Source organism: Mytilus californianus, unplaced genomic scaffold, assembly GCF_021869535.1.
Source record: "Mytilus californianus isolate M0D057914Y unplaced genomic scaffold, xbMytCali1.0.p SCAF_17, whole genome shotgun sequence".
Classification (NCBI taxonomy): Eukaryota; Metazoa; Mollusca; class Bivalvia; order Mytilida; family Mytilidae; genus Mytilus; species Mytilus californianus.
Genome location: NW_026262659.1, coordinates 6494804 through 6638982, shown reverse-complemented (window position 1 = coordinate 6638982; position 144179 = coordinate 6494804). Strand labels below are relative to the sequence as shown.

The following is a 144179-nucleotide window of genomic DNA, read 5'->3' as shown; positions in this document are numbered from 1 at the left end:
TGTCAACAAATAGTATCCACATTGTTGGTACTACAAACAATGCTATATTAATCATTTTTACTTTTCTAACAGCTATTGTAAATCGTTGGCAAAGAAAAAAATAAATAATGCTGTTGAACTCATACTATTTAAGGATATTTTCCATGAGTTTAAATGATGCACATATAAAGTATGCATACTGTAACGTTAGAACATAGGTCTTATAACTCGGGTTTGACTAGAGTCCCGAATATTTATTTCAATAATCTATCGCCAGTAGTCACTGTATTGAATAGATTTGTTTCTATTTGTAGATGCTAATACTGCAGAAACAATGGTGATATCAGTGCTGATGGATATCTAGCAATCAAAGAAAACTAAGATGATGGTCAGCACTTAGCTAAATAATAAAGATAGTCATTAAACAGTTTACGTTCCTGTATTATTTAGACGCTAAAAGCCATTATTAAAATCATTAATAAAATTAAGTCATGTGCATCTACATGTAAGTGAACTCCGGTAATGCCTCTTTGGTATAAAAGTAAGGAGATGAGGTATGACTGGCAATGAGACAACTATCCACCGATTTTCAGTTGAAGCGGATGTTAGCAATTATAGGCAACCGTTCTGCCTTCAACAATGAGAAAAACCTATAACACATAGTCGGTTAGAAAAGGCCCCGAAATGAAAAATATGAATCAATTGATTTGAGAAAACAAACGGCCAAATATATAACAAATAATACAGACATGAACCAACTCCAACCTTTGAAGTACAGGCTCCTGACTTGGGATAGGCACAACAGGAATGTGGCGGATTTAAACATGTTTGAAGGTGCCCCTCCTTCCCCCCTAACATGGGACAGTTGTGTAACAGTACAACATAAAAACTATAAAAATTAGTTGCAAAGGGCTTAACTCATCAGATCGATACAAAGCAGAAAATCTGAGAGTACTCACAGATACTAACAGCTGAATCTCTGAGTCCGTCTACACAAAGACCTTATTTTGTCGAGCTTTTTACTTCAAAAATAAAATTCCTAAACTCTGATGAGTAAAAACCATAACAAAACCGTTACGGTCTATCTAAATTATTTTTTTTTACCAAACACTGTGCACAGAAATCGCACCGAACGTTTTGTTCTAGAAACTAGGACTGCACTCTGATTGTGGGCTATTAGTCACCATGGGGACCATCCGCCAAGTATTCAAATGATTATTTTTTATCTTAAATTCCAGCCCATAAGATAATGCTATTTTACTAAAGCTATGGTTGCAACTCGGACAACTCGGGCATACATTTTATATAGTTGAACTAAGGTTTTGACTGTTATATTTGACCCCTGTTCGTTTATGTGCTATTTAGAATTTTATTATTTTGTCTTTCAAAACTTGTATTCTCAAGGGTATTCAAAACGCATGCTTGGGGTGTTGTGCCTACGGTAATTATAACATGCGTTTGTTTCGATTCTTTTCGTTTTTCGATATAGTCGAGCGTTTGATTTGGTAAGGTTTTATTGACTTCCCCCTTCTTGAATTTGCCTTAGAGTTCGGTATTTCTTATTTAATAAATAATTCATGGGGGCTTGAATTTATTGTGATTTTACCACGGGTTGGCCCTTTATGCAAAATATTTTACCACGAGCGAGCGATACTGCTTTTTTTTCGTCTTTTTTTCCATTGTAGCTATGGTGATGGCTGGTTTAATTCGACTTATGGTTTTTGATTGCCAATTTTATATCACCTCCATTTTTAAAATTGAAGATGACACACTGTGTTTATTAGTTATGCAAGTCACGCTGCAGAATATGATGTAGGTCGTCTTCGTGAAATATTTATAAATATTCATTAAATATATCTGCATCTTCTAAGTTATCACAACACAACTAGCTGTACCAACTAAAGTGAACGAAACAATTATCAATCTGATTAAAATTCTGATCCATATTTACTCGCGTGCTCGTAGAGTTTAACGAAATCAGAGAACTATATTTTAATTAGATTGAACAATTATATGTTTAGTTTAATCAGAAGGGATGACCAAATGATAAAGTGACACATATTTACCATCATGAATTGTAACCTGATTAAGTAAACTTATTTGCATTGGTCAGTACAAAATGGAAAGATTTTATAGCCATTAGATGTAACACGCTTGTTTTTAAATATCATACACGTTTATGATGATGTTAGATAACACATGTACGTGTTAATTCATATTCCTGTTATATGAAACTACTGGAATAGTACAAAATATGAGAAAATGAATCAACTCTCCCATTTCATTATTTTAAAAATAGATTACTTCATTTAGAAAAGCATTGGAAAAGAATGATAAACACAATGATAGTAAAAATGTCTTTTGGTCTTTCGGTCTCAATGATATATTCCAACATTCTTGTCAATTCAAAATCGTGATAAATTTACCCTTTGGCAATAATTACTATCAGTAACCCAACAGAAATGCACATGCAACAGAAAACCCGTCGTGGTGATTACTTATAGAAGTTTACTCCTCTTCGCAAATTTGAACTATTTTCTGTCTAGATAGGTTATACTAAGAAAAATGGAATCTCTAAAAAGGAGAGATGATAATAATCAAAAACTATAAGTTCAATAAAAACAAACAACAGCATGTTCAAAATGAAATCAAAAATATGTGTCCACAGGAAACCCGCACGCAATATCACATGTTCAGTCAACCGCAAAAGTTTGTGCCAAACCCTAATTTGGCATAGGTATTAAACAGGTGACACAAACCTTATCAAAAATCGAAATTTTCTCAGGATCTACTTATGGCACCCATCGAAATGTTCAGGGCAACTTAAGATGTGGTGATAAATAAGTCGCTAGAGATGTCTAAATCGAGGAGAAAGGACGGAATTTCTACTACAAGTACAACATATTCATACCATTTAAGACACATATTTTGTAAAACTGTCAATCATAACATGCATGCAATGTTTTCCCCAAATGGAAAATAGTTTTGTAAATCAACAGTAAGATCTTGAACCAGAATTTTAATTAGATTACAATGAAACAGAGCAGACCCCTGTTAAATATTCCTTCATTATCAAAATCTCTATCGTCCGTTGTTAATCGTCGAAGATCAAGGGTAAAGGCGCGGCTACTACAAGGGATGTTTAACTACTCTGACTACCCATGAGGGTCTTGCAAAATTAGCGAAGTAGGTGTGGCAACTTAAAATTACTACGTTTGAGATCAACCAATATATATTATATATCAATTATATAAAAAAAAAATCAAATTACTTAAAATTTAATTATTGAAGACAATGCTTTGATTCAAATTTGTCTTACATGGTATTAAAATTTTAATTACTGTTATGAAATTAATGTGGTGTTGGCGTCAAGCGTACTTTTGGGCTAGACAGACAACAATATGATATATCTATACAAAATTCCACTATATAGATAGATCAATTGAATAAACCAGTTGCAATGTAATATTCCAATTATATTTCATCACAGATTTTAAATAAGTATGAACAAAGGATTTACTGATTTTTTTTTATAATTTTTGTCGTTGAATCAATGACTACTTTTACATTCCCTTCTTCCATGAGGAAAGTCTTGAAAATTTTAAACTTATGAAAATTGTTTTACCCTTAAGCTTGAAGAGCACAACGTTTATACGTTAGGTTCCACATATGAAGAACCGACTTCGTCCTGTATTTTCATGGTGTTCGTGTTGATCATTCTTTTATCTGCGTAGTGTTGTTACGGTTAGTTGTTCGTTGATTGAGTCTTTGATCTTTGTCCTTGGGACATTGGTGAATAGATATCTCACTGGAAATTAAACCATATCTTCTCATTTTTACATTTAAAAAAGCAGTAGTAAACGCAGAAGTAACGGATGACATGAAAATAAAAATTGCTCCACGGATTATCGTATCGCCGATCTATATCCCTCTTGTGATGGCATTCGGTACATCTCAGTATGATATACTAGTAAAGTACCGGAACCTACTTATGTTCTTTGATGTTGTTACAATTAGAACATACTATATCTCATCCGCTTTAGAAATCAAAAGTTAAAAATGACAATACTGACATATTTATTATGAATCTATAGTTTTAGACAAACAGTCATAATTGAACATTTAATGTTATAAGCATATGTGACAGTGAAACGAAAAAGTAGCTTAGTAAATAGTTTTCCTTTTGACATAAAATTTCACTATCATTTCAACAGATAAATGAAACAAAGTTACATAAATGCACATATATACTTATATATGTTTAAGGGACAAGCTATTCAGTGCACTTGATTATTGCGGCTACCCTGAACCCTTTAACCATATCTTTTTTTTTTTAGATTAGATTAAGTTTACATTAGATAAACGTAGATATAAATAGTGTTATAAATGTTGCAGGGTTATTCAGTTGTCAAAACCTATAAGCTAAAGTACTAGTATTTATTTGAAATGTTTCTTATTTTGTCTTGCCTGTACCTTTTATAGCTTACTATACGATTTGAGTTTTACTCATTGTTGGAAAGCTGTACAGCGCCCTATAATTTTAACATCCTCATTTTTTGGTCTCCGGTGGATCGTTGTCTCATTTGCAATCATATCACATCTCCTTATATTTATGTATTTAAGAACATTGTAAATGGCTGTATTTAGTTAAACTTCTTGATTATCGTTTGGGAAGTTTGTTTTGTTGAAGCAATTTGACAGTCTCTTTTGAATCAAATCACTATTTTCGAAGACTCTGAAAAATTAAGACGTTGGCATATTTCACAGACGCCTGCTTTTGTTGGAGACCGTATGTTGACATTCTTGTGTCCTTTCAAAGAATCAGTCGAAAAAAGTAAGATAGAGAAAAAATCGGAGAAATGCGTTTGTCAGATTTCTGCACGCTTTTCATCGTCTGTGCGAATGTAAAATTAGTACAGTACACAATTTAAGTGAGAAGTTTATAGTTTCGTACTTTTGCCACTAACATTGAAGGGTGCACGGTATGCTGAAATCTTGTGGAAATTATTATCTAAGTCATTCTTTTAAAGTTTTATATGTATAGCTCACTTTTCAAATTGAGTCATTTGAGAATAAAGTTTAGAAAAAAGGAAGGAAGATACACAAGACAATCAAAAACCATCTGTCTAAGAAATCTGTGTTGTTTGGTTGCTATCTCATTAATGTATACTATACAGAACACCCCATTTTAGTCAGACAACATCACAAAGACTGTACACAGAAGACTAATTTAAACATTGTACAACACGAAAATCAACAAAAAAAAAAATGATTGAACTAAGGTGTTGAAGAAAAGATAATGTATTGACACCCATTGTCACTGAATGAAAGCCATCAATACAATATAAAATCACCAAGACATCTATCTGCACACCGAGTTATAATTCACTTGCTGCATTCGACATTATCACTGACGCTCTGATGTGTCTCGCTGTAAGACTTGCTATTGTTTATGAAATATGAAAACGAATTCACTCGTGGATGATACAGTAATCAGATCTTAAACCTATTGACGCACATGGTCCCTCAGGTAGTAGTTTGTGCGAAAACGACTGTTTACTCCTTTGTTAGTCTTTCTGTACCTGCAAGATCGAATTATTGTTGTAACCTTGATATGATGTAATTTGGTTGATAAAAAGTTATCATAGATGTGAATTTTGATAGAACAGAGGACCAATATATAGTTTTTTTTTTCTCAAGGCCATGTACTAAATAACGGACAATATTGAATAAAATCTTCAGTTGAAAAAATGTCCTTATTTCTAACTGTCAACGACAATTTTAAGATTTTCTACTCAATGCTCTATGTTTACACGATTACAGACAATTATCCATACATAAATACGACAACAGGAAGTACCAAAATATTGTCTGTTTTTTCATGACTCTTTTATTTTTTAATTGATTCTCTTTATTGGTGTAAATTATAGCAGCAATCCTGAATAATCATTGCAAACTGCAATGAGAAAATTTTGCAACACTGTTTTTTTTTTAATTTAGCACCTTGTTAATACCTGAAAAACTCACCTCACCTCACCTATCCTCTTCATTCCGGTCGGTATCGAAGGCCCCACCTCAAAAAACTAAAACGTCCAAACTTGTAGGCGGCGGAACATATGTCTGACAGGGAATGCGGGACACATTTTTTCACAAGCAGCATGTAATTCCACTGTATGCTTAAAATATTGGTTTTATGTTTCAATCTGAAAATGACGCGCTCGGGATTTTGAATTATTATAGATAGGAATATATTCAAAATTGTTGTGATGGTTATATTTAACATGATATTCACTAACATTTTGACGTATATCCCCTATGGCAGAGGTTGTTAAAAACCAAATCTGTAACTTTCAACATTTCATCGCTAAAAGTGAACTTTCATACTAAACTGCCGAATATGAGGAACTAAAATTATCCTGGTATATTTTATTTTGTTTTTGTTACATATTTGATTCTCAAATCTTGTTGATTATATTAAATTTCGTGATATTTTTTTTTTTTAGCAGATTTAATTTGGTTATTTGTTTCGATTGGTTACTGTCTCATTGGAGTGTGTTATTCATGTGTTTATCTAATATTCAGAATCCTCTGGGTTTTTTTCCATGTAGTGCCATTCAAAATTTTGACCTACATTTCTTTTCACAATTCAATTAAATGTAGTTTAAAAGCCTTTTTTTGAGAATCTCATACGATCCTTGTTATTTTTTAATAGATGTTAAAAGAAAAAAGGTGCAAATGTTAACTATATGAAAAATCGAGAGAGAATCATTTCCCGCCAAATTTGCAATTGCTTATATCCAAAAACAAGGACATGGACCTTCCGATTTCTCAGCTATTAATTATTTTTATATTACATGTATCAATTTATAACAGACTTTTTAAAAAGCTAGTTATTTTGAAACAGAGCAGCAAACATCCTTAAAAAACGTTGGAAGTACAAAATGTACATGTGAAACTGTAATGCAGAACATTTCTCCAAACCGATAATGTATCAAATTATTGTTCAGTGCTATAGGGCTTTTAATGTATACAATCTACAGTATACGGTTTAAGACGTCTTTTATAAAGATTTTGCAGTATTAAGTTTTCATTACTCTTCCATAAGTTTTCGTTAATCTTAGCAATTGGTTTTAAGGTTACTTTAGAATGAAGTCGTGAACATATCGAATTTGGTGCGAGGTGTATTAATTCGTAACCCCGTCCGAATGGGGACGTTAAATGCGATACCTCGTGTAGGGTGAGTGACATGTTCTCTGCCCGTAAATGAATCCTCAGAATAAGTCTCTGATGCGTCCGTTGGTGGCCTGTTGCAAGGCGATATTTATAACCATCCCTTCATCCCGTTCCATTTACAATACAGAATCCATCTATTCTATCAATCGTTTTATGTTGATAAAATCCCCTATTTATAACGCACTGCAAAGTTACAGGTTCAATTTCACCTTTTATTTCTTTACTTATATTATAATGTTAATTGCATTGATTAAAAGTCCCTTTTTAATCTTTTAAATGTTAATTTGAACATTCTGATCTACTCTGTGTCACTGTGTGTAGACGGTATCAATCGCTCGATAATTACAACACCACATATCTATATATGTCATACAATTAGTCGGTGAAAAGTGCATTATATATACACGCACACATTTGTTGATAATTTATTATTCAAACTTACTTCGTGAGAGAAGGACTGGAACAATCATGGTTTTAACAGTTAACAACAACACCACTAGTTTGAATTCAGAATGTGCTAAGAGAGAATCGGAAATTAAAAATGGACGATTACATATGGTACAGACTTATAACAACAAGGCTTTGACGGTTCCTGTGTTTCTTAGAGTTTACAAGACTAGATTTGAACATTATGCTATTGTACATAAGGACCAATTATTCACTAATTCTGGATTGTTTCTTAGCCTTAAAAACTGTCAGATTTCCAGAGGAGAAACAAATGAAATTAAGATCATACCGAACAGTATCGACGGTGGTAAAGTAACTTTTGTTGCTAATTCTAAATCAGACGCCGAGGAATGGATAGCGTCATTTCAAAATTCTAGACATTTGTTAAAGCCAGGGAAACCAGGAGTTAGATTCCATAGACAAAACATTCCTAAAACATCGTTAATGCCGTCAGTTGTGGAGGAGGAGGAATAAGATCTGTGATACTCGATTTTTTATTAAATGTTCTGTGTTGTTATAGGTAACAAGCAACTAGTTTCATTTCAACGATAAGAACTTATTTAAAAAAAAAATGTCCATGTACCATTAATGACGTTGAATGTTTCTTGTATTGAATAATGTTAACAATGTATAACTGGATTAATATCTGCTGAACAGATTTTTGTAAATGTGCAATTGCTATAAAAAGTAAAATGTTTTAATGCTCTCTAAACATGATCTGTTGTGTGTCTGGTGACATCTATTTCCCTTTCATTTTACAAATCTCCAATTGGGTTTATTCTTTACACCATGGATATAACATTTTAGGGTACAATATATATTATGCTACTTGAAATAACAATACAAGTATGTACCGCCATGGTTTTCTCGTAGGAGCGTGGTCGTCTTGAGTGTGGAGGATTATTTATCTTACCTCCTATATATTTCTAGGAATATGATTGATTAAAAACGTCCGCGTGGAGACCGTGTATATTCCATATTAGGTTAGTAGGGAGGCGGGGCTTATTTCATACACGGTTAGTAGTGGTGTTACGTCCCTTTATAATAACAAAACGGTACTGAGAAAAAATTTTAAAGGTTTCAACAGACGAAGAAATTGATGATGAAGATTGAAATAAATATTTATAAAACACATTTAAACCTAACAAGTTGTTATTGTTGGCATCTGTTTTTGTAGGATCAATGGAAGTAGTTTCTTAATGCTAACGGTATTGAAGACTTGCTCATTTTGATAGGTCACTAGTTTAAATTTCACACGTTAAGATAGTCGGTAAGATAAATTCGTTACATAGTGTGCTAGTGACGTAATACGGTATATATGGTGTCAGTAAATTCCATATGGGGATTCGAGCTTCGCTCTCACCCCATATGGAATTTACTGACCCTATATATACCGTATTCGGTCACTAGCACACTATGTAACTTATATTGTATTTAGTTCGACTGGGACAAACCAAAAACTTAAGGATGTTCGCTACTCTGTTTCAAAATAACAAGCCTTTTAAAAGACTTTTATAAATTGATAGTTTATATAAGAATAACGGAACTTAAAAAGCAGAAAAAAAGTTATAGGTCCTTGTTTTTGAAATATAAGCCATTACAAATGTGCCGGTAAAAAATTTCCTCTGGATTTTTCGTTCATTCAACATTGGCACCTTTTTTTCTTTCAAAAACTATGAAAAAATAAAAGGATTATATAAGATTTTCAAAAATGGTTTTTAAAACTATATGAAATAAAACTATGAAAAGAAAAGTAGGGGTTAGCGGGCAAATTTTTTATTGGCACTACTAGAGGATTCCGAATATCTGACAAAAAGAAAAAAACAAGAGTAGTGAACGTCCTTTAGACGAATGATAAAGACAATTGTTATAAAAAAAAGATGTGGTGGTACATGTATAATTGTCAATGAGACAACTATCCACGAAAGAAAAAATATCGTAGATGTAAGCTACTTTAAGAATATGAAGAATAAGAAGAATATTTTTTGAATCTTATTAAAGGGTCCGTTTCCGAGCATATACACATATATATAGTATTAATTATACTGGTAATTTTTAAGATATATTACATTAAAATAAAGAATTAAATAACTATACCCTATACCAGATGGTGTTTGAAAATAAATAAAATAGAATATTAACCCTCTCTAATACATAAAAAATAAACTACATCATTACTATATGATACTGTACGACCTCCAACATCCAAAAACCAAAAAATGCGCAAAACCAATACCATATGGATAGATATAAAAGGCCCCCGACATTACAAAATGTAAAACGATTCAAACGAGGAAATCAACGGACTGATTAATGTACAAAACAAAATAAAAAAAAAAAAACAGAGATAGGTGATATCGACCAACGATAACCACTAAATTACAGTAGTCTGACTTGTACAAGCGGGGTTAAACAAGTTTGCGAGCTCTCTATTCTCCCTTAACCTGGTCATGATACAGTGATGTAACAGCACACTACAAGAACAAACAGTGAAAATATTTTGAACAGGCTTGACTTATCCAATCGACATAAACACAAAATGAAATAAATGCTAGGCCGAAGCCAATTACAACTTATAAATAAATGAAGTTTCCCAGAGTAAAATTTCGATCAAATCTCTTCTGATGGATTTAGATAAAGACGCCGTAAACACATGACCATGTGCTATGCCAAACTATAAGTATCGACAGGATGTATAACTGTAAATGTTCATAACTGTATTGAGATACATATCATAAAGTTATGATTTAATCAATAAACAACAAAATTAATGTGAGAATAAAATATTGTGTCTGAATTAGGAGAAATATCTTCTCATTGACTCTTACATTAAATGCTAGCATGTTGAAAACCTGTTTGAAGTAGTCGGTTAAGTTCAAATCAGGGAATTATCATATTTCAGTCACATATATTATCGTCCAAAATTTGCTAACACTGGACTAATCAATCAACAAGTCGAAAATGTGATTCTAACTGAACTACCAACTAAAAATAATAATGTACACAACTCATTCATTTTTGGGGGATAAGGGTTTATATACATCTGCATTTCATTTAAATCCGAAACACGAATATCATTAGTGTTAAGCATGCAAGAAGACGGTACAAAAATAACCAAATACACGCGTATAGCAGAAATAAAAAGAATTGATCAAATAAAGTACTAATGATACGACCTTGGTCGAAATCTGCTCCATATAACTATAGGAAAGGTATCTGTTTAGGCATAGATGGTTTGCACCCAAGTATAACTCGATAAGACAGCCCACAAAAATGGCCGAAATATTTTATAAATGACAAACACATATTTGAATGTTTCAATGATAAAAACCACAAAAAACAAATAGATAGGTAGATGCAACCCCAATAAATTCAACATTAATAGAACAGAAGTTCTAACAGAATGATATTTCTATAGACAATACGTAGGACAGTTTGAGGGGTAATTATTTAAGCTACTGAAGATATTTTACTCATTGTCGTACTTTTCAAACAAATCAATCTAGTGAATTATTAAAGTTAAAGAGAGGCGAGAGAAACCAAAGCGATATTCAAATTTATAAGTCAAGCATAAACTGACAACGCCATGGCAAAAAATGAAAAACGAAGAAAAGACAAACAACAGACTGAACACAAAACACAACATAGAAAACAAAAGACTGAGCAACACGAACCCACCAAAAACACTGTGGTGATCTTAGGTGCTCCGGAAGGGTAAACAGATCATGCTCCACATGTGGCACCCGTCGTTTTTCTCATTTAAGTACAAACCCGGTGATAAGTCTTATTCGGAAGGTCACATTCGGGGAAAAGGGGACGGGATTGTAGTTACGACGATATAAACATAGCCGTCGCCATATGTGAAACAGATACTTCATGACGGTCAACCAACTCGTGATGGCGTCCGTAAAATTTTCGAAGGGATGATTTCAACTTCACCACTTGGAACTTTTGGTTTAATAGCTTCATTGTGAGCAACAACCCTCTCTAAGAAATCATGATAAGGAAAATATATAAATATTTCAGTATTCTGATGTAGTTCATTTGTTAATAGTGGTATGTAAAATATAAAAATCCTAAAGACCTCTCATTATTACCTTTTTTAGAGAGAAATCAAAATAAAGAAAACTAGTGAACACTAATAAAAATGGAATTAAACTGAATGATTTCAACGTTATCTACTTTTGAATTATATTAATTTCATATGCGAGATCCTGTTAGTCCAAAGTGCTTAAAAAATATTTCTTAGTCAAAATTCTCTAGCCTAAAAAGTTGAGTTGGCTATATGAATATAGCCCACCTGGAACTCTCCGGGTCGATATTTGTTTTACTTTGTGGAACGATAAATCCACTGCCATGGTCGGAATGAATGAATAACGTCAAATCTGGGGTACATACTCTCGTTTCCAGTGGCTGTCTAAGTATTATACAGTTCACCCTGGTGGACTACTTAATTGGATCATTGATAGATTTGTTCTCGTCCTTAATATGCACGAAATATTTACCACTGGACGTTAAGCTTACAATGATAAATTAACATTTAGTGCAGTACTTTGAGCGGATATTTTTCATTTGGTATCTTTCGTTATTTTCAGACAACAGTCATATAAATATAAAATGAATCATATATATTCAAAACAAATTGTGGATTAATTTACGGATGTCAGTGCACATGGATCATGGCACGGTTTCTTACTCATACACGTTATTTGCTAATAAGACAAGAACAGTAATGTACAATCAGCATATAATATATATCTTGGTAAAGGTGATAACATCGACCGACTTTTTCTCTATCTAAATTTATTTTATCAAACTCGTACATAGTTAATGACACATTCACTTTTTCGAAGCTTGCATACACGAGATGTAACAACATGTTTCTGTCTACCATAATCCTTGAAAGGAAATTCAAATAGTATGTCATGCAGTGACGCATCGATTAAAGCACATACTTTCGTTTATAGTTTTCAAAGATAATTAAAGAGTAGTCGATGTTTGCTGTCGTCTTTATCTTGTTATGAAATTCAAGCTATCTCAGTCATTTGACAAAGAAAAAGATCCATGTAAACTCGATTCTTGGAAAAAAAACTTATTCTTATATTCTTATCAATATAATAGATATAAGAAGATGTGGTATGAGTGCCAATGAGACAACTCTCCATCCAAGTAAAAATTTATAAAAGTAAACCATTAATATGATCTTTGAGTATTCTATTCATAGGTACAATTTAAACTAAGAAGATGTGGTATGATTGCCAATGAAACCAAATGACGTAGATTTATAGGTCACCATTAGGCCATTAACAATAGGCAAAACCCATACCGCATATCAAGCATAAAAGAAACCAAACGAGAAAACTAATAGCCTGATTTATGTACAAGACAATAAACGAAAAACAAATACGATAATATACAGTAACAACGGACAAACATGGAATTTCTGGATCACGACTTTGGGCAGACACAAACAGAATGTGACAAGATTAAACATGTTTGCATGTGCCCAACCTTCTCTCTTACTTGATACAGTGGTGTTACAGAAAAACCTAACTAAAGAACAAACTTTAAGTAGAGGCCTTTACAAGTCTGTGTCGCTGGATCTATCTGCATCTTCAACAATGGGCACTCTCCAACATTGTAGACGAACATATAATTCATGACTGAAATCTCTTTTTTGTTGATCGTTTCTTAGCTTGCTGCTCATTTTTACTGTTTACAGTTCCTCCTTATATTTCATATTTTTCCCAAAATGAAAAAGGTTAAAAATCGTCATTGTTGACTTATTTATAGATCTTGTCTGGCTGTTTGCGACTTTTTTATCCACCGAAGTTTTCGCAAAAAATACAAAAATGGGATAACATCATCATTAAAGGGCGATAACTCCTATTTGAAGTTAAATCTAGTGTTATAGTTTTAAAATCATAGGCAATAGCGCAAAAATAAAATGGTTAAACACGACTTTAAGGGCAATACCTCCTAAATAAATTCAACCAACCAACGATAATGATTCATTCGTATATCTTGTCTTGTTAATCATATTTGGTATCTAAAGTTCCTCTCTATATATCTTTAATTCTATCAACGTTTTAAAATTATAGGCAGTAACGCAACAAATTGGTTTAAATCGTCATTAAAGGGCAATAGTTCCAACAAAGATTCGACTGACAGTTTATTTTAGTGTCTCTCTATTTGTAATGGTTTTCAAGATAATTAGCAAAAATTCAAAAATGGTAATAATCTTCAGTAGAGAAAATTACTCATATAAAGAGTCGACCTACAATTACTGCCATCTTAACTTATTTGTAGATCATGTATTGCCGATCATTTTTGTTTAGAACCTATATTAGTTTTCAAGATAATAGACAAAAATAAAATAAAAAACTGATTATCGTCATTTAAGGGCAATAACTCCTTGGTACTTACATGAGAAAAACGACGGGTGACAGTTTTGATGTAAATACATAGATCGGAATATTTTGAAGTTCTGTTGGGCTCTTGTCAGATTTTCTCTATCCATAGCGATTTTTAACATAATTGTCAAAACATTAGCCATGTCGCCATGTTGGTTGGCAGACGGAATCATCGGACACATTTTAAAACTAAATACCCCAGCGATGATTGTGGCCAAGTTTGGGTCAAATTGGCCCAATAGTTTCATAGAAGATTTATGTAAAGGCTGGCAGACGCTCAGTGATGACAAAAGCTCACTTGACCCGGAAAAATCATAGAATAAAAAAAAAAAAAATATTAAAAAGACTTTCTGGTGGAGAGTTGTCTCATTGGCAATCATATCATATCTTCTTATTTATGACACGCTTTACCGATTTGACAGTACTCTTCTTATTTTTATATCATGATAAGATTATGTACAATGAGACTATGATACCTTCAATACAAAACAAAGACCTACTTTGTTGAAAAATATAACCTAAATCGCTCTATTTTATTTTAAACTATATTTACACTTAATCCAAAATGACTGAAATTATTCAAATGATTTAATTATTGCATAAACAGTACATAGACAACAGGTTATATCAAATTTATTTCTAAAAACACAAAGCACAAACGACAAAATGATATTATATAAAAAATACAAAAATTGTACTACAAACTGCGAATTACTTCTTTTCGTGCATGCGAACTGGTGACAATGTTTATAACCTTGATTTGTAAAAACTTTAAAAACCAACGTTGTAAAATCATTTTAGTTTGATAATTTCTTCCCCAGAGCTAGGACATTGGCAGTCAGTTGAGATATGTCTTACATAAAGTGTGATCAGAAGTTCTCAAATGCTGACTGGGAGGATGGTCGAGCTTATATTCATAATCAATACTTCGGTACTGACATGATTTATAACAAACCTTTCTAAAATTGTCCGTTTATAAATTTTTGAATTAAAAAGAAACTAAGGTTTCAGCTCCATCAGGCTAAGTTGACATAAGATGGATTTGGCTATTTTTTTTGTGTCCTTTTTGGTTATATAGCTCTTCAACTGTTTCGGTTCTCGTTCATCCTCGGATTTCAAATATTCGGCTTTGAGCGTTCCTGATGAAGGTAAATACAGAAAAGCGCTTCGGACGCATGCAATTCATAACGGGTTGTTTTAATATTTTTCAATACGATGTTCTTTCATACGTTTGTGAAGGAAGGTCTGACTACCCAACATACTGTACTAAATATTATATATACTGTATTTCTATTACATTGATATTGATTTTATCAGAAGAGTCGATCAAATGACAAAGTGACTAATATATAGTATCACGTTTACTGATTATGCACTCTTTGTTACACTGGTCAGTACGAAGAGATTATATTCACGTGATTTGGGAACACCCGATTGTTTGTAAATATTATACACGTTTCAAATGCTCTGAAGTCAAATAAAACTTGATTACCTAAGTAGTTCGTTTATACATTTTGTAGTATCCCTAGCCTGTCTAAACTGATTTTGTAATTTCAAATCAACAATCAATGAGCCAATAGATCAAAATATACAGTTACTTATTTACTTATTGTACTTGTTGTTTTATGAAACTACGGGAATTGTGTAGCTATTAGAGAAAATTGATCATTTCCCCTTGTTATTAATTCTCATAAAAATCACTTTCATTTCGAAAAGCATATTGCAGAGAATGATGAACACAACGATAGTAAACATTTCTTATCTTAATTTGTATTGTAGGCCGGGTTTATATGCCATTGATGTATTTCCGACAACATTGTTACAGAAACCGAAAATCCTAAAATTGACTTATAATATTAGAACATGATGGAACAGTACACGGAAATTTAAATGTATATATGTATGTTCATAGAGAAAAACTTTTTACAACTTCTTTTTGTCAGTAAAATTGAAAAAAGTTTTTTTTTAGATGTCATTTCAATGGTGTAGTTTCGCTTTTATAAGTACTAGTACCCATGTCCTAGATTAATAATGTGCTTAAGTGGGTGAATTGTCGTCTTTCTGGCACAAGGCTTTATTGTTCTTCTATTGCTTTGTGTCTAGTCGAGCAGATCAAACCTCCAATTCTGGACTTTCTGCTATTGTAGTTTGTCTCGCTTAGCTTTAAACGGCTTTAAACCTTTGACTTTTGATGTTATACTGTATATTTGTTTAATGTTGTGTAGTTTTGTGTAATGCTGTTATATAAACCTTATCAATTGAAAGTAAGTAAGTTTTATTATTTGATGTTTTAACAACTGTTCCTCCATTGTTTTGTGTCTAGTCGAGTAGATAAAACCTCAAATTTCTGACGTTCTTTTTACCTTTCTTCCAATGGATTATGTTTCACCGAGCAAATCAAAACTTTTAATCTTTGTATTTTGATGTAATACTGTTATATAAATTTCTACTGTTCTTTCATTGCATTATTTCTGGTTAAAAAAATCAATACTTTAAATCTGTGTATTTTGATGGTTCCGAATGTATATATATAAACATTTATGTATAAAGATTTAAAAACATTTGGTATGGTTAACTGAATTTTTCATTTAAATTGAACGTAACATGTTTGATAGCTTTTGTTTTTATTTTAAACATATTTATTTTAATATATATTTGAAATCCCCTGTTAAAAGCTATAACTCCGTTGATATATGTATTTTAAATATATATAGATAAATGTTATTCATTCTACTTTAATTTTTGCATTGTAGTAGTTCTGATTATTTTGCTTTTATGTAGTGAGACAACAAGAGGACGAAATTGTGTTTTAAACTGCATGAAAAGTTACTAAAAATGTTGTCTTTGCTATAGAGACAGAAATACCACATCATCTCATACAATACCAGCATTCCAATACAGTATAGGCAATGATATTAATGATGAACTTAAGATATTGTAAAAACAGTTTAAAGTATCATGACATGGTAGAATGAATTGCAAATTGACTGTTATTGTGTTGGCCAACAGCGAGTAACATAACTCTCAACTTAATGAGAACACATATTTTAAATGACCATTAAGAAGTGGTTGTAATCAACGATACCTTATACACGATAAATCTGAAATTGTGTTGACAGCAAAACAAAATTATCTAATGCCACCAGGTTTATTTATAAAAGTTCTACCGGTGTGGTAGGAGCAATAGACTTCAAACGTAATCCGCAAATGATTGTTGATAAGTGATGCTAGCTTTAAATGTTATCTAGAAACAATCTGCAAATAGTTGTTGATAATTGATGCTAACTTCAACTGTTACTAAAAATGAATTCCTAATTTTTGGTGTTGACTAAACAAGATCAACAGAAGCAAATCATGATAAATTTTTATTGATCATCATATTACGTTGTCAACAAACCTTAATTTTTATCATACACAAATTAAAGATTATACCTGGTACTGACACAACAAAATCAACAAACTAAACTAAGATACAATAATAAGGAGTTTAAGCGACACTAGCTCAATTCAGAGTAATCCCAAGACAACAACTGATTCGTGGCGCTGACAAAACAAAATTAATTAAATCAACCGTGATACATTTCTAAAAGTTCGACCAGACATTTTATTTAATAAAAGAAGTAACAATCGTTGAAGAAATGTTTAATTTCAACAAATCAGAGTTGAATGTTGATTTACTCGTTCATGATTCAGTATGAAAAAATTGTATTTGATTAATGAAAATGTTACGTTTTAACAAGATCTGCTATGAATAAGGCCAACTACAACTTGAAAATGAATTAGATATATTGGCTCTCAATAATGACGACTTCAGTATGTACACTAAAGAGATTTATCCTGCCGAACTGTCTTTAAATAAAGCTAATACTAACAATGAACACTGCCCTTTCCTGGATCTTGATATCTATATCTTTAACGGGAAGCCTAATACCAAAATGTAAAATAAAAGAGACGATTTTTCATTTCCTATTGTTAATTATCCATTTTTAGATGATGACGTTCCTTTGTCGCCATCTTATGGTGTTTATATATCTCAACTTGTTCGATTCGCTCGTGTATGTAACAACGTATTTGATTGCAACGAAAGAAATCTCTGTATTTCTGAATTTTTTACACCAGGGTTTTCGATTTCACAAACTAGTCAAAACATTTACTAAATTTTATCATCGGTACAAGGACATCATTCGTAAATATAAATCAACATGCAGACATCTTATACGTTCGGGTATTTCACATCCAATATTTTATGGTAATATTCTTTACAAAGCACAAAAATGTCGGCATTCACCTCAAAAGCTAACCAAACCTTTAAACAGACTTTTTCGGAAAGGATATAGTTACGATACTGTTGTCAAGTCATTAAGGATTGCCTATTTTGGTATTAATATTGATTCACTCATAGGGTCTTTGCATCGGAAATAAACACATTTATTCTAAAACCAGTTATCTCAGATGGTGCCATTAAAACAAGATACATATATGGTTTGGCGATATCTGGCCACAGCTTTTATTCATAATATAGATTCATATGATATATATATATATATATATATATAGATAGATGTATATGTATATGTAGATATATATATGGTTGGTTACCCGAAGATAATATGGCAACCTTGCTGCAAAATGCAGATAGATAGATAGATATATATGAAAATGTAAAGATGCACCGTGGGATACACTGGTGCTTAAAATTTAGAAAACACCGTGGGATACACAAGTGTAGTCTGTATTATCCAAAAACCTAAAATTTCATAGTTAACATTAAGATTCTATGCAGCGAATTCTGCCATTACTGGGAATCTATTTATGATGCTCAAAGTTCAAATAAAAGTCACTTTTCTCAACCGCAAACAAGTTAACATCATCAGTCAAATCTGTATTACCACTGTCACCGACAAAAACCTGAAAAATAAATACAAAAGAGCAGTATCTCGTACAAAAAAAAGGAGTGGGAGGGCGGGTTTTCAATTTTACCGCTTACGAAATTTAAACAGCTTGCTTGCTGCGATGAAATTCTGTAAAGGACTAAATTACGTCACAGAATATAACGTCACTCATGTTAGGTAAATCTAAAACATGAAACACAATCCGTCAGTGGCCCCAGCGATAACTGAATTTAAGTCTATTTACTTAAATTCCATTATCTCAGATGGTGCCATTAAAACAAAATACATATATGGTTTGGCGATATCTGGCCACAGCTTTTATTCATAATATAGATTCATATGATATATATATATATATATAGATAGATAGATGTATATGTATATGTAGATAGATATATGGTTGGTTACCCGAAGATAATATGGCAACCTTGCTGCAAAATGCAGATAGATAGATAGATATATATGAAAATATAAAGATGCACTGTGGGATACACTGGTGCTTTAAATTTAGAAAACACCGTGGGATACACAAGTGTAGTCTGTATTATCCAAAAACCTAAAATTTTATAGTTAACATTAAGATTCTATGCAGCGAATTCTGCCACATTGACGGAGGAAAACAGAGACTCTGTCAACCGCCATAAAAAGGGCGGTTCGCTGTAAAGCTGTGAACCAGATATGAGATAACTACAGATAGATAGATAGATATTTTTATTCAAAGTACAACTTGGTACATATATATGTTAAATAATCTATATGATGTTTTGTGAACAACTGTTCAAAAACATATTTACCTACACAGATAAAAATACTAACCAAAATTACACCAAACCATAAGATAGTTGATAGTATTTGTATACCATAAAATATGTATAGATTATTACATGGCATTTTTCATATCAGACTCTTTATCGGCCCTAGGTCATGATATCAGCCCAAGAGCCGCAGGCTCGAGGGCTGATATCATGAACGAGGGCCGATAAAGGGTCTGATATGATAAATGACATGTAATTATCTTTTTATCATATACTTCAACAAAAGAAATACAGACTGGGGGCAAGAACTATTAATTAAAATTTTGTCTTTCCATGAATTTTTAGATAATAAGTTACAGACAACCAAATACAAATTTCTTAACTTTAATTGTTTTTATTGATATTACAAGCATTTTATTGGTCTTGTCACAACAATTATTATGTTCTTAGTTTGAAATTTGCTCCTCAACCATTTTGTGAAAAGTCTTAAATCACTTGCGGTTTCCGCACTGTGTTGTCGTTTTCGAACAAATTTCCGGAAATTCACGACGTTGCATGTGATAAACGTCACGGAAAATAACGGAAAGGCATGTGATAACATTCCGGAAGCAGTCAATAAAGGTTCCTTTATCGGCCCGCTGAGGAAATTCTTAGGAATCTGATCAATAAACCTAGTAATCCTTTCATAGCCTTTTAATATTTTTAAATGTTATTGAACTGTAAAATTTTAGTAATATTTTATACAAGTATATGATAAAGTATATTATAGTATATCATCAAATATATATTCAAGATGTTTAACAATTCATTTCATAAGCATGTTAAGGGTGACAAGTGAAAAACATCCAGTTAAAAAATGTCTGGTCTGATCGAAAATCATAATATTTTATGAAGCAACCCTGACAGCTAATTATAAAGGCAATAATATAGTTGTTTATTCTATAGCAACACAAGTCCATGCTTTGCAATAACCTGGTCAAATTTGAGACCATACTTACTTAAGAATTGATGAACCGCATAATCCATCTGATCATGTTCTTCATCTCATTGTGCAAAAATCCCACTCTAGAACTACTTGTGTCATTACCTGCTACATGTTTTATTAAGAAATATGGTGGATCCTTATAGTTTCATGTTCTGAGTTAACTTTTAACATGCTTGACAATCATGCCACCACAAAGATTCATTTCCGTGCCTAGACCTAAGTCAACCCCATCTGGAGGATGTCGGTCTGCTACAAAAACATACTTACTATTGAGGAATCTACTATCCAAACATTAAAGCTAATAGGATCTCCTACAATTCTTGTACAGCAAAAAGCTACATGGAAGTATATGTACATATGTAATACCAATACAATTTAAAGCATAATTAATCGAGAAAAATAATAATTCTTCTGTAACCCCTGTATTAAGTTGTCAGCATTGGAACTCCGACCCTTGAATAATCCTCAAAAACAATAGAAAAGACAGCTTCAAACACACTGAATTCATACCAAGTTAAGCCAACAAGAAGATAAGGAAATATTTGCTAGACTTCAGCATGACTCTGGTTAAGGTAAATGTAAAGGCCTGGAGTGTTAAACCTTCTTAAAAACTGATAAACCTCAAATTTGTTTTTTGACACATCTGTTAAATTTTCCTAAAAAAATATTCAAACCTAGTAAAAGTAATGTCACAATTTTTGTTGAGAGAGATACAAAATGTACAAGTAAGCAATACCTTAACAATTCATAGAGAGAGATAGGAAATGTATTCATTAAAACAATTAGAGATCTGAACTCATGAAAAAAGAAAGACTGTCCTCTCTGATACATCTGTATGTACTGGGTGCTGTGGAACTTGCAATTAAATGGTTACTAAAGGTCTGAAATAACAGTTATAAAACCCGTGGGGTTATAGCAGGATAAACATCTGCAGTTGGAACCAAGCATCTGAAGCGATCCACCTAAAAACCAGGAATGGCTTCAGCCATAATGAAAAATTTGTACCAGAACAGTGATAATGAATGTCATACTAAACTCCCAAATATATGAACTAAAATAAAAATTCATACAAGGCTAACATAGGCCAGAGGCTCCAGACTTGGAACAGGTACTAAATTGTGGAGGGGTTAAACAAGTTATTTAAAATCTCAACCAAATGCAGAACAAACAAACACACAGCAATACGCACAGTAAAAATCACACAGTTTAAAGAAGTCCGAGTCCAATATCAGAATAGGTAACAAAACAAACAAAACAAAAATTGAAAAATGACGACATTACATAAATCAACAATGGACTACTAACAGTTACTGACATGCCAGCTCCAGACCTCAATTTAACTGTTCGAAAGATTATGTCTTCATTATATGAAATATCTAGCACCATCCCTCCAATGGGGGTTTAGTATCATATCATCATAACATAGATTAGAGGAACATAACCCGTATCAACCAGCAACTGGTTTAAGAATAAATGAGTTTTTGTCCGATGCAAAGACTGTGCAAGTGAATCAATATTGAAGCCAAAATATGCCATTTTTTATGCAGGCAACAGTATTCCTTCTTTATAAGTTTGCTTTAATGTTTAGTTAGCTTTTGAGGTAAACTGACATTTTGTACTTTGTAAAGTATATTACCATAAAAGATTGGATGGGAAATACCTGAATGTGTAAGATGTCTCTGTAGAAGTGAATTTCTTATAATGTAATAAAACCGCCCATAAATACAAGGCAAGAAGAACTGGATCAACTCAGGCAAATGCAAATTTCAAAGAATGACTATGAGGACCTGTATACTAAAGTCTAAATCCATGTAAGAAGAAACAAACATTTAGTATAACAGCAGCAACCACTCTCTGTCTCGTCTTGGGTTTGAACCAGGTTGCCCAAATGAAAACTTATTTCCATTTGAGGTCTAGGTGACCTGAAACTTGGATTATCATAAGAAGGCCTAGATTATGCAAAGTAAACATGGTAAATGTCTCCTGTTAGGACAACCAACAAGTTATAAAGGATGACCTGTGTTACACAAAAAAACAAAAAAACAAAAAAACAAAAGGCACAAACAAGCTGCTTAACATCATCTAGGTACCCTCATAATTAAAAGCATAACATTTCAAATTAGTCCCAGTGTTCATGCTAACTGCAATTCAACCTGTACTATAATTTTCATTAATAAATATCAACCATAATTTGGATTCAACAGTAGCCCAGCAACCAGTAGGGCCAATGGTTTTATGCAAATGAAATTGTTGTCATAATGCTTCCAGCCTAAAATTAACAAAGCTTGGCACCTAAATGTGCAGCGTAAGATACTCATCTATTTGAGCAACTCCTAGAATCTTCCAGGATGAAGATTACAATAAATTCTAGTATATATATAAATTAAAGCTGTTGTCGACACCTAAATACTAAAGATTTTTAACTGGTTTGGAGCAGACTGCACGACAAACTGTAAATAATTACTTAAATTGTACTAGTTTGTGCTAATATTACATGTACATACATGTATATATCCTCGCTTATCTGCGTCTGACAATTTACACAAAACTCTGTAATAGTCTTATTTTCAAAATGTTTACAAGATAAAACCATTTTGGCCCCTATTTCCCTTAAATATATAAAAAAATAAAATTAAAAATAATGAAAATTTCCCACACACCTGAGACTGGTTGGTAGGGTTTGGGCAAACAGAAATATTTGCAGTCTGTCCTAAAATAGTGATCAATAAATATACACTTCTATAAATTTTGTCCTTTATAATTGTGGTACTTTATTGCAACATCTGTATTCATGCAGTACATATCGATTTGTAATATTCAGATTATGTATCAAGATAAATAATATTATATTAGTCAATAGTGTTCTCCATTACAAATCATATGTCACAAATCATATGATAATATACAAAACAACATTTAAAAGTTTCACATGTAATATATTTATAATAATATATAATTGTAACCTTATATTTAAGAATTGTTTTTTATTTCTAACGCATGATGTGGCATCCCCTATAAATTGTAAAAATAACACATTCAGCAATATTTTGTGGATTTAAGTTTAGAAACTGAGATATAATCATTACACAAATCTTTTAAATCTAAACCATAAGATTGGAAAAAAAAAAATAAAAGTTGCCTTAATCTTTATACATATGTTTGTTATATAATAGAATCACATGTACATGTAGGGGTTTAACTTAAAAGTAATATACTGCTTTTGTAAATATGATGATTACCTGGTAAATTATCAACTGTGAACTGGAACATACTAATGCAGAGCTCTGGGGGTTTGCATAAATGACGTCTGATGATGATCCAATGTACAAATGTATGTGACCTAAAGGAGTTGAGTTAAATTAGTGGCGTGATGAGTCGTGAATCCAGTTCAGTCTGGTGACCCATTTGTAAAAACTGGTGTGTCATTGTTGTCTATGTCTCTGGTCCAACTGTTACAACCCTGGTGGTGTTCTGTGGCAGAGAAAGGTCGCACTTTTCGCTTTCTAACTGATCTTCCCAACATTGTGCTACAACTCAACAAAAAGTAAATATTAGTTCCACCATGCTACAGCATTGACCTAACAAAATCAAATGACTACAAAGAAACAATAACAATAAAAATATTACGTATACTCCTAGTTGTGTCGAAGATAGTTACAATAATTTAAAAAAAAAATTAATTTAAAATTGGTATATATACATGATATATATATTTATTAATTCTTAAATCCATAGTCAGTTGATAGTGACATAGTGTAATATTTGTATATAATTAAGTTATTACAACAATAATTTAAGCTGTGGCCTGTTGATGACATTATGACTAAATTTGTGATTTATCTGAACTATTCATACCATATCGACCTAGTCTAGGCTAGAGAGTAGTAGCAACTATACATGTCACTGTGATGACTGATGTGACAGACTCGACACTCTGACAGTTTTTAGTAACAAGTGTGTAGGTACACGCAAAATTTATAGCAGGATATATACAGATAATGATATATGTTTGCTTAACTCCACCAGCAAGCTTACATTTAGACATGACGATTTTTGGCTACTGCTTCTTAACTCCGGGCATGGTCTATGTGCAAGATTTCCAAGATTTTTGTTTATTTGTATCGAAAGTTGAACTTCCGGTTACGAACCTGGGTCCTTTCGCCCCAAAGGGTACGTCCCTTTTACACCTTTGTACGTTCATATCCTTTCATGGAATATTTGCTGTATATGTGCTATGAAAGATCTAGATACACAATTACCGATGTATACCCTTTTAAGGAAAATTTAATTATAATTCGGGAGTTCATCAGATAACGCCTGCCCCACAACACATAAACATTAAAGACACGTTACTAACCTGCATGATCTGTTACAGCGCAAATACAATTGTTAGACCACAGGAGTTTGAAATCCTAGCAATAACGGTGTAAAAATATGCCAAACTCTACTATCAGAGTAGTCGTCATATATATATATTAGTACCTTAATATCAGTATCAGGCAGACTATATACATGCATCTAATTTGATGTAGAAATACAATGACGAAATCATTATTATAATCTGCAAATCTTAGGACAATAATGCATCTAATTACTCATATTTGTAAAAATTAAATAATTTATAAAAATGAAAACGAATAATGGGACCAATCTCTTTCAGTCTTTGCATGTGCTCTCCACGTGGCGATGAAATTCCTGATGGAATATATGGTTAAACAAATGACGATCGATAAAATGAATTCTTTCTAAGATTACTTCTTATAATCATTGGAAGCATGAGACAGGTTATAACCATACAATACAAACACTACTTTACCATTTACAAGATACTACTTTTCATTTTTTTCAATTTTACCGCTTACGAAATTTAAACAGCTTGCTTGCTGCGATGAAATTCTGTAAAGGACTACATTACGTCACAGAATATAACGTCACTCATGTTAGGTAAATCTAAAACATGAAACACAATCCGTCAGTGGCCCCAGCGATAACTGAATTTAAGTCTATTTACTTAAATTCCATTATTGGCATGATATGGGTTATGTTCTTCTCATATATTTTATGATGGTATGATACTAAACCCCTTACGGGAGGGATTGTACTTGATTTTCATATGATGAAGACATAATCTTTCAATCAGTTTAATTGAGGTGTGGAGCTGGCATGTCAGTAACTGCTAGTAGTCCTTTGTTCATTTATGTATCATTGTCATTTTGCTTAGTTTCTTTTGTTACCTATTCTGACATCGGACTTGGACTTCTTTTGAACTGAGTTTTACTGTGCGTATTGCTATGCGTTTCTTTTTTCTACATTGGCTAGAGGTATAGGAGGAGGGTTGAGATCTCACAAAACATGTTTAACCCCGCCGCATTTTTGCGCCTGTTCCAAGTCAGGAGCCTCTGGCCTTTGTTAGTTTTGTATGTTTTTTAATTTTAGTTCATTTATATGTTTTGTAGTTTAGTGTGACGTCCATTTTCACTGAACTAGTACACAATTTTATTTAGGGGCCAGCTAAGGACCACCTCCGGGTGCGGGATTTTCTCGCTGCATTGAAGACCCATTGGTGGCCTTCGGCTGTTGTCTGCTTTTTGGTCGGGTTGTTGTCTCTTTGACATATTCCCAATTTCCATTCTCAATTTTATTTAAAAGTTGCCACAATTAACAAAAGAATGAACATACTTGTTACCATTAAAGACGGTGATGCTATTTTAAGAGCGCAAGGAAAGTTTGGAGACATTATGACCGTTGAAATCAACAGTTACAAGGGGAAAACGTGGGTGGACTTAAGACAAAATTCCGCGAAGAACAGACAGAAGAGTTTCTCAATAAAAGCAGAAGAATACATCCAACTTGTGAGAATGTTAGAAGTCTGTTCTGTTACAGCTCTAAATGAAAGCTTTGAAGGCCAGGTAAATCAAATCTGCCCCAGTTGGTAGACCCTCACAAAAATGTATATTACTAACAATTTTAACCATTTCGTCAAATACAGGTTGCCACACAGATCCATAGCAATTCATAATATATGATAGAATTTTCTTGCATTTCTTAGTGTCTTTTAACAAACATAGTCTTACCAGAATTTGTAGGTTCACATAAAAAAAATGTTGTCGGCGTGTCAAATTTTATTACAGGCAGTTCATCCTCTTGAGACATAACGACTAGTGTGTTTTAATTGTATGACACTTTCAGGTGATGCAAACTTGTTGACATCTTTCGGAATGTTTCGTACAAAATGGAAATGTATTTGTGACATAATCACAAACAAATTCATCATTAATCATAAAATCATTCGAAAAAAATTTAACAATGATATCCATAGTCACTTCTCTACACCTATTCAAAAGATAAAATAGACAATACAGACTCATCACTTTGTAATTTTCTTCCATTATAATCTAATTTTAACGAGTTTGTGTTACCGAACTCCCTAGAGTGATAACAGTAATATTCAGGAGGATTTCCAAAACTGTCAAAAAACACTCCTACAGTTCTACTTGAAATATAAAGTGCTGAAAATGTCTGCCAGGTTTGCGTTTTGAGTCTGTGTTGACGATGAAAGCAAAAGGAAACGTGTTGATGTTTTGTGGTATTTCATCAGCAGCAAATACGCCACAAACGTTTTGTGATAATACAGGGTCACATACAATAACGCATTGCAGAGAGCTGTTGGTCTTCATAATCCTACCACTCGAAATGAATGTCTCTACTTTGAGTAATTTCGTAATAACCTTGTCGTTCCGCAAGCACAATACAATTGACTGTGAGAGGAATAGAGCTAGCAAAACTGACACCAACAATTATATTTCCTTGCTTTTGAAGTGATAGATATTCATTTGTAGCAAAGTTGGGCTGTGTGTCAAATGCATATAAAGCAAAACCTTGTGGAATGTCTTACAAAAAATGTATCTAGTTAAGCATATCGCAAATCACTTAACCATTTTTTGGTTGTTTCCAATCGTCTTGCTATTATCGGCGTGGTTATGTATCCACTACTGGCGTTGTATCTTATCTGCATGGGGCCTTCATTAACTGGTATTCCATCTTTACTCAAATGTATTTGACTAAGATTATTATTTGCTAAATTCCATAGATTTTTTCAGGCTCCCTTTTGATGTTGCCTTGCTTCAAACAAAGCCCATAATGACTATATTTGGACAAAAAATTATTGACCTGAAATATGTTGTTCCATGTGAAGTTGTGGGTTCCCTTACTAAGCGTCATTGAAGCTATTTCTGTTTTTTGTATATGGATATTTTGCATTGGTTACGCTTAACGTGGCGTTGTGTGCGGCAATTACTGCTAGGTTTACTAGTATTTTAGCTACTTTGAAAATCATCTATTCAATGTAAATTCTATCTTTAAAACGTTTAATTGTTTAGGTTTATATATACAATATTACATTAAAATATAAAGATTTTAAGATTATAAGTTTTGATGAGACTTAATACAACCGAATAATACAGCTTAGTTTAGAGAACATTCAATTGTATAGATAGATATAAGAAGATGTGGTATGAGTGCCAATGAGACAACTCTCCATCCAAGTCAAAATTTATAAAAGTAAACCATTATAGGTCACAGTACGGTCTTCAACACGGAGCCTTGGCTCACACCGAACAGTAAGCTATAAAGGGCCCCAAAAAATTACTAGTGTAAAACCATTCAAACGGGAAAACCAACGGTCTAATCTATATAAAAAACGAGAAACGAGAAATACTTATGAACCACATCAACAAACGACAACTACTGAACATCAGATTCCTGACTTAGGACAGGTGCAAACAAATGCAGCGGGTTTAAACGTTTTAATGGTACCAAACCTTCACCCTTTTTCTGAAACAATAGTGTAACATCACAACATAGAAAGACACACTATAAAATCTCAACTGAAATAGCTTAACTCAATCAAAGGACATATTAACACCATTAAACATACACTGAACAAATAAATTTCACCTATGACACAATGTAAATACAAAATAAATAAACTAAGGGAAGAATAATAAAAGTAACATGTTATATAGGTAAGAAATGTTAAACAATTAAAGAAAAACAATATGCTCGAACAAAAATACCATCCATTTGCAATAACTTTAAACACAGGTAAATGAAAATAATTGTGTTGTTAGGTATACGTGTACAGTACCAATAGAGAAAGAAAATATTTTTACAAAATAAATAATTTAGGTTTATATACATCATTGCACAAAAGTTCACAGATTTAAAGAATATACATTATAACATCTTTAAAGTAATGATCTGCTTAGCGAGACATATTGTACAATGGAAGAAAAGTAGAAAAAAATGTCAAGAATTTGAGGGTTGATATGCTCGACAAGACACAAAACAATAGAAACACAATGGACCTTAATTGTGCCACAAACACTAAACTTCTACTACTGCCTTATTTGGAGATGCCATTTAAAGTTTATCTCCATCTTTTATAGTTTTAAAGATAAAAGGCAAATTTGAATTTTTTGGCGAAAAATCGTCCTTTAAGGGCAAATACATATATAAGAAATTGTCTGGCAGTTTTGGTGTTTATAGACAGTAGGTATATCTTAACATTCTAAAGAAATCTTCCCAAGTCAGATAATTTATCTATAACAGTCTTCATGTTAAAAGACATACCTTTATTTGACCCATATGTAGATATAAGAAGATGTGGTATGAGTGCCAACGAGACAACTCTCCATCCAACTCACAATTTGTAAAAGTAAACCATTATAGGTCAAAGTACGGCCTTGATCTATTTTACGCCATATCAGCCATTTGTTTGGCAACCAGAATTACCCAACTTATTTTTTAAAACTAGGAATCCAAATGAAGAGTGTGGGAAAGTCTGGTTTAAATATGGCCGAATAGTTTCAGATGAGAAGATGTTTGTAAAAGATATTGGACGACGTATCCAAAGTGATGGAAATATTCCACTTGGACCTTTGAGCCAGGTGAGCTATAATAAGTAGATGCAGTTTAGGAAGGCAAATGAGACGACTATCCAATAAAGACGAAAATAACGTATTCTTATTTCATTGGTAAAGTTGACAGTTGAAAAGGAACTTGCATTCCCTGTGTGCGCCCGAGTTCAACTACATCGTTTGGTAAAGATTATATGGTTCAATAATTAATATGTTTTTGTGGACGGTTGTTTTTCTGTCTTCTTTACTTTTTGTCATTTTTGTGCCAACTTGTATTCGTTTATTGCTTGAATCCCCTGTGTATCTGTTCACTCCTATGTTTGTCTATGTTAGTTTAAACATATCTTATTTGCTAAATCTAATCAAAACGAATGAGACACAGGTAAATCATACTTACAAAGTCTTCTCCATAATACAATATGAGTATGTTTATAATAATACTATTATTAGCATGCATGTAAAACGAACAAATTCATTAGATAAGAAAGTGAAGGAAAAATAAAATTTTGAGAAATTATATTATTCTGTGATGATGACTTAGGGTTTGATGGTGGTGATGGTCCGTGCCAGTATGATAGCTTTTCTACTATTTCATTTTATCAAATATAAAAAAAATTACATAAATGTGAATTCCAGCTAACTGCCCCTAAATGACGATGAGAACACTATTATCGTCTACTGATTTAAAACTGTTCTACTGTAGACCCACCATCTTATTTCAGATTACACCTTTGTTTCTAATTGATCTCTCTTTTAACTTCCTTTGCTTTCTCATTCAACTACTGTTGTAAAAATCTTATTGCCTGATAAAGGCGGCAAAGTTCTTTTTAAATGCTCTTTCAATTCATTCTCTGACAAGTGTTTTAAGTATTTTGTATCGAATTGTTACTATTATGATTGGCTGTATTCTTGACTAGCTCGTTACTTGTTTTCCTCTTCAGTAGGTACTTTAGTTGGTTTATATGGTCGACTGTAAAAAGTAAAATCACAAAAGTACTGAACTCCGAGGAAAATTCAAAAAGGAAAGTCCCTAATCAAATGGCAAAATCAAAAGCTTTTATGTAGAAAATGGTGGATTGAACCTGGTTTTATAGCTAGCTAAACCTCTCACTTGTATGACAGTCGCATCAAATTCCATTATATTGACAACGATGCGTGAACAAAACAAACAGATACAATAGGTAAAAATGTCAAAAATAACTTACACTAGTGAACTCCGCATTTCCTTCTGTTGATTTGTTAGATAGCGATCCATATTTTCTCTTACTGGAATCATAGCTTAAGATGAACAGATATTCTTTTAAATTAATAAAAGAAAGGCTTCACATTATTTGTAATCATGGCATTACAGTTTTTATGATAAAACGTGTCACATGTATCCAGAATTTGATTGATGTGATGAAATCTGTGAAAATATTAAAGATTTGGAACTGTTAATTCAAACGCGTGGTTTTCCAAATATGTTTTTTTCGTTCACTATTTATGAGGGCAGTACTAGTGGGAAAAGAGCTTTCATAGGTTTAAAGATTCACATAGGAAATCTACACTCTAAGGAAACTAGAAAATCAAACGGAATTCGGAAAGGATTTTTTGGTAGATTTGAAACATAACCTTTATAGCTAACTATTATTTTCATAAATCATAAATACGAATTCTTTCTATTTGTCGCCTTGTAACGGGCAAGTTAGTCTTGTGTGTTGTTTTTTTTTTTTATTAATTTCTGTTCATTTGTATGTTTCGGAGTTAAGTGTGTGTTCCATTTTGCAGAATTAGAATACGTTATTGTTGAGGGGACAGTTGAAGCCCGCTGCCGGGTACGGTATTTTTTCAATGCGTTGAAGGCCCATTGGTGGCTTTGATCTGTTTTCTGTTCTTTGGTTGGGTTGTGTCTTTGACAGATTCCCCGTTTCCATTCTCTATTTTATGTACAAAGTCAGAAATATGACAATTGTTTTTCACTCGTTCCGTTCATAACGTTTGATTTTGTCAGTTTTTATGGACTTGAATTTATCTTTGAGCGGCATTTTTGTTATACTTTTTTGGTGATGTTCATGATATAATCTAAAGCTGAAGGAGACACAAACAAACAACAATCAAATTATAGCCAAATGAAGAATGTCTTTTTTAAAGATACATGGATTTTCGCATTATACATTCACCATCATCATGGCAAAGGACCCCATGAATACTAGATATTATTAGTAGTTATGGATTTAATTAACGTTCGCAAATAAATCACTGTATTCCATAGATATAAGTAGATGTGGTATGAGTGCCAATGAGACAACTAATTTGGCTTTGAAATTCAAACTTGGTTTAAAAAGTCAATATGAGTGTCATGTTGCAATTATTTTATAGAAAATTATATTAATTCCACCATTAGGGTTGTTTTAAAAGATACTTGTACCAAAAATATATCAAATATGAAGATTTGCATCTGCTTGGTGTTCAGAATGTTAAATGCGCAGTCACATCTGGTCTAAATCAGACTTTAAATCTGATTCAACACCTGAAAGAGCATAAAACAGTAATAGAAATAAAATAAGCGTATTAACAAGGAGAATGAAGTATACGCCAATGGGATAGAAACTCAACCTCGCCGATATCTATATGTCGTTTCGAGGGCAATAAACAATCGTACAATACAACAGTAAACATGTGTCGTTACAATATCTATAGATACAAATCGTCTCGAGTCAATACACGTTGAGAGAAAAAATTAAAAAGAATTCAACCTGTTAAGTCTCTGAATTACACAAAGAATGAATTATTAATAGGAATTAGCTTTACTATTTACAAGATACCTGACATGTGACAGGCACAAACAAAATGGTGGGGATGAACTAGTTTTTTCCCCTTTTATATGAAAACTCTGAGCTTGAGATAATGTTTGGCAACATTTTATTGGCAGACATATTGTCTTGCTATGTCAAGGTTTGATGCACATAAATTTTGCTTTTGTCTATAAGTTATTCTCTAAAATCACAAAATAAAGGGTTTACTTACTCTTTAGTTCTACGAAACCTTCTGATGAGAACACCAATAACTATGACAATAGCAATGAAACCAACAACAGCAATTATAATTCCGACTATAAGAGCAGTGTCGGCTTTTTCAACTGTAGCTGTAATAGAAATAAAGATCGTCCATATTAATAGATCGTCCATAATGTAATAGAAATAAAGATCGTCTACGACACTTACCAAAGAGGAATTTCAACCAAAGATGAAGAACTGGATCTTCCATCACTGTATTGGATACCTAAACTACATAAGTGTCCTTACAAACAACGGTATATTGCTGGGTTTTCCAAGTGCTCCACGAAATCTCTTTCTAAATTATTAACATCTATTTTATCAGCAATCAAAGCCGGGCTCCAAAGTTATTGTGAAACTGCCTATTCTAGAGGTGACATGAATCAGATGTGGATACTAAAAAATTCCAAAGATCTTTTAGAGTACATACAATCTAAGACTCTCTCATCTTGCAATAGGATTAAAACATTTGACTTTTCTACACAAGTATTCCCCATTCCAAACTAAAAGACAAATTGAAAGAGTTGGTATTACTTTGTTTCATTAAAAAGAATGGCGAACGTAGATACAAGTATCTTGTCTTGGGAAGGGATAAATCCTACTTTGTAAAGAATCACTCTGATTCAAACAAAAAATTCTCTGAAACTGACATTATCAAGATGCTTGATTTCTTGATGACAAAATATTTGTTACGTTTGGAGGACGTGTTTTTCAACAGACTGTCGGATTTCCAATGGAAAATCATCCCTTTGTAAATTTTACGGACGCCATCACGAGTTGGTTGACCGTTATGGAATAACCGTTTCACAGATGATATCGGATATGTTCCTTATGCCGTCACTACAATACCCTTCCCTTTTCACGAATGTGACCTACCGAATTAGACTATTTACCGGATTTGTAATAACATAAGCAACACGACGGGTGCCACATGTGGAGTAGGATATCCTCACCCTTCCGGAGCACCTGAGATCATCCCCAGTTTTTGGTGGGGTTCGTGTTGCTTAGTCTTTAGTTTTCTATGTTGTGTCATCTGTACTATAATTTGTCTGTTTGTCTTTTTTTTGGCCATGGCGTTGTCAGTTTGTTTTCGATCTATGAGTTTGACTGTCCCTCTGGTATCTTTCGTCCCTCTTTTAAAAAGAAGACGGATCATCGAGTCAAAATGTCGGCCTCAAAATCTTTTAAAACTATTTCTGGATGGATATCAAATACATATATATATTCTGCAAGGTGATAACTTTTCGTCGTTCCAATTTCTAAGATATTTGATGAGTGTGTTGTGGCTGTACCGTCACTGCCATTGAAACTTGTCGTGAAAACAATAGGGGTCTTCCTTTCAAAATATGTGACTTTAAGTAAGGTTACAGATTTATAATCCAGAAACTCCTTTCCTGTGCTCATTTCTGTCTATTATTTTTAACTACGGCCTAAACCTTTGACTTGTTTACCTCAAAATAGATATGGATCTTCATGTCATAATACGTTACCATGTATCCAAGTCAAGTTGCTGTCAATTTCCTGCAAACATTCTGTATATTTGTTGCAAATCTCACCTTGACATTAGAGCTATTGTAGCGTAGGGTATAATACATACGGTCCTTTTCGACCAAATACAGTGCCTGCTGACTCATCTTCGTTTTAATACAACACTTGAATATCCATTATTGCTCTAGTTTTATCTATATTTCTTACTTGTTGACAAATAACAGATTGTGAATAAGTACTACTTTTAATAACTTAAAAAACAAGTTGTTTATTTCAAAATATAGATGTTCCGGATCATATCAATATTTGGATCATATTTGATATATACTCATATGGTCCGGGTAGGCACTGCGATGAACGTTGAAAAGTTACTTTTACTACTTATTGAAATAGGCATGACCTGGCTTGTCATAAATTAAATGAAAGTTTTACTTATTTAATCATATGATAATCATTGTGACATGATTAAGAATGAAAAAAGCTAGCTTTATCCTTTAAATCACGTTCCATTAAAGGTAATGTCCTCTCACTAGATATACTCGACATGTGACAGGCACAATAAAATGACTAGACATTTCAGCAGCACTTGCATATGGAGTATATATAAGACTTATGAATAGGAGCAAGAACATATTAAAAAAGTATTTAATGTTTTTTAAATTACTTTCAATTTAGTTTACATTTGTGAAAACAATTATAAACTAGAAGATTTTCCTCTTAACAAAACTTATCTAAACCCTCGGGAAAAAACCCATGTCCAAAATGACAGAATAAAGGTGCTTAAAATGTATCCAAGCGAATGCACAATAACAGGTACACCCAGATTCAGACGATATGCCCAATATAAAGGATTTCAGTAAGTAACCAATGTAGATTTCGGTTCGAAGCACGAGCTATGTGTTCCATCGAAGAATGTTAAGCACGAGCTATGTGTTCCATCGAAGAATGTTAAGCACGAGCTATGTGTTCCATCGAAGAATGTTAAGCACGAGCTATGTGTTCCATCGAAGAATGTTAAGCACGAGCTATGTGTTCCATCGAAGAATGTTTCACTCCTTCATATAATAAAATTAACATACGTGCAAAAATTTTTCAGATTCACAGCTTCCTATTAGTTAGGTGGTAAGCTGTTAATGGAATAGAAAAACGTAAACTGCGGGCAAAATATTTTTTTTTCGTGTAATAATAATTATTTTATTCTTATTAATAAATGTTCATATGACTGAACACTCTTTCTGTAATATGTCTTCCCTCATTTTGCATCCATTATGGTCACCACCGTAGTTTTAGTTTTGAGCACAATAATTAATAATTACCCGAACATTTGGCATTGACCAACGGAGACCATGTCTGAGTAGTGTCACCGGTTGCTGAACATCTGTATGTCATGGTATCACCCTGTAATTGTCCCTGTCTACAGCTCTCTATAGTAACTGTCTGTCCGAGTGAGTAATTCGTGTTACTCTTAATAGATTTAGGAACATTTAGTAGCCCACAGTTCCTAACTACAATTAACAAATAGTCCAAATGTAGCTTGATACTAAATGTAACAATATTTAATTTTATTTGACATACATGTTATCAATATTCGTTGTACATGGAACGCGAAAGCACGCTTTAGGTGAAGGGCAGACATGTTCATGAAAATTGCAAACGGAATAGACCATTTTGGTATTGACTATTGACGTCATACAGAAATTACTTTTGCAATGTTATGTCGAGTTATTGCGAAAAATGTGTAGAATTGCTTTATTTTACAATGTTTCTATTCTATTCACATTCTTGAAATATTCAATTTCGTATTCCTCTTTTGTCTTGCCCATTTAATGAATCATTTAATAGTTAGTTATATGGTTTTGGGCCTTTCTGACAAGTTAAATACAGAACATTACTTCCGACAGATTAAAGTTGAAAAGATTACCATTCCTTCTTCATAATTATAATTAAACTCCTCATTGTATCATTTACACAAATCATGACACATGAAGTTCATTTTAATTTTGAAATAACCTACTTTAAAAATTTCGCATTTGGTTTTTCAATAGACTACAAAAATAGAAAAATGAAATGTGAACTGATATCATTTGAATATGATAAAAAACTAAACACAAACATACAAATGTAGCCTGTTTAAAATTAAATAAAATCAGACGTGGTTATTCAAACAATCAGCATACCTATAGTTTCTATAAAATGAACGAATATTTACCTGGAGTTAAGAAACGTCGTAGTTCATAAATTCTCATAGACATTGATTTAGATTGCATTGCTATTTCCCTGTTACCAGTAGCTATATAGTCAAACATACACGGCTTATTGTCCTTACATTCCTGAAGAGGTGTCCTCGGAGGTTGCTCTACTGAACAAATAGACGGGTCATTACTTGGAGCGATATAGATTGGTAAAACGCTGTCCATCTTTTGTGTTGCCCCTATAAAACAATATGAATGATAGGCTATGTGGGCAAATCCGTAACAATAAAACTATGAACATATGTACATATAAAAAAAAGAAAATTGATATTACTACTAATCAGACAACTCTCCACCAGAGGTCAAATGACATATAAGCTAACAATTATAGGTCACCGTACGGCCTTTAACAATGAGCAAAACCCATATCACATAGTCAGCTATCATAAAAGGCCCCGAAATAACAAATGTAAAACAATTCAAACGAGAAAACTAACGGCCTGATGTATTAACAAAACATTGCACGAAAAACAAATATGATATACAGCAATAAACAACAACCACTGAATTACAGAACCTACCTTGGGACATGCATATACAGAAAGTGGCGTTAAACATGTTAGCGGGCACCTAACACACCTTCTAAACCCCGGGACAGTGGTATAACAACATAATTAACACATAACCAGCAAATCTGAATCAGAACTAACTTCAGAAATTGTTAAACGTTTAGTTTACCTCGAATGTTGTGTAACCGCGAATTAGCCTTTTTGTGCTGCGGCCTCGTAAAACAAGCATCATTTAATCAGCCGAATATTGTACATATATTACTATCTTAAGTAAAGAGTTTTATATAAAGCTGCTTTTATGCAATTCCTAACTTTATATGTATTGAATATGTATATTTATTGAGCAAGGAAACATAGGATAGAAGTAAGGAATCATTTAGGCATAGTATACCCAATCACATAAGGAGAAATATTAGATAAAACAAGACTTTTATCTGATACTTACATGGATATTTGAACAGATGATAAAGCGTTAAATCATCCAATGAGTTATTGTCAATCTGTGCAGTAACTGTATAATTTACATTAAGTAGGTCATCTGTAGCATTTCCATTAAAGTTTCCTAGAAGACCTTGGACTTTTCCCTACAATCATATCAGAGATCTGGAGGATATACAAAATGGAAAAACAGTTGTAAGTTTTCAAAATTGGTTTTCCTATCGATCAAAACATGTTCAAGGTGAGCTTTTTTCTTTTGCATTGGCATCCTAGGACAAAACATTAACTATTAGTTCCAGCTGTGTCGTCGTGTTTTATTTTGTAATGTTCCACATACATTGATGACAAATATATGTTCATGTAACTCTTGTAATAGACGCAGTTGTATTTTGGTGTATGTATCTCTTGGAATAGATGCAGTTGTCTTTTGGTATCTTGTTTAATATACAAAAAACTTATCAAATGGTTTGTCGTCTTTTTATCAAATGTTTGCACGAAATCACAATGTTTGCAATAAATGAATTTTTGTCCGTTTCAGAGACTTACTAATGATTACGTTTTTAATATGGTAATATTAAATTGGTTTGTGTTTTCTATATCTATTGTTAGATGTTACGCTTCTTTTTGACAAACCTATTTGACATACCTGAAGGGAAGATGGTGCTACGACTAAAACACATAATACTCGGTCACACTCAGCTATTTGAATAGCAAGTCCATTCTGTAGAATAACAGTGAAGTTTGATTCCATGCCTGTCTCATCCGTGTTCACCACACTAAAAGCTTACAGAGTGAATGTGACATAATTAGATCTGCTTGTCAAGTTTAGAATGCATATGCAATAGAAGTTATGATGAGAAAGGCAGTCTATAGTATTTTATGTTTTAATCAGTTCAGTAATTCTATACGTAAATGATAAGTGTTATGAGATGACTTACGATATATATATAGCTTGATCAATAGATGAATGGTAGAATTGACATTTATGAACACACACATAAACACGCTAAAACACATTGTAAGATTCGCAAACCGACTATTTTAAGATAAATGCACTAATTGTCCTGACATAGTCCACGAGGATATCATTTCTCAAGTAGTCTGTTTTGCAGCTGACATATTTTTAATATGTATTTAGATAAGGTGATATGGAATTATTTTCAATTAGACTACTTTCTAATAGATTCCACATGTTTCAAAATTTGGTTTCCAAATTTTGTGTGCAGACTTCATGCATCTTAACCTAAAATACTAGCTGTGAACACTTAACCGTTATCATGATTTTTAATTTACTGTTTGAAATCGTCCGATTTGTAATGGAGACTATAAACATGTAGTGTTTAGTCTGATTATGTTCAACAATATAAATAAGATGTGGTATGGGTGCCAATGAGACAACTCATCAAAGTCACAATGTATAAAAAATTTACAATTATCGGTCAAAGTACGGTCTTCAACACGGAGCCTTGACTCACATCGAACAGCAAGGTATAAAGGGCCCAAAAATGACTAGTGTAAAACAATTCAAACATGAAAACCAACGGCCTAATCTATATAAAAACGAGAAACACTTATGAACCACATCAACAAACGACAACCACTGAACAACAGGCTCCTGACTTAGGACAGGTGCATGAAAATGCAGCGGGTTTAAACGTTTTAACAGGCGTCAACCTTCACCCTAACCTGAAACAGTAGTGAAACATTACAACATAAAAAAACACACTATAAAATATCAATTGAAATTGCTTAACTCGATCAAAGGGACAATTAAACAAAAACAAGTAAAAATACGCTGAACGAATAAGTTTGATCTTTGACACAATATAAATACAATATTAATAAAAAAATATGTAGGAACAGTGTCATAAAGACAACTCTAACCTGGGACAAAATGGCGTTAAATAAAACAACATACACAGGTAAATTTAAATATAATAATTTTGTTGTTAGGAGTACGGAAGTAAACATTTTACAAAAACAGATATCCAGAGATCCCAACACGGTATTTTATACTACTAATAGTACTGATAGCAATACATATGTACTCACATGTAAAGTCCTGCCAGAAAGATTGTTTATTATCAAAGAAATGATATTGCTGATTGACAAGTACATCAAGATAACGTTTACTTCTATCTGCTGTTGGTAATTTTAGTCTTATTTCTACAGTCTCTGTAGTGCTACCACGAACAACACGAATTCCTACATTTGTTAGTATGACAGAGGTATTTCCTCCCTCCCCTATATAAACAGAAACATATATGTAAATAGAGGCATTTACATGTTCTTAGTACACACAGTGTGAAAAAAAACCACAATAAGAAAATGAATGCAAAATAACAAACCTAAATAAATAAATAAAAAACAAGATAAATTCGTGCGTCCGAAGTGCTTTTCTGGATTTACCTTCACCAGAAACGCTTAACCCAAAATATTTGAAAGCCAAAGATATCTAAGACCAAAACACGTAAAGGGCTATGCAAAGTAAAAATGTTTAATCACTTCGCATTGATAATTATCCCCTTTTCATACTCTCCTTAACACATTTCGAAATGAAGCATGTTAGATAGTAGATCGTTTCATATTTCGATGCTATAATTATGACCAAAGAAGAAATAAACATGAATCCTCACGAGAAGCACCGCACACACAAATTGCACTTTTTATTATATTTGATTCAAATAGGTCATAATTGATAAATTAGCTGAACGCGTAGCCGTGTTAAGGCTACATTCAATTTCCACGGGCCCTACATGGTATACCTATGTACAGTTTTTATTTGTATGTTTTATTCAACAAAGAACTTTGAACTTTGATAGTGCATTAAGGGTATGGATAAAATCATCAAGATTATTCCATTCCCCAAAAGGCGAAGGAAAAGTGGAAATCTGTAAAGAAAAATTTACAAAAGAAATAAATTAAGGCGACATTAGTTTACCGATGGTCAGATGTCGCAAATCAATTAGGAAGAGACAAATCAAGGCAACAAACAAAAGCTCTAAAAAGGAGTGATACAGGGTGTGCAACATGGTTATCTCCCTTTAACAAAATAGACTTGAAGTTGAATCTTGTTTCTACAAATTTGCCTAAAATATTGTAATATAATCTATAATAATTGTGTTAACTATGTTATTATAATGCTTACCAACAATTTCTGGGAAAACATTTTCATAAAATCGTCCTTGAACGGTCACAACACTTCCATCAGGTAATGTAGTATTCATCAAAAGAAAATCTCCAGGACCACACATACGTTGGTACATGCCATCAAATGTTTCAAAATGACCTTGACCAAAAACCATTGCTGTATATAAAAAAATATAAATAGATGGAACAATTTAGATAACGTCGGATATAAGTGAATTATTAGTCAATGAAAAAAAAGTCGAGAGCGTCACACATTTAGACAAACAAAATGAAATAAAATTATAAACCGACAGGCAATACATATTGTTTACATATACTTAACTGCTTCTGCATCAACAGAAATCTTACGGAAAAGGATAGAAGATAAGCCAAGGGTATGTTTTTTTGTGCGAGTTATATCTAAAACCCTTAATTGCAAAGTGCGTTTATCAAGTCAAGACTCTGACAGTATATTGCAACCAATACCTCCTAGTGTTTAATATATATTTGCATTCCCCATTTGAAATAATCATGATAATTAGGAAATTAAATCCATATTTGTTGTAAGATTTTAACGTTTTTTTACCTGGTGTTGGTGGATTGTAGCCTTGACAATCCCTAGTTGACCGCTGATCCATGTAATAATCACAATCTCTGTCATCAGTCCATAAACAACATTGATAGAACGTCACAACATCTTTAACCCAATGGGACATGTCAGGAACAAGGTCAACCCTATCAAAAGGATAAGCACCCCAAACATGGCTTCTATCTGGCGTACTCCCTTGAAAGCTATCAGATGAATACCTGAGATTTCCTCCAGCATCATAACAGCACTGGTTTCCTGAACCGGTTTTTCTAACGGAATAAATCAAAAGAACAGTAATACAAGAATTAAACACGGGAAAATTTTCATTTTATAATTAAATATTGCATTCATGTCCCATATCGAAATACGAAGCTATGTGTGGCTGGGTTCAACATGTTTGCGGGAGCCTAACCCTTCCCCAAACTGGAACATTGGTGTTATAGCATAATATAAGAATACGCAATACAATTCAGTTGAAAAGATTTTAACATAAAAACAACTAAAAAAAAAAACAAAAGACATAAAGTACAGATTTGAGAGTACTCGCAGATACTGAAAACTAGTTCAAAGCATAGAACGAATAATAAAACAAATCATGTATCTTAAACTAAAATATCAATCAGTATCCATTCAACACACAATGCTTTCAGTGTAGGGACGTCATTAACATTTAGAGAAAAACCGTGATCTTGTGAAATATAGGTATCGACAAAATGTAGGAGAGTAAATGTTCATAGGTGTAAAACAATTATAGTATTTAGTTGGGTTTTAATTGTTTTATAACAAATGTAATATTTATACCGATAAAACAATATTCCAAGATGTTATGGCAGTTGTAAATTCAAATAGGAAACATTTAAGAATAAGTTTATCCGGATCGTATTCAAATTTACGGGCTCGATAAACAACTTCATCTTAAGTATTTGGAAGTACTATCCCTGGTTTGTTTTCAAATCAATAAGAACAATTGTCTTTTAATGAGTTGAAACTAGCTTGCGAAAAATCTGTAATTCTGGTTTTATTCAGTTGTATGTTTTATATGTGCATAATTCTTTGGTTTTGTTTTTTCTTTTGTTAATATTAGATAAAAAGCTCACCAAATCTTATGTTTAGATGCTGTATACTAAGCCGAATTAGTTACTAAGTTTGTTATGTCTATGTCTATGCTTGTTTTCAAAAGATAAACTGATTATACTTTTTTTTTTTAAACTAATCAATGTAAATAAAGGCAACAGTAGTATACCGCTGTTTAAAAGTCATAAATCGATTGAGAGAAAACAAATCAGGGTTACAAACTAAAACCGAGGGAAACACACCAACTATAAGAGGAAAACAACGGAACAACAGACACACTGAAGTGCAACAAAAACAAACGCCAATGCAACATGCATATAGAAACGAACTGCCATATTCCTGACTTGGTACAGGACATTTTAAGAAAAAGTATTGAAAACATCCCTTTTTGTTACTTATTCGTCTTTTTACGATTTTTTCTGTAATTTCTAGCAGTCGTGTACATTAACTTTGGCTTATTATAAATTATCATTGTTTAAGGAGATTTGAAGAAGTTAAATGGGGCAGCAACAAAACCACTGAATAAAACATCACAAATTGGTCAATCGTTATTTTCAGTTTGCTATTTTGGTACAATGCTTTTAATTATAAACTATAACAAATATACATACGAAGGTTGGACAGATCGAACACAATGCACAGATCCTTTGTGATATCTACATTTACTGGTCCTATTATCATACAGGTAACATCCGAAATCAGTCTGAAAACGTCCTATATCACTAAGTGCTTGTACCAGTGTACAAGGACAACTCTCTAAGCTGTTCAGCCAACTCATATCTTGTCTGTCCTGATCATACCATGTCTTACATTTTTGGCTCGGCCAATTGTCACCAAGATTGATGACCATGGCGTTGTTTACAAAAAATCCTAGGGTTATTACATTACTTATTAAGAATCTGAAAAAATGCAAAACTTGTAATATAAACTTTGAAATGACTTCTTATTGCGTCATCATTGTTGTTTTATTGTTCATTGAACGGTCTGGGAAAATCTTCGGAGAATATAATAATTCATTATATTCCTAATACAGATGTAGAATGAACGCATTTACTATTTGACATATAAAATGATTGACACAACCCTCTTAGATACACCCACTACCAGAACTGACTTCGAATTCAAAAATCGACCCAGACATATGCAAGACAATACTATAATCATAACAAAACGTTAACAAAGATGCTCAATAATGGACACTGCCATTAACTAGATTACACCTGGCATCATGCACAGATCATTCGACATTAGAGTTAGGACTTGCTTAGACACTGCTTTCCCATCTAAAAATCGTCCACTGAGGAGTGCCTAGCTAACATATGACAACTTGGGTAGGAGAATCCTAATGTGATATAACTACATATATCACTCAGTCACTAGTGAAACTCCTAACACTGACATTGTCACGACTAACGACCAAAGGATACCAATACAATACAATACAATATGCTTTATCTAAAAACACTTCGTCACATTGACATGTAAAACAAGAGGTAAATATATACAAAATACAATCACATACAATCATAGAAATAAATAGAACAACTTAGAAATGAAATATATTTATAATTACTTTACTTTATAATATTTTCGTTAACTTTGAAACTAATAAAGATACATTCTTAAGTACATTAATATTAACCAATGATAGTAGTCCTTTCATATTTGCTGCACTTATATAGAATAATAATACCAAGAATCCTTCTGCAACAATGCCATTACAATACTTTATAAGATTATTTTGTTGTCAAACTCCCAGCTTAGACACTGCCACTACAGAAAAGGATCAGTGTTCGAGTCGTTCATTAACAATACTACAACGATCGGAGTAATCGTTGTAGCCAAAAATGCAGGTTTTATACGAATTATATAGAATATTTATCTAACTAATTACTAACATTACCCAATATTTCTAAAGAAGGTATCAATATATTACTCTATTTATAATAGAATTAAAAAACGAACTGCCAGTCTTTAGCAAATAAATGTGTTTCCGCCCAATACAGTTTATATATATTAAAAAAAATAAATCTGCATCCACACAAGTAGAAATTAAGAAAAACAAAGTTCAAAATGCAAGAACTCCTTGATTTTTTTAATTTTCCCTCCAGCCGGTTTCACTGTGAACATATATTTGTTCCGCATAATACTTGTTCCCCCTGGAACAAAACTATGGATAATAAAAGTTCTTGGGAACAAACATTACATAATACTATTTCCACCTTCATAAGATATTTTCCTGGAACTAAAACGCCATATGGTTTCATAATATTTGTTCCTTTAAAGAAAGAGTGTCATTTGATTTTTTACACCTGATTACATCTTAATTAATGTTCACCTCAAATGACATTTACCTGTACATGTAGTAAATACAAAGAATGGAGTCTGAGGAATACAACAAAAAATGTACATATTTAAACGATGGCTCTTATTCTAAACAAGGTAAGAATATATATTTTTTCCCAATGGAACTTTTGTTATATGCTAAAAGTTCTTTGGAACAAATATTATAGGGGAACTTATATTCTGTCACACAATGTAAATGAAATCAGTGGTAACGTAATGTTACACATATGACAAGGAAAAAGTAAAATAACAAAAATACCAAACTCCAAGGAAAATTCAAAACGGAAAGTCCCTTATCAAATGGCAAAATCAAGAGCTCAAACACATCAAACGAATAGAAAACAACTGTAATATTCCTGACTTGGTACAGTCATTTCCTGTAGAAAATGGTGGATTAAACCTGGTTTTAGAGCTAGCTAAACCTGTCACTTGTATGACAGTTCCCCTTATATGTGATGTGATGACAGATGCTAAGTCTTACTTGGTTTGTATTTGTTAAGGAACATGATCATGTATATATATATCTAAGAGTAGAGAAAATTTGAAAAAAAAAGACCAATGAAATCTATAAGTGTTTAAGAAATATTTCAAAACGTTTAAATATTCAACTAATACTCGTCCATTAGTCTTTATCATGTTCCCAAAACGAAAATATTGTTTACTGTATTGTAAGTCATTGATTTTTTGGTGTTTAATGCCACTCTTGTCGATATCGTGGTGGCTAGTTTTATTGTTTGAGGATGCCGAACCGTCAATTATAGTCCATTAAGATCTAATTCAAAAGCACTTGCCACGAGCTAGGTTCAAAATCACAACCTCAGAGTTGACATGACGTAATAATTGCTATAAATCAACTCTTTATACCAATCGGTCACCGAGGCCCCTGTGCAAGTCATTGACGAATTTTATCGCTTTGCCTCATTAATTTTACTGAAATTGTTTCGTTTAGAAGAATATACGATTAAAGTACCTCATACCTGTAGAATGTAGCCTTTTTTTGGTCTTGTAGTTCAGCCATAACAACTCCGATTTCATACTCATCACAAACAGGACCTATACAATTTATACTATTTGTCTGAAATGTAAACTGCTCAGCTGATGCACGAATAGTTCCTATACTTTTTAGATTTGACCAGGTTATCTGAAATGTCAAAAGTATGCTTTAATATGAAAAAGGTATTCATAATCTACTATATCCATTCCGATAAAAAGGGCTGATTTAATAAAATAAAAGGAAAAACGTCTACCGAAACCATTCGACCTCTTAACATTTTGATATAAGAAAAAAACTGTTCTCATGTGAACAGATACAAAATAAAAGTCCAAATATAACTGAATCATCTGATTCGAGCATTAACGTGCCAACTGAAATGATGTGTGCATCCCTTCCATCTATTGAAACAGGTATAATGTGAACGCACTTATTGTACAGGGAAAAAAACGTGTCATGACTTACCCCATTATTATTTTCCTTATATCCCATCAAAGAAATGTTGATGTTTGCATTCCTGTAATCTGTAAACAAAGAACTGTTCCAATGCAAAGTTAACTGTGTTGTGTGTGTCTCGTTCCATCCCTCTCCCTTTCCCATGTATGGTAAATGTATTCTCTCATCCTTTGATACTCTGCCGGGATGAACTGTTAAAAAGTGTAAGTTGACTAATTTCAACGGTGCCAAAAAAAAATGATAATACACACTCAAGTACTGCATTTTGGATAGATGTGTTAGTAAAAAACGTTCATGATTCATTATTTAAACCACAAAATCCCTAAGATTGAAGAAGAAATTTGGGTTAGGATATAAAATTTGTCTTCGGCTTGCGATTTGTTTTAATTCGGTTCCAGAAGTTTGGTAATTGCAGACGTCTTTGTTAGTGATTAACCAGACATTTCTCATGCACTACGGATATATAATTGGCGTGATATAAGTTGATTCTAATATATATGTAAAAAATGGAAAGTTATAAATAACCTGTTTGTTGTGGAGAAATAATTTGTTCGTTGCTCAAAATTTTGAGACCCCCCCCCCCCCACCCCCACCCATCCCAACAAAAAAATCTAGAAATCATTTTTTTATAGTTTTATATGCTCCTATATTATTGATCTTTAATTTATGACAGTCTTTTATGTGATATGTCAAGTACTGATCTTTCATTTTGCTGTTTTGTAATATTTGTATTTGTGTTTGGCTTGATCCCATTCATTTATGTAAGTGGGATGATGTTTTCCGCTTTACATACCTATCAATATTTTTTTGTAGTGTGTAAATATTTTCTGTTGTTAACTGGTATTCGCAAGATATCCAATCATGTACGGACATCCTTGGGACAGAACAACGATATGTCTCTATGTTGTGATTTGTAGACTGTTGTTTTGCTTATTTATCTACATCCTTAAATGTCAATTTTCTTTGAATGTGAATTTGCTGGCATCTTTAATAATTTAATTGTAGTGAATTAGATGTTCGAATTATTTTATAGTGTCATTCTATTTTTTTTTCAAATAACAAATAACATATAAATATTGGTAAATGTTTAGTATACGCTAATTGGACAACAACTATACCATAAGGATAGTCAAATTCATAAGTCGAAAACGAACTGAGAGTATTATTGCAAAAAACGAAAAGCTACCAAAGGACAAACAACAGTTTACAAAACATAACATAGAAATCTAAAGACTGAGCAACACAAACCCAACCAAAAGAACCCGTGGTGATCCCAGGTGCTCCGAAAGGGTAAGCAGATCCTGCTCCACATATGGTAACCGTCAAGTTGCTCATGCAAGTACAAACTCGGTGATAAGTCAATTGGAACATATTCTCAGTCATCTGTGAAACATACCTATTAGAATTTTTGTACTGTGTGAATATGTTATGTTGTTAATTGACATTTCCACCGTTATCCATCCACGTATTGGCATCCGTGGAACAGAACACCTTGCCTTCATAAAATTAACTTTATAGCCGTATGTGACTAAATCATCTTTGCCTCCGAATCTACACTTAACCTGTGTTAGACGTGCATTAGAATGCATACATGGACCAGATATATCCAGCATTTTACCACCAAGCATTCCAGCATATGTTGGATAAATGCTTAGGACACCTTCAAAGATAGCATAAAATTATATAAGTACATTTATTCAAAAATATAAAAACCTTCTTCTTAAATGTTTATCATCTTTAATCCAAAGTAAACATTTTGTAAGCACGCCACATAATTCTCTGTAATTTTTTTAATTGCACTGTTTTTTTTTATTTTCCCTACAGGAAAAACAAACAATGTTTTTGGCCTGTATATATCAACCGTCTAATGTTCTCTCTATATACATATGTACATTATATTCTATTGGAAGGGAGTTTTAGTCAGATTTGTATATACATGTATTAGAAGACTATTTGGGTATATTTGATAACATGAAATACTAGTACTACGCAATAAAGTCAGAACCTATTAAGGTAGATTCATGGTATACCGCCATCTTGGATTGTACAATCGCAGTACACAATCGGTCTAGATCTTTGCCCAAATCTGCAAATTTGGAGACAGATAGGCAATTTATAGGTTAGACTGTTTATTTAATGAAAGAAAACTTGGTGATTTATTGCATTTTTTCAAAATGTTTAAAAAAAATACCAAATAATTGTGTTTTTGGAATCATTTTTTCAGCTTGGCCATTTAAGGGGAGATAACTCTTTTAGTAAAAAAATTATACTGGACTGATAGGGAAATTTTATTTTTTTACTTGTAGCAAGAAAACAAGTTCGGTGACACCATTTTTTCTTTTTATTTTTTAAAGCATATTATAAAACCTATCTTCTCATATTATATTTCAAAATTCTATCTCATAGATTTCTTTTTAAGCACAAAAATGTGTTTTTTCATGAACAATCTAAGCAAATTTGTGCAATTTCGTACAACCCGTAGCTTGAAAAATAGCACGGTGACCCATACTTTTTATTATATTTTTGGAAAAAGCATAGAAAACCTTTATTTTGGCAAAGTATAAAAAATTCTATCTGAGGAAATATATACCTATGATCTACCTTAAATTACCATCTGCTGTAAAAAGAATTACTTCTACACTTTATTTTTCCCCTTACAACTAGTTGATATAATTCTTATTTGTTGACTAATAAAATAAACTTAAGAAAGTATATATATATATATTACTTCCACGTGTATCGTTAGAACATCCTCCAGGCTGTATCTGTTCTCTATCTATTCTGAAGATATACATCCCCTTCGAATCACTTCCATAATTGTCCAAAACATGTGTCAACTCTCTGTCGTTTAATGCGGTTGTATACCCTCTTCCCTTACCAGCATTAAAACCGGACTACAAAAAACAGCATCAAATTGTGTAAATCTACTCCTATAATTTTTGCTTTCTCTGTTGAAAAAACAGGTGCAGAACATGTTACCAATATTTTGTGAATGGCAACATCTAGTGTATTGATAATGCACTTTCAGTGATCTGCTTATCATAATTAGCATTCCCTCTCAAGAAGTATGATTTGTACTTTCCTCAAACAAAACATTTGTTTCTACGTTGGTCATTCTTTTCTGTGAAGCAAAATGAGACTTCTATAATTTCTACCTGTCTCCAAGTTTATGAATTCTTAAAAATTTACTAAAATACAGCTGAAATTTAAAAACATGATATTTCTTCTTCATTCTCGATACTAGTAGTTTACCTTGACTGCATCTATTTTAAAAAGTGCAACATTCCATAATAATTTTATGTAAACTTTTTCAATGTTTTAATTTGTTTTGACAAAATATACGCTTTTCACTCCAATTGCCGGTTTTATATTGTATTTATAATTCATCAATAGTTTCTTCCAATCGTCATCCCTTTTAGCAACAATAACCAGGTTTGTCTTTGAATGAAGAAATCGCCATTTGTTTGAACGGAAGTCTACTAGCATATTTTGGGAACTCTCGGAGTACTTGTTTCACTTACAAAGTCAGATTAGAGAAAAGGCAAATATACAGTCAAAGATGTAATTCTGAAAACTCTTTTTAAGATTTCCTCTGCCGAATATGGAAATAACACTTGGTAAATGATGTGCGCCTGAAGCGGTTTTCTGTATTTACCTTAATCAGGCAACACTCAAAGCCAACATTTTGAAGGCCATGGATGTATAAATATTAGAGGAGTTATATGGCTGCGATTTTACCTTGTAAGTAAAACGAATATCCGAAATTATCTATGTCCAACTTTACCTTAGGAAGTTGCAAATAAATGGAAACAACACGTTATAAATTGTATGCGTCCGAAGCGCTTTTCTGGATTTACCTTCATCAGGAACGCTCAAAGCCGACCTTAGATTCAAATTACTATTTATGATTTCAAATATGCATGGCTGTGTCATTCATTATGACATTAGAATAAAATTGTCTATTTCATAGGTAGTGCTATTGTTTATATGGATAAACGCGGTCAACTGTATCATGTAATTTCACAAATATAGACAAGACAATATTTTCACCTCTTACAAAACATTTACAAATAATAAATTCACATATACACAAAACATAAAACATAACACATTAAATCATATATATATATAATCATTTTAAGAATATAATATAGGTGGAGGGTAATATACAGGCAGATATCCAAATGAATTAAAACAAAGAAAATGGAACTCTTTATTAGAGAAGGTAAACATGACCAAAATGGTATATTTGAATTGTTTACAACTCTGTCCTCTTTTCCTCGAATGTGAAAAAAAAGCTTCGTGCTACTAGAAATGTTAAAACTTTAGGTGTATTTCTGCTTTTTTGTAATTTTTAAAAATTTTCATTCACTCATTTTTCTATTTAATTATAGGCATAATTTGTAGTCGGACACATCATTCACTAACACCCCTTTATTTTGTTTTACTAAAAGCCCTTGAAAACAGACTCTACTTGTGGATCTTTCCACGAAATATTGAAATATAATTGTTTTTAGTGTTATTTAGACTTTCGAAAATTCCCACTGACAACAAATCAGACAATAATTTTTAGTTGACAAAAGGCCTAAAAGTACATTATGTTTTATAGCTAGTAGATACATTTGTCTTTTAGAATATATCTGTCGTGTAAGGATCGTAATATTGATGCTATGTAGATTCGGTTTTCAAGAGCTAAATTGACTGTGCGTCATCTCTACCATGTCTACAATGACTTCCATTTTCACGATTTTTATTTTAAAAAATTATGTGACGTACATGTAGTGTAGAGATCATTTTGAGGAAGTAGAATCCTTATTGTAACAACAAAGATAAGTCACTTGAGTTTTTTTTTAAATGTGATTTTATTGACGCATGTAAGAGGATGTGGATAGGGGTTTACAGAATAGAGAATAATGGGCAAAAAATATAAAGAATAAGGAAAAATGGACCCAAAAAAATAAGGAACAGAGAATAATGAGGTGCTTAAATATAAAGAATAGAGAATAATGGGCAAAAAGTATAAAAAAATAGAGAAAAATGGCCTATAAAATTACGGAATACAGAAATGAAGGAACCCCCCTCCTCCCCCATCTAGACCCTCGTGTAAGAAAATTAATCGGGGTGATCGCATCTAGTAGTTTCAGAATTATTTACATTTTGCAGATCACTGAAAAATATCGCCCAATAATCATAAAAGAAAGAAATTTCGACAATGAACCTCTAGCCTTCCGATTTTTGGCAATCCTTGTGTTTTAAATTTGAAAAAAAAAATTGAACGTTTGAAGTAGAGACATTTTTATATTACGACTTTAAATTTGTTAATTGTTGTTAATTCTAACCTGAGTAAATTTGTCCATTGTTATATCCATTTTCACATAATTAAATATAGCAAAACTTGAAGTACCGTCTGTCAACATTGCCAATTGAAATGTATTATTCTGAAGCGAAAATGTCTTTATTTGCATATCAAGTACAGTCACTATGTTATGAAATAAGGTACACTGTACTGCAAAAAAATATTTTGGATAAAATACGATGCATTGTTCTCTACAGGATTTCACAAGCAGATGTCAAATATATTTTATACAGTTCAGTGAAGAAATAAATACTTTTATTAGTTAATAAGCCCTTTCAATATCATTGTAAACTATCCAGTACCCAGCGTTTATCGACTCAAATACTGCATGATTTTATTTAAAATATTAATTAATTGCTTGCCTATATTTTATGAAGGTATTTCTTGACATATAAGAATTTCAAATATTGTCTCTTAAAGTATCAGGTACGTAAATTGACCATCTCACGGATTTGATGAAATAATTTTACAACCTCTAAAAGAATGTAAAACTGCATATTAATATCGATAATAATTTTAGGTAACTTCAATAATTTCCGAGATAAAGCAAATTGAATATCCTACATATAAAAGTGCAAATGTATAGAACGTATGTAAATATACCAAAAATCATTGAATAATTTGACTTAAATTGAATGTCCTTTGATTTTTCATTACAAATTATATGTTAAGGAAAGTAAACTTTCGGTATATAGATATAAAAGTTAAAGGGGTCACCGAATTCTTTTTTCTTTTCTTTATAAAGCACCATAGTGTATGTATAATTGCTGAAAACGTCGACAAGTACGATTCCGATTCGCAATGCAATCACGACGTTACACTTAAATTAGCCTTGATCATGCTGTGCAGAAGATATAACCATTTTTACTAAAAAAAAATAATTCGGTGACTCCTACAAATGTTATATCTATGAAACGAACTTTGCAGCGGCAAAAACATATAATTGTTTTAATGAGACAGGGGTTGTGGAAAATATAATTTAAAGCAAAAATTGCAGAACATTTTTCGCGATATAGGTGTATTCTATACAATTATACCTCGACAAGAATAAATGTTACATAAATAATTTTTCTTATACTCATATGAAGTTCGCATGCCCTAGTTGCTTGTAAAATTTAATAAAATCCATGAGATATCCCTTTAACATACCTGTTACCTAAACATTTACTATGTAAACAGACTGTGTTCCCTGTCAATGCAAACCTAACGGAAAAACCTGTTTTGTTAAACCTAGTAAGCTGCTAAAATATAATATATATTGACAGGTACATACTATTAGTTTGTTTTACCTAAAATTTTCCTCTTTGAATAAAGATATGTCCTGAGCCAGATCCCTGTAATCCAGATTTAAAGGCGATCATTAATTGTGTTGCTGAATATGTTTTCAGTAATTGTTTAAGCATAAATCATTCCGTTTCTTTCCTCATTTGAATTGTTTTTCTCATTACAAGCCCTTGCATAGTTTACTATTTGGTATTAGTTTTGCTCATTGTTGAGGGCCTTACTATGGGCTTTAATTGTTCATATCTTTTTACATTGGTGTATGAATAGTTGTCTCAGTTGCAATCAAACCAATCTCCCATTTTTCACGTGAAACTAAAAAACAAAGTCAGTAACTACAGTTATGGCTGTACTGATCCAATTAATTCATTCAACAATATAACATGTATAACAAGCGTTGCATATATTGATTGGTAAGTAGCAGATATACCTTGCACGAGCCACAACCGTTCATAATATCTGTGTTAGAAATGACTTCTTTCCAAGTTACAACCAACGCATACAAAGCCTCGAACTGGTATTCTAATCCCACCATAGATTCCTGAATGATAGAGGAGTATTTTGATAACTCCCCTAAAGGTACATGAGATCCTTCTCTATACAAAACCTGACCAGTGTACGTGTTGTTACCAACTTTTGAACCAATGCCATATGCAGGAAAATAATATGGCGCAACAAAAGCCGGGTCATCTTTGGTTAAAGTTTCAGTAAATACTTCGGTTTGGTGTAGAGTCCGGGGAGCAAATCCAACAAGACCATCTTTAGATACCTGAATAGAAAAACATGAAATACAAACAATGAAAGCAAATTCAGAATCATATTTATCTGTTTACAAAGATTTATGTAGCCTTACATGGTGTATTTTACTTTTACAACACAAGTTCTAGATTTTCAAAGGGGGTATAATAAGCACGTAAAAATGGTTTAAAAATAAGAAGATGTGGTAATATTGCATGTTGTTCATGTGCCAAGTGAAAATATCTGAACCATGTGTTGTTCGTTGTTGTCTTTGTTTGTGCGTCCATTTTCTTAGAGGAGTCGGGTGATGATGGTTAGTGCGGTCTGTTGTACTATTGTTATTTTTATGTATTATATATAGAAAATGTAAGGATTTAGGACAATAAATTATACGTAGTATTCAGTCTTTAATTGCTCCTTAATTTAAAAAAAAACTTTTTGGATGGAAAATGTGCTTTTTATTTCCTGGTGTGAAGTATTTCATTGTACGTGTTTAAAGGATATTTTGAATTTATTCAATATGTCCCAATATGATAGCATAAAAATATTATATGCTATTAATTTCAAATATATCCTTAAAAATGGTAATGTAATAAAACATACATAAAGATCTTTGTATCTGGTTCCCATGAACGGAAACTTGATATTATATGGAAGTGTGACTTTGCGATTTGTTTTGTCCTCCCCTCTAATCACAGGTTTGCCAGTTAATGGAAATATTTCATCTCCTTTTGAAACTGAAATAGAATTCATGCGATCATTAACAACATATATTTTAGTTTTATTCATTCTGTTTATCAGCTTCTTTCAATTCTGTCGTATAGTGCAGTTACATGTACAACTGAGTTTTGTGTTTGTTTTCAATTGAATAAATCAACTTACCTACAGGCTAAATCAGGCGCCAATGTTTAGAGGTATATCTAAAATTAATGCTTACCTGGTTGTAGATTGCAGAAATGTTGCAGAACCCTGATATGAAGTTGAAGCGCATTTTTCTTTTTTTCACTCCTAGTAGTAGTTGATATGTTGTATCTTTAAGTGTACCAAGGATTTGAAAATTAAAGCTGCATTCTATTTGAACACTCAACCGTTTTTGCATGTTTTGTTCAACGCATTGTTTATATTTTGTGCGACATGGAAATATTCAAATTGTCTTCTTCATAAATAACAAGGAAACCTGTGAAATCGTTTTACATGTAAGGTAATTATATAAATGTTCGTCGTCTGTTTCTATGCACTGACAGTTAAAAGTGCACCCTTCTTTACATGCGCCGTACACAAACAATAAACAACTAAAGTGGTGACATGTCGGTATGCGATTACATAATAATAAAATACATTCTGTTACATCTAAAAATATGTTCTTCAAATTAGATGAAAGAAATGATTAAATTACCTATGTACTACAAACTTACTTGATGAAAATGAAACACAAGCAAAAACAATCCTGATCAAATAAATTTGAATTTCCGTGGCGGTCGCCATTTTCCCGTCAAATCAAGACCGTATCGTCTTTATGGTTATAGAAGAATTAGATAGTCCTATCTGTTTAGTTAGCGATAACAGGTCAGTAACTTCAATTGGAATGTGAAAAATACAAGTGTTGACCCAGACCCTTATGTTTACTTTTAAATGGGAAAGAATGCTTTTTGTTTTAATATAACGCAGAAGTTTAAATTTAATTGTAAGTCAATAAACATTTTCTTTATTACAATCCATTTTTTTTTTTGAAATATGGTCATGTCCATTTGTGACCTGCGAATCGATATGTACAGTTATCGAAGTTAAAGAGTCACTTCCGTTGGATGCTCATTTCCTAGATCTGGCTTTTTGGTAATTTGTTTCTACTTTCCACTTCCCCCTTCTTTTACCAAGAGTAGATCCCACTTTGTTTACTCCCTATACACCCCACGTTTCCGGTTTTGTTTACTAACTATGTCGCACGTGCACATCCCCAATTTTTTTTTACCTCACCCTCTACTATAGTCCACATGCCAAAAGCCAGTCACGCCCTCCACCTTGATGAGAGGCATCAGAGTTTAGATTCTATTAGCAAACGTCGGCTTCAATTATAAATGTTAGCATCCATTATATTGTAGTTTGGATAACATTGCATCATGTTAATTGCAAAGTTGTAGCTGTTATATATTACGCTGTACAAGTAGAAGCTTTTATAAAAAGCTAAACAAACTTTTGCATTTTCTAGATAGCCTGCAAATGCAAAAGCAATCAGAATGTTTAAATAGATTGTGATATCAAAGCTGATTATACACAAAATTGTTTCCGGCATGCATAACACAATAAGGAAAACATTTTTTAGGCTTAATTTTCCCATTTGGAATGATGAATTATAGAAACCTTGGAAGGTCAGGTTATTTTTAAATCGTTTGCATGTTCAACTTCTTTTCATTTCGATATAGATTTGATTCTGCTATCAATCCATTTTTTTTCACTAGACATTTTTTATTGATTTACTTTTAGTTTGTTTGTTTCTCCATTTATCCGTACAGTTGAAGTATTGCTCTTTCGAAAACATTGTTTGTGTTTGGTTTGGATTTTGTGTTTTTTTCTCCATTTTATTTATTTTGTGAGAAAACACTACTCGTAAAAAAGTATAATAATCATTTACTATCAAAAACATAGCACATTCATGTATTTATGTAAGCTAACAGTTGTCCTTTTTCATTCGTTGCTGGGTTACTGTCCCACTGACTAATACCCCCTGAATTCCATGAAAAATTATATATTCTTAAGTAATTGTTTTTTAAATGAAGTTATATACAAAACATAAGAAGACGTGGTATGATTGTCAATGAGATAACTCTCCACCAGAGACCAAATGAGCTAGAAGTTAGCAACTATAGGTCATCGTACGGCCTTCCAAAATGACTAAAACCTATACCGCATAGCAAGCTATAAATTGCTTCGAAATGATAAATGTGAAACAAATTTAAACGAGAAAACTAACGGCCTTATTCTTAAGTACAAAACAATAACCACAAAACAAATATGATATACAGCAACAAACGACAACAACTGAATTAAAGGCTCCTGACTTGGGACAGACATATACAGAATATGGTTGGGTTAACCACACCAGCAGGCGCCCAAACCCTCCCCTTATCCTCGACATTATACTGCTCGTAAAAAGAAATCTCAAAGGGCTCACTAAACATTGAACTTCATCTGCAATATCATTTACAAACATAAGAAATAATAAAGGCACGAGTACTGAGCCTTGGGTAGACCTGCTTTAAAAGTGTAGATTCTGAAATTTTTAGAAACGCTTTTTTGTTTCCTATAACCTAAATAATTTTCAACCAAATCTGATTGTGTGCCTGTTATACCATATGTTTTAATTTTTACTTTTATGCCTAAGGCGGTCAAAAGCCTTCGAGGTATTACAAAAACACATACATGTAAATACGTTATCTTCAAAAGTTAAACGAATTCGGTGAAAATTCTCTATCATTTGATGAAATTATAAATGACCAGGAACAAAACCCGACTGCATGAAATTCTTATTATAATTTGTGTTCAAAAATGAAATTAGAAAAATGTTAATAAACAATCCGTTCAAAAGCTTTACCAACACAGTCCAACAAAGCAACAGGATGATACCCGGTAGTTTGAAACCATCTATTCATCTCCCTTTTTGAAAAAAGGCTCAAACATGAGCCACTGTCAAGAATAATGTGTCTGAGTAGGAAGGCATGTCTTCTGAATATACAATACACTTGACACTGCACACACACATACATTATCATTATCATCCCATTGTTCAATGAAGTCACCTTTTTGTAATTGTCAAATAAAGGACCAGAGTATGTAGTTTACAAAGCATTGCCATCTCATTTCATAGAAATAATCCTCCTTACCATACTGATGAAACGTCCTTTCTTAACAATTTAGAATATCTTTGTTACTGTTTAATTTTAAAAACAGATGGGATCATGTGTATACGTGTTTTTTTTTAATTCTCTCTCTCTCTCTCTCTCTCTCTCTCTGGCATAGTAAAAATGGTCAATAAATCTAAAAAAAATATATAAGCAGTCGTTTCTGCTTGTCTTAAATGTGTATTTATGTACTGCAAATACACATCTATCGATTCACCGAGTTAGGATTCACCTGCTAACAGATAACATGACGATCTGGGTGGGGTCCTTCATTTCTGTATTCCTTAATTTTTTAGGTCATTTTTTTAATTTATTTATATTTTCGGCAATTATTCTCTATTCTTTATATTTTAGCACCCCATTATTCTCTATTATTTATTGTTTTGTCCTATTATTCACTATTCTGTATTTTTTGGCTGCTAGCGAGTGGCTGCTAGCTTGAGTCTAGCCTTTATTTGGCACATTTGCCCATTAGTCGCTATTCTGTTAACCCCATCCACACCCTCATTATTTCTGTCGTTGTGACGCTCCTGATCATCCACCAATCCATCTATACAGTTGTAAATGTATATACATATCATAAATAAGCGTTTGAATTCACACGAAGGAAGAAATGAGGCAAGCGTTTTACCCTTTTGTCTCTGTCCGGTAGGAGTTCATGCGACCCGGCTGTTCACTCCACTGTTTGTCTTTTTGTACCTGCACTTTGATGAATTAGTTCATAACCTGCATATGATGTAACAGTGATTAAAAAAAGTTATCGAATATGTAACTTTTGATAAATAGAGGACCAACAGATTTTTTTAAACACGACCATGTACTAGATCACGGACATGCGTTTGATTACGGACATTCACGACATTATTCCCTAAATTACTTAATATGATTATCATATTCAATTAAACCTTCAGCTGAAAAATACTGTCACTTCTTTTGCGAACAATACGGATTCCTTAAACAGGGGTGTGCTTATAAAGCAAAAACTACATCAGGTGGGTTTCGAGGAAGAATGATAGAAATTACCAGTACAGAAGTTTTATGGTCAACATCACACATTGGTTGAACCATACGACATGTATTTGAATCTTTTGGTTTAAACAACTAATTTAACCTTAAAGTGCCGGGTGTAAATTACAGGATAGAAAAATATATGTACATTGTCGGAAAAACAAAATTTATTTGTACTCGCTACGAAACAGGAGAAAAGCTCGGCGAGCCTCTCTTTCGAACCGTTTCTAAAGCTCGTTCGAACTTTTTATTAAAATGTACATATATTGTATATATCTCCTGTTATACACAATTAAAAAAAAGTACATGTAAAATTCTAATACAGACCATTTCAAGTAGAGAGCTGCGCCATGAGCTGCGCCATGAGCGCATGATACTCGGAAACGTTAAATCTAAAATTTATAAAAGTCGCAAGGGAACTTACCCCAATAAATATAAACAATTCACCAAAGTCTTATGAAAATTGGTAATAGCGTTTTTGAGTAATTGTCCGATATTTTAACGACAAACGGAGGGACAACGGTATACCATAATACGTCCCGTAAACGAGCGTATTAAAACGAAAAACAATTGATGATGTAACCAAACCATTCTTCGGCGCTCTAGCGCTTTCAACAAAATTTGGTGACGTAAAAGCCATTCTTCAAAAATTTTGTAGCGCAATATGAATTTAAGCATCATTGGTTTTCCAATCTTTTGGGTTGGCTCTGATGAATAGTTATTTGATATAAAATATCTGTCGAACAACGTAGCAGACCTATTCTATTTATTGTCAATGTTTTCCTGTCATAAAAATGAATGAAATATTTGTCACTGGGCTTTAAGCAAATACAATAAATGTATCAAACCCTGTATACATGATCGATTCGCATTCCTCATGGTCACTTTAGACATCTTCACAAATAATTAAGTTGGTTATAACAAGTATTTCATTTTTAGAGGAGAGATATACTTAAGGGGCATTTTAACTCACAAGTCGAAAACAAACTGACAAAGCCATGGCAAAAAAACTATCAAAAGACCAAAACACATACAACCGTATAGAAAAACATAACACAGAAAACTATAGACTGAACAACACGAACCCCACCAAAAATGGTCAATACACGTAATCAATAATTTATACCTTTGAATGATATTTCCTAGAAACCAACAATACACCACAAAATACAGCCTACACAGCGATATGTACCTATCAGAGGGAAACCATTACATGGATAACAAAATACAACCTACACAGCGATATGTACCTATCAGAGGGAGACCATTACATGTATAAAATCCCCTCGTAATATTACAAAGTTATAGGTAATCTTTCACTTTTCATATGAAAGATTCATTTCTTTAATCATATAACTATGTTAATTGCATTGTGTAATAGCACTTTTTTATTCTTTCAAAATGTTAATTAAACATTATGATCTACTTTGTGTCACTGTGTGTTAACGGTATCAATCGCTGGATGATTACACAACCACATATCTATATATGTCATGTAAATAGTCGGTGAAAAGTGCATATATAAGCAAACGTTTGTTGATAATTCAAACTTACTTTGAATCTCGTGATAAAAGGATAAAAACAATTATGGTTTTAACATTAATCAACAATAACATTAGTGTTAAACTGGAGGATGGTAAGAGAGAATCGGAAATTAAAAATGGACGATTACATATGGTACAGACTTATAACAACAAAGCTTTGACGGTTCCTGTGTTTCTTAGAGTTTACAAAACCAGATTTGAACATTATGCTATAGTACATAAGGATCAGTTATTAACTAATTCTGGATTGTTCCTAAGTCTTAGAAACTGTCAGATTTCCAGAGGAGAAACAAATGAAATAAAGATCATACCTAACAGTATCGACGGTGGTAAAGTAACATTTGTAGCTAATTCTAAATCAGACACCGAGGAATGGATAGCTTCACTACAAAGCTCTAGACATTTGGTAAAACCAGGGAAACTAGGAGTACGATTCCATAGACAAAACATTCCTAAAACATCGTTAATGCCGTCAGTTGTGGAGGAGGAGGAATAAGATCTGTGATGGTTGACTTTTGAATGTTCTGAGTTATTAAATGTAGCAAACATGTCATGTGACGTCACTGGGATTTCTTTATTACAATTTTTTTTTTCAATTTAAATGAACTTTTGTTTAATCAAAAAAATGGTATGTGTATTTTATGATATCAGGATTATAACGTGAACAATATCTGTCAAACAGGTTTTTTTTGTAAATAAGAAGTAAAATGTTTATAAATGCTTTGCACACTTGAATTATTATTTATCTGGGATGCAATCTTAGACACATCTAAAGAAAAAAAAACATTTCCCATTCATATTTCACTTCACGAACTGGGCCTATTCTTGTTTAGATAACAATACAAGAGTGTGTTTACAGCCTTAGTTTTCTCTCACTAACGTGGTTTCATGGCCAATTTATCAAAATCAATAGAAATGGAATTGAACTGAATGAAATTTGAATAATTTCTACTTTACATCAATTTCATATGTAAGATGCTTTCTGTCTAATGTTCCGTAAAAAATATTTAATGGTGAAATTTCTAAAACACAAAGGTTGACTTGGTTTTATGATTGTTGTCACCGTTCGGCAATAGATATACACTTAGAGGCATTCGTTTTAATTTGTGGGATTATAGATATGCAGCTACATCAGAATGAACGAGTCTTATCTGATACCCCGTAAGGTGCATATAAAACGGTATATACGCTCTTTTTCTTATCCAATTACTCTACACATTATCCCAGTCGACACACTTTCCAAACACTACTTATGATCATAGAAATATGTTTTCTCGTCCTTAAATTGCATGAGATATTTGCCACTGGATGTTTAACTAGCAACGATAATTCGACATAATGTGCAGTGTTTTGTGCTGATTTTTCAACTTGGTATTTTTATTGTTTTCAAGACAACAGACTGGCAATTAAAGAACGATTCACAGACAAATGAGATTGACGATAACTATACTAGTCTAGATGTTAGGACACATCGGCCATGACGAGGTCTGTTTCGAATACACGTTATGTGCTATCAAAACAAGTGCAGTTATGTATGTGTTTGACGGTACAATAATCTTTATCATATTATATAAGTTGATAAAGGGGAACACATCGACCGACAATTTCTCTATTTACGTTTATTTTATCGCATTCGTACATAGTTCATGACATTCATACACGTGATCATATTTCAGTTTTAATATACTATATCCTTATAAGGAAATAGTATGTACATGTCAATTATATACTTATATTTATACTTATCAAGAGCAAAATGACTAGTTTAACACTTAGAGAATGATCTGGCTACCCTTCTGAAGTACTCGAGACCATAACGTTTGGTGGGGGTTCGTGTTGCTCGGAATTTAGTTTTCTGTGCATTTTTTTTACTTGTTTGTCTGTTTAACTTTTCGTCGTCTTCCATTTTTTTGTTGCCAAGACGTTGTCAGATTTTCTTCGACTTATGAGCTTTGAATATCCCCTTGGTATCTTTCGCCTCTTTTTTCAGTGACACAACTATCTTTTCTTCAGAAAAACGGTCTATTTATGAAATTTGTACCTTAATCTTTACTCGAAAATAAATTACCTGATATTACAGAGTAAGAAAGTATTAAGTTAGCATCGTTTCTATATTACAAAAGGCACTTTGAACTTGGTTTTCTTAATGTGTGTATTCATCTATAGCCTACAGTCATATGAACAGATTTATTACTAAATCAAAATTCAAGCATTTTAAACCCGAACACTGAATCTATTAAGCAATAAGATATACGGGATAATAATAATAGTGCTGGAATAACCAGTAAAAAACTTACATTTATATCTACTTATCATTTGAATGTACAATATATAAATAACAGTGCTGCATTTTATGTACTAGCTATTGCCTGTGTGATTGCTTATGTTTTATAATCAAATGCATGGAACTTTATTTCTGGTGAGTCACTGTATACAAATTTAAAATCAAAATTGGAAAGATATGATTTTTTTCGTCATTTCATTAAAGCAGGACACATCTTAATGTGTTACTACAAGAAATTCTACAACTATTCAAATTTAAGCGATACATAAAGACATCGTTGATACAACATTTTCTATAATAGATTTACTGTTTATAAAATGTTCAAATTATTCGACACACCAAGATTTTACTACCTCAGGCATATATATAGATTTAACCAGATTTGGCACATGTTTTTGACATATATCATTTGTTTTACATGTAACCGTAACATGAATTTATTTATTAGCTTTGCACTATTTTTCAGTAACTGCGAGTACTCTTATATCGGGTCTTTGTGTCTATTGGTTTTATGTTAGTTTGTTTTTTTGTGCTTTATTCCGATTTACTAAGTTTAGCCATTTGCAACTGATTTTTTTACAGTTTTTTCTAATGTTGTGCTGTAACACCACTTCCCAAGTTAGGGGTGGGTTGAGCGCTCACAAACATGTTCAACCCCGCCGTATTCTGTCTGTGCCTGTCCCAAGCCAGGAGCCTGTAATTCAGTGGCTGTTATTGGTTCTTGTCTTAATCTGTCATACGTGTATACATGTATGCTTTTCATAAATTGTACTTATAAATTCGTAAATAAGCCATTAGTTTTCTGGTATGAATTGTTTCACTTTTAGCTTTGAAATATGAATTGTGGTGGATAGTTGTTGCATTGGCAATCATACATGTACCACATCTCCTTATTTTAGATATATATATATATATATATGTACAAAAATCTTTGCACCTTTGTTTGCGGTATACCATCTTTGCCGCAAGTTTATTGTTTTCTGTCTGATATTAAATTTTTAATTAAGATTCATTTATTACACCTTGTGATCCGTTTATTTGGCAATCCCCAATGGCAGTCAGCAGGGTTTAAGAACATTTGTTGTTCGACCTGTTAGTCAAATGCGTTTTGTTAGAATATACTTTTTCACTTTTTTGGTCTTTTGGAAAATGTTGTTTGTGCTGTATTTAGACCCCTCTAACAAGAAATTTGTTTTTGCATGCACACGTATAAAAATTGCGGTTTTTATCCAACGCAATCATAGGTTTGAACGTTGTTTTCAATTTAGACTTGTTTATATTTTTTCGTTTGGGCTTGTATTATATTTGCCTTCGGGTTTATATGATCCGTTCATCCTAATTTGACTCCTCAAAATTCGAGAGTCTATCCTAAATTGAGGTAAATAACATGGCCTTCCAAATACTGTTTCGATTCCTAACATCACTGAAGAGACATTAATTGTCGAAATCCGGATATGGTGTACAAAAATCTTTGCACCTTTGTTTGCGGTATACCATCTTTGCCGCAAGTTTATTGTTTTCTGTCTGGTATTAAATTTTTAATTAAGATCCATTTATTACACCTTTTGATCCGTTTCTTTGGCAATCGCCAATGGCCGTCAGCAGGGTTTAAGAACATTTGTTGTTCGACCTGTTAGTCAAATGCGTTTTGTTAAAATATACTTTTTCACTTTTTTGGTCTTTTGGAAAATGTTGTTTGAGCTGTTTTCAGACCCCTCTAACAAGAAATTTGTTTTTGCACGCACACGTATAAAAATTGCGGTTTTTATCCAACGCAATCATAGGTTTGAACGTTGTTTTCAATTTAGACTTGTTTATATTTGTTCGTTTGGGCTTGTATTATATTTGCCTTCGGGTTTATATGATCCGTTCATCCTAATTTGACTCCTCAAAATTCGAGAGTCTATCCTAAATTGAGGTAAATTACATGGCCTTCCAAATACTGTTTCGATTCCTAACATCACTGACGAGACATTATTTGTGGAAATCCGGATATGGTGTCCAAAAATCTTTGCACCTTTGTTTGCGGTATACCATCTTTGCCGCAAGTTTATTGTTTTTCTGTCTGGTATTAAATTTTTAATTAAGATCCATTTATTACACCTTGTGGTCCGTTTATTTGGCAATCGCCAATGGCAGTAAGCAGGGTGTAAGAACATTTGTTGTTCGACCTGTTAGTCAAATGCGTTTTGTTAAAATATACTTTTTCACTTTTTTGGTCTTTTGGAAAATGTTGTTTGTGCTGTATTTAGACCCCTCTAACAAGAAATTTGTTTTTGCATGCACACGTATAAAAATTGCGGTTTTTATCCAACGCAATCATAGGTTTGAACGTTGTTTTCAATTTAGACTTGTTTATATTTTTTCGTTTGGGCTTGTATTATATTTGCCTTCGGGTTTATATGATCCGTTCATCCTAATTTGACTCCTCAAAATTCGAGAGTCTATCCTAAATTGAGGTAAATTACATGGCCTTCCAAATACTGTTTCGATTCCTAACATCACTGAAGAGACATTAATTGTCGAAATCCGGATATGGTGTACAAAAATCTTTGCACCTTTGTTTGCGGTATACCATCTTTGCCGCAAGTTTATTGTTTTCTGTCTGGTATTAAATTTTTAATTAAGATCCATTTATTACACCTTGTGATCCGTTTATTTGGCAATCGCCAATGGCAGTCAGCAGGGTTTAAGAACATTTGTTGTTCGACCTGTTAGTCAAATGCATTTTGTTAAAATATACTTTTTCACTTTTTTGGTCTTTTGGAAAATGTTGTTTGTGCTGTATTTAGACCCCTCTAACAAGAAATTTGTTTTTGCATGCACACGTATAAAAATTGCGGTTTATATCCAACGCAATCATAGGTTTGAACGTTGTTTTCAATTGTAAAACATTTCTAACGAGAAAACTAACGGCCTAATTTATGTACAAAATAATGAACGAAAAACAAATATGATACACAGCAACAAACGACAACCACTGAATTACAGGCTCCTGACTTGGGACAAACAGAATGTGGCGGGGATACACTAGTTTGAAGGCGACAACCCTCCCCTAACCTGGGACAGTGGTGTAATAGTACAACATAAGAACAAACTATAAAAATTAGTTGAAAAGGGCTTAACTCATCAGATGGATACATGGATACAAATAGAAGCTAACAAAAACACAGAGTGGACGTGGCAGGGTACTTATACATCCCCACAAAAAAAAAGACACCAAGTAGAGATTTGATAGTACTCGCAGTTACTTACAGCTAGTTCAAAGCCAATAACAACCAATAAAAAAATCATGCATCTAAGATTTAAATATCAATCAGTACACATCCAAAAACCAATGAATTTAGTGTAAAGACGTCATTAACAGTCAGAGAAAAACATGATCTTGTGCAATGTCAAGAGTCAGGTATTGAATGATTGTAGAGCCATGAATGTACATATGTATATACAAATAATATTTAGTTTGATTTTAATATACTGATAACAAATAAAATTGAGAATGGAAATGGGGAATATGTCAAAGAGACAACAACCCGACCAAAGAGCACACAACAGCCGGAAGCCACCAATGGATCTTCAACGCAGCGAGAAAATCCCGCACCCGGAGGTGGTCCTCAGCTGGCCCCTAAATAAAATTGTGTACTAGTTCAGTGAAAATGGACGTCACACTAAACTCCAAAACATATAAATGAACTAAAATTAAAAAACATACAAGACTAACAAAGGCCAGAGGCTCCTGACTTGGGACAGGCGCACAAATGCGGAGGGGTTAATTATGTTTTGTGAGATCTCAACCCTTCCCCTATACCTCTAGCCAATGTAGAATAAAGAAACACAATGCAATACGCACAGTAAAACTCAGTTCAAAAGAAGTCCGAGTCCAATTTTAGAATAGGTAACAAAAGAAACTAATAAAAAAATGACAATGATACATAAATTAACAAAGGACTACTAGCAGTTACTGACATGCCAGCTCCAGACCTCAATTAAACTGATTAAAAGATTATGTCTTCATCATATGAAAATCAAGTATAATCCCTCCCGTTAGGGGTTTAGTATCATACCATAATTAAATATACGAGAAGAACATAACCCGTATCATGCCAACAACTGGTTTTAGAATAATAGTGTTATTTCTATGCAAAGACCCTATGAGTGAATCAATATTAATACCAAAACATGCAATTCTTAATGACCTGACAACAGTATCGAAACTATATCCTTTCCGAATAAGTCTGTTTAAAGGTTTGGTTAGCTTTTGAGGTGAATGCCGACATTTTTGTGCTTTGTAAAGAATATTACCATAAAATATTGGATGTGAAATACCTGAACGTATAAGATGTCTGCATGTTGATTTATATTTACGAATGATGTCCTCGTACCGTTGATAAAATTTAGTAAATGTTTTTACTAGTTTGTGATATCGAAAACCCTGGTGTAATAATTTTTCAGTAATACAGAGATTTCTTTCGTTGTAATCAAATACGTTGTTACATACACGAGAGAATCGAACAAGTTGAGATATATAAACACCATAAGATCAATATTAATACCAATAAAAACAATAATCAATGACCAGTGTTGAATTGGTAGCCTTTTAGAATAAGTTTATTCAAAGGATTGATTAGTTTAACCTGATCGTATCTAAATTTTCGGGCTCGGTAAACAACATCTCCGTAAAAGGTTGGATGACTTGTGCTATCCCGTTTGAAATAAGTTTTCTACAGGTACAAGCAAACTTCAAAACCAAATCTTTATATCTTTTGAAGAATTTAGTAAAGGTTTTAAGTAATTTGTAGTAACGAAATCCCTGACTTAATAATTTACCAGTAATACATAGATTATGTTCATTGAAATCCAAAACGTCACAACTGACACGGGCATAGCAAACGAGTTGTGATATATAAACACCGTAAGATGGTACCAAAGGAACATCACCGTCCAAAAAAAGGAAAAATTAACAATAGGGAACGAAAAATCGTCCATTTTGTCGTAAATTTTAGTTTCCCGTGTAAAACTGAAATATCTACATCTAGAAAAGGACAGTTTTTACCGTTTATATTTGATTTATTCAAAGTAACGGCAGCATATTTAGAAATTTTGATTATTTAACGAAAAAATATCACCAAGATAACGGTAAGTGTTGTTGAATTCATAAATTAAATGCAATTAAGTCGGGTCTTTACTGAGTTTGGTCATAAACTGTGATTCATAAAAGTACAAGAACAAGTCTGCTATGAAAGGGGCGCAATTGGTGCCCATAGGAATACATACAACCTGTCGATAAACTTTGTTACCGAAACGTACATAAATATTATCAAGGAGAAAATTAACAGCTTCAATCATCTCATTACACCTCCAGTAAGTATATCTAGCATATTTACCATTCTCATGTATAAATAAAATGTGGAATATTCGTAAATGATATAGTTTGTGTGGTTGGGCTTCTGTCTTATTTACGCATACATGTATCAAACGATTTTAATTCCAGAAATAAATGAATAATACATATGTAATACGTAACCTAGATCATCCAAGATATAACAGGACATAGAAGCTTGTCAAGAAACATAAACGATATTATGGTCAAGACTATATATCCAAGCTTGCATAAGAAAAGCAAAATATTTCCAAAGTTGTGTTAACCCGTAGAGCAATAGAGTCATGTTGTTGATTTAAATGTGACCTTAATTCTCATTGACCTAGATATGAAAAAATGAAGACTTTTCCACTGCTGCTTTGTCTGAACTGTTTTCCTTAGGTGATATTTAATTTGGTTCGTCAGACGGTTAGTCCTTCTCATGACCATACAATCGCATGTCAAAAAGAATGTGTTTAAAATTCTTTTTTCGAAGGTAAATAAGCAATATACACATGCAAGTCTTCTTTTATTTTTTTGAACGTCAAAAAGAGTTCGTATAAAATTCTTTATAAGAAAAATAAGCATTCAAGTTCTATTTTTTTTGGATGAAATGTGGGTGAAAAAAATCGTTACAAAAAATCAAGATGAAATTAACACACAAATTTAAGAACAATATAACAATTTATTTCTCTCACAGAAGACACTTAGGCAACAGTAGTTTACCGATGGTGAAATCTCATTAATCGACTAAGAAGATATAAATCAAGGTGAAATAAAACTCAATAAGATCGAGACTGCGACAGTCGATAGGGAAAGCGTCTCCTGTAATGTAGCACCCGACATACCAATCACCACTCAGTCAAAATGTCACAAGTCGATAGGGAAAGCGTCTCCTGTAAGGCAGCGCCCGACATACCAATCACCATTCAGTCTGCGACAGTCGATAGTGAAAGTCCTGTAATGCAGCACCCGACATACATGTACCAATCACCACTCAGTCAAAATGTCACAAGTCGATAGGGAAAGCGTCTCTTGTAATGCAGCACCCGACATACCAATCACCACTCAGTCTGCGACAGTCGATAGGGAAAGCGTCTCCTGTAACGTAGCAACCGACGACATACCAATCACCACTCAGTCTGCGACAGTCGATAGGGAAAGTGTCTCCTGTAATGCAGCACCCGAGATACCAATCACCACTCAGTCAAAATGTCACAATTCGATTGGGAAAGCGTCTCCTGTAATGCAGCACCCGACATACCAATCACCACTCAGTCTGCGACAGTCGATAGGGAAAGCGTCTCCTGTAATGTAGCAACCGACGACATACCAATCACCACTCAGTCTGCGACAGTCGATAAGGAAAGTGTCTCCTGTAATGCAGAAACTGAGATACCAATCACCACTCAGTCAAAATGTCACAAGTCGATAGGGAAAGCCTCTCCTGTAATGCAGCACCCGACATACCAATCACCAATCAGTCAAAATGTCACAATTCGATTGGGAAAGCGTCTCCTGTAGTGCAGCACCCGACATACCAATCACCACTCAGTCAAAATGTCACAATTCGATAGGGAAAGCGTCTCCTGTAATGCAGCACCCGACATACCAATCACCATCACCACTCAGTCAACATCTCACAAGTCGATAGGGAAAGCGTCTCTTGTAATGCAGCACCCGACATACCAATCACCACTCAGTCAACTAATTCGTGATGGTGACCGTAAAACGTATGTAGTGTAGATTGCAGTCGTGTATACTTTGCTGCAGCAGTTTTGTTTCAGGAGCGCTCTTCTTTCAATGAAAGCGGGAACATTCACGAGCATATCAACGTTTTAATTTAAATATGTAAAGCTAAACGATGCATAAAATCGGTCGTATAATGACGGACATACGATACAGTTACAGGGGAGGTAATAACGTTATTGTACCTGTATATCGTATTATATAAATAACACATAGCTGAGAGGGTGATAGAGCAGATTGTTACCCCGAGAAAACATTGTCAACTGAGGCGAAGCCAAGGTTGACAATGTCTTTTCGAGGGGTAACAATCTGCTCTATCACCCTCTCAGATATGTGTTATTTAATTTATTATACTGAATGTTCTGTTATTACTGTCTATTAAATTTCAAATTCAAAGTACATGACAACCATCCGTATTTTTAATAAAGCGCACACTTGATCAAGCGTCTCCGTGAAGGGTAATAGAGTATTTACCATAGGATAGAGTAAATTGTCTCCCTCGTATTAACCAATCAAAATCTGGCATTTTGACATGAGGTATAATAAAATAACGTTATTGTATCTGTATATCGTATAATAACTTTATTGTACCTGTATATCGTATAATAACGTTATTGTAACTGTATATCGTATACTAACGTTATTGTATCTGTATATCGTATATCATTATATGACTATAACTTTTCTGTTTTTAATCATGGGCTAAAAGCATAGGAAATCCTTTTTGATAAAACATAATATTCACCCCGGCAAATATCACGAGAGGTTAATATAAAATTGGAACAGCCTCCGTGTACCTAAATATAGATATTCCAAGGCAACGTCCATGACGTAGGTTTATGACGTCATGTAAATTCCCGTTTTTTTTTTTCTTTTTTCTTCTTGCTTTCGGTGTGTTTTTTCTCATCTTTTTATTTTCGGCGTATTTTTTTCAGTAAACTTATTTGAATCTTTCAACATATGAAAATTAGCAATTGCAAAAGCAGACGATATATTTAGTATAAAAACAGGAAGCAGTTTTAAAAGTATCTTGATATGAGCGATATGAGCAAATAATAGAAAATTGGAGAAGGATAAAACGTCATATAATAATACAATTGTTGACTTTTGATTTCAGTTGATACAATGATTTATCAACCCCAGATATATGACATTCACCCTCGGCCGTTGGCCTCGGTGTATCAACCTCATCAAAAGTCAATAATTGTATAATAACGTTATTGTTCCTGTATATCGTATAATAACGTTATTGTACCTGTAACGTAACAGTACCCAAACTGCATCTATTTAGAATAAATAGCAGCGGAAATTTTACAAGTCTTTTAAGAAACTAAACAATTTGTATTTTAATGATTTGACATTATGCACGTCTTACAACATAGCTAGATATATTTGAATATACACAAAATGGTCACAGTATGTATCAATAAATGAAGTATTCAGTGAAAAAGTAAACTCTACGGAAACTTCGCCATGCGACATCCACAAAAAGTCTACTTTTTAAAATGAGCAATTAAAATATATCACAAGCATCCATATCTTATAAAAATTAATATATGACATGGACTATTGTCAAATTGTTCTACATATTTAGAAAAATAAATCAAAAGTTTAGTTTTCGATTTTTACGGATGTGAATTAACTAGTATTGCAAAAATGATAAAAAATCCGCCGTGTAAGTTGTCTTGGAAAAAGAATGTGAAACTAGCAATTGATACATTTTGGACTCAAAAATTATTACTTGACTGTCAAAATAAATCTACCCTGTCATACTGTGATCTGTCAAGTTTGAAGATTGGAACTATTCACAAACTTTGGTCCTCAATTGAAAGTAATATTAAAGATGTCCGCCGTGGTGGTATAAAAGCTCGTCTAATCACAGGAACATATGTACTCCAGTCCAACAGAAGTAAATTAAATCGACATGAAGACAGCGCTGTCTGTCCACTTTGTCAATATGGAGATGAAGACATTGTACATTTCATTTTCAAATGCAACGCTCTATTTAGATACAGAAATTCACATATAGAGGACTTAAAATCAATAATAAACAGCATAAGTAATCAAATAGGTGTTCATGGAAGAAGCTAGCCAGTGATAATTGTCCATTAACACAATTGATTTTGGACCCTTATCTTCTCACTAAAATAGAGGACTGCTCAAGAAAACTGTGCTTCTCCCTCCATTGTGGAAGAACATTGATTATAAACTCAGAGACATCAAGGGTGTACATAATTTCTTAGGCACAGATTTCAAATATTATCATTAATTTTTCTATGTAAATACTTATTGATAAGATTATCCCCTAATGTGACTATACATGTGTACTCATGAACATTTACCCACTTTGGGGTGCACCAATATAGTGGTGGATAATACAAACTAAAGAAGAAGAAGCAGCAGGAATTTCCGGTATTCCGAAAGACTACAACATCAACATATATATGCGTGAACCCTCTGGGGTTCACGCAAAAACGTCTAGATATCAGTCAACGATCTTTCTAACGAGGGCGCTGGATCGGTAAGAGTTACGATATACCTGTACACAATAAATAAGTTATATAAACGCCTAAAAAGTGTACAAAACAACACCAATATTAAAAAAGGAAACATTAAATGTAAGTATCTATAAGTATTTCGGATAACATATATCCTTCATCAGTATGATTATAATGTAAAATGAATCATATCAATCTATTCTGATTTAACTATAACAATCTTTAAATTTATACAATTAAAACCGAACAAAGCTTGTACAATTCTAAAATTTCAAAAAATGACATAGGTTAGGTATTTACAACAGAGACTGCATAGATATGCTTCTAACAAAAATAGTAGTGTGCGATATAAACTGGTACATTTCGAACGTGTGTTCCGACGAAGAAAGGCATTACATCGACCACCGAAAGCTATATTTTATGTAGCCTAGATGGTCAAGTGGTCAAGGGCGATTGACACGGTGCAGGCGGTGATGCCACGATGTCACAGACGCAAGGGTTCGAATCCCACTGAGGGACGGACAAAAATTTCCTAACGCAAATTTGAAGATCTAACATTGTTGGGCTAAATTTTAGACGAATCAGAAGAAAAACAGTTCATAAACACTATATCTACCATCAATCCACAGATAATAAAAGAGTGAGTAAAATGATATTCACTAGAAATAATGGTTGAACACAGATACAGGGTTATTAGTCCCTGATCTATTAGTGATACTGGTTGTATTGCCTGTAATATCATGAATGCTGAACATCAGTCAAGATTGTGTCTATGACAATGTGAACATATCTGATGAATGTCCTTAAATAAATATGTATAGGTTAATTTGGTATGCTTGACTGCTAGAGTTCCTCTATCTTGAATATCATATATAACTTCTGTAAGATGCACCAGTTCTATACTTCAGATATTTTGATTGTAGACTTTTCAATTGTGATTAATCTCATTCATATATAATACAGCTGTTTTACTCAGCAGACTCATTTGATTAGTATCTCTACATTTAATAGCAAAATGTGTTATTAAACTACCGTAACGATTCTTTTAATTTGTATCAGTTACATATTAGTTTATGTCATTGCAGAGCAAAGTAAAGACTGCATGGCAAGTAATATGCTACAATTTATCGGAGGTAGATGCATTAATGTTTAATGTGTTATCAATGGAAGCAGCGTAGGAATATGAGTAATGTAAATATGCAAATCTTTGATCGCTTGCTTGTATATATTTACTTTTTAAAATATTTGTTTAAATTGTTTAAATATAATGTTGCTCACTAGAAGAAAATTCTAAGGCCTCTGAAAAATCTAGTTAAAATAAAATAGAAATACATTTTTTGCTCGCTTGCTACACATTTCGAATCAAGGAGTTCGAAGAACTAAATAAAAAATTGACTTGGTTTGGACTTAATGAGTTTATTCGTTTACAGTTGTATTTATTATATCGTGTGGAACTTTCAAGACTTATATAAAACAACGTTCTTGAAATTGTTTAAATTAGTATACTCATAGATTGATTGATTGATTGTTCGTTGCTTAACGTCAAGTGGCAAATATTTTATGTATGTTCAGGACGAGAATACTCAGAGAATAAGATTTATTACAGTTTTAATGTTATTCATAGACTTCTATTGTTACCTGTTGGTTTTTATTATTATCTGTGTACTGTATATTATTACCTTTGTCAAATTCATTTGGTAAATTTGTAAATATATTTCAGTTTGCTTAATTGATGGTTCGTGTCTTTTTGTGAGACCTTGCTTATTCAGTTATAGCAGTAGAAAAACCTTAGCTTGTTTTTTTTATTATTCATAATAATTCTTTAATTGTTTTTTTCTAAATAAAAAAATGATACAAATAATCTAGATATCCTTTTTGTGTTTTTGGGTTAGTGTCTCATTAGCGTACATTTTTAGCAAACCCAACAGCTTGTACTTTTATTAAAATTCTAATTTTATATGATGTTCAGGCCACATTGATTATGAGACTTTATCGGACTTTTTGATGAAGGAAGTTCATCTTCAGGACCTAACAATGGTGATGAAAGATGGTATTTAATTATTACCCCTTTGATATATGCTGTATGTGTTTCTTTATCGTTCATTGCAAAAGTATACGTCTATAGATAAATTATTTAAATTTATTTAACAGACTTATTGTCCAAAATGTAAATTGATTATTGGCTCTCAATAATGACGACTTCAGTATGTACGCTAAAGAGATTTATTCTGCTGAACTGACTTTAAATAAAGCTGATAATAACAATGAAACTGCCCTTTCCTGGATCTTGATATCTATATCTTTAACGGGATTTTAATACCAAAATTTACGATAAAAGAGATCATTTTTCATTTCCTATTGTTAATTATCCATTTTTAGATGGTGACGTTCCCTCGTCACCATCTTATGGTGTTTATATATCTCAACTTGTTCGATTCGCTCGTGAATGTAACAACGTATTTGATTTTAACGAAAGAAATCTCTGTATTACTGAAAAATTATTACACCAGGGTTTTCGATATCACAAACTAGTCAAAACATTTACTAACCTTTATCATCGGCACAAGGACATCATTCGTAAATATAAATCAACATGTGTTCAGGTATTTCACATCCGATCTTTTATTGTAATATTAAAAAATCTCGTCATTCACCCCAAAAGCTAACCAAACTTTAAACAGACTTATTCAGAAGGGATATAGTTACGATACTGTTGTCAGGTCATTGAAGATTGTATATTTTGGAATTAATATTGATTCACTCATAGGGTCTTTGCATCGGAAATAAACACATTTATTCTAAAACCTGTTGTTGGCATGATACGGGTTATGTTCTTCTCATATACTTTATGATGGTATGATACTAAACCCCTAACGGGAGGGATTGTACTTGATTTTCATATGATGAAGACATACTCTTTCAATCAGTTTAATTGAGGTATAAAGCTGGCATGTCAGTAACTGCTAGTAGTCCTTTATTAATTTATGTATCATTGTCATTTTGCTTAGTTTCCCTTTTTTTATTTTTTTTATTTCAAACATATTTTATTCGTTAAGATATGAAAAGGATTGAGCAACAGGCACAGCCTATAAAAGCTCTCTCCATATTACATGTACAAGGTATAATTCAATTATAACAGCTGTATTTAAAATAATGTAATATAGTGGAACATGCATGCTACTTATGAGCACACACGAGCAAATGTGTTACTTACTAAATTTATGAAGTCTTATACTAAATTCGTTAGATGTATACTGATTGATAATTTAGTCTGAGAGAACATGATCTGTTTATTAGTTGTAAATGGCTTTGAACTAGCTTTCAGTAACTGTGAGTACTGTTTTATCGGTGCTTTGTGTCTACTGTCTTGATGTTAGTTATATTTGCGATTTGCAACTAATTTTTACATTTCAACAAATGTCGTGCTGTTACACCGCTGTTCCAGGTTAGGGGAGGCTTGAACACTCACAAAATGTTTAACCGCGCCACATTTGTACCTGCATGTCCCGAGTCAGGAGCCTGTTCTTCAGTGGAAGTTTGTCATATTTGTATTTTGTAAATTGTATTGTTATGAATTTGGCCTTCAGTTGTCTTGTTTGAATTGTTTAACATTTTTCCTGTTGGGGCCTTTTATCGCTGACTATACGGTAATTTATTTTTTATTGTTGAAGACCGTACTGTGACTTATACTAATTATTGCTTAAATCACCGTCATTTGAACTATGGTGGATAATTGTCTCATTGGCAATCATACATCATCTCCTTATTTTTATAATGGGTGTAAAGCATCTTTTCGAGCAACATCTAAAATCGCTTTTTTACGTCAATATATCAATTTTCACATGTTCTAGGAAGGAGGGGGTGGACAGCATTTGAGGGAGGTGGGAGGTGGGGGCGGAACTGGGAGAGGGGGCGGTGGGAGGAAGAGGGCGGGTGGTGGGAGAGAAAAAAAGATTCTAAAAGTGGGAGGTGGGAGATAGGGGGCGGGAGGTGGGAGAAGGGTACCCTCCTGTCCACCCCTCAGGAAGTCACTGAAAGAAAATAAGCTATACAGCAGCAAAAAAAACATTCCTGCCTTATTTCCTGTCCTTTCATTTGACATAGTACACATTAACAAGGCGGTTACACTGTCGATGCAGCCGGGAAAACTCCAATTTGAATTAATGGAAGCCTCTCAGATCTTCCTTTTTATAGAGACGTTTTGAAAAGGGACTAGCTTATACATGATTTGTTTTGATCATTCTATGTATTTATGATGGGCGATTGAAGCGTGTTCAAATTGAGTTATCTCCCTTTTGCCAGAATAAAATCTGTATAATGACTTAAGGAAAGTATAAGTAATGTAGCTCCTCCAGATTTGTATAATGACTTAAGGAAAGTATAAGTTATGTAGCTCCTCTGGAAATCTGTATTATGAATCAAGGAAAGTAATAAGTTATGTAACTCCTCCGGAAATCTGTATTATGACTCAAGGAAAGTAATAAGTTATGTAGCTCCTCCGGAAACCCTTTGTTGGTATATTCTGTATGGATTACGAGTTTAAGAAATTAGTAACTACCGCTTAACCTTTTGTAAATGTACTGTTTATTAAAAGTTTTTTTTTTTTAAACAGTTAGGTTTTATACCCCAGGCATGGACGGCCTTATCCGACTTTCCAACTGTTTTGATTAGAGTGCCACTGATGAATCTTATGTACTCTAAACAAATCAAAACCCTGGAATCTCTGATAAGTTTTCATTTCTCTAATTTGACACTAAAATATATAAGAAGGGGAGCACTACAGATAACGTTGTGCCGCATTTTGTAATTATTATTTTTTTTTTGTAAATGTTTTTATAAGCACAACATTCATATACATGTGTATGATTGTGAGAAGTTGTGAGGTAACAAAAGAGCCGAAGAACAATTCTTATACTTTTGCTTGGTTAATAGTATAAATCAACTTTTGTGAGATCGCTTTTGCTTTATTAAATTCTTGCAATCGGTATTCAACTTTAGTCGTTTGAGAGAAATGTCAGAGTAAATTTTATTTGGTTAGATAATTTGTGTAAATGAAAAATATAAATCACGATTTAACGGACTCATTTTCTGCACTTTGGACGCATGAAATTCACACAGTGTTATTTTCACACAGACTACTAGCAGTTACTGACATGCCAGCTCCAGACCTCAATTAAACTGATTGAAAGATTATGTCTTCCTCATATGAATATCAGGCACAATCCCTCCTGTAAGGGGTTTAGTATTATACCGTCATAAAATATATGAGAAGAACATTACCCGTGTCATGCCAACAACTGATTTTAGAATAAATGTGTTTAATTCCGATGCAAAGACCCTATAAGTGAATGTCTTATTGACAGATTCATGTACCCAATGTCTCCTTTTATTAATACATATATAACAAAATCAAACTTTATAAAGGTATACAATTTATTATTTAAAACTTCATATGCATATAAAATCAACTGAAAAAATACGATAGATAAAAGAAAGCAAAACTGAATGAAAAAAAACAACGCCCCGTTTGTATTAATTTCTGTAAAACAATCCCTCTTAAAAAAGGTCCACAAAAAACTTATAACCTAATCGAAATTTCTGTGCACATTTTGCGTCTATTTTTTAATGCTTTATCTGTTTTTATCTGCACACATAGTACAAGTGTGCATATTTAAGTTAATTAAACACATATTTATATCAAAGAGGAAGATCAAGGGTTCGCTTGTCCCACATGATATCGTACGATGATACAAACAGATTAACTTTTTAAGGTAGGCATTTTTATGTCATTGTGTTTTTATTTTCTTGTTGCAAATCCAAACAATCTTCCCACACGTACAATATGAGAATGTCGTTTTATAAGTTAGTGATCTTTTATCAATAAAGCATTGAAAGGATAACAGAAGTAACCATAAGTACTAAACAACATTCAGAAAAAAAAACAGAATATAAAAAGAGACAATCAACACCGAACATTATACGGGAAGATAGCCGGCATATGCACGTAATGGGATGGGGTAACACCAGTTTAACGTGCACGCAAATTAATTTATCCTTTATCAATCTAGAACGTATGTTGTAAAACTAAAATACACAATTAAAACCCTACTGGTGCGGCTACCAACGGGATGACCCCAACTTGAACATGAAATGAAATACTGCTGTTCTCTTTTTTGTCGTTGTTTTATTTTTTTACAATGGCGTTGTCTGTTTTATTGGACTTATAATTTTTCATTTACCCGCTTGGTATCTCCTCTCTCTATGTGCGTATACATATAATGTAAACATGGTTATGTCATGACTATGTAATAAAACTAGTTTAATTTGCATCCAGCAATATTATAAGCACGTCCAATTTTATCGTCGCATTAATTGCATCGCCAGTCCATACAAAAAATGATAATTCATTACAAAATATACATATAAATTCAATGCGTATGTGACTTTCAAAGATAACATGGTCATGAAAAAATAGTTATGCATAATAAGTCGTTATAATTATGCATTTCAGAAAATATGTCCGTTTCATTTTCTGGATGTGAACAACATGAACATGAAGAAGTTCGTTTCTTCTGCCAGGACTGTAAATTATTGGTATGTGATGACTGCATCACAGGGCCCCATAAAAGTCACAAATTTATGAAACTCAAAGAATTTGGAACCAAATGCAGGAACTCTCTTCTTAAGGCCATAACAGAGGCAGAAGATTCCAAAATCCCTCACATAAAAGAGTCCATATCAAAGGCATCAGACGTACAGACCATCCTTAACACGTCCGTCAGTGAGCAAGTCGAAATCATAAGAACGAAGCGGCAGATGATAAATGATACATTTGATGAATTACAGAATGAATTAATTGAAAATCTGAATTCAGAAGAAAAGATTGCTGACAACGAGTATAAACGGTTTATTAAAACACAAGAAAAACGTATAGTCGATATTCAGGCAATACTCGAAACCTGTAAAACGAAGAGTAATGATATACCTGACACAGACATTGCTAAGTATCACGTGACATTAAAGAAACTGCTTGAACACGACCCATATACCGATACCATACCAAACTTACAAGTCCCGATCTACCAGTTTAACGAAGAATTTGCAACCAAAAGTAAACTGCGGCACATAATGGGTTATACTGAAGCTGGAATCTATGAAATGCTACAACCCATCAAAAGTCAAGAGACGGCAAGTGTTAAAAGCGAGGATTCCGAGATTATGGCACCTCAAAACGAGGAATTCGAAGAAAAAGAAGAACAACACATCTCTTATGTAAATGCAATTAAGTGGAATAAGGAAGAACTCCAGTTAGTGGTGTCTTTTACAAGTGGAAAAGACATAGTTTGGATTGTCCCTCAAGAGCTGGAATTATGCGCTTGGCTGATCGCTCGTGATGTGAATGAAGTAGATTGCAGAGGAGCCAAAATAACTTTAAAAACATTGAAAAATCTAGACCAGGTTCCAACCACAGCTGGTGTTAATACCAAAAATAGTTTGGTGATCGGCTTTTCGAACAAGAAATCTTTAAAACAGTTGAACTGTTCTACTTCAGCAGTCACAAGGAAAACCTCGTTTTCACTTTCATCTAGTATTAACATAGGAGAGCTAGGTTTATGTTGTATTTGTAAGTCTGCTACGAACGGAGACGAGCTTATGATCTGTCTTTTTGACAAGTCTGCAGGTGAACGTGGAAGGTATGTGGTACGTCGGCACACCAGTGGCAAGTCAGTTGCAAGAGAACTGTCCCTATACCCAGACAAAGTTGAGATCACAAATCCTGTTCAAATAAGCGAAAATAAAGATGGCTTGCTCTGCATTGTATGTCGTCCAGAAAAGGAGTCGTGGGTTCTTGTCGTTGATAAAAATGGAAATCAGCGATTTTGTTTTTCGTCAGTTTCATATCCTGGTGAATCAGAAGACTACGATATTGTAGGTGCAGGATTCCTTAGTAGATCTTTGGTCACCATAACTAGTCGATCAAAACGTGAGCAGTATTTAGTCAACATTGACGGACAGTGTATTCAGAAGGATAAACTTGGAAATAACCCTATCTGTTGCACTGTAAGCAGTCAGGACTATGTGTGGGTTGGATTTGATGGCGGAGAAATTGCCATATTCAAATACGCTGAAGACCATGTTTATTCATCAATTGAACCAAAAACGCATATGTAACAATCGAAAAATTAGTTAAACAATAAAATAATGGCATGAAAAACAAAGTATAAACCCCGTGTGATCGTCGTGTGATACACTTGAATCATTGTATACTTGTCTATTACAATAAACAAAAATGTAACTTTTATACATTTTTTTATAAATTAACTATTGCATATCATTTTTCATGTATTACATACAATGATTGGATTATATTTGTTCCCTACTTTATCAAACCGTAGTATATATTGTGATATGCTCAAAGATATAATAAAGTGCTAGGTCATCTTGTTTGTTTTCAAGCTACAGCTTCTACTTAAATGACACATTTTATATGGATTATACAGAGAAAAAGATTCATAATATGAATGGAACAAAAACTAAATGATATATCAGATGATAGATCTTGTCTTATGTTTTCAGAATATTAAAAGAACAAGATAGTTACATCTTCTAAATATGCTTAATGAAAAAAAAAATCAAATCAAGCAAACATATTCTTCTTTTATAACAAATGATTCATTATAAATTAAAATCACATAAATTTGTTCATTTACATGAACATTTTTTTGTAGTTTGCACTCCTGCATTGATTTTTAAAAAAATCTAGACCTATTGTGTTCAGCTATTTTACAATCCAAGATACTTTTCTTTTAGAGGGGTTACGGAGGACCTTAATGCCAAAATACGAGTGAAAATTAAGAAATAGTCAATTTTGGATAATGGAATGGATATTTTTAATAATGGAAAGGACTGCTGTGATCCTTCAGCCTCTAATTACAGATATACCTTATACGTCATTCGAAAGCTTATCAATAGAGGAACAGAAGGTATATAGTCAATATGATCCGCAACGCCTATTTAGAGGAGTTACGGAGGACCTAAATGTCGAAATACGCATGAACATTAAGAAATAGCTTATTTTGAATAATAGAATGGACTGTTGCAACCCTTCAACCCTTAATTACAGAGAAACCTTATATTCAATTCGAAAGCTTATCAATAGAGGAACAAATGGTTATAATCGATTTGTGCCGCAATGCCCAAAAGGGGTTAAGGAGGACCTAAATGCCAAAATACGCTTGAAAATTAAGAAATAGCCAATTTTGGATAACAGAATGAATATTTTGAATAATGGAATGGACTGCTGCGACCCTTCGGCCTCTAATAATAGATATACCTTATACGTCATTCGAAAGCTTATCAATTAAGGAACAGAAGGTATATAGTCAATATGTTCCGCAACCCGCATTAGAGGGGTAACGGAGGACCTAAATGCCAAAATACGCGTAAAAATTAAGAAATAGTCAATTTTGAATAATGGAATGGATATTTTGAATAATGGAATGGACTGCTGTGACCCTTCAGCCTCTAATTACAGATATACCTTATACGTCATTCGAAAGCTTATCAATAGAGGAACAGAAGGAATATAGTCAATATATTCCGCAACGACTATTAGAGGAGTTACGGAGGACGTAAATTTCGAAATACGCGTGAATATTAAGAAATAGCTTAATTTGAATAATGGAATGGACTGTTGCGACCCTTCAGTTCCTAATTACAGAGAAACCTTATGCCCCATTCGAAAGCTTATCGATAGAGGAACAAAATGGTTATAATCAATATGTGCTGCAATGCCCATTAGAGGGGTTACGGAGAACCTGAATGCCAAAATACGCGTTAAAATTAAGAAATAGCCAATGGAATGGACTGCTGTGATCCTTCAACCTCTAATTACAGACATACCTTATACGTGATTCGAAAGCTTATAAATAGAGGAACAGAAGGTATATAATCAATATGTTCCGCAACGCCTATTAGAGGAGTTATGGAGGACCTAAATGTCGAAATACACGTGAACATTAAGAAAGAGCTTATTTTGAATAATGGAATGGAGTGTTGCGACCCTTCAGCCCCTAATTACAGAGAAACCTTATACCCCATTCGAAAGCTTATTGATAGAGGAACAAAATAGTTATAATCAATATGTGCCGCAATGCCCATTAGAGGGGTTACGGAGGACCTAAATGCCAAATTACGCGTGAAAATTAAGAAATAGCTGAAGGGTCGCAACAGTCTATTCCATTAATCAAAATAAGCTATTTCTTTATATTCACGCGTGTTTCGACATTTAGGTTTAACTCCTCTAACAGGCGTTGCGGAACATATTGAATGTTTCAGCAGTTCAAAGAAACAAATTACAAACAGTATCAAAACATACTACAAAGTTACAATATTTATTTAAATTGTTTGTTTGAATACTGAAAATTTGATGGGCAAATTTAAATGCATTCATTTATAATTGTTTAATGAACAAATTGTACTTCAAAATACTTTGAAATTAATAAAACATAATGAAATATTACATACGTTGTTCTTTATCGATAATTAGATAAAATAAAACAAAAATCTTTCACGAGAAGTGTCTAAGTTCACTCTTATTATGTCATATTTATTTCTGAACTTATAAACTTGAATATATTTTATGAAACCTCTCAATCCATTAGAAATAAAGACTTCAGCTCCCTCATTCATTTGTTTTTCTGCAATTCTTTTATGGACCATTTTGGTCATAAAACGTTTCTATATATTTATTCATCAATCGCTTTCGAGTTGAGGGTTTTTGTTGTAATCTAGAAAAGGGCATCGGACACACTCAAAAGTTCTCTTTCATTACATAAAGGAGCAACCAAAAAAACAAAACAAATATCATTTAACGAACTCCAATACTTGTCTGTACTCTAAGTCAGGCTTCAAAAAGTCCTTTCGGGTTCCTTAGTAAATCCCCCCAAAAAAACAGAACAAACCAAATTCCCGACATAAACATAAACTTTCTAGAACCAAAAAAAATCAATTAAATTGAACCACTATTAAGGTTCCTGACCTGGGATAGTCACATTGCGATTTGGTTGAACTATTTTAGCACTCAAGACCATCCTTTCCGATCTCAATTAATGGGAAATCAAAATGACTGGGAAGAATATACAATAAAATAATCAAGAGAAAACGCAGAGACAGGTTTAAAAAAAAAAGGTTGAGAAATTTACAGTTTCAACGTCGCTTAGTTTATAGATATAAGAAGATGTGGTATGAGTGCCAATGAGGCAACTCTCCATCCAAGTCAAAATTTATAAAAGTAAACCATTATGGAGTCAAAGTACGATCTTCAACATGGATCCTTGTCTCACAACGAACAGCAAGCTATAAAGGGCCCCAAAAATTAATAGTGTAAAACCATTCAAACGGGAAAACCAACGGTCTAATCTATATAACAAACGAGAAACGAGAAACACTTATGAACCACATCAACAAACGACAACTACTGAACGTCAGATTCCTGACTTAGGACAGGTGCAAACAATTGCAGCGGGTTTAAACGTTTTAATGGTACCATACCTTCACCATTATCTGAAACAATAGTGTAACATCACAACATAGAAAGACATACTATAAAATATCAATTGAAATGGCTTAACTCAATCAAAAGACATATTATCACCAGTGAACATACACTGAACAAATAAATTTGATCTATGATACAATGTAAATACAAAATAAATAAACTAAGGTATATATAATTATATACATGAATGGATACATGTAATAGAGCACATATATTCATCAGAACATATTTAATATGTTTTAAATCATCAGTAGTGTAATCTTCTTTCAAAAATCTGAATGTATTTGAATTTGCTTCGATTTAACAGTCTACCATGGCACTGTCCAACCATTCATATACTACTCTGGAAAAAAAAATGTTTTATATGATTTCCTGTTAGATATCCATTGATGAAATGTTTTGGTACAGCCATCTTGTCGTTTTAAAGTTTGCATTTGTCAATTTTACTATGTCTTAAAGTATCCGTAATAAGCAACAACATTGTCTTACATTGTATGACAGTAGCTAGCTTAATGTGTGCCGTTCATAGGCTCTTATTTGTTGATGTTGCAACTGTTTTTTTTTCTTTGTTGTTCAAAGCACAGATGTAACGAAATTAGTATATAGTCCTTTCGAATTGAATGAACTATTCATAAGGTCTTTTCATTCAAATTGTTATGTGCACTTCGGGTTCTAACTCTTTGAATTCTTTCTGGTTTTATCTTCAGCATTTGTCCGAAATGTGTTTCGTTTTTCTCCTTAATTTGTTATATTACAAAGCATTTTTTGTCTTCAATGTGTAAAAGAGGCTTGATCAACATCCAGCAAAGAATTCCGTTCACACTTGTGCTAGAACCCGCCTTTAACTTGTAGGTAGATGTTGTTTTTTTTTTTATCAGAGTTGAAGGCTTCTTTGAGAAAACAGAAAAAAACGCTCTTCAATTGCTTAAGGTTTTATCAAGTGTGCACTTTAGGTCGTGTAGGGATTACAGTCATTTTTTTGCCAGCATACGACTTCTATCTACGCTGAAAATATGAAACACAATAAAACTAAAAAGTAAAATAACAAAAATACAGAACTCCGAGGAAAATTCAAGTCTCTAATTGAATTGCAAAATCAAAAGCTCAAACACATCTAACGAATGAATAACAACTGTTATATTCCTGACTTGGTACAGACATTTTCTGATGTAGAAATAGTGGATTAAACCTGGGTTTATAGCTAGCTAAACCACTCACTTGTATTACAGTCGCATAAAATTCCATTATGTTGACAACAATGTGTGAACAAAACAAACAGACATAATAGGTAAACATGTCAAAAATACGGGTACAGTTGTCAACATTGTGTTATAACCTTAATCACCATAAAATATTAGGTTATAATCTATATTCCTAAGAAAAAGCTGAATAAATATTGTATTAGGATTTCTTTTCAAATGGTGGGAAGAGGAGGTTGTAGCCTTTTAGAATGAATAAAGGTGTTCTAACGGTAACTTGAGATAATAAAACAAATATCCAAAATAAAAATGTCACATAAAAGGTCAACATAAGATTTAAACAATAGAAAAATACATATTTAAAAAAAATGAGAGGTTTTAAATCACCTCCATTTTAGAAAAAAGTACCGAATAAAAATGAAGGCAATGAAAGATCTGCAATCAACACCAAACCCTAAATTGACAAAAACGTAGAGATATAACTACATACAACCAGTGATGAAATTATTGACTGTGAACAGGAAACAGTGTTAAGCTACATTTTTGTGTATATCAATCTTCCTTAATATATACAAGTGGAATCACACAAAGTATACAAAAAGTATAACAACAACAAAAAACGAACTCAAAGGAATATTCAAAACGGAAAGTCCCTAATCAAATGGAAAAATCAAAAGCTCAAACACATCAAACGAATGGAAAACAACAATAGTATATACACACAAAAATAGTATCAGAGTCATCGCAATTTTTTCCAAACAGGTCCAAATAAACTCATCATAAATACCAGGATTGAAATTTTATATTTGCGCCAGAGGCGCGTTTCGTCTACAAAAGACTCATCAGTGACTCTCGAATAAAAAAAAGTTAAAAAAAGGCCAAATAAAGCATGAAGTTGAAGAGCTTTGAGGACCTAAAATTCCTAAAAGTTTTGCTAAATACAGCTAAGCCAAAACAGACTTTTCGGAAGTTATTTCATAAGAGTATTGGTCTATATGGAAATTTGTTTCGAACCGAAGATATTTTTAAAAGACTTGGATGAATAGACTATCCATTTGGTGCTATGAATAATAGGGACGATAAAAATGATAGAATTATAAAATATTTAAAAAATCGTACAAAGTCAACTTTGACTAAATCAGTTTTGTATCATCTGTTTCCAATTTATTGAAAATATTCTTTTTTTTTCATGTTTAAACAACAAACAAATGTCCATTAATAAACTTTACCTGTAAAAGTAACATCCTTGTTCAATTCATTTCGAACGAATTCTGGTGTTAATCTCTTCCTATAGTCCACTTCAAGAAGACCTATCAATATTGGGAGTATGTTCGGTGGTATTTTATCAACTTTGTCCGACAACTGACGATTAATCTAGTTTAAAATAAATGAACTGGTTTAATAAAAACAAAAAAGGTTTTCCCATTGACTCCGTCAATCTAAAACAGCCTTCAAGTATGAGTAACCTAAATTTACATAGGGATCATTAGGATTATATGTGGTATAGTAAAACTTCATATTGTATGCTTGTTGCTAGCGATTTGACAACTTCCTGAAACCTCAAGAACTTAATCTTACTTTTTGCAAGCTACATGACATTATAATTAACCAAAACAAGATATTAGTAAGTTCTCTTTTTACTGACTGTATGACAACTTCATGAAACCTCCCAAACTAACACTACAAAAGTCAAAAAGTCTGAAAAGACCAGTTTTTGTCTGAATTTGCATGAATTTTTACTCGACATTCTTAATTTGTCTGAATAATTTAAAAAAATTCTTGACATAGTATGAATTTGTCTAATAAGGTTCTTCATTTTTCTTGACAAGTGTCTTGACAGTATGAACATTGTCTTAAAATTTCTCGACACTTCCTGTATCATCTGATAAGAGTCTGGATTAGTCTCGACCAATTCTTGACTGTCTTAAATTTGTCTCGATCTGTCTTGACATATTCTTGACATTCTTAATAATGTCTGAATATGTCTCGACTTATTCTTGACATTCTAAATAATGTCTGAATATGTCTCGACACATTCTTGACAGTCTTAAATATGTCTTGACACTATCTCAACAGTATAAATTTCGCCTGAAATGTGAACAGACTTATTCTGCACTGTTTATGACATTCTATTGCTGTTGTATACTCCTTTTTATTATGGCTAAACTAAACTTTGAAGAATCAAGGATTAATTTGGTATAGTAAGATACCCTTTTGGTGCAACTAAGTTGGAATACCCTGAATAATCCCCCATGTAGTTTAATTTTGATTTATTTTTATTAAACATTTAAGTAATTGTTTTCACTTGGAATATAAGTCGAAGGTATTGACAAACAGCATTTAGATTTTTGCCGTTCGCAAAACTGCCAGTCAAATTTGCTTTACTAAAATAGGTGTCTTGTATCTCTTTTGGACCCCACAATTCATCTTTTGGGTTTGTGTGGTTAAAAAAAGAGGGGGGGCTTTCGTTTAGGTCAAAGAATTTGTTCCCATCTTGATTCAAAAACCTTATTCATTTTTTAGAACAACCCAAAAACATTTTTTATTCAAATTTGAGTGTTGAACATGTTGAATTTTATAATTTTTTATCAAAAATAAATATTTGTGATAACTCCTTCCTGAAAAGAAAAAAATGTTTAGATCTATATTATGCATGTCTGTTTTAGAACCATTTCATAAGACCGATGATTTCTATAGAAATCATTGATGGGACCCATTATTAATACATTTTTTTTATTATTCCTGATGATTTTCATTTTCATCTATCAACAAACTTTTTAAATTGTAGTGGCATGGTCGGTCAACTGATAAGTTGTATGGCTGATTACAGGTAAAGCAATAACTTCTATTTGACAGTTGCGTGTACTCTGGGGTGTGGAATACCTTAATTTTATGGGGAACATCCTGTCCATGTGTAATACTTAATATATTCCAACAGATGACATTACACAAATTTTTCTTCTGTTAAATGAATGATTTGTATATCATCATAATTTGCTATTTATATAAACCATATTTTGGTATAATAATTATTTACCATATCAACATTGAATATTATGAATGTAGAATGAAATATGTCTACAGTATGATTGGTTTGAATCATTTAATTTAAAAGATTTAGGAATCAAAATTTGTAATTATTTAAAAACCCACATTGAAATTGTTTTATATCAACACACCCACATTTGAATTATTTTATACTTTAGATTTCATAGCCATATTTGAATTTGTAAAAATATTTATATACACAAATTTTCAATTATTTTACATGCCCAACTTTTATTTTTGTTGTAAAGAAGTGTAACTTGAAACAACAGTATATCATACAAAGAGAAATAAAGATTAAAATTATATCATGAATATTGGTCATGATTTGTAAAACTCAGAACTGTCAAGTAAATTTAAGACAGGATTCAAAATGTTCAGAATATGTCAAGCCATACTGAGAAAAAATAAGAATGTCGAGAATATGTCGAGAAATTTCAAGACAGTATTCAAATGTCAAGAATTTGTCAAGAAATTTTAAGACCATATTCAGAATGTCGAGAATATGTCGAGTAAATTTCATACAAATTTAATATAAATGAGAACTTGTCAAGAAAAATTAAGACACAAGTCATACTTCTCGAGAATGTCGAGTAAAAATTCATGCAAATTAAGACAAAAACTGGTCTTTTCAGACTTTTAGACTTTTGTAGTGTAAGTCTTACTTGTAACTAGCCATATGACAACTTTCTGAAACCTCGCAACCAAAGTCTTACTTGTAACTAGCTATGTGACAAATTTCTGAAACTATACGAACTAAGTCATGCTTAAAATTAACTTTATGACAATTTCCCGACAACACACCAACTAATTCTAACTTATTACTAGCTGTATGTGCTTTGTTCATTGTTAAAAGCCTTACGGTTACCTATAGGTGTTAGTTTTTGTGTCATTTGGTCCCTTGTGAATAGTTGTTTCATTGGCAATCATACCACATCTTCTTTTTTATATATATGACAAATTTCTGAAGCTGTAAGAACTAAGTCATGCTTATTATCAGCTATATGACAACTTCACGACAACACACTAACTAATTCTTACATGTTACTAGCTATATGACAATTTTCTGAAACTTTACGAACTTAGTCATGCTTATAATTAGCTATATGACAACCTCTCGACAACACACTAACTAATTCTTTCTTGTTACTAGCTATATGACAACATTCTGAAACTTTACGAACTAAGTCATGCTTATTAATAGCTATATGACAACTTCACGACAACACACTAACTAATTCTTTCTTATTACTAGCTATATGACAACTTCACGACAACACATTAACTAATTCTTACATGTTACTAGCTATATGACAATTTTCTGAAACTTTACGAACTTAGTCATGCTTATAATTAGCTATATGACAACTTCTCGACAACACACTAACTAATTCTTTCTTGTTACTAGCTATATGACAACATTCTGAAACTTTACGAACTAAGTCATGCTTATTAATAGCTATATGACAACTTCACGACAATACACTTACTTATTCTTTCGTGTAACTAGCTATATTACAACATTCTGAAACTATACGAAATAAGACTTTCTTGCTATTGGCTACATATCAACTTCCTGAAACCCCCACGAACTACGCCCTACTTGTAACTCGCTATTTGACAGCCTCCGGAAACCCAACAAACAAAGTCTTGCTTGTAGCAAACAATAGGTATATGACAACGTTCTGCAACCTTACGAATACATCCTTGCTTGATACTAGTTATAACTATATGACAACTTCCTGAAACCCAAAAAACTAAGTGTAAAGATTAAAGAATGGATAAACATCAAGAATTGCAATCCAGCAACTTCAATTTAAAATTACCAACTGCGACATTGTGCTTATGTATAGTACTCTATATTATTGTCATAGACATTCATAAATGAATGAATGAATTGAGTAATTAATTAATGTATTTATAAATTAACTAATTGCAGCTGCTTACAGTTATTTTCAAACATGTTGTCCAAATAAACTCATAAAATTCTAACTCGTAAAAGTCAAAAATCCCACATATTAAAATATATATTGCACTTACATATTGTTTCATTTTCTCTCTGGTAAAGTTAAGATTGTCCTGAGTGACTTTGCCATTGATGTGTAGGTTCTTTCTGGTTAGTAAATTGAAAAGTATCATACCAAGCTGCCAGCTGTCCCATGCAACAAGAAGACGTTTTACTTGCTCATCAAACTTCACAGGTAGATATCTGTTTAACAAGCTCTGTTCAAGATCTGGAGGACAGAGACATGCAGTAATAGGTCCTAAAAAGGAAGCACTTTGTCAGTATTGCATTAGTATGTATTGCAATTTGAAGAAGCAATAATTCAAATAAAATTTGTTGTTAATATCCGTTATTTGGAATTCCGATTTTTATGCACTATTTCAATCCTGATTTTTTTTAGTACATGAACCAACTAACATTGCTGTCAACATCATCCAGATTTAATTTTCTTTATTAAGATATGTTTAAATTTGTAAAAAAAAAAAACGATAACCATTAGGAAATTAAATATGTCTTTAACACCTATTCAGCTAGTCAATTTGTAATTCCAGTCTATCATTATATTTAGTTTGGATCTGACTAATTACTATATGTGTGTGTGTGTTTGTGTTTCTTGTATTGCTGATTTAATAAGTAACACATACTTAAATGGTTTTTGTCTGATTTCTGCATAATTGTCGAACCAAAGTCTATTATTACGACAGATGAAGGGTCATTTGGATCTCGTACAATAATATTAGACACTGAAATATAAAAAATCATATCAATTGGTCAATGAATGTTTCATATTAAATTTAAAAAGTAGTTAACTAATTAAACAGATATTACAAGCAAGAAGAATTTCTATAATAATTGTATAACACAGTTAATCTAATTATGTATTTTGTGCAATGTGAGAGATGCAGATCCCTACAGACCTCTTATAAAAAGAATTTTTACGTGAGGTGAATATTACTCCAAAAGTAAACATACACGTCAAAACAGCACAAAAAGTTGTAATTAGAATCGACTGTTCTTCCAGATGAATTGTATAGGAACACGTGGTCAAAATGTATTCATAAAACTAGATTTCGTGAAAGTGCTATTCTAATAAATGTTTGGAATATTTTGATGTTTCAATAAAAAAAAAATAAGAAGAATAATCTAACATGTAACAAAAGGGTTGAAGTTACTTTTGATATTTGTAATCGTAGAATTGTTTATTCGTTCAAAGAAACAATGGTCCAAAGCCGGCGAGGAGAGTGGGTCGACTGAGGCACAATTGATTACAGTTTTGTGTCAATAGACGAGCAGGATTACCAACTGATGTCCATAGTTGGACAAGTGGACTTTAATTGAATTTATTTTGCAACTACTAAGCAATATTATATATGTTATCATCTATAAAGAAAGCTTATATTATAATGCCTTCTCCATCTTTTATTTAATTACAACTGTACACTAAATATCAAAACAAATGATACCACAACGACACAACATGGTCGAGCACTCATTCGTCAACATTACCAACGATAAGAGGTTTTAAAGTCTGCATTTATTAAATATAAACAAATATTTACAGTAATTTTTCAATTCATTCAAACCCTGATCTCTTATTCGCTGAAAGATTATTCATCATTAGATACGTTCATATGTTACCAAAGTATGTGAAAACAACCCAAGGTTGTGAAATTAATAGCGCCAATCACCTAATATATTCCATACTATTTTTACACATTGTTTATGAACTTCGTGCTAACAGTTATGTATTGAAAAGTTCACAATTCTGTTAATACAAAAAGTAATTGACAGTATATATATTGTAAATATGAATTATTGATAGAACATGTAAAAATAATTATGCCATACATGTTTGACAATATTGAAATTTGATAAATATTCAAAGAGCTGTCTTTTTTGAAATCGACATCTTCAATGTGCAAATCTCAGATATATGACGTAAATTGATTATTGCTTTCATCTGATCGCAGTTATGTGTTTAAAAAAATAATTTTCAGATTCAAAATGTTAATAACATATGTATGTGTGATTTTGAAGATCCGAAAAAATAAGAATTAAGAATAAAATGATATGTTTTAGAAAGTTTATGCGAAATGAAGGCAAGTGACGACCAAATTTTAAAGCAATGAGCCCTTCTGCGTTTCATGCAAAATGTGAAGGATGATTGCTTTAATTTCGTAAAATAAATCATAAAAATGGCATTCATTCCTTGAATGGTAACCGGCAGAGCGATAAAGCAAAATCATTTTTCTTAAAGTAGTATGAATGGCAATAAAATCGCTCAAGCAAGTAACAACTATCCTAAAACTGTTTATATTGTGATGTAATTTGCAAAAGCATTCTTAGATTTTCATACATAATCTTACATATGATATTTTCCATCTAAAATTAAAAAATAACATCTCTTACAAACAAGAAAATAGGATTTATCACACAAGTATTTCTAAAACTGTAGTTTTTCAAACTCATTTGTATTGATATTGCAATTGTTCATTCATATGGCTTATGTCAAATCCGAATTTAAAAATTCATTCATGAATTTTTAAAATGAAATTATTTACTACGTTAGTGTTATCCCAAGATATATCAACTGAACTTCTGTGTCAAACATATTGACGGGTATCGTAAGGACTGCCTCAAGCATTTTTTTAATGCGTCAATTATTAAGTTGTTTCCACATATTTATAGGAATTGTAACCTAGCAAATATTAATAGTCCGATTTGTACAATAACGAAAAGTCAAATGTTCCAAGAAAAGCCTAGAAATCAATTATATACGAAGACAATTAGTTCATGGGAAAATAAAGATATCAACAATTTTGGTACTTTTAAAAATGAAATAAATATTTTTCGAAGTATACTTAACATTTCAAATCTTGATGGAATATGTCTTCCTTGTGCAACTGGCATACTTTTGCAACCAATGAGTGGAACAATTGTATTTTATCATACAAGTTTCCACTGTAAGTGGTCAACACAACACCTGAAAATAAGAACATGTCCAAAATGCTCTACCAATTAAAGTAATAATTGCTTAATACTTATAATTATTGAAAAAAACATATAATTCTGTTCTTGGAAAAAATCACTGATTTAATTCTATTTTGTTTGATTTTTTTTTTATATTTCTTTTTGATTTTTTTACATTTTGTATTCTATTTTCTTTTCAGTTAACGTTTGTATGAAAAAAATTGTGTGTTTCTTTCAATTTCTAATACTATTATTCAGTGTACTACTCATTTAGGGTAGCCATATGATTTTCATTTCAATATGAATTAATGGCGAAAAGTTGAAATAAATTGAATAACAAATTCGACTAACTAACCATCTATCATTTCCAATAACAATGCTAAGTTGTCATCGTGTGCTAGTACTCCATACACCATGGGAACAAATCCTTTCGTTTGCAACCTCAGTAGTGCTTGTATTTCCTCGTTTCTCCATTTCTTTTTCGGAATCTAGTTATTTAAATAAAAAGCGTATAATTTAGATGCGACTTTTAATAACCTTTATCAATAATATCGAAGTACAGATTGTAAAATATTATAATTTCGTGGGAATACGTTTCAGTAACATTGAGTAATTTTTACAACCATAGAATATCCGACCAGGAAATAACAATGTATTTCATCTTAGAAAGGGAAGAATCAATTACGTATCTGTTGAATGTTTTACTAGATGTCTTTGACACAGCTATTGTACCAATTTCATTTTACGGATCAGATTTGGAGGTTTTGCCAACCAAATCAAGGATCCTTAAATTTGTATAGTAATTCTACGTTTGAAAGAATCCGACTCCAGATTTTTTCTTTACGCTATTCATTTCTCAAAATATTTATTTTAAATTTTAATAACTATGGTTCGAATTTTTATATATTTTTTTAATGCTGTGGGTTGTCAAGTCAAATATTGCTTACAAGTGCAAAAGTCTGAACGAAAACAAAAAGATCAGTTCACAAAATTGAATCTGTCACATACTTTATCTAAATGTCTCTGATACAGAATTTAAAGACTAATTTGAAATTTAAGAACTATTAAAAATGTTACAAATCTATATACTGCAAATCTTAATGTGGTAGTCATTGATGATCAAATGGGAAGGGAAGATGTCGATATTTGTCTATTCGTGTATTTGATGAATATAAACATATATGTAAAAATCATTATTATTCATGTAGCTCAAACAACTTATACCTTTTAAAACAACTTTATTACACTTTTTATTTTTTGAAGTTACTCGATTTATTGCATAAGTCCGAGTATAAATGTTATTAGTTAATCAACTTGCAGGGGAAAAGTTCAGTTAAAAAAAAGAGTTCAATACTTATTTGTTGGTTGTACATAATAATACAATATAATTGAATGTTATAATGACACAATTTATTGCCTTATTGTACCTGAGAAGTAAACCAGTTGGATTTGTAGAGATTGACAATTTAGTGTTTGAAAACATGATTAATTTACTAGTTGTAATTAATTTTTACCTCGCTTTCAGTAACTGAAAGAACTCTTAGGCCGGTACGTTGTGTCTTTTTTTTTTTCATTTTGTTAGTTAATTTTTGTGTTTTGTGCTGATGTAATGAATTCAAGCCCTTTCCAACTGATTCTTTCAGTTTTGTCTTATAATGAGCTTTTACATCACATTCCCGGGTTTGTGAAGAGGCCGAGTGCTCACGAAAAGTTTTTTTTTTAACCAAGCAACATTTTAGATGTGTCTGTCCAGATCATGAGCCAGTAATTCAGAGGCAGTCGTTGATTCCTTTTATTTTGTTCATTTTCTTTCCTGCGTTATCATAAATCAAACCATTGTTGTACTCGTTTAAATTGTGTTTACACTTTCACATGTCGGATCCTGTTATAGCTTACAGTAAAGTATAGGTTATACTCATTGTTGAAGGCCATGCAGGGAGTGATTTTTGCTTATTTCCATTTCATTTTGTCTCTGTTGCATATAGTTTTCTCATTGGAAATTATGCCATCTCTCCTTTTTTTATATATATAAATAGAACAGATCTAATACAAAAGAGCGTTCATATATTTCAGTCGCCTTCTGCTTCAACAATCTGTAGAAAATAATGCAACAACGATAGGTTATTTCGTCGTATTTTCATGTGAATTTTACACCTATTGTACACTTACATATATTTCTATCAAAATTTTGTCCGTGAAAATTAGTCAACCACTTTAAATGTTATTCACAAACGTGTGTATGTCTACATATAAAAGCAATCGTACTTACCAATTTTTTACGTGAATATAACTTGTACTTTATTAGAAAAAAATAATTCATTCGTTTAACATCAAACATGAGCATTAATCACATTTACTATGAATATTATGTTATTCATTTTGAAAAAGGTTTCAAATGTTGAATGAGTTTCGGAGAGAAATATTATAGAAATATTGTTCATCGTGATTTGGTTTCGAAATCTCCTTTCCGTTTTGATTAAACACAGAACGTTTGTCTTGAGTATTTTGGGAAATAATAAATAAAAATGTACCGTTTTTCTTGCTAAAGTCAAAGAACATACGCCATCAGTTATTCCGTCACACTGAACTATTCCAACTCCACCCGATGCGACATCATATTTGCGTTGAAAGAACAGTTTTCCTTTCCATATATAAGATATCTGTTGTAAGACAACATCATATAAATGTGTATATAAAATTTACAAACATGTGGTAGCAGGATAATGATTACATATTACATGTTCTATGTAAGCAACTGTTTTCATAATTACACATATTTTATCTATTTTTATTTACGTCTTGTGTATTTATCAATCAATCTTATACCTTCTTTGTATTTGATTTGCTCTCTCTCTAAATATTGTGTTGGTATTCTTTTGTTTTAACTTTGTTCATCACTCTTCGTGTTAAGCTTCCAAGTTATCCCTTATGATATCCGGAATAGTTTCTGTTTTCATTATTATATGACCAAGGTCTTATTCGATGTCGACATGGACTTACCCATTCTGGAAGTGTAAGAATACATTTTTTAAGACAAGAATTTTTTTTGTCTAAGATATCAGTGAAAATCTTTTCTTCATTTCCAAACTCTATCCATGGTTTCCAATCAACCTGAAGACAACCATTATAAGTGTCTTTATATAATCCAAACTCTAGTTCACCACGTCTTCCAAACAAATTAACCAACATTTGAATTAACTGAATAACACTCCCGAAAAATGGAGTCGAGGATTCTCTCGAGTCAGTCACATCTTCAACCAGACAACATCTGGTTTCTCCGGATATTTGTTCAAAGGTTCTCTTAGTTACGTTGTAAGCATTTCCAGGGTCTGCTTTTTCATCTGATCCGTTGCTACATGTGGCTCCTTCCATATAGTTTATGTTGCCATCTTGTTTTTCATCGTGTCCATTATCGTTTCCATCAAATTCCTCAAATTCTGCAGTTTGTGTACCTTGATCGTGCAATTTCGGTACATTTCGTCCTTGTTTGTAACAACTGCCAGGCCGAATGACAACTTGAGCTGCGCTCCGACTTGCGTGATATTTGCAATCGTTACCATTATTTGATTCATGGTGCTCTTGGTGTTCTTCGTTCATTGTTAGCTCCGATGAAAATGTGTTCACAAATATTCTGTATTACTTCGACGTAACACGACCTGAAAAGTGGAATGTAGATTTAAAAAAGGAGGTTTAAAAATATTTTAAGGCCGCCATATTTCATTATGTCTGTCTATGTTAGGAACCAACTTTTCAGTGGTTGTCTGTTGTTAAATCATTAGGGTTTATGTCCTCATAAGGTTTTAAAACTATGATACTATCTCCATGCACTAAATCTTTCAATCACATGCTTTCAATTTACAGGATGTAATTTTAAAGCTTACTAGTAAACAATATGTTTTGCCTTTTGTTTTACAACGCATTTGTAATTCTGACAGAACTTACTTTAAATTTATATTCTAGTATATTCTTTTTAATTATCATATATATCGTATCTATAGATTGTTTTATAATAATTTAAGTTGGATTTAGCAGCATTTCACCTCGAGTCCAGGTGAATAGTTTTGGTCATTTGAAAAACAACTGCATCATTCAAATTACATTTTTTTTAATTTACCAACACTCTGTTGTTTTTGTTCTATTGTTAAAGTACAAATTAAAGAACTTTATTCCCTGACCCATACTCAAACTTGAAAAATTTATGTATGTTGAGTTACTTGTTCAAAATATGTGAGTGTTGAATTATTGTGGGTCATTATGATCGTGCATGTTCACACTATACGGACTTCATATACAGGAGTGTGCTCCTTCCGCAGAAACTGCTCCAACAGAGTTATGAGGAGGAAAGATTAAAAATGACACTCCGTAAATTTTATGGACACCATCACGAATTGGTTGATCTATACGATGTTTCTGTATCGAAACTAAATAGTGACATTTTTGGCACGTCTTAGATTGTGGTTTAACATCTATGTCGTCTGTCTCCTAATTACCGAACGTGACCTATTCCCGAATATGACTGTTTTGCCGAGTGTGAATTTGCATTGCTATACGACGTGTCTCGGTATTTGTGCATCCAACGTTCATGTGTTTATTTATGATGTCTCTGTTGTGGTTTCGGTTGGATATTGTATTATGTCTTATCGTTTATGGTTTGAATTCTGTATTTATTTTCGGTACATTTCACATATGTCTTATTTGACAGTATAGTCGAGTTAATTTCCATTATCCATGGATAAAGTATTGTGTTAGTCCAGATAATTATGACGTCGTCACAGCATTTATTTAAAATAGCCTTTCAATACCGTCATTATCATGATAAAAGTTTTGGACTAGTATTGTAAAAATAATTGTATGAATTTCAAGATTATATATTCGTTACAAAAATACGTCACGGTTTGTGATGTCCTGTGACGTCGTAAATGAAAAATGTTCTTTGTTTTTCTGCGGTTAACATGTTGTAACGACTATTATTTTATTTGTTTGTGCGTTTCTCTGTTCTGAGTGTTCTTGCGTTTGTTTGTGCTGTATTTCTGTCACGTAGTGATGTAATTTTAGCGATATTTTTAACATTGCCATATAAGCGGGAGGTTTAGTAGCCATAAAATCAGGTTCACCCCACCATTTTTTCTTAAATTGTCCTGTACCAAGTCAGGAATATAGCAGTTGATATCAAATAGTTCGTTTATATGTATGTTGCATTGGCTTTTGTTTTGTCGCACCTCAGTGTTTCTGTTGTTTCGTTGTTTTCCTCTTATATAGTTCATGTGTTTCCCTTGGTTTTAGTTTGTAACCGGATATGTTTTCTCTCAATCGATTTATGACTTTTGAACAGATGTATACTGTTGCCTTTATTTAATGTCTTTTAATAGCATTTTACATATCATGATAGTTCTTTTTTGATATAATAAAATTATATCTGCCTGCCTTTTATATAAAAAAAAAACAGTAGACTATGCTTGGCATGTTTTCTTCTATTACTCTCTCTTGTTCACACCGAAATCTGATAGATAATTATTTAGTTGCAAAATATTTCAAACGAAAGCTGTATTTCTTTCTATCTTATGAATCATCATAACACATGAATAAAAATGCTATTGTTTTGACCTAAATATTAACTCTGGTTACAGATGAACCAGTGCAGTTGGAAAAGTTGCATTGCCTATTATCCACTAGATATGTAAAATTAAATACTATTTTGTGTTTCAGAAAGATAATTTTTTTTCGGATTTTAATGGGCCTTTTTCTTCGTTCCTTCAGAAAGTGTAAACATAAACTAACTTGAGATATCCCCTCACAGGTAACAGTTGTTTTGTACTGTATTGATTGATATTGACAAAAGGACAGTAGATATTTACGCATCAATAGGTGATTTCAATGGGTGCAACTGAGTTGACAGTATCAAAGGTCACTCAGGTGATTGTTCATTTGATTATTTTACCATCATTTCTTGATGAACAAAAGATTTTTTTATAGAAAAAAAATTTTCATTTTAAAAATTCATTTAAACATTTTTTTTCTTGACAAAATTTATTTTTCAATAAATTGACCTTTATTCAACCAAGTCAGTTTTTATGGCAAATTTATTGATTTTTTTCCCCATTTTTTTTTTTTATAAAATTAGGGATTTTTTATCTTCATTTTTGCCATGTTAATATTATTTACCAATATTTTTTGTTCAATGATTACATAATTGAGTGTCAATAAACCTTGCACTTTTACTCAGCAATTTCCTCATGTAATTACAATGATGTGTCCTATATTTTGGACAAGGTAAATTACATAAAACCAATTTTGATGAACTCCTAATGTATGAATGAAATTAGCTAACCTTTCGATTCACAAGGCTAAATATCTATTTTCTGGACAGTATTTGAATGGGAACAAAGAAATGTAGTTTGAGTGATAAATGTGTACAGATGACCATAAACATTTATGTTAAACAGGAAGTGAATAAAAATAACGTCATTTCTATAATCAAAATACATTTGTGATGACCTTTATTAAATCTGAATAGACATTTCTCGTATCAAAAAAATACTTGGAAAGGGTGGACGATTGCTTAGGTATCCCATTTCACCAAGAGAACAAAACAAATGAGATGTGCATTAAAGATCAAAATCAGTAACTTTGGTGAATATTGTTAAAATAATGTCAATCATTTACCATGTACGCAAAAGTTTGGTTTAAACACTTAACAAAACAAACAAATGTGAACTTAAGATTATTCGTTGAGATCTTTATATTTAAAAATACCTTTTCGATTGTTTATTTTGACTGCTAAAGATTTGTCTGAAGTAAATACATTTAGGAAATTCCCAAACCTATATTTAAAGAAAATAGTTGAAAAACAATCCTGAGTCGACTTTTCCGGATAATGTGCATTAGAGCATAGGGACTCGGTATATGTTTGAATACCTAAACATTCTCACGTAACATTACTGAATGTTTTGGTTTTTTTTTACATTGCACACTTTTATCATATTAGGGATATATTAACTATTTCATCTTTTAAATCTATACATATGTGGTGCCTTAAGTATACTTATAGATATATATAACTTACCCAAGAGTATCGTTGAGTACTCTTAGGCTGAGAGTTACACGGTTCTGTGTACAGCACCGAATTCCAGGCTCCTACGATCAGGGAACACGTCTGTCAGTTTGGCTGTCTATATTAACTCTGAGGGAAACCCGGTCATTCGGAACTCTCTTGATTAATTGTGTTTGATTGTTTGTAACCGGCGTACTCCACATTCCTCTCCCTTCTTTTTGATAGGATTTTATTACCGTTCAAGATTGCAGAATTAAGAGTTGTCTAAAGTTCTTGTGCAAATCCAAGATAGGTATTATCTAACATCCAAGTATCCTTAGTTATCTAAAGCCATTAAAACGTGAACACACAAACATATATACAGGTACACACATGTGATAAATGTTTAATCCCAAACATACAAAGAGCACATAAAAGTTAAAGGTATATCTAACGAAAAAACAAAGCTTTATACAGTTTTAAAATCATATCTATGAATCAATGAATTATTGCTTTATGTTATACAACTTCAGAACGTTTGAAGTTGTAATATTGGCCACCTCTAGGAGTGATAAATTAAACAAGTTGGTTAATTTTCTAGCTATGTCGTAAGTCATGGATGGACATCCTGTTCTTCCTCCTTTACTACTTAGGTAAGGCGCATCCGTTTCAATGATTATATCATTGATATCCATGTTACAGACAGTCGATCTTATATCAGGGTATTTCTCTTTTATAATTAAAAAAGGGGAAATCCCAAATTTACAATTCGGAAAGCAACTCTTCCATTTCCTGTACATACTTGTGTTACCCCCGAAACAATGTCTATGTATAGGATGGTCACTGTTCAATACTTTCCTCATAACTCCTAAACATTTATCGTCTGTGCTATCTTCTCCCGACAATTCCCTACAATGGATTACAACGGGGAGTTGTTTCACCTTTGCCAACTGCAGCTGACTATCAAGAACCTCCACTTGTCTGCTAATATCCCGCTCTGACGCTTGTTGAGCGTCTAACCCACATTCACCAATTGCACACACCTTCTTCGCTTCCACCAAAACTTCAAAGTCCGACAACCAGCTTTCAATTTGACGTTTTGATTCCCTCGAAACCATCTTTGGGTGTATACCAAACGTAAACCGCAACCTGCTATCTTTTCTCAACTGTTGTTGGTCCTTGCTCGATGGCCAATTACGTGGAAAGCAATAATTGGAAATCAGGAACTGAATTTCCACGTTTCTGTCTGTTTCTTCCCACGTTAACGACGGTAGACCAGAATGTCTGGTCTCTTTTAAATACAAATCTAAATGAAAATGGCTATCTACAAGTGGTATTGAGTGTTTTCTTCTTTGAATAGGATGTAATTCAAGTTCTTTTTCGGAAGTGATTAAATTCTCTCCAGATTCTGTATGTGATATTAGAAGTGCAAGGATTTTCCAGTGAAGTAATGAATGTGGATCGGTAGGTGGATAGGCTGAATGTAAACGATGAGATGGCTTGTATCTGTTTACCTCATTAAACAGCTTTAATAAAGGCATATCTGACCAATGATGTACCCCACCGGAGCAAATAGAAAAATCACGGTGCTCTTGGACAAATTTGACCAAACATTCAAATTCAACTGATACACGTTTACAGATTTCATCTAACAAACCGTTCATAAGGTATATCCATTTATTCCCATGCTTCAATATATCAAATGTATGTGGTTCCTCTCGGCTGCTGTGTGTTTATCATATGTACCTGTCCTAGTTTCTCTTGTGCCAACTGTAGTCTACAGGTCCAACATGCTGTGATTGGCGAGGTATACCAAGGAAGATGGAAGCAAATAACATGTCTCCTCACATTAGTGAATCGTCCTGGACAAACTGGACACGACTGTACTTTACCATTACGTTTAGAACTGCCTCTAATTGTTGACCGAGGTTCAGGAATTTCACCCTCTATAGGTTCATAATCTGGTTAAAAAGCATTGTCAGTCATCTATAATAGACTATTTACACAGCTACATATGCATATATATATCTTATATATTGAGTCTATACATAAACATAAAAACGCAAACAAACACATACTAAAAATACTGAATAGTTCGTCAGAAAAATATCAAACCGTTTACAAGACCAGACAAACAGCTATGACAGATAGGACGCACAAAAACAATACAAATAAACAGGACAAACTCAAAATATACAGGACGGATACGTATACTGCAACATTTATTGAACAACACAGTATAATTACAAAGCACAAAACATTACTATACATATATACAAATAAAACAACATCTTGTCTACACATTATTCAACATAGTCGCACAAATAAACGGGCTTCTTAACTTTCCGCTTTGTGCTTGACTCTTCTGCTGAATATTCTTGTATATTAGCATCCCTGTTACCGTCGTCAAAATCGTAGATAACGGTATCATCTATCTCCTGAATAATATCCATGTCATGCAAATTATTAATGACGATTCTGTCATCTTCTGCCTTGTTTTGGAGATAAAGCGAGTCTCCTATTTCGGGAGGCGTCATTCGCTGCAGTGTCATCACGGTACATCGGAACATCCGATATTTCAACTGCTGTATTACGGCACATCGGAACATCCGATGTTTCTACTGACGCATCACGGTACATCGAAATTTCCGATGTGATTAGACTCGACTCTTCAAATAATGGCTCCAGATTTATGTTTGTACCTGTCTCTTCAGGGATTGTTGCATCTGTCGCTTGTACCTGTTTAAATAGGTCAGATCTTTTCAGTTGTAGCCACACCGGAAGTTCGCCGTCCGTACACATTTTTAAGCGATCATGGTGTACGATCCAGTCTTTCTTTCTGTCGCTTATTTGAAACAAAACAGGATTTATCACTTTAGTGACTATATAGGGTCCTTTCCATGGTGATTTTAGTTTTTTAGACTGTCCGATTTTAGTAACTGAATCACGTTTGTAAACTGCGTCCCCTTTGTAGTAGGTTTTAAATTTTGCCCTAAGATCATAATCTCTCTTTTGTCGTTGCTGTGCTGATTTAAGATTATCCCTAGCAATATCATGTATCAAATTCAGAGACATAATCAGATCTTGTATGTATTCTACAGTCTCTTTTTCATGTTGATTTACAGCCAAAAGTCCAAAAGATAAATCAATAGGTTGGTTAACCTCTCTACCAAACATTAAAAAATTTGCAGAAAAACCTATCCGTCTGCTCGGTGTTGCTCTGATTGCCCCTGCAAGAAGTTGCAAATATTTGTCCCATTTGTTTTGCTGTTTCTTAAAAAAGCATCTGAGAGCCTGTAGAATGATGCTATTGTACCTTTCGAGTTGTCCGTTAGAGGAAGGGTGGTATGGTGTTGTTCTGGTCTTTTTTATTTGTAGTAAATCACAGTTTCCTGATCATAACGCCATTCATATTTTTTCCTTGGTCAGTATGTAATTCTAACGGACAACCAAACTTAGAGATAAATCCATCCACCAGGGCTTTCACAACAGTATCTGCAGTTTGATTTGGCAAAGGATAACACTCGACCCACTAGGTAAATTGATCGATTACCATTAATATATACTTGTTCTTTTGTTCTGTCAGTGGTAAAGGACCAAGTATATCCATGTGCACTCTTTCTACTGCTACCCCGGAGATATATTGGCCTAGCTTTGCCCTAGAATGTTCTCTCGCTCTCTTGTTTTGTTGCATATTCCACAGGATTTTACATATATCTTAGAATCAGTAGACATTCCATGCCAAAGTGCGTACTGTTTCAGCTTCATTAAGGTCTTAGTCTGTCCCATATGACCCGACAAAGGTAAATTATGGCACAACTCTAATACTTGCCTTTTCATATTTTTTGGAACCATCAACAGTATCCTTGGTTTAAGAGGGTCTTCCCATTCATAATATAGCACCTCGTTTACCATTCTCAATTGGGAGCGACAGGTCCAAAAATGTCTAACTGCTGGACTGCTTAATTGTAGCTTTAAGATGGTAGGTTGATGATTTCTTTCAAACCATTCAATGAGGCATTTCAAATCTTTATCCTTTTTCTGTTCCTCACTGATTTTCTTTGGAGTATAACCCTCTATCCAATTACATCCTCCATCTTCGGGTGATATACGTCGGACTGATATAGGCTGCGCATAGTCAACTTCTTTTTCAAACACTTTCCATTGATTCCTGGCCCTTGTGCAAAATTCACATCCGCCGCAAGGAAGCTGGTTCAGTTCCATGATTTGTTGATATTCAGGACATGCTGGTAGTGTATCAGATATTCTTGAAAGTCCATCGGCATTCGTGTGTTGTTTACCAGCTCGGTGTTGTATTACCATTTGATACCGGGCAAGTTCCTCAATCCAACGGGCTAGTTGTCCCTCTATGTTTTTGAAGTTTAATAGCCAAATAAGGCTATTATGGTGTGTCCGAACGATAAAGGGTTTAACAAGAAGATAGTGTCTGTACTGTCGGGTGAATGCAATAATAACAAGAAGTTCTTTTCTCGTTGTACAGTACTTACGTTGAGCAGGTGCAAAGTGTTTTCTCTTCTCCATCTTGCACTTGACTAAGTTCAGCACCTATGGTGTCATCAGAAGCGTCTGTATCTAGTATGTATGTACCATGTTATCTAGGGTAGTTTAATATAACCGCGTCAATTAAACAGTTCTTCAATGTGTCAAATGCTCGTCGGTGCCGTTCTTGCCAAATAAAAGGTTCTTTCAGTCTTACAATCTCATGGAGTAGTAGTGCTATACTTGTATATTTAGGTATGTGATCCCGATGGTAATTCATGAAACCTAAATTGGACTCTACATTGTTTTTACTCTTTGGAATGGGCCAATTTCTAACGACTTCAACATTCTCTGGATTGACTTTTACCCCTTCAGCACTGACAATCTTTCCCAAGACTTTAACTTCTTGCTGAAATAAATTACACTTTTTTGGCTTCAATTTCAAGTTATACTTCCTGAATCTGTCCAATACCTGTTTTAAGTTTTCCAAATGATTAGAAAAACTGTCGCCTAGTACTAAAACATCTAGATAGGCCAGGCACTCTTTCCATGCCTGTCCTTGCAAGACAAGCTGTATCACTCTACTAAAAGTAGCAGGACTATTACACCAGACCAAAAGCTAATTTTACATGTTCAAACTGACCATACTTTGTAATAAAGGCTGTCTTGTGTCTATCCCTTTCGTCAATCTGTAACTGCCAATACCCTGCGGCCATGTCTAACGATGACATATATACATTTCCACCAAGTGTATCTAAGCAAGATTCGATGTTTGAAATCGGAAATGCGTCTTTTATAGTTCTTTATTTAAGAAACGATAATCAACACAGTACCTCAAGCTGCCATCCTTCTTCCTTACTAATACGGGAGTAGCTGCCCATTCGGAGTTTGATACCTGAATAACATTCTTCTCCAACATATGTTTAAGATGTTCTTCTTCCTCTTTTTCAAAGTGGAGTGGTGTTCTACGAAGTTTTTGCCTAATCGGTTTAGCATCTCCTGTATCTATTTTGTGCTTCACATCTCCATTAAACAAACCTATATCAAAGTCATCTTTGGAAAATACATCTTGATATTCCAACAATAAATTTCTGACCTCAACTGTTTCGTATTCCTCACGTTTTCGTATGGACCGTTTGTATAGGTCAGTTAGATGGTCTGGTAGTTGTGTGCTTGTCGTACGGGTTGTATTCACCTTTCTGATCTTTGCTGTATATTCTTCAAATCTATCTTCACCAAATGGCATCTGTTCTTCAATTCCGGATCCAAATAACTGTTTTTTTTTTCTTTAGAGTGGTCTCTTTGTCTGTTGGATTCCTCACTAATACCGTAAATTGGGTTATTTTGGTTGTAGTTTTATTTTGGTTAATTTGGTGCCTTCAATGAAAGTGCCAAAATTAAACACACGAAAATAAAGCAAACACTAAAAATTGAAACGCCAAAATTGAGTACCGGTACGACAATATCGTAAAATTAATTGTTGGGGAAAATATTTTATGTTATATCTTCCGTATATTTCCTACAATTCTATACATAGCCAAATCTGCAAATAAATACCTGGTATAATTTGACAACAACACTATATCATTTTTGCTTAATTGTCAATTTTCTGAAATTGTTAAGAAAACACAAAATGGATTTTTATTCACACATGTCATAAATATGCCAGGCTATTTCTGATTAGACGCCGTTATTGGTATTTAGAATATAAAAACTCCTTTTAATCCTTTATCATGTTTATCTTCAATTAATTAACATGTACTGCCAGAGGCATAAGGATTAAAAGTTAAATCCTTAATCGTGATTTGATTAACATGTACTGCAATAGAGATGATATCAATTTATTTCACATCATATTGGTAAAAAATAAATAATATATTTAAAAAGTGATTTTAATGTTTAAGATTTTATTTCCTTTTTTCTTAGCGTAGAACCACGATATACGGAATTATTTGCGATTGCATCCGTATCCGATTCCTTCATTAAGTTAACTTTGTCGTGTTTGTAGTTTCAGAGAGTCAATGATATTTTGTCAATAAACTGGTAAATAAAGGCAAAATATGAATGTGCTTGCTCACTGCTGTTGTTCCAACATTAAACATATTAATTGGACGAAGCACCAAAATTACACACACCAAAATAAAACACATTCCTTTCGAGAGAAAACCGCCAAAATATCCCGACGCCAAAATTTCCCAATTTACGGTATACTATTAACAATATGTTGTATTGGGCATATTGGGTATAACTGTTGAGACGAATATTTTTAAGGTTCTTCAAATTTCAGCGTCTGAAGTAGAGATGGTGTATCTTTCATATCAGTTATATTTTGTCTGGACGATAATGTAATTACCATGCCGTCACATCAAATATTTATTTTATTGTATACGTCTAAACATGTGACAACTTTATGACAAACGTTCTCCGTCGGATAACCCGTGGTTATACAGGAAAATACAAGTGAAAATTGAGACGGAGGAATCAATCAAATATATATCAAAAGAACTACAAATTTGAAGTCGAACATTTATTTCTACCTTGGAAGACACTTGAGGTAATCTAAGGTAATTCCGATGTTAATGTGAAGATATATGTGTGTAGTCTTATACTATTCGTTGGTTTATTTCTATGATAGCAATATTTATAGTTAATGTTGCTCTTTTTTCATAACTTAACTAACCGTATTATGATTTGCACAAAATGTAAAATACACAAATACACTCATCGTAGTCGGTTTATCTCCTGTCATTATGATGGAGCTTTATAGCGCATGGGTATTAGTCGTTTACTAATAATACCGGATCGCCATATCTGACGAGTTTTAACATTTAATAGCCAGTTCGTTTTTAAACGCCATGGTATTGTGTTGTACTTTTTTCCTATGGACACAGAGATATCGGAACTGTAGAAACAAATTAATAGAGATAAGTATCCACTTTTTGAAGAAGTCTGATTTGGTTTGTTTCTTATTTTAATATGATTCAGTTCCCTCAGACACTAGTCAAAAACAAGAAAATCAAAGAAACCAGATAATTTAATTTCACATTCAGATAAATTGATGATTAACAATCCAAACTTTTCTGATTGGGTTCCATTAATATATCCTACAGAACTAGAAACAACAGACACAGCTTCCTCTGCCTAATTTTTTTTATTATACCTCGAATTTGACATAATCGGTCATCTCAGTACCAGAATGTATGACAAACAAGACGATTTTAATTTTGAAATAATACATTTCCCCCACCTCAGCAGTACTATACCAACTTCACTTGTATATGGGGTATACATTTCCCAACTCATTCGGTATTCAAGAGCTTGCAAATGCTACTCAGAATTTATTTAACGTCACCAGTGTCTGAGCAGACAGTTGATGAACCAAGGTGATATCAAAGAAGGTGTCGTCCTTTTTCTAAAACAAAGTTCATCGGAAAATTATTAAGACCTTGTTAATAAATATTTCGTATCAACTTCGCAAAAAATGAACTATTCATATTTTTGTTTAGGGAGCAGCTGAAGCCCGCCTCCAGCTGGGGGATTTTCTCGCTGTGTTGAAGACCCATTGGTGGCATTGGGCTTTTTTCTGCTCCTTGGTCGGGTTGTTGTCTCTTTGACACATTCCCCAATTTTATGATAGTCTTGAAATACATTTTAGGTGCTGACGTTGTTAATCATCTTAATTACGTGTTATAGTGTTCCTTTAATTTGTGTTTGTATACTCTTCCATTTACTGTTTATGTTAATTTTGATCACATCCTTTTGGCGTGGCTCGGTATTTATACATATATAAATACGCCGTTGTGTAATTATACTATGGTCATTTTTTGTATTGTTGTCTTTCATTTTTGCCTATGTGCTTTGTCTATAGAGTGTCTATATGCCATTTTGTTTTTCTTTGGTGACATAGTTCTTTGTTTTTAAAGTGATTAAGATTATAACACAATGTTGACTGCTTTGCACCAATTTTTGACATTTTTACCTATTATGTCTATTTGTTTTGCTCACATATTGTTGTCAACATAATGGAATTCTATGCGACTGTCATACAAGTGAGAGGTTTAAGCTAACAATAAAACAAGGTTCAATCCACCATTTTCTACACAAGGGAATGCCTGTACCAAGTCGGTAATATGACTGTTCACCATTCATTTGATGTTTTTGAGCTTTTGATTTTGCACTTTAGTAAAGGACTTTCCGTTTTGAATTATCCTTGGAGTTCGGGAATTTAGTAATTTTGTCATTTTACTTTTTTCTTTTAAAAGCAATGTAGGGGATTTCCAGGGAATACGAACATTTTTTATAGGGATAGAAACGTTGCAAAGCACTTCAGAAAAAAAGAGAAGATGCAAGGTTGCATTCAAGATTATTCGTCAAATAAAAATCATACATCCAGTCCAAAAGACAAACGACGATTACTTAAAGTCATTAAATCATGTAGCTCAAAGTGTCAAATCTGCTGAGTGAGATAATCTCTTATCTACTTTTGTCAGTTCTTACTGTAGATAACCTTTCAATGCAAAAGTAAAGATGCATTCTGACAAATTCAAATCATGCCTACATCCTCCTTAGCAATAAAGGTCACACAGGGGTTTCAAATTTGCAAATAAAATTGAGAATGGAAATAGGGAATATGTCAAAGAGACAACAACCCGACCAAAGAGCAGATAAAATGTTTGACTACATGATCTTATATATGTCAAATGACCGTATCTGCAAAAAACTATTGAAACTTATGACGATTTACATGAATAAAGCCTCAAATAGAAATTGAGGTCAAGTATTTGTAAGTTCTTATTCCTTGAACATCTTTCTTTACCTAAAATTGGGAGTTATCATACACTAAAGTTCCTCCCACATTAAAAGTAACGGTTTGGCTTCGATTTGTTTCGCTTTTGATATACATTTTGGTCAATTCTGCTGTCTCAATTTTCACCTCCTCTTATTTGTCGATCATCTGCTTTCTTGTTTTCTGAGTTTGGCTTTTCATTATTTCAACTTTCAATTTCTCGGCAGTCACCTACCCTCTGCTCAATCGTGTAGCATTTAAATATCTCAATCAATGCGTTACCCTTGTGCTCCTTTCACAAAAAGTGCTTCAAAATGAGTTATAAGGAAGAACCACTGAAATCGAGGATACATAACAGTCACTGTCTCGAGTTGGTTGATCTGTACGATACGTCTGTGTCGCGACTCCCTAGCAACATGTTTTCTCAGTTATAGATCTTTGTACCAAGTCAGGAATATGACAGTTGTTATCCATTCGTTTGATGTGTTTGAGCTTCTGATTTTGCTATTTGATTAGGGACTTTCTTTTTTGAATTTTCCTCGGAGTTCAGTATTTTTGTGATTTTACTTTTTAGATACCAGAATAATCTGTAAAAATAGGCAAAAGATACCAGAGGGACATTCAAACTCATAAGTCGAAAATAAACTGAAAACGCCATGGCTAAAAAAGACAAAGATAAACAGACAAACAATAGTACATAAAACAACATAGAAAACTAAAGACTAAGCAACATAAACCACATCAAAAACTGGGGATGATCTCAGGTGCTCCGGAAGGGTAAGCAGTTCCTGCAACACATTTGACACTCGTCGTGTAAGTTTTACCGATCGTGTCCTTTTTTCGATTGTGACAATTGGACTTAGCTTGGATTCACATTGTGGGTAATGGTGCATAGATTTATGAGATTTGAACATCGCTAAACTACTGTTGCCTACACTTTTCACTGCTTGAATTATTGACATTAAATTCATTTAATCTTCGCTTTTCACATGTCGACCTGCGTTCAGACAAATGCCACTATTCAAAATAATGATGTCTAGCTAATTAAACTGACTTATTTTTGGGTGGTAAAATTGAACATTTTTTTTAAAATTATTTTTGCAAAATTATTAAATCATAAAGTCCATTCATTAATAGATTTATAGCTAGATCCTCATAAAACAAAATGTTATCTTGAAGGCTTTCATTTTTTCTTTGAACTCGATTTAATAATTTATATATTAAGGCAGCGGGATAAATAGATATAAGAAGATGTGGTATGAGTGCTAATGAGACAACTCTCCATCCAATTCACAATTTGTAAAAGTAAATCATTATAGGTCAAAGTACGGCCTTCAACACGGAGCCTTAGCACAGATCTTACATTTCTATAATTCCTCTCAATTATTTAGCTGATCTACAATGAATTGTCGCACATCATGCGATGAGTGTCAATGTTGTTCTTTTTAAAACTTGACCTACAGATTTTGCTTTGGTCAAAATGTAAAATATATTTTTTGCAGTCGGCTCATCGCCTTTCATTTTGTGATGCCTTATAGTGCGTATGTATTAGTCTTTCACCACAAATCCCATAATGGATCGCGAAATCTGACGAGTGTTAACATTTGATAGACATGTCATTTTGTTCTAGTTTTTGTTACGCCGAGGTATTGTTCTTGTATTTTTTTTTCCATATGGACACATTGGTATCGGAACTGAACAAACAAGGTTTTAGAGATAAGTATCCACTTTTAAGAATGTTAATGTCTGGTTACCTCTTTTCTGTAAAAGTTGATGTGGGGGTAGGATAGCTGTTTTATAGATATGATGCCATCTACTGTGGAATTTGAATTACAAAACCAGCTTGCCCATATGATGTAGAAAGCACTTAGGTGCTTTGCTATTATTTAAAACGTACAATTACATTAAGGCCATATTTGTTTTAAGTTTCAAGAAGTGTCTAATAATATAATCTGAAATTGTAACTGCATGAGAATTGATAAAAAATCTAATTTATCTTTCGCAGTCAAGATTAAAGTTTGAGGAAATTCTACCTGCACTAAGCACCTATTAAAGTTAAAAAGTGTTGTATTAGTATACGTCGCAATGGACGTTTCTGATTCAAATTCAAACGTTCTCTTTGTCTACGTTGTTCCCATTTTACTTTTTGTGCATAACTTGGAAACGCATATATACAAATAATCCCAGATCTAGACAAAATTTGTTTTGGAAAAGCTATGTTTTTCTGGTGCAACATTTCCAGATAGGCTCCATATGTTGGACTACATTATGAAGAGAAGGACCGAAAGGGTTATTAAAGCATAATAATGTAATTATACCTCTCTCTTTAGACTTGATGGTTTCTTGGCGAAAAAATACGCAGTTCTGTCCTTTTTGTATTCAAGATATGCAATCCAATAAGCCGTTTCGTGATAGACCTAGGTTCGTTGTGCGCTAGATAACCCTGTGGGACCATTTAAATTGCAACATGTACCTCATTACCAATATGTCCTCTTTTATCAGTTAACATTCATTCAGATCAATCGACTTTGAACCCACCACTTATTGATTATCATGAAATATTTGTCCCTGGGCGTTTAGTAAATAAATACCAATCACTCAGTCAATTAGAATTTTTAAAGACTACATTCAAACATGGCCAGACAAGTTTCCGATCGACAAGGCATTCCATAAAAGGTGTTTTAATTATTGATCTTTATAGCTAGTTGAATCTGTCCATCTACTTCAATATGTTTTCACTTGCACATATTGCTTTTTGGCTCTTGCAGATCATACATCATGTTAAAAAAAGATAGAACAAAATATTATGGTCCTAGCATCTTAGCATTGCACAAGGTCATGTTTTTCTCTGACTGTTAATGACGTCTTTACACTAAATCCATTGGGTGTTGGATGTGTACTGTTACACCACTGCTTAAGGTTAGGGGAGTGTTGGAGCATTCAAACTAGTTTAACCCCGCCACATTCTGTATGTGCCTGTCCCAAGCCAGGAGCCTGTAATTTAGTGGTTGTCGTTATTGCTGTATATCATATTTGTTTTTCGTACATTATTTCGTACAAAAATCAGACTCGTTTGAATTATTTTACATTTTACATTTCGTGGTTTTATAGCTGACTATGCGGTATGGGTTTTTCTCAGTGTTGAAGGCCGTACGGTGACCTATATTTGTTAATTTCTATGTCATTTGGTCTCTTGTGGAGAGTTGTCTCATTGGCAATCATACGACATTTTCATATTTTTATATTTACACTCGTATGGCAGAACGACTGACACAAAGACGGCAACAAAGTTAAATATTTCATATAGTACACAAGTAAATCTAGATAACGAACGAATAGTTTGGTTTGTTTTGTTTTGTGTTGTTTTGTTTTTTTTTTTGTTAGCTTGCTGTTTCAAGGTCTTATATTCCAGTTTTTTTTATTTCTACCAAATTATAGAAAATAAATTTGGAAGCGGTGACGTTTATAATATTAAAGCAATGACGTCGTAAATTGGAATGGTCAGTGCATGTAAATTATTGGTTATAGATTATGATCTATTATGGTGAGGAAATCAAATTTTGTCTTCATATTCGATACAATAAAAGTTTGGTTTGTTTTTGTTTCGTTAGGTTGCTGTTTCATGGTCTTATACTACACTTTTTTTTATTTCTTCCAAATCACACAAATTCAACTTGGAAGCGGTGACGTTCATAATAATCAATGACGTCGTAAATGGGATGGGCAGTGCTTGTGGATTATTGATTATACATTATGGTGAGGAAATCCTTTGTTGTCATACAATGTATTCGATACAATAAATGTTAGTTTTTCGGTTGCCTTGGTCAAATCTTAAACTTTACATGGAAACGGAGAACAACACCCTGCCATCAACAAAAAATGTTAACGTTCAAAACACTTAAGGATGTACTTAAGTGAAATTTGAAAAATCAAGAATTTAAAATTGATACTATAAGTCAAAAGAGTATTAGTTAAGGAACAAAACAAGCTAAAAATATTGATAGGTTATGGAGCTCCTTTTCGCGATATTTGAGTTTCAAAAATGGCGGGAAAAGGCTGACTCGGACTTTTACCTTATATTTGCATTGGTATTGTTTGGGTCTCAAATCGAAAGAAAAGAAATCTAGAATCTGCTTAAATTTTGGTAAACGACCTTTTATGAGCTATAGACGTCTTATATGGAAAGAAAAATGGGTGTTATGGGGCAAAATATTTTACCCTGTATCGTAGGAAAAAAACCAAGGAGTCCGAACATCTGACACAAATTCCTAAACCTCATCCAAGTACATCCTTAAGAAGTAGAAAATTCTTATAACTGGTCATTGATACATTTTATTTAGTTTGCAATTACAATAGCTACTGTAATTTGAAATTCTACACACAAAGACAAAGTCGTCTGAATTAGTGGAATGTTCCTATACAAGTTAAGAGGGGCCTGATGGGTTATTTTCGTTCTTCGTGATCTGCGCATTTTCGCTATCGCGATCCGTTTTCTACAGATTTATTTTTTTTTTATATTTTCGTGATCCGTGATCATGGAAATTTATTTTCTGTGAATCGTGATTGACAAAAAAATCAACTCGTGATTCCAGATGAGACCCCCCACCAATCAGGCCCCTCAGTTAAGTCATATTTTTATTTCTATTGACAATGATTTGTCTCCTGAGACAATGCATCATTTGATGAATGTTGTTTTTCAAGGTGCTTGTCCAATTATAATGTCGTTTGGCGGAGATTCTATTTTCTTTTTTCTAAAATGAAAAAAAATATAAGCAATAAGCATGAGTTTTATTGTATTGTGTTTACTTAAAAATTAATTACGACTTTATAAAATATCATTACTACATTTTACATGAAAAGTATGATAGGAATGACAAAAATTATTCGATTAACAGAAATAAGAAAATGTGGTATGAGTGCCAATGAGTCAACTTTCCTTCCAAGTCACAATGTGTAAAAAGTAAACAATTATAGGTCAAAGTACGGCCTTTAACTCGGAGCCTTGGCTCAAACCGAACAGCAAGCTATAAAGGGTCCCAAAATAACTATTGTAAAACAATTCAAACAAGAAAACCAAAGGTCAAATCAATATAAAAAACGAAAAACGAGGAACACTTAAAAACCACACCAACAAACGACAACCACTTAACAACAGGCTCCTGATTTAGGACAAGTGCATACAAATGCAGCAGGTTTAAACGTATTAACAGGTGCCAATCTTCACCCTAACCTGAAACAGTAGTGTTACATTACAACATAAAAAAACACACTATAAAATATCAATTGAAATGGCTTAACTCGATCAAAAAGACATAAAAAAAACAAGTAAATATACACTGAACGAATAAGTTTGATCTATGACACAATATTAATCAAAAAAAAGTGGTAGAACAATGTCAAAAAGACAACTCTAACCTGGGACAAAATGGCGTACATAGGTAAATTTAACTATAATAATTTTGTTGTTAGGAGTACGCAAATATTTTTCAAAATAAATAAATTTACTGTTCATAGAACGAGTACAGAAGTGAAACATACCAAACCAAGCTTCATTGCTGCATTGAAGACCCATTGGTGGCCTTCGGCTGTTGTCTGCTCTATGGTCGGGTTGTTGTCTCTTTGACACATTCCCCATTTCCATTCTCAATTTTATTCAATACAGGACTCAACCCTAAAAAAACAGACGTACAAACAAAGAAAACAATCACGAACAACATACCAATATAGACCCGAAAAGATAACCAGTGTATGTCAGTTGACTTTTATTGGCCCGCTTTATATTTGTAAAACATAAAAATGAAATCGTTCTATAGAATTCTATTACGTTTCATAAGTCACACTTTTAGGTTTGATAATGTGGGCATATATTTTAAAAGCTTATTAACCAAAATTGATAGCTTACCAGTAAGTTTATAAAATGTCAAACGACCTTTTAAAGAGTTCAGACCTCCCTTGCTGTTTAAATGGCATATGCTGCGTTTAAATGAGTGCTTATATATTAAGAAGTATTGTTTTGAGCTTATTTGACTAAGTTTGAATTACAGACAAAACACAGTATCTTTACATTCTGTAATTTTATTTGGTTTTAACGTTGTGTGTGATTTATTATTGGTAAATAGCGAGGATTTCATTGGCTAACTTGAAGGTTTTCGGCCACTGCCTTGATGAGTTAATTGACTGCACTTTCTGTTGCTATCTTTTTCTATGCTCTTCAGCTTCGTACTTTTTTCTTTTTGATTCCACCGTCACTGGTGAGTTTTTGAAGACAGGACACGCGTCTGTCGTACAAAACTTTAATCCTGGTATATATGATGAGTTTATGTTCAAGCACACTTAATCGTAATACGGTGTGTCGTTATTTAAAAACAAGGTCAATTAATTTTCGTAGGTATCTATTGTCATGGATTACGGGAAATTGTACTCTCGTGGATATTTGATTTCATGGTTATGCAAATGTCTGCATAAAAGCCTTTAAAACATTTATACTTCGTGGAACATTTAAATTCGTGGTTAATCTATATCCCATAGTATTCTGAGAATCTCATTGTTTTATTATCTAGTGCTGTGAATTTAAATATTCTTGATGACTTTCTTTTTTTTCTCTCATAGAATGAACAATTGATGTAGATTCTTTAGAAATTATATATGTGCAATAGAGCTAGAGCATGACATATCAAAACGGACGTTTTTGTTTTAAATCGTTAGAAACCTGTATGTAACATGTGATATTATCAGATTATTACATGGCATTTTTCATATCAGATGTATTATCAGCCCTAGGTTCAATATCAGCCAAAGAGCCGAAAAATGACATGTTATGATCTTTTTATCATATGCTTCAACAATGGAGAAAAGTAACAGTATACACCTATTGACTGGTTATGAGGGTAAGGCAAGTTTGTTGTCCCTGAAATACCAACTATTGCTCGAGGCGAAGCCGAGGGCAATAGTTAGTTTCAAAGGGACAACAAACTTGCTATTACACTCATAACCAGTCAGTAAGTGTTTTATTATACCGAACAAAACAACATTCTAGAAAGACTACATACACCACTTGGTAAAAAACCCCAAATAGTCACATAAACATGCACAAGGTGAACTATCAGGTTTTTGTTTGCTCGTTTGGAATTTGTCAATATTTTATTTACTATAATCAAGACCAGGAATCCTTGTGTAAAAATTCACGTGCATATAAAAACGCTAGCTATCATATATTACCATACACCAAAGCAATCCCAGATTATGAAGACGACGACACCCCCATACCATACATTTGTTATGTTTTAGTTCTTTAAATATGTCACGTAGATTTTCTTTTTCTTTTTTAATTGCTTCTGGAAAGTAATATATTAATCTGAAATAACGACGACAGACACATACAGATTATACTGTTTACGATATATCAGAGTTTTACGTTGCCAAGCGCACAAACCCAAGCAGAATAGTCAATGACGTCATTGTTTTCCAATGAAAAATTAGTATAAAAAAGTACGGGAAATGTGCTTATAAAACTATTGACCGGGGTAATAGTCTTTGAAACTATTGACTGGCAAAAAGTCTGTGGAATGAAATAGCACAAATATTTCATTCTTTTTTATATAGAAAAAACATACTGAGGTATAATAAATTTTCCTATTTTCTGTTTCCTAATAATTGTTTTGTACCCTCCTTTGCTATGTTTTTCACTGAAAACATACCATTGCATTTGCCGAGTAACGCCGGAATCATCGCGGCCATGCGAAAACGTTACGGAAAGGCATGTGATAATAGATGGAAGCATGTGATAAATTTTTCATATCAGCCCGCTAAACACCATTTCGGAAAATATGGAATTCACGTAAATTTAATGCTATTATCATATTGTAAAAATCATAAGTTTTTTACTCTAAGTATATGACAAATACACATACCTTGAACATTTCCGTCGTAATACAAGAAATAGCAATAACAAAGACAAAAGACTTATGAATGCAGTTACACCACCGATTATTCCTGTCTTTCCTACAATAAAAGAGATGTAGGAGTTTCATTCTGCTGTTGTTATTCAAGCTTTCTATAAGTATTACCAATTGTTACTTCTGCTGGTAATATATTGGTTGATATCTAATAGTAGTAGGGTCATGTATTAGCTGTTTGCAATATCTACATTTAGATAATTGATAATGATATTCTAACATCCATTTTATGTAATGATTGATAATACAAAGCAATTAAAACACATCTGTTGAAGCAGCAAACAAAACATGTTCCTCTGAGGTAAAAACTCTGAATGTATTTTATATATATATATTAAATATAACATATCTTTAATTTGTTTTTGTTCTAATCCCACACGCTCGGCTGCAATCTTAATTGACTAGGATTGTCAGTTTTCCTACCAGAGGTCGGTAGTTCTCTCCGCCCCGGGGCACTCCGCGATCCTCCGCCAATAAAAGCTGACCACTACGAAATACATGTAGCACAATAGTGCTGAAAGTGGCGTAAAACACCAATCAATCAATCATATTTTGACTGAGATAGATTATCTAGACTTTAAACTTGTTGATATTTACCCTTATCTTCGCTCGCAGTTTAAGCCGAATAATTGTTAGCGAAAATTGTGGTACTATAAGGAGTTGTACTTGGTTCTTGCGGACAGTTGTTAACAATATAATGTGTAGCACTGGGATCTGTAAAAATAAAATGACAGATAACAAACACAAAGAAATAATTAAGGTACTTTTCCGGGACTGTACATCTGACAACACGTCTTTGTAAAAAAAATTATGAAGTATAAATAAGTTAAAGATCTCATGCCTAACAACACTTGACGTTGACCCGATGCAATTTCCGTAGTTTGGTAATTGATCGTAGTCAATATATATATATGTATATATAGGTTTAAAGCGTAAACGAGTAGACACTGGAAAATCAAGCATGAATAATTTTAATTTAAATTAAAGTCACAATACTGTATCCAAACTTTCAAATACATTTTAAATATATATATAGAATGTTTGTTGAACAAGTTGTAAAATTCTCTAATAAAGTTAAATTAAAACTAACATTTTGGGAAACTTTTCCATTAGTGTTTTTAAATAAAGAAAACGGAAATTAACGCCTTGGATTAATGATGCGTTTGCGTTTAGTTAATCGAAAACGTTGACAAAAAATTCGGTTTCATTGCTATATCTGCAACGTTTTGAGTTTGATAACAAAATAATACAAAAAAAAAAAAATAAAGGATACTTTGCTGACCAACAAATGATGATTGTTACTTGAGTCAATTCAAAGTCACTCACCTAAAACTGGTACCATAATTGGAACTAAATTACATATATACTCAAATTCACCAACGGTATAAATATTCGCACTCTTGCCTGCAATGTCGAATATTAGATCCATGTGGGAAATGACCTACGCCTACTCCATACACTGTAATACTTTTATTTCTAAGCAACTCCGCAGCTTTTTAGTACTATTACGGTCATTTGAATCTCCGTCAGTTAAAGTTATTACCACTTTTTCTGGGTTACTTCTACTTCTGTTTTGGAAATTGAACAATGCCCGGGAAGAGTCCAATGGTATTGCAGCATTTGTACTGGCGCCAATGCCTTTATGAATGTTCTTAATGGCATTTAGTAGCAACTGTTTGTTTAGTAATGTATCAAAGTGAATGAATGAACTTTATTCTCACAAAACTACATGTCATAGTTACAGAGAAAATATATATCTACAATTACATATATGTATATATAAGCATGCACATGTGTGAACAAACGTAACTTAACTTGGAGGACTGACTTTCACCTGTATTATTTTTATAAACTTACATAATTTTTCTAAAATGATAGTATTGTCTGAATTAAATAAACCATTAAATTTGTATGTATTTGGATTTTTACAGCAATATTCAGGCAAAAATTTCTTTCTCTCTACATCCAAAGATTTACAAGTCATGATGTAATGATATTCGTCACCAATACCACTTGAATCGCAGAGATGACAAAGTCTGTCGTTTCGTGACAAGCCTCGCCATCAACCCGTCTCAATTGGTAACCGGTGACTTCCACATCTAAATTTGCAGTATACAAATAATAAATTATTAGGCAATATGTTGAGATAATTCTCAAATTTCAAATTAGTCTTAAAAATTCTATAACATAGGCATTTAGGTAAGCTATCTATATGTGACAAACATAATTGTGTGAACTGATCTTTAAGTTTTTGTTCCACACTTTTTGATACCCATTTGTCAGCAAACTGCATATTCCAAATATTAGACATTCCACAATTATCTAAAACATTTTTTATATAAATCAACCATTTACTTTCAAAACCATAGTTATTTAAATTTATATGTAATAATTTATAAAGAACATGAGAAATTTTACACTCTTTACCGTTTATAATTCTGCCCCAAAAATTTATCATACGAACTTTTGCATAAAGAAGTATTGGGAATCTGCCTAGTTCAGCATAAACTATACAGTCTGGGGTTGATTGCTTTAAATGTAAAATGAGTTTGCAAAATTTTAGGTGCACCCGCTCTAATAGGTCAAAGTTTTCAAAACCCCAAATCTCTGACCCATATAACAAAATAGGTACAACAGCCTTATCAAAGAGATCTAGTTGACATTCAATAGATAAATTATTAATTCTACTCTTCTTCAAGATAGAATACATAGCCTTTATTCCTTGGTCTCTTAAATATTTTCTAGTTTGTAAAAATGAACCACTTTTTGAAAAAAATATTCCTAAATATTTATAATTTTTAACAATCTCAATTTCAGTATCATTAATAGAGAAATTCAAATTTTGTGGAATTCTACCATTAGCAAAAACAAGAACTTTTGTTTTATCAACATTTACCTCAAGTTGCCATTTGTTACAATATATGGCAAATTTGTTTAACATATTTTGTAATTCAGTGTTACTATCTGCTAATAAAACAGTGTCATCAGCATATAACAATAAGAAAATCTTCAGATACACATCTAGTTCATTTTCTAGGTCTGCACTTATTGACTGTAAACCTTTTGTATCTAACTCTTCTAAAAATGCTTGTAAATCATTCAGATATACAGAAAACAAAGCAGGAGATAAATTTTCACCTTGTCGTACACCAATTTCACAAGGGAAGAAGTCAGATTTCTCATTATTGAAGACAATACGGGATTTTATATCTTTATACATATTTTGTATAATTCGGAAAAACTTTCCGTTAATATTATTGTTCAAAAGTTTAAATAAAAGGAGATTTCTTTGAATAGAATCAAAAGCTCTCTGAAAATCAATAAACGCACAATAAAACTTTTTCTTCTTTAATTTCAAGAGTTCAAAAAAGGCATAAAGAGCAAAAATATGATCATTTGTGCTGTATCCTGGTCTAAAACCTGCTTGATTTTCTTGTAAAATTAAAAACTCATCTAAATAATCACAAAGTCTATTGCTTAAAATGGAAGTAAATATTTTACCTAAACTGGATAGTAACGTTATTGGCCGATAGTTTTTCGGTTCCCTTTTACTGCCTTTGTTTTTAAACACTGGAATAACATTTCCTAAAAGCCATATTTCAGGTAAGAAACCTGTATCGAAAATTAAATTGAACATATATACATATATATCTAACATCAATTCAGAAGATGATAAAATATATTCATTTATTATTAAGTCGTCACCAGGTGACTTATTATTTTTAACACTTTGTATACCTTTGATAACCTCGTCTCTTGTTATTGTTTTATTCAAGAAATAATTTGATCTATCAGTATCAAAATTGTTATCTAGTTCAATATTCGCTTTATTAAGATTATCTTTATTCAATTCTTTAAAAAAATCATAAAACTGTTTGATATCAATGTCATTATTTACTGTACGTTTAAACTTATTGAAAATTTTCCAAAAATCACGTGGATTTTTCTTACGTAATGCTTTCATTTTCTTCTTCAAATCATGATTAAAGAGACGAATGCTATCATCCATAGTTTTTTTATATATTTTTTCACTATTTCGTAGTCTAACTTTGAAAATATTAGACCCATAATGTTTATACAATCTTAATGACTTTCTATAATCTTTTCTACTATTTTTACAATCGGGATTAAACCATTCTTTATTGTTATAATCTTCTTTTGAATTACTACAATCTTTCGTAAATACACCAAAAGTTTTTTCTGCTGAATCAAGCAAAATCTTAGTAACATTGGTAACAATTTCATTTACACTACTTTGATCCACTTTACTGATATCATCATGTATTTCTAAGATATGTGACAATAATTCATTAACCTCATCTCTGTTTATGTTACTTGTAAAATCAGTACTCTTTTCATGTTTCCATTTACCTATGTATTTGTCATTATTTCTAATACATGTATTTACTTTTAGCATGTCCGATTTTACATTGCAATCTAGTTGTAAAAAGATTGGCGTATGAATATCCGAATATAAATTGCTAAATTGCATAATTTCAAAATCAACAATTTTGTGAAACATATTTGCAGAGCCCAATACGTAGTCAACTACGCTTGAGTTACGACTTGTTGGCTTACCAACTTTGTCAGATAAAAATCGACCGTTCAATATAAATATGTTATTATTTTTACAAAAAATAATAAGTTTTCTGCCATATGTATTTACTGTTTGATCTTGAGAGTTTCTTTTCCTCGGTATACCAAGGTCGTCTAAAATGCCTATTTCAGAGAACTCATTAAAATCAATCAATTCATTCACAAATGTATCATCAAAATCATCCTTATCATAATAATCAGCTAAGGTACCAGTTCGGCTATTAAAATCGCCAAATAAGCAAACATATTGTGAATCTTTATACATATTATGCAATTCTATCTCTATCTCAGATATAGCATCATCTGCTGTATATAATGTATTAATAGGTGGAATATAGATCACACCACATATTAGATCTTGTGGTAGCTGTACTAATTTCTTACAAATTTTAAACCAAAAGACAAAAGGACAATTTGTATCTATCGGAGTGATATAATTTTTAAAAACACTTTTATGGCCAAAAGCTAAACCACCTGATCTATAATTTGAGAATTTTTTTCTATTTTTACAATAAAAAGTGAAGTTTTCCAAAGATATATCATCTAAGTCATCTAATTTGGTCTCTGAGAAACAAACAATATCAATATCTTGTAATAAATTTCTAAATTCTGGATATACAAGTTTGGATTTTAAACCACATACATTTAGTATCAATAATTGTAATTTATTGTTTTCTTTATAAGTAAAGTCAGTGTGAATAGTATTAACACTTTTACTACGGTGAAAATCTGTTCCACTCGAGTACTTCGGTTGACAATAGCTGTCCTTTAATCCTCCTTGACCTCTTTAACTTTGGGTTTGCAATTTACGGGGGTCTCGACCAGTGTTTCTTGTTTGGTTATTTGGACCATAGGTGGTAGTTTTCGGGCGTGCCCCTCGTCCAATATATAATTGTCTTTCATTTGTCTCCATTCTTGCCTCGTCGTTTCTGTCGGGTGGGATGAATTCAGCCCCGTCAATAAATAACCGATCTTTTTTTAGGTGAACTTTCCGTTTTTGACTTTTGGCTTCTTTGAAGTAGGGCCACAGTAACTTTCTCCTGTCATTTATTTCTTTTGGATATTGTTCATTCACTCCGAAACGGGTCCCTTTCAACGCTGAAGCTGCGTATCGTACTAGCTCCCTGTCTTTGAAACTTTTGAAACGACAAACTATCGGTCTAGTAGTGTACAAATTTCGATTTTGACTGTCTTTTACAAAAGATTCCTTTCCAAATAGGCTTTTTGTCATACAAAACATCAGAAATTTGAATATCTTGGATTCCAATTTTTAAGAAATTTATAATGTTGTACACGAAATCTATTGAATGTTCAAACTGTGTTTGGCTAATACTTGATGACGTGTCTATGAGAAATACAATATCTGCAAAATACGCATACAGTTCAATGTTGTGGTTATCATTTATATTATTTTCTTTATGATACATTTATTATACATCCATTATCTTTCTTATATTTTTAATAGATTTAAAATTTGACTGACCAAACAAATAAACTTCTGACATCTGACTCGGACTCTTTAAAGGTTGTTGTCTCTTTGACACATTCCCCATTTCCATTCTCAATTTTATTGAAATTGAAATAATGATTAAAATCAAAAACATCCTTTATCATTAGATTTTCCTTTTGCAAAGCTCCGATTCCTTGTCATGGTTGTGGTTGTACTTTTCGTCCTTTTCGATTATATCGGCTTTCAAAATTTGTTGTATGTTTGACTTTACGTATGATTGGGCTTCAAACATCCATATACATACCTTATTTGTCGAGTCGGGGAAAAAAACTAAAAACGACGAAAGAAAGTCCACAACTACTACATAGAAAACTAATTTAAAGACTGAGCAATATGACCCCCACTTAAACCAGGTGTGATCTCAAGTGCTCCGGAGGGTAACCCGATCCTGATCTAGATGTGCCTCCCGTTATGTTGCACGTCGAATTTTTCATCTGGTACAGTAAGATTTGGACCGCTTCATGTTATTACCTAGGACAATTGGATTATTTTTCTTCACTGTATATGATTTTTTCATATTGGAATACAAAGTATTTCAGGAAAGAATTCATTGTGTACGTTTTACAAAACAATGTAAACTATATCATGTTAATTCCTGTCTGATAAAGGAAGAGTTCTCTGGGTTTCAAATGAATAAATATTTGCTCAAACAAATTTGCCAATAGGAACAGGCATGATCTTACTTTTAGCACATACTTACAACTTCTCGTCCAATCAAATTGCTTATATTTGCCTTCTAATTTTCATAGTACATACTTTTCCTGTGTACTAAGTAACTACGCATGAATGACCACAAGGGTAAGATTTCATTGTATCGTAATCAAGATATTTAAAACAAAAATTGCCACTGGCTATTTTGAAATAAAATGCTGTGTTCCAAATTAAATTAAATAGTTTGTAATTAGTTTTAACGTTGATTTTTAAATATCCTGCTATTTAAATCTTTGGATCTAAAAAATGTTTTTGACAATTGCAAATTTTATCATTTAAATAAAGGGTAATACATATGGTTCTTTATACCTTGATTAGAGTACAACGATACAATTATGATAACGTATCATCCATGCAATTACTTTGTACACAGAAAAGTGTGTACTATGAAACCTTGTGAAGGAAAATTAAAGCAACTTGGTGATAATTTTTTAAACTTTCTTAAGGAAGGTGATCTGTTTCGTCATGAATTGATTGATTTATTGATTATTGGTTGCTTAATGTCCAGTGGCAAATATTTCATACATGTTTAGGACGATGTCATGAATTGAAAAACTGTGATTATGTCTGAAGATAATGTGCCACCTATATATATATATATAAACATATTCTGGTAAATCTTTTAGTTTTTACTTTGAAATAATAAAAAAAAACCAACAAAAAACACAAAACCTATAATCTCTGATCTATTGGTAGTTGCTTTTTAATGCCTATCTGCTAGACTATATCTATGGGGACAAACTATCTATATGTTTCAAATTTATTATAGCTTGAGTTTTACTGTGAAATTAAAAAATGTTTTCAAAACATGTAAAGCTTCCACTGCAATTTAATTATTGCCTGCTTTTGGTCAATTTATTTGGTCATCTTACCATGTAAGAAGAACATGTATAGTAAAACACCGCTTTATATCAGTATACATACTTACACCGGCAGCTACCATCTTTTCATTCTGGAGTGAAGGGCCTTTTGAAATCACATATTTTACAATGATACTTAGAATATAGCAAAGTGCTCTCGACCAATGAAATTGTAGGATTGTAGTCTCTTAATTGTGAAGAATGAATGTAATTCATGTTCTTAGTAAGGGATTATCTTATTGTTTAGACCTATTTACAGTTCAAAACAAAAGAGTTTCTATAAATGAGTTACAACTGCGCCGGAGCACATTTATCAGAATGAAAGGATTTATCACCAGTGATTGAAACTGACTAAAAGTTCAACTGTGAAACAAACAAAAAAAATCAAAATAAGTTGAAATTTACTGGTGCAGTAAAATTGGTACCTTTAATGTTATTTTGAAATTTTAATAACTTCAAATTACTGAAAATTAAACAATATTAAAGCAATGCATGAAAAGAAAAAAAAAACACAGTTTTAAAATCAAAAATAACCTAAATCTTTAGATTTCCAAAACTCTGATTAATGGACCAGCGGTAGTGAAGAATAGTTATTTCCAATATTCCGATAAAATAAAACAACAAAAAAAACAGGAATTTAATTTAAGTTTTGAATATATTTAATCTTTTAAAGGCATTTTATTTTGACATTCCCCTGACATAATGAAATGGTATTCGATTTAAAAAGCCAGACCAAAATATTTGCTGTGAAATGAAATTAGTTGTAACTGAAATGTATTGATTTAAACTGTAATTTAAAAAAGGATAATTCCTCACTAAAATATTACATAATTTACATTCATACTCACAATCAGGAAACATATACAATTCCTACCTTTTCTTTGTACTGTTGTGTCCCCTAAAGTCTATAACGCATTTTTTTTTAATATTTCCCAAATTATAAGAAAGTCCTTACATTACTAAAACTGATCCATAAATGAAATGCCGAAAAAGGAAGTCACGCATCAATTAGAAACATTGCACTGACAATGAAGCTAATTCTTGAATAGTCAACCAATCAAGAGATTATTTGAGCCTTGAGCACTTTACAATATTCTAAGTTTGTAAGAGAATGATAATCCCTTACTTCATGATAAGTACTCGCTAACGCTCGTACTTAATCATGAAGAAAGGGATTATCATTCTCTTACATATACTAGTGAGTAGATTTACAAAACTTCGTTAATGAGCTCCGTTTTACAAACACCTGTGATACAAGTAGTCAGCCAAAATAAACTATCAATAGACCAATTAAAAGATTACTTGAGTTGTAAATATGTGCTAAATTGGATAGTCTATGGAAAGGTATATACTATGAAATTAAGAGCTCGGGGCAAGCCCCTCGCTCTAAATTTCATAGTATATACCTTTCCATAGACTAAGCTAGACCTAAATACCATCTTAATTACATTAAGTAGCCGCGCGATCAATAGATACTTGTGTACTATATGATAATTCAGTCTTTAATGAATATTCCGGGTTCCGAAAAGCAATAGCATAATTAAAATTTGTGATACTGTTTGAAAATATCCGCCATTATGATTGTTCATCGTTATTTAAGTTTATATTATATTATCCTTGGCTAAAATCAGATCAGTAAAATAAATGAATATTAAAGGTAAACATGATGATATTTATTTTGGATGACTATAAAATAGGACACGCTGAAAAAACTAAAATAAAAATAAAATTATGTTAAAACTAACGTTCATGCTTTCTGTCTATATACATATCTTGACTATATATATTTATGCATTTGGGCTTATACCATTCAGGTTTTCGTGTTTTATGCCATATTTACATATGTAATATATAGATTAAGGACATTCACTCAGTCAATACGTTATGTGTAAACCTGTTAGATTATATTGAACCTCGGACTTCGCACTCGGTCAATATATTCCGAAAAGGTCCATATATAACGTATTGTCCTCGTCAAAAGTCCACGATTGATAAATATGTCTCTGGTGATAGGTTTGTCCTGCGTTAACAACAATCGTCTCTCGTTAGATAAACAATTATATTAATCTAGGGGCACCCTGATTTCATCATTAATTACCATTCTCGTCTTCATATTTGTTCAGAGGTGATATGGGATCCACTTGGGATATTATTAGTTATCTTGATGTACTCAGGAATGAACAGAGCTTTGCACCTGTATAAAATTCCAAAGAACCATGATTACACCAGATAACGAATGTATTTTTTATGAAGCCTTCCTTTACTTATTTTTCAAAAATAAGAATATGTAACTATAAACGCCATATCAATGAGACAGCCTTCCACGAGAGACCAAATGAAGTTTAAGTTACAACTATAGGTTATCGTACGGCCTTCAACAATGAGCAAAACCCATACCGCATAGTACGCTATAAAGGTGTCAGACAAACAATTCAAAATCCCTATCTATTCAACCATATTTTTTCTTCAATTTCCACAGCTTTCTAAATATTTTACCTTAAGTTAACTTCATAGAAACCAAATATATCCTTCATTGTACATGTATCACCTTTCTACATGCCAATTTTCAACCAATTTTTAAATACTTCATTGTACATGTATCCCCTTTCTACATGCCAATTTTCAACCAATGTTTAAAGTCTTGTAGTAAAATTCCATTCAATTCTACTAAAAATAACCCCTGGTTTTCTGGAAATCTTAAATAACTATACCCCAGTCTACCCCTATGTAATGAAATTTCAAACAGTATATGTGTTAAATGCAGGATATCCTTTGATAAAATAAACTACATTTTTTTACGGATTTTTTTTTAGCCTTGTTAAGTATATGGTTTTGCTACGTAAATTTAATATAGTGTCCTTTTGCCTCGTGGAATCAATTCATTATTCATATCGTGGATTTATTTGCCAAATGAAAAATGTTTCGATGGCCGATTGGTCAGAACTTATAATTGTTAACATATATTATCAAATAGTGCAAATCAATATATCCGGACGAGAGGTAAGCAACGACGATTTTTTCTTTCTAAAAATCATGTCCTGATAAAGATCATTCATATTTGACAAAAGAAAAAAACAAAACTGTCCATGAAACCTTAAAACCTACTGAATAGATGTTAATGTGATGTACCATTTAAGAATTCGAATAAAAAATGATATTTGGTAGCCGAAATCAAATATTGAAATCCAAGTACATCAAACGTTGAAAAAATAAAACCAAATAACACAAAGGCCAAACTCCGAAAAAATGATAACGTCGTCTCTGCTACGTTACCTTGACTTGAGTAAGTGAAGCAAAGCAACATCGCCACAGTTTCGGGGTTTTCAATTAAGGCACAACAGCTAAGGAACAATTTAAGCTGGTTCTCGACTGACTACTACACGTTGTTCATAGATTTGAGTGTAGCATAAACACAAGCGTATTCCAGTTTAAGAAACAATCGTGTATCGGAAAGATAACCATAGAAATGAAAAAGAACTCTTACATTCAATGCAATTAACTTGGAAATAGTCATAAATAAAAAATTTGAAACGAAAATTTGTAGCAGCTCCTTAAAATGTACGATAATAAAATATAAACTTTGCAACACTACAGCAGTTATAATGTCATTGTGAAATTATAATTTCACACTTTTAATGACGAAAATCTTAATTTGAACTGGCTAAACAATCGTATATGTTTTGCTTTAGATAACAACGGCTACATGCTTGACCCATATGAACACGTCCTTTTAATTTTCATTTTCAAATTTCATACTTTACTTACTGATTTTTTTAGAATGGTTAGCTAATTTTGTTCCTTTAGGAGTTTTAATCAAATGTATTAATATCTTAAAATAGAAAATGTTCAATAGAATAAACATAGCGCTTCGAAAAATAGGAGTGATTCCGGAAATCCATAGGTTACACATTAAATGTACGAAATATCAAGTGCATCAATATTTTTATTTATATCATTTTTTAATACAATTACCGAAACCTTTCGAATACAGAATTTTCGTATATTTTTCACGTTCTCTTTATTAAAATTAGAAAAAGATACAATACCTTTCTTTATTCCCATAACAGAAAATAAAATATTGAATATTAAAACAGTAATTATCCGGTACATTTTTCATAATGTAATTTCTCAACATTAGCCTTCCGTATGAGATAAACGGTGATTTTCTTCTATTGGTTATTGATTTGTGCAATTTGCGTTTCAAAAAGTTGACATTTAATTAAACAAACTTTTATATACATTTATTTGATCTTTAACCACTGTATAGGTATAGACAAACTTTTATCACTAACTAGTTTTGCTGTGCCTATAGTCCGCGGTGAGTGCTTGACCTATACGCGCAAACATCCTTGTAACACTTGTGACGATTTTAAAAAGATTAATTGTCTTTAAAAACTTGTTTGTAGAACAATTCATAATAACTATTTTGGAAAGTTTATGAAATAAAGGTGAGTCCAGTGCGTGTCAAATATTTCGTGCATATCCAAATATGGAAGCACATAGATTATAGTATCATGTAGGACTAGCATAAATCTTGCTTCGTTCAAAGGGTTTTTTTCATCTTGTATATTTAAGTACGCCGGAATAACATTGTCAAGATAAATTAAATTAGACTAAAGAAAACGGATACAGATATTTTCTATTAATCTTCCTTCGAATGTGGGATCCATGGTGGATGGTAGGACATTTTTCCTCACTGCTATTGAATAACTGTCCGTATTTTTTATATGAAAACATTCTCTTATCGTGATCTTTTTTATACTAACCAAACAGAACTTTAATTTGTGTGAAAATTAATATAAGGATATAGTGTCACAGTCAAAATATAAATGATCTATTTCATTATTCACTTTTCAACTTGAATACTGAAACATAAACTATTTCATTATTCATTCTTCATTACTAAACGTTGAATAGTGAATAATGAACTGTTTCATTATTCATTATTTAATTTTGAATAATAAAAAATGAATAATGGACGTACTTCAGCGCGGTGTTTTGTACATTCCTGTCGCATACTTAGAAAATGACATATTCACATTTGAGTTTTATATTTACATTGATGATAATATATTTTTTTATTTTGGAAACAAATACAAATATAATTTATAGTTGGCAATTCATTGATTTTTATATCTGGCTAAGATAAGAAACATGCAATTTAATTCTTCTGTCATTTTGACGTTTTTTAATATCTGTTTGTAATGGAATGTGTTACATTGTAACATCTTCTACATAGCTAGTCCTGTTTCCTAATCGCATATCTCCATAATGACTTTCACTGTGTACCTAAACAGATATAAAGAAACAGTTCTTATTCTATTTTTGCATTATCAAAATAATGAAATAAGTAAACTTTTAAAATTAATCAGTATGTGGTTCGTTTGATATTAGTTCTTCAGTGGTCAAAATTAAATTATGACGTCAAACTTTCTTGCTTTCCTCTGAATTTCCTTTTTTGACTTCACTAAAAAGGAGACAATATCTGATGACGTTTCATAAAAAGAACACATCAATTTGCAAATAACTTCATGAAAAGAACACATGTTTTTGCAGATCACTTGAAAAGAAGGATTAATTTTGTCTGAATATCGTCTTAAAATCATTACAAAAACAGTTCTCGTGCAACATTTTCCAGTCTCGACAGTTAAATTTTAAATATCCAAAACGTTCGGCAACCCTCGCGCTTTAAATTTGAAAATTCAACCGTCTCGAATGGAGAAATATCGTGTCTCACTCGACACAGTGATAGAATCTATCTATATAAATGACACATAGCTGGGAAGGTGATAGAGTAGATTGTTACCCCGGGAAAAAACCTTGTAAACCGCAGCGAAGCCAAGGTTGCCAATTTATCGAGGGGTAACAAACAGCTTTATTATACCTCATTTATCATTTTCTATATAAAATAAGTACACAATATTTTCACTATTTTTCAAATTGCAAGCATTGAAGTATTTGACCGGTCAATAGTTTCCAACTATTGGACCACGGTGAAACTATTTGACCGCAAGCGTCATTATATTTCGCGGAATTTCAACTGCAGCTACGGGATTGGATAATGCTGAGAATACCGCGGGAGATTGACGTCGCGTTTTACCTTTTGTATCTAGGGTTGACGTCAGTGCGGGACGAAGCCTTCGCATTCAGAATATATATGAAGTAAACGTGAAACAGTATGGTTGTGTTTCTGCTTTTTATATTAAGATAGTTGATTTAGCCCCGACATTTATTGTCTGTTGTCTCTTTCGTATAATAAAACACTTACTGACTGAATATTCGTTGAATAAAGTTTATTGTCCCCTCGGATACAACTATTGCCCTCGGCTACGCCTCAGGGCAATAGTTGCACCTCGGGGACAATGAACTTACTATTCCACTCATACACAGTCAATAAGTATAAACTATCACCCTCTCAGCTATGTATTATTTACTTTATTATAATGAATGCTCTGTTAATACTGTCTATTAAATTTCCAATTCAAAGCAATAAACTTTGACCTCTTATACATAACAACCATCCTTATTTAGTAAATCGCACAAATGATCAAGCGTCGCTGTGAAGGGTAATAGAGTTTTTAGCCATGGGTTAAAGTAAATTAACTCCCTCGTATTAACCAATCAGAATCCCGCATTTTGACATGAAGTATAATATAATGCAAGTTATTCGTACTCAAAGTTTGTTGAAGATGAATAATGTTCTATGATGATAAGCCATTGCTTACACTTGTAATACTTGTTTGTAAATATAAAATTGATTTTAAGAAAAACATTTCTATATTTGGAGCCATTTAGAATGCGATAAATTGTATTCTTTTGGACACTTGCCTATCAATGAAGGTCAGATGTTGATGACCTTTAGATGTTGTTTGTTTTATGGTGCTGAATTGTTGTTTGATTGACGTATACCTCACATCTCCTGTATTCCATTGAAATATGTTCTCCGAATATAAATACACTGAACACGATTTCATACTGGTTCCAAACACCAAATTGGTACTTCAAATGTCTTTGCTGAAAAATTTTAAAATGATAAACCATTTAGACATACCAATTATGCCAATTTGATGATTGATAAAACAAATTTATGATTCAACTTAACAAACTTATTATAAAATTTAGAAAAAAGAATTCTCTTGACCTACATATTTGTTGGTTTAATTTTAAGATCTATTTTAGATAATACTGTATTAAAATACATTTTTGTTATATAGAAAGAAACTCTGGTAGGTCCTGGAAAGCGATATTTTCGACTTGCACTTACATCAACATATAATTCAATTTTACTTACTTATGACAATCGAAGCAGTATCTGTAAAAACAAAAGGACAAAGGATATTAAGTAATTAAGTCTCCAAAACGAAGTTTGGGAAGACTTATTGGTTTTGCTCAGTTCTTATTATTTTTATTATTATGTCACCCGATCGACAATGTCGGGTGACATATTGCTTTTCCTCTGTTTTTTTTCCCTATTATTATTTTTCTTCCACCTAATTTTGTCCGGGAGTTTTCTCAGAGCCAAAGGAACCAATCTAAATGATTGTTCACTATAACAAGCAACCCTGACTTTAGAGTTGGAACTAAAAAATGGCTGCCATCACCATGGAAACTGAAAAATGGTGAAAAAATAAAATTTTGGAGTTTGGTGCATTATACGAGAATGCTTAAACATTAAATAATTGAATTTTTATACAATGTAGTTGTCCACTATATACAGGTTTTGGCTGATTTTGACAATCATTGGAACTACTATGTTGCCATGGAAACAACAGCAAACATTTCAAAAATTTCAAGATGCTCCAAACTTGATGAAACTTCACCGTAATGTTGACTGGCATATGAAGATGTGGCATTCGGCTTTGGAATTTCTAAAATGTCTGTCGTTACCATGGAAACAATGCGAAAAATGTCAAAATGCTCCTGAAACCTTAAAGTAGCATTTCCTCTCTTAAAATGGTAGGTCAATTCCTTTGAAACTTTGATGGTATGTTCCCTCCAATGTACAAATGTGGCATCTGTCATTAACATTTTTAGAATGGTCTCTGTTACCATGGAAACCAGCAAAAATATCAAAAATTTTAAAATGCTCCAAACTTAATGAAACTTAATATGATATTTAACTGGCAAGTACAGATGAGACTTTTGATTTTAGAATTTCAAAAATAGCCACCGTTGCCATGGAAACTGAAAAAATGTCAAAAATTTCAGAATGCTCCAAACTTAATGAAACTTAATTTGATTGTTAACTGGCAAGTATAAATGAGACTTTTGACTTTGGAAGTTCCAAAATGGCCGCCATTGCCATGGAAATGGCAGAAATGTGAAAAATTTCAAAATGTTCTAAATCTGAAAATTTTCAGAAAGATGTATAGCAATGCATATCATGTGCATTCACTGTTTAAAATTTTTGAAATAGCTGCCGCTTAGTGGCAATGGGAGAAGGGTGACATTCGCTATTCGAAGTTCTTCTTCTTCTTCAAGTTCTTCTTCCGCCGCTTTTAAATTTGAACTTGTCCGCATCCGTTCTCCAAAACCGCTGGTCAGATTAATTTAGGGTTTCAGAATATGTAAGACTAACATGTATAGTGGTGCAATCAGGGTTTTGTTTGTGCAATGGGGTTTATAAAGGGGTACTTTGAGGGGCAAAATGGAAGGAGGGGTTTACTATAGAACCCTATGTGATTTTATTATTTTTTTATTTTTAAATAATTATAACTTGAAAACAGTTAGTGATGGACACAATCTTTATAATTGAAAATGTTCTAAATGATAAAGCACATTAAATGAAATAAAAGTTTAGTCACAAGGGGTTTCCCCCACCCCCTGCCATTTGAGAAAGTTTTAATATCTTGTAAGTGGACAAGATCCCCACCCCTAAACCATATATATTCTGGTTTGTCATGACAAAGCACATCAAATGAAATACAGGGTTAGTCCCCAGGGGTCACCCTCACACCCTGCCATTTGTGAAAGTTCTAATATCTTGTAAGCGGTCAAAATCCCCACCCCTAAATCATATATTTTCTGGTTTGTCATGCCAAGATGATTTCAATGATAAACAGGGTCACTTTTTATATATTTATTACAGTAACTACAATTCAATTTTAAATTTACAACATTTGTGGTACATGTATGTTGCTGTTTAAAAAGTATGTCAAACCTGTTTCATTTTGGAACGTTGTAGGGTTTTAGTCATAATTATATTTCGTTCAGTGAACTCATGTTAATATTGTATGGTAAACGGTAATGTTGAAAAAAGGAATCGGACGACTTCAAGTACTACTCGTAAGGTTTTTACATAATCTAAACTCAATAATAATAAAAAATGTAATAACTAGAAAGGGTTACAAACTAACCTATGTATGCTTGCTTCAGGATACATATTTACTTAACTAGGAAGTTGGAGAAGTAAAGACCCCCACCCCCCCAAAAAAAAAATAAATAAACAAAAAACAAAATTATTAAATATTACAGAATATGTAAAACCAATATGCAAAAACAATTTTCTCAAATATGACTATATGAGTATTTGGCATGTATGTATCAGCCAACAGCACATTATACAGAATAGGAATTAATACATTTAACAATCGATTAATACTTATCTTAATCTCTATGGTACTTACTCGCTGAAAGTATAAAAAGAAGTCTTAAATACAGTTTTCCATTTGAAGAAATACCACGGGGGGTAGTCGTAATAAATACCGCTTTTATTTTTCTTTAGAGTAATCTGTATGGACCGAGATACAAAATTTAAAAATGTTGTCATACACTAAGTCTTCATAACAATCAACACATGAGATCTTATAATAAAAGTAAAAATAAGACCGTCTGGTACTCCCTGAATGTTTGGCAGTATAACTAAATACATGTGACATTGCCAATAGAAAAAGAACATTTACCATTGACTATCTGATTTTCTTTCTTGCTACAAAATACTCTAACTAGAGGCTCTCAAGAGCCTGTGTCGCTCACCTCTATCTACTGTGTTTTTGGAAATCATGTAGAATAAGGTTAAAATCAAAATAAATAGTATTAGATACCCTAATAATGATTGAGGCCAAGTTCGGCTTAATTTGGCCCAGTAGTTAAATTAAAAGCAGGCCATCCCATTGTAGTCTTACAATAGTTACTGAAGACCCCTTATCATTATTTAAATTAGATTTCAAGTTGTGACCATTTGAAATTGTGTTTTTTTTTTTTCAATTTTCCCCTAGACTTCTATAGTAAACCCCTATGTTCTGTTTTTAGCCATGGCGGCCATGTTGGTTGGATGATAGGATCATCGGATACATTTTTCAATCAAGATACCCTATTGAAAATTGTGGCTTTGTTTAATTCTATTTGGCCCAGTAGATAAAGTGGAGATTTTTTTTAAAAGATTACAAAAATTTACGAAAAATTGCCTATAAAGGGCAATAGCTTCTTAAGGGGTCAATTGACTATTTTGGCCATATAGATTCTACTTTGCTGAACATTATTGCTGTTTATAGTTTATCTCTATCTGCAATAATATTTAACTTTGAAGATAATAACCAAAAACTGCATAATTTCCTTAAAATTACCAATTCAGGGGCAGCAACCCAACAACGGGTTGTCTGATTCGTCTGAAAATTTTAGGGCGAACAGATCTCAACCTGATAATAAAATTGACAATGGAAATGGGGAATGTGTCAAAGAGACAACAACCCGACCATAGAGCAGACAACAGCCGAAGGCCACCAATGGGTCTTCAATGCAGCGAGAAAACATGTTTACCCCATGTCAGATTTGCTCTAAACGCTTTAGTTTCAGAGATATAAGCCAAAAACTGCATTTTACCCCTATGTTCTATTTTTAGCCATGTCGACCATGTTGGTTGGCAGGCTGGGTCATCGGACACATTTTTAAAACTAGATACCCTAATGATGATTGTGGCCGAGTATGGTTAAATTTGGCAAATTTGGCGCAGTAGTTTCAGAGGAGAAGATTTTTATAAAAGTTAACGGACGACGGACGACGGACGACGACGCACGACGGACGACGGACGACGACGCACGACGGACGCCAAGTGATGAGAAAAGCTCACTTGGCCCATTGGGCCAGGTGAGCTAAAAAGGGTATCTTAGTAACTGAGAAATGCGTAAAAACAAATAGGACCAACAAAGAAAACTAAAAATGCATTTGATTACTGTTGCTTTAGGGGGTTATTTCGTTAAAAGGCTTGCTTTATAGACTAAAAATGTAACTTCAAAATTCGTTCATGACTTTTAATCCCTGTCGACACATCTGGCCTCAATCCGTTTTGATTTTCCCGATGGCACATGTGGAGAAGGATCTGCTGACCCTTCCGGGGGACATGAGATCACACCGGTTTTTGGTATGGTTCGTGTTGCTCATTTGTTATAGTTGTTTTCTATATTGCGTTATGTAGACTGTTGCTTTTCGTTTGATCATTTGTCGAATTTTGTCAACCATTGTTAGTTTGTCTTCGACTTACAAAAAATAATGTATTAGTTTGAATATCCCTTTGCTATATGTCGCCTCTCTTATGCCATTGCCATTGTTCGTATATTTGTATTTTCTCTTGTATATGTGGACTGTTAAGATATCAGCTAACAATTTGAATTCTACCTTTAAACTCATATCATGGGAACCGTTTTCTTTTAAAAAAATATTGAAACAAAACTTATGTGTTAATACATTTGTCATATTGCAGCATTTTCAGTTACTTAATTCATACTTACTCTCGGCTGAAAAGAAAGAAAACTCAATTATCAGTATAGCTGTACAATAAATAAAATTAAATAAAATAATTTTATTGGTGTAAATTCCAATACAGGAATGTTACCAGCTGACATTTACAAAATACAAATACAAAAATAAACAAAGACCAATAAACAGAGACATATTTTCTCAAAGATAAGAGATACATATTCTATATCTACATTGCGTACATGTATTATTCATACTTTGTTATCAAGCTATTAGAATAAGCTTTAATATACAAGAGTAGTTCTGTTCTTTAACACCATTATGTTTGCTCTTATTGAATGTTCGTACCATACATATCGCTTATTCCAGTGTATAACTGTCAGTATCATTACTTATCTATATGAAACTAAATTTATTTCGTGCAGACAAATTAACTAAAGATGGAACTATATTACTTAAAATGGACAAATTCTCTGATCGAAAGGCGTTCTAGTACATGTATATCTACCAACTTCTATTAGTAATTTGCTATTACTAATTCTAATTTTTACAATTATAGAAATACATTTTTTTTACAATATGTTACCTGTGTTTTTTTTTATATTATGAATATTTCGTTCATGTATTCCAGTGAAATGTTTTCAAGAAAAATCAAAATTACATTACCACTTCCTATGTTAATAATTTCACACTGTTAATCTTTTGCTTATCTTTGTGTTTGATTGAAAAGATAATACATACAAAGATAAAAGACAGATTTCTACATATATGTGTATGCCGTTTTCAGTTAAAGTCTTCGGTGATAGAGCTCTAAAAGTTTGTACGATAAGCACTCCCTTTCCGGAACACAGTGCGTAACACACTAGATTAATTTTTCTTTTTAGTGTTTGGTCCATTTATTATTGTTTTGCAATACTGCACTCTGCCTTCAACCTATGATTCATGATTACCCCCTTTTGTATCTTCTTCCCTGATTTCTTTTTACTCTAATCCATTATTTTGCAAACTCGAAAGTATAAACGGCATTTTGAGTTCAGCTGAAGCGAACAGACAGACAAAAGCGTTGATTAGAAATAGTGTTTTTTTTCTTCTTTTTGTTTGGGGGGGGGGGGGGGGGGTATTATTATAATTTGGGCAGATATGTACATTTTGGGCATACTTATTTAGACTCTTCTTTTCAAATTGTTTGGTATTGTTAGGTTACAAATACATGAGTAAGAAATCCTAAATCTCAAGTTTAATTTAAGTTTATTCTTTCATTAAAATGAAATTAATCTAAGTGAGCATTCCTGTTGATCAATAGTTTACCAAACTTCGTTTTGCAGTATCTGATACAAGCTGAAATAACTGTTTGTAGGATGAGTCAACTTTGGAAAATGAAGTTTTAAAGATATTACTTATGAATAACGTTTCTACTTATCTGATACAATGCAACACTCACCGTCTGAAAATAACAAGTATAAAGATAATATAATGTTTTTTCATTATTTTTTCTACATAACAAGGGAAAAGAAGGGCTGATATTGCAGCAGTAATTTTTTGTTTGTTTGTTTTTAGTTTGTTTACAATATATATATTTGATAACTGAGCCCATACGTTTTCTTTTGTTTTAAGGGGATATCAAAATATGCGTCCCCCAAAATAGGAAGGCAATTTGTTTTTGTATGATACTGACAAAGTTCGAATGAGATTGGACAATAGTTTGATAACTATCGTAACTAAAGGTTATTAAGTTTTTTGAGAATTAATGTGTATGACCATCACGAGGTAATGTTGTCAATCAGTTTGTAGACTTGAATAGTATCATAGTATCAAGGTAGTTTGAGTGGTTTTAAATTGCACATGAATCATCTACATAATAGAAATAAAAGGCAATTTTGGAAATAAGAAACTATTTTGAAAAAGCATATACCAGTCAAAAAAAATAAGAAAGCCGATCATTTTTTTCTACCAAAATTCAAATTGAATTAGCAAGTTGATCGATTCTGATTTTGTAATTCATTTCTTATCCAAGTTTGAAAACAAACTATTTGCATCACCATACGGTACATAATAGATGGCGAAGTTTTTACTTTGCCGTACCGTGGTCTTCGCATTCTTAATCATGTATTATTTTTCAATTTTGTATTGTATCACTTGTGATGCATATCGTTACATTATATTGTTGTCACAACCTTTGTCGACCCGGTAAGTTAGAGCTTGCCATGGCATAAGACATAGAAATACATTTAATTTATTATAATTACATTACATGTATGTTTCGTTACAATACGTTATTTTGATTGGCTAACAGCATCTCGCGTCATTCTGAAATTAACCTTCATTTCAAAATGAAATGTAACATTCATGATGACACGAGCTTCCACAATAACGTGCACAGGTAAGTAAAAGAAAAACTTGATAGAAATCGTGTTTTCATGATCCTAGCAAACAAATGTAATTATAAGTATTGAATGCTTCTTTAGTAATTTTATAGGGTGTACAAGCGTTGACCGTGCGCACATTTTTAGAATGAAGCGCTTCCGCGCTTCATACAAAATGTACTTCGGTCAACGCTTTTACACTCCAATAAATTTACAAAAAGAAGCATTCAATTCTTAAATATAAAACCGTACTATAACATTAATATATTGTCTTACTGGTTATATTGTGTTGTTTGGTTGCTGTTGCATTGACACATACCTCAAATCTCTTTTTGTTAATTCATAGATCAATTTAGAATATACTAATGTAGTTATTATATTGTTAAGATACAATTTGAATTCAGCACTATAACATGATATTTTCTATACTAGTATGTCGGAGAATATATATACACGCATACTTATCTATGTCTTGTTTAATACTAACCGACTGAAATATAAAATTAAAACATAGCTCAATTTCTAAAATTCCATTACAATAATTAAGGAGGAATGTTATAATTGACTGATGTTCGTATCGATCTTCCGTTAAACATTCTTAATATAAAGAGCATCATTATTCCTTACAACCTTTTGTTTTGTTAAATATTTTACAGACACCACACGTATTGTTTCACTATTTACTTAGCTGCGGAACCAAATTAGAGGACGGTTCGAGCGCTCTTAAACATGTTTTACCCACCACATTCTTATGTGCTTGTCTCAAACTAGCAGCCTGCAATTCAGTGGTTATTATTGTTTGTGTGACACATTTATTTTCAATTTGTGTTCTTATCATAAATCAGGACATTAGATTTCGTATTTTAACTGTCTCACATTTTGTCACTTTTATATATAGCTGACTATATACGAGTGTTGCACATTTTGGAAGGCCGAACAGTGACCCATAGTTGTTTTCATCTTCAGATGTCGTTGGTGAACAGTTGTTTCATTTGAAATCATACCACATCTCCTTATTTTTTATTCAATTTAACAATTTAATATGCATGTATGTACCTAATATAAGCTAACTGATATGAAGAAAGAATTAATTATAAGGAATATTTAAATGTTAAAATATCTAATCGATATTGTCAATCTTGTTGATACCGACATCTAAAATAGATGAACCAGGAATAACTAACTTTTCGATATTTACTATAGCAAGTAATTTTTTCGAACATAAAAAGTCGACATGCATTGACAACTGCAGGTAATTAATATAGAGTAAACTTATAAAAGGAAAGAAAATCAAATGAGGATAATTTAGAATGTCAATATAGAATCGAAATCGTCGAAATCGACAACAAAAAATAGATGAACCAAAATCAAAATGTTCGAAATCGTCAATATCGACATCCGAAGCAAATGAATACAGAGTCAACAATTTTAGAAAATCAAATTTTGAGGAAAAAAAAACTAACGCGATCCTGAATTTCTACAATGAGCTAAGATAGGTATAATGTAACTGTCAATTTAGAGACGATCGATGTCGTTGATATCGTTACAACATCATATCTTGGACATACCTTAAAGACGGAAGGACAAACAGTATTCTGACAGAATTAAATTAAAACTCTAACTGCAAAGCAAGTATTTCGAATCCATTTAAAGAAACGATAGTGTATACAAACTGCTTACAAAAGGTAAAGGACGGATAACTGTAAAACCAAAATAGTTTCGAATGTTAACCTATCCGTACTCGGCCATTTTCCCCTGATTAAATGTGAAAATGGAGCGCACACCAACCGAACAACGTCAAAGGAATCGTAAATAATCGTAACTGAGACAGCATCTTAACAGAACATATTCTGGAAGTCCATGCGACTGTCATACCTATTATGTCTGTTTGTTTTGTTCACACACTGTTGTCAATATAATGGAATCTTACGCGACTGTCATACAAGTGAGAGGTTTAGCTAGCTATAAGATCAGGTTTAATCCACAATTTTTTACATAAAAAAATGCCTGTCAGTGACCAAGTCAGGAATATGACAATTGTTTTCCATTCGTTTGATGTGTTTGAGCTTTTGATTTTGCCATTTGATAAGGAACATTCCGTTTCGAATTTTCCTCAGAGTTCGGTATTTTTGATATTTTACTTTTTTCTGCCAAGGCTGATTACCGACTAGTTCCCGAAGATTATTTTACTAGTGGATGAAAAGAGAGGAAGAATATATCAAAGGGATTTTTAGATTTATAAGTGGAAGACAAACTGACATCGCCATACAAACATAGAAAAACGACGAAAAGACAAACAACAGTTCACTAAACACAACATAATACGCAACACGAACCCCACCAGAAACCGGGGTATTATTAATGGATGACCTTGTACATAAAACTATATAGAAAAAAGTTATAATACCGCATAAACTCCAATGCAATTTTATTCATTAGGCCTCATTACAAACATATATGTATTTTTATGTCTTGGATCATACAAAGTATACTTACTATCCCCTGAAAATAAACAAAACAGAGCTTAAGTATATTAACATGATGCGTTACACACACATTATAACAATAATATTAACGAACAAAGGTAGATGGTCATTGAAACAAACACAACAACAAAATAATATCCTACTTCAAAAAGTCTGATTTGTTTATACAAAAAAGTTAAGACAAATCGTCAAAATCCACCATATTATTTTAAATTAGTACTCGCCACGTTAGTTCGGCTTGATGTTTTATTTAAATAAACTAATGATATACTTGAGCAATGAATTGCGTTGTGCACAGTAGATTTTCACGAGGAGTTTCATTTGATGCAGGCTTTATTTTTCGATTTCTCTTTCCGGTATATAGTTGATGTACCCAAATGAACTCATAAGTGTTTCTCGTTTCTCGTTTTTTATATAGATTAGACCGTTGGTTTCCTGTTTGAATTGTTTTACACTAGTCATTTTGGGGCCCTTTATAGCTTGCTGTTCGGTGTGAGCCAAGGCTCTGTGTTGAAGGCCTTACTTTGACCTATAATGGTTTACCTTTTACACATTGTGACTTGGATGGAGAGTTGTCTCATTGGCACTCATACCACATCTTCTTATTTCTATTGAAATAAAGGTTGCCATATATACAGCTAAGTCTGCCTCGTACCTTGATTTACATCTAAATATTTGCAATGAGGGTCGGTTGAGAACTAACTTTACGACAACAGAAATTATTTCAATCCAACCTCGTTATGGAATATCTGTGTCACACATGGCTACAGATACAATGATCGACTTGTCGTAACCATAACCCTTAACTATTTTCTCAATTGTGGCATTACCGAAAACGACTTATCATCGGATTTTTTCTTGATTGAGCAACACGACGGGTGCCACATGTGAAGCAGGAAATGCTAACCATTCTAGAACACCTGAGATCACCCCCGGTGTTTGGTGGGGTTCGTGTTGCTCAGTCTTTAGTTTTCTATGTAATATTTAGTAACTGTTGTTTGTCTTTCGTCGTTTTTTGCCGTGGTGTTGTCTGTTTTATTGGACTAATGATTTCCGAATGCCCCTTGGTATATTATCTATCTATTTATTTCAAGAATGATTATTTATAAGTTCTAAAATCTTTCCCCTAAGCCTGCTTCACTAAATTGAACAAATTGATTATTTTTTATCCAAATGTTATTACTCATATTGTCTAATTCTGAATATTTTTCAGTATCGTCCGAGTTTCTTATGTTTTTTGCCAGTCACAGGTATGCAAGGTCTAAGAATAATAACAACTTATCAAGAATACCAGGCGTATAGTTAGTCTACAAACTACTCATCTAACAACCAAATTAATGACGAAGTTAAAGAGCATTGAACAAACAAAAATTCCAAATGGTTGTTTAGGCTTTATATGCCTTTATAAAAACATAAGTATTCCGATATTCCCAGTATTTATTGAATAATTCTACCTTACGTAATAATGCTGTATTTTGATTGGATGAGAGAAATTGTATTTTTCACAAATTTTCTATATATTAAGATTTTCTTTTCTCTGACGGTGTATTTGTCATTAGGGAATTCCATCTGACGGGCGGGGTATTTGCTAGCAAATACCACGGCAGATGGGAAATACCATGTCTGAAAAATTACGCGACTTCCGAAGATCTCTAGATTTTTAGTTCAGAAGGATAGAATAGGATCAGCATTGGGTGGAATTAAACAATTATATCATGCTTAAAAGGGGTATTTGCCAAAAATACCGGTTTCGAGGTAAACAAATTTCCCTCGCCTACCGGTATTTTTGGCAAATACCCCTTGTAAGCATGATATATTTATATAAAATTAAACTACCTGCATTCAAAATACGTTTATTAAGGAAAATAATCGCCAAAGTTATTTACAATTGTAATTTAAAAGTCCAATACATGTATTCAATTTCAATCTTTAGAACAAAAAATGTAATGAAATACTTACATTAAAGGAACTACTCGCTCGCCTCTGAAATGAAACATTATTATTGATAGACTATGTATGATAAAAACATGTATGATTTAAGTAATTTTCCGTTCATCTTAGGTATTATACTGTGATTGTCATTAATAACAAAATGCATTTAATAAGCATGCTGATACGTGATCTGTAGGAACCCTGTTACTGATGACACTGAAAAATACTTATTATGTTTGGCTATGCTATTGATGTAATTGGTACGTACCCGCATAACTTGCTCCTGAGTAACTTTCCTTCTTCATTGAAAATCGTCTGTTGAACTGATCTGAAAAATATAATACAAACATTCATTTCAAAATAATGATGATCATGATGATGAGGAGGATGAGGATGCGGGTGAAGATGAGGAGAAGGGGGAGGAGAATGAGGAGGAGTACACATTTCGATTGTTGAAGACTGTATATTGCCCTGAGCTAGACATATTGTGTTGACACCTGTCAATTGTCGAAGACTATATATTGCCCTAAGCTAGATATATTGTGTCGACATCTGTTGGTTGTTGAAGACTTTATATTAACCTGAATGAGACATATTGTGTTGACACCTGTCTATTGTTGAAGACTGTATATTACCCTGAACTAGACATATTGTGTCGACATCTGTCGGTTGTTGAAGACTGTATATTGCCCTGAATGAGACATATTGTATTGACAACTGTCGGTTGTTGAAGACTGTATATTGCCCTGAATGAGACATATTGTATTGACAACTGTCGGTTGTTGTAGACTGTATATTGCCCTGAGTGAGACATATTGTATTGACACCTGTCGAATGTTGAAGACTGTATATTGCCCTACGCTAGACATATTGTGCTGACACCTGTCGGTTTTTGAGGCTGTATATTGCCTTGATTGAGACATATTGTGTTGACACCTGTCTATTGTTGAAGACTATATATTGCCCTAAGTTAGATATATTGTGTCGACATCTGTTGGTTGTTGAAGACTGTATAATGCCGTGAATGAGACATATTGTGTTGACACCTGTCTATTGTTGAAGACTGTATATTGCCCTGAGTGAGACATATTGTGACACCTGTCGGTTGTTGGAGAGTGTATTTGCCCTGAGTGAGACATATTGTGCTTATACCTGTCTACTATTGAAGACTGTATAAATAAATGCTCTGAGTGAGACATATTGTGTTAACATATGTCTATTGTTTAAGACTGTATATTGCCCTGAGTGAGACACATTGTGTCGATACCTGTTGGTTGTTGAAGACTGTATATTGCCCTGAGTGAGACATATTGTGTCGACACCTGTTGGTTGTTG

The 144179-nt window shown here is 32.6% G+C and overlaps 4 protein-coding genes and 1 long non-coding RNA gene across 11 annotated transcripts in view; 2 read left to right on the top strand and 3 right to left on the bottom strand.

Annotated features, from left to right (window-relative positions):
* The window catches only part of LOC127726295 (uncharacterized), a 2448-nt gene extending 2041 nt beyond the window's left edge, over nt 1-407 (top strand). The window contains exon 5 of the mRNA XM_052233617.1: nt 294-407. Within this exon, the coding sequence (XP_052089577.1) occupies nt 294-343 (50 nt within the window). The 3' untranslated portion in view covers nt 344-407. The remainder of the gene's footprint in view (nt 1-293) is intronic.
* Nucleotides 408-32624: 32217 nt separating this feature from the next.
* Nucleotides 32625-51394, bottom strand: LOC127726459 (sushi domain-containing protein 2-like). Its single transcript, XM_052233837.1, has 14 exons — nt 51269-51394; nt 48658-48823; nt 47326-47589; nt 45939-46120; nt 45460-45623; nt 42748-43035; nt 41060-41331; nt 40493-40651; nt 39397-39588; nt 37991-38127; nt 37352-37490; nt 36355-36576; nt 35462-35650; nt 32625-32746 (listed from the first exon to the last, which is right to left on the bottom strand). Exons 1-14 carry the CDS (start codon nt 51392-51394, stop codon nt 32625-32627), a joined length of 2622 nt encoding a protein of 873 aa, XP_052089797.1.
* Nucleotides 51395-77577: 26183 nt separating this feature from the next.
* Nucleotides 77578-81478, top strand: LOC127726288 (uncharacterized). Its single transcript, XM_052233604.1, has one exon. The coding sequence runs from the start codon at nt 78159-78161 to the stop codon at nt 79812-79814; it is 1656 nt and encodes a 551-aa protein (XP_052089564.1). The 5' UTR covers nt 77578-78158; the 3' UTR covers nt 79815-81478.
* A 542-nt stretch (nt 81479-82020) lies between these two features.
* On the bottom strand, nt 82021-99628 carry LOC127726290 (uncharacterized). Of its 4 annotated transcripts, XR_007993477.1 has the most exons (10): nt 99485-99628; nt 95422-96077; nt 94953-95081; nt 92777-92909; nt 92318-92434; nt 91818-91833; nt 90096-90194; nt 89487-89710; nt 85631-85775; nt 82021-83545 (listed from the first exon to the last, which is right to left on the bottom strand). XR_007993477.1 is itself a non-coding variant. In XM_052233608.1 (9 exons), exons 2-9 carry the CDS (start codon nt 96016-96018, stop codon nt 83541-83543), a joined length of 1449 nt encoding a protein of 482 aa, XP_052089568.1. In that variant the 5' UTR covers nt 96019-96077; nt 99485-99628; the 3' UTR covers nt 82021-83540. The 4 variants fall into 4 exon arrangements, 3 of the variants coding, with proteins under 3 accessions (XP_052089568.1, XP_052089569.1, XP_052089570.1); XM_052233608.1 differs by lacking the exon at nt 91818-91833; XM_052233609.1 differs by lacking the exons at nt 91818-91833; nt 99485-99628 and adding an exon at nt 99175-99236.
* A 43484-nt stretch (nt 99629-143112) lies between these two features.
* The window catches only part of LOC127726303 (uncharacterized), a 6069-nt gene continuing 5002 nt past the window's right edge, over nt 143113-144179 (bottom strand). For all 4 annotated transcript variants that reach the window (XR_007993489.1, XR_007993487.1, XR_007993490.1 and 1 more), the window contains exon 3: nt 143113-143172. This is a non-coding gene — a long non-coding RNA (uncharacterized LOC127726303). The remainder of the gene's footprint in view (nt 143173-144179) is intronic.

What these genes read in the sequence shown, in the direction of transcription:
- LOC127726290 (XM_052233608.1), bottom strand. Translation starts at nt 96,018, where the DNA reads ATGAACGAAGAACACCAAGAGCACCATGAATCAAATAATGGTAACGAT. An exon ending in TGACTTTAGCAAGAAAAACG is followed by an intron (nt 92,910 to 94,952) that starts GTACATTTTTAT and finishes TTAAATAACTAG; the next exon opens with ATTCCGAAAAAGAAATGGAG. An exon ending in ATTCCATCAAGATTTGAAAT is followed by an intron (nt 90,195 to 92,317) that starts GTTAAGTATACT and finishes TTTATATTTCAG; the next exon opens with TGTCTAATATTATTGTACGA.
- LOC127726459 (XM_052233837.1), bottom strand. Translation starts at nt 51,394, where the DNA reads ATGCAAATAAAGACATTTTCGCTTCAGAATAATACATTTCAATTGGCA. An exon ending in ACGACGTTTCTTAACTCCAG is followed by an intron (nt 35,651 to 36,354) that starts GTAAATATTCGT and finishes TGTTAATTGTAG; the next exon opens with TTAGGAACTGTGGGCTACTA. An exon ending in GGTCAATGCCAAATGTTCGG is followed by an intron (nt 32,747 to 35,461) that starts GTAATTATTAAT and finishes TTTCTATTACAG; the next exon opens with CTACAGTTGAAAAAGCCGAC.
- LOC127726288 (XM_052233604.1), top strand. Translation starts at nt 78,159, where the DNA reads ATGTCCGTTTCATTTTCTGGATGTGAACAACATGAACATGAAGAAGTT.